Below are 106,437 nucleotides of genomic sequence, written 5' to 3'. Positions count from 1 at the left end.
CGATCCCAGTCCACTATAATCATAAATTTTTTCCCCCCTCCTTAATATGGAACAGTTAGTCAGCTTCGGGAGCCCTCTTATCGTTGAGGAAAAAGTAAGTGCAAACAGGATTTCCTGATCATTTATTTGATCAATGATTTATCATATAGAAGCAGAATCTAAACAGCAACACATGGATGTTATATCACTGCCTTTTATAAAAATATACATAAAGCAGCTGTTGCCATATAGCAACACTAGCAGTAGAGGGTTAATCTCAAAAGATTTGATTTGTTTTGGCTAAGCACAGAAGTTAGGAGTCACATGTTTACAGCTCCGGAAACATGTGGCTCCTCTATTCTGAGCTTAGTTAAAACGAAAAAAATACTAACTAATAGAATAAACAGCATGTGGATGTTGCACGCCATCAAAAAACAAACCTGACTCAACAAAAATGAGTCAATATTTTAGTGGGAGTTGAGGAGAAAAGGATCAAATTTGACAAGCCATTTGCTCGGTTACATATTAAGTCAACACACTCTCAACATTCAATCTGGATCCCTAAAAATGACAATCTCATGCAACCAAACTGTACTTTGTTTCAAGGGAAAGATATTTTTATTACGTTTATTCTTTACGTATCACAAAAATGTTTGTACTTATTGGCGCTGTTCTGATCCCATGTGAAACCAAAAGTCAGCATTGACCAGAGGTGGAAGAAGTATTCAGCTCTATTACTTCAGTAAAAGTACTAATACCACACTGTGAAATTACTCCACTACAAGTAAAAGTCCTGCATTCAAAACTTACTGAAGTAAAAGTACAAAAGTATCAGCATCAAAATGTACTTAAAGCATGAAAAGTAAAAGTACTCGTTATGTAGAAATGCCCCACTCAGATTGTTTTATATATTCCACATATATGATTAGATTATTTGTATTGATGCATTTATGTAAGCAGTGCTTTAATTTTGTAAACACAGACCTCATTTTAACTCATTAATTTACTGTTATGAGGTTAAATAAATAAAAAACTGTCTAATAATTTTAAATGAATAATTTTTTTAATGTAAAATGTCGACCTGAAAAGTAACTAAAGCTGGCAGCTAAATGTAGTGGAGTAAAAAGTACAATATTGGCCTTAAAATATAGTGGAATAGGAGTATCAAGTAACATCAAATGGTTTAGTACAAGTGCCTCAAAGTTGTACTTAAGTACAGTACTTGAGTAAATATACTTAGTTACATTCCACCACTGACATTGACTTATTTACAGATGTATTATTTTAATCTAAAACATGATTTACAAAAATGTTGTAATAGTTTTGGTACAACCTTACCAAACTGTCACCAAGTGTTAAAAAAATAGAAAAAAATAGCTATCTCTCCAAATGTAATTGAGAGTGCAGTTTTGTTGTGTGGGCGTGTCATTTTATAGGAGACAGGATTGCAATATTTACAGTATTTTAACACACACACAAACACATCCTGCTAATTTAGCCATATCCCATAATGTATGCATGTTTGTATGTCCTGATTCTATAACTAGCTCACCTCACTGAATCTTATTACCTTATTCTGCAGTTTACTGAGGTATTGGAGGCTTCCTCATGTCATCTTCTTCTTCCATTTGTGTGTCCGGAACGTCGCCCGCTGCGCTGCTAGACTCCTCCTCCTGCCTCTGTCCGCCCCACCGCAGTTTGAAGTGTGTGTTGAGCCGCTCCAGGATGTCGATGGAGTGGTTGATGAGCAGGGCGAGCCAGGCCAGGCCGAAGAAGATCCAGCAGGCCATGAGGACGCTGTACCACTCTGGGTATACTTTGTCTGGATTACTGTCTGTGAAGTAAATGATACAATAATAGTAACTTTTTCAAAGGTCAGCCTCCGTTAGGTACTTTTGGCTATCCGGTCACATCCACAATGTCGCACTTCCTGTCGTTTTTGCAGGGGCATTTCTCCATCACCAGTGTAGGTAGAATTGATTTATACATATTTAACAATCTACGTGTGAAATTTAGTTTATGTACATGGAGATTTACATGTCTAATTACAATACGAAAGTAACTGATGAGAGGAAGCAGTGAGAACGCTTGGGCCACGATCTCAGAAAGTGTGTCTGTATTTTTATTGTGCTGTGCTTTTATTGTGAAGGACAGATGTACGTTCTATGGTTGATAAAGTTGATATTTATTTGGCTTACCCACAAAAACATCCAATTTACCCTGAAAAAAATAGCAGCGCCCATTGTTTTACAGCAAGGAGATGAAAGTGACCGTTTCATGATAAAGATAGGACGAGGCTAATTCAGTGGTGTAAGCGTCGTTTGGCAGACAGTGGCCCTCAGTACAACTACATGCATTTGAGCATGAAATCTTAAAAGTGCAGTGTAAGTGGTTATTTTTTATTTGCTTCAAACCTTTTGTATTCCTATTTACACTGTTAAACATGCATTTGAGCATGAAATATGTTAAGTTACTGCACTGTAAACATATTCAAAATTGCAGTTCCATCATATCTGGTTAAGTTCACGGTCCTATATGTGGCCCTGTGGTAGTGTCCATGAAAAACTGTGGCCCCCTCCAGCATTTAAGTTTCCCATCCCTGATATAAGAAGTAAGACTCTAGTTTACCACCACTTAATTAATTGGAAAAGTAACATGATCATTTATATTTCACAGATGGGCCTCTGTTCGGTACTATTTTCCCTCTCCAGTGACATCCGCAATGTTCTACTTTCCGGTATTTCGCTGGAACTTTGAATAAGATCGTCCCAACCAGTGTAAGTAGAATTGATTTGTACTTATTTAACAATCTACGTGTGAAATTTCATTCATGTAAATGGAGATTTACATGTCTAATTACTGTACTAAAGTAACTGATGAGAGAAAGCAGTAAGAACGATTGGGCAACGATTTTGACACGAAAGTGTCTGTATTTTCACTGTGCTCTATTTTATTGTGAAGGACAGAAGTACGGTATATGGTTGATAAAGGTGTTGTTTATTTGCCTAACCCAGAAACATCAAATTTCCTCGTGAAAAACTAGCAGCGCCCATTGTTTTACAGCAAGGAGATGAAAGTGACCACTACATGACAAAGATAGTGCTAGGCTAACGTACATGGTCAAAACGACATACAGTTTGAAAGATAAGAAGTTAGACTCTAGTTTCAGATCACTTCATTAACTGGAAATGTAACATGATAATTTATATTAGTAGTTAATGTGGAATTTTGATAGAATGTTATACAAAAGCCGTCCGTCCGGTGATACGTTAATAAAAACCGAAGCATAGTGTGTTGATAAAAACTTAAGAAATAAAATTGATCATCACTGCAGTGTGATCACTGTGCTGTACCTGCAACGTAGTCTCCAAAGCCGATTGTACTGAGGGTGATGAAGCAGTAGTAGATGGCCCCGGAGAAGCTCCATCCCTCATGCAGCTGGAACATAACCATGGGCACAACAAAGAAGAGCACTGCTCCAGACAGGTAGGACACCAGGTGGACAAAAAATCTGGTACACTTCTGTCGAGAGAGATTCACAAACATACGTTAGACATACATTTCCAGAGTGATCTGATTCATACAGAGTCATCTGATTCATTCATTATTAGCTGACTATGTGGTTCAAGATCTCCTCACCCTTCGCCCGGTCTTCCCCTCGAGGAAGTCGGAGATGTTTCTCTCTAAAGCGAGCATGTACTTGCCCACTCTGTTGAGCACCACCAGGTTGAGCGGGATACCAAATAAGGCGAAGAACACACAAAAGATCTGGCCAGCAGTGGTGCTGGGACTTATGTTCCCATAACCTGCAAAACTGTAAGCTGTTAGTGTGATGGAAGAAGAAGAACTGTACTCACTCAAGCATTTTTTCTACCCAGAGTCAAAAGGGGAATAAGTATACCACCTCCGTAACGCTTCAGCAACCAATTATTATGTTTGGGTCAAAGTTAGGGTCAAGATTGGGGCAAAACAATGCTTAATGATAATCGTGCAATTATTTGTCATTCAGGGTTAATTTATTATCAAAATAAGTCTTCCCCCCTTGAGATGCTTGTTTGTTAAAGGGACATTCACCCCAAATCAAAAATACATATTGCTCCATTACTTGCAGTGCTATTTTAGATCATTTTGACATTACAGGTAAGAATAACAATATGCATTTTTGATTTTGGGGTGAACTGTCCCTTTAAAAAACAAGCATCATCTTGAAATATACGCACAATGTTTAAAAAAAAAAAAAAAAAAAGGAGCATGGGGAGGAAAAATCCTTTGAAGTATCTGCTCAAAAGTCTTTAAAATCACTTAAAATGTATTGTACGTTAGCTGTTCTGAGTGTTTAAAGGGATGGTTCAGGATTTTGAACGGCAAGTTGTATGAAATCCTTGCCAGTAGTGTAGTGGATACAAAGTTATAAGCTTTCTTTCAGAGCTCTTATGTCAGAGTTCTGGCCGGTTGCAATCATAGAATAGATAGTTACTACAAGGTTTTACTCCACAAAACTACTTGTACACTGAAGTTCACTTACTCAACCGCAAAACACTGGTCCTCGTGTATAAAAACATAGTTTTGTGGAGTAAAACCTTGCCAGCTTGCCGAAACTATCCATTCTATGGTCAGAACCGGCCAGAACTCTAACACTCAGAAAGTAAGCCAATAGCTTTGCATCCACTCCACTACTGGCAAGTATTTAATTCAACTTGCTGTCAAAAATCATGAACTATCCCCTTCATAATGATGCAGATGCATGTACATTGTTCATTTAAAGCCCGGTGCATCTCATACCAACATTCAAGACTGCCAGTTGGTATTTCTATGCCCCCGCGACCTGGAATAATCTTCAATTTACGCTGATGATCAATACGCCCAGAACATTTAGTCAATTTTATAGCTTGATGCAGACTTTCCTGCAACTATCTGCAACTGTTTGGGTCATATTAATAGCATTTTTACTTATTTATTTACCTTGTCTGTTATCTCTAGTTTTAATTGGTATTTCTGTACTGTTGGTAAATAAGCCTGTTGTCACTGTAAATGAGGGAACCTCAGTGCCTTACGAGTTTAAATAAAGTGTTTAATCCAGTGCCAAGTGGGCATGACCCAACAGTGTTATGTGAAGAGTTGGGAGTGAGAACAAGTTGGTGTCTAAAATGTTAATCTCCCTTGATATGAGGGGAGATGTCATACTGACAGGAATACAACTTTTTAATTCCAACGCAAGTTTAACTGGGCCTGATATTAGCAAATCATAGGTGTTTAGATTGCACAAACTATTTTCTTGGCTAGAGTTGTTAAGAGGCATGATTAAAAATCTTTTTCTAACCTATAGTCGTGACCACAGTGGCAGCAAACACAGCTGAGCTGGTGAATTTCCAGAAGCCATCTGTGGTAAAGTTGCCTTTCAAACTCAGGCCAACCTTGGACGCATCTTGAACAACCTGAAACAGATAAAAAAAAATAATTACAAACTCGATTGAAACAATGCAGTATTTCATAGACTTGAGTCAGACCTTGACTTATGACCCACATTTATGTAACTCTTGTATGTATTGATCTATAGTGCAGTTGTCAGTGTGATATAGAGAAGACCCCTCTCAACACCGTGTGAAGCAGAGCTGGTATGTTGACACAATCTGTTACATAAAAGTCTGGAGGTGGTCACCAGTGTGGGAAATCGCTCCAGAAAGAATACATAACAGTCTGAGACCTGTGGCCTTGTTATCCAAGTCTTTATTAGTTATGATGCAATAATTGCTAACCCCAAACAGATGTGTCACTGTAAGTTTTGGCTTATTTTATACAGACTTTATTGAATTTAAATTGTATCCTCATGCCACTGAGGGTCACTCAAATCACCTGCATTTCCTGCTTGGATTTCAGTTTTATAAATATGCAAATCCAAGTTTGCACATCACTTGTGATCCACAATCTTGTTGTTCTTACACTGCAAATAGTATGGAACATAACATGCATTTCTCCAAAATTTCAAGGTCTTAAAAAAAAGTCTCACCAAGATTGCGCAACCTTGCTGCTGTGTAAATCAAGTCAGGGCAAGACACAAAGGTAATGTAGACGTGCAGTGCTGAGAGAAGCTGCATTTGCATGAAAGAAGTTGCCACATAATGGACCTACACATGATCGCAAGTGCTCTGTGTTTTTTTAGGCAGATTTCTTTGTTGTTCCTGATTAAAGAACCAAATCTGTGTTGCTGAATGGTCCCAAAACTGTTGAACTTTACCCCACTTCTGTTTTTGATTACTTGAGTGATTTATTGGAAGTGACATTAAAAACGTAGAAGTTTAATAGTAAATATCTTTGTCACACATGCATTAAATCAGTAGAAAATTATTGTTTTGGCCACTATACTGGAATACACAGTCAAGCAATGAAACTGTACTGTATGCTAGCTCTAAAGGCTAATGAAAGACATTTATTTATTTAAAATTAACCCACATACTTTTGTCAAAGCAACAGAGAGAACTATTGATATGCAATGTATGCCTGTGTGTGTCGTAATGGAGTCATTGCTGAGAAATAAGACAACATAAAAGCAACAGGATTGTGTTTCAGATGTAAAGTAAAATACGTCCCTCGTATTTGCATATTGAAAAGTCTGTCAAAAAGAAATGACTACCTAAGTGTAACATGCTTTTAGACTGGCTTTTGTCTTCTTCTTTTTTTTTTTAAAGAAAAATAACTTTTATATATAGCTTTTAAATATGTTATTGTAAGTTACTTTCTTTTAAATAAATGTTTTTTTTATTTATTGTGATGTTTTTTATTCTAAGCAATTCTCTGCTGTCTTTTAGTGTTTGTTTTTTGTCTTTTACATTTTTGTTATTGTTTTTTCTTGTTCTGTCCTGTACAAAAAGTGTACCATACAATAATTAACTGGGAGAAAGGGTGAGGATTTTAAGTTATTAATCTGCCTCTCTTTATGTCCCATGCCTCACCTGAGCCACTGCTTCCAGGCCTTCTTGGTTCAGACAGGTGTATGTCGTGAGCAGCCTATTTTTGTTCTGCATTAAAATACTGATGTCCTTCTTTCCGAGTTCTCCCTCCAGCTTCCAGAAAATGACCCCGCCGATCAGCACGTAGGTCACGTAAACCACCCCGAGCATGAGGATGGAAGGCACCCGCGCCAGGTTGAACATTTCCTTTATTCCCATCTCGGCTTCCTGGTAGGCTTTTCCTCGCTTTTGGATTCAGGAGAGTTTAGCTTCGTAAATCTTTGCAGCTTGAGACAGCGAGGAGTGAAGGTTTACTCGCTGGGCATTGCAGGCAAATGAACCTCTACCTGTGCTAGTGTTTCAATCACTCCAATGGCCTGTCATGCAAATTTAGTGGAGCAAAATAAGAAGAGGGAGAGACACCAGCACAGGGCTGTAGGTATGGAGTATTGGTCAACAAGGTCAAATTTGTGAGTTTCCTGCCAAAATGACTTATTATTTATGAGGTTCTAGGGTTTCTCGTTGCAGTGCACAATCTCTCACAACTGAGAAAAATAACTACTGCACATTATTTATCAGACTATATTTCAATTTAATTTACGTTTGCATTTCATTCTGGAGTTGAGGAGTTCTCTTGCCGACTGGTTTAACCCATAAGAACCCAGACCTATTTATCCTTGAAGGAAAATTATGGGGGATATACCACAGATCAAGTGGACCACATAGAACACATTTATGATGTTAAAAAAAAAAAAAAAAAAAAAAAAATACTACCCCTAAATGTCAAAGGTCTGTGATATTTACATATACGATACATTGGGCGTTTATGGAATTTATGTTTATGATATTTCTTATTTTAAAATAAATAAACTAGACATATATATTATATATATATATATACATATATATATATATATATATATATATATATATATATATATATATAGGATTAGAATTGTTAAATGGGTTTAAAGTTAGCCTAGTAACAAAAAACAATAATAAATTGAAATTAGCTACTTTTTCACATTTCTGTTTCCAGTCACACCCATATTTTGGAGAAATCACTTCTTGTTGCAGTCACACAGTCTCGCTAAGGGATTTAATGAGTTAAGGTAAAGCATAAAGCTGAATATGGGAGATTCTAAAAGATTTAAAGTGTTTGTTACACGCATGTCACCGTGGGTTCTTATGGGTTAAGACAGAAAGAGACAGTTTTAACTCTGCAAACCGTTTGAGTGAACATAATAACATAAAAGCATGACAGGCAGAAGCCCACCTCCTATATCCCAGCTGCCATTCAGTCCTGTGTGCTCTCAGGTCACCTCACACCACCTTCTTGATTAATGTGTTTGTTTAAGATTGCCCTCCGTGCTCAATCCACCAGAGTTTACCGTCAGTACACAAACGCAGATGTGGACTCACATGAGCACATACACTCACAAAAACATACATATATAAACGGACACATGCACAGTGTGACATTAGAACATTCTAATAATGCAGTAGGGTAACATACAATAAAAAGTACAAAAAACATCGACAATTCAACAGTTAGTTATAATTCCACCTGGTGTCTGAGGATGGAAAAACACTAGAGGATATCTACCTGAGGCACAACACATTCATATTGACTTTCCCTCTGGGTTTTTATCAAACTGCAGAATTTGGAAAAATACTATTATTTACTCTCTATTTATAATTATTATCAAAAATAATAAGTTGTAGTTATTGTACTATTCTAAATAGTATATAATATATTTCTTCGATGTTAATTGCTTATCAAAAAAAATCAAGCACTATTTTTCAGAATAACATCTCAGTAAAATATCCAGCTTTTTCTTGTATGTGAGTGAAAATCCTTGTTTCTAATTGCTTATTCTTACTCAGAGCACACATATGATTAGTCACGTAACCAACAAGTCATCATCTAATATGATCCACAGGAGTGTTTCCTAAAGTAGCATCCCTATCTGTGGCTAGAAATCAACACATCTTCTTGGCTAAATGTAACAGATTCTGTTTCAAACACATAGTTAATGTTGTCAAAGTTTGGTCAGGTTTTTGGCAAAAGAGCTACTTGATTAGGTTTAGGAAAAGACTTGCCCTACTCTGACTTTCTTGCTCTTTGTAGCTTGTACGTGACGTTCTCTTTTGCTCCAGTTGTAATTACTATGGCCACTAAAGGTAGCTGCCCAACAAGAAATAAATATGGGTGGTAATCAAATGGCACCCCATTCCTTCACTGGCCACTTGAGGCTGGCTCCAAAAGATGTTAAAATGCCAAACTTTACAGCAGAAATAGCAGAAATGTTAACAGCCTGGCACTAGGTTAATTTTCCCTCCATGGAGACTGGTCTCCCCTCAAAAACAACGATATAGGGTGTTTGTACAGGCAGCAGGAAACGACTCATTTAAATTTTAGTCTGTCCTCCGTTGCCATCTTGCTGATGTAGTAGTAGATTGACGGTGATGCAGAGTTAAAATGGCAGGTGTCACACTCGGGGTGGAAAAGAAGGAAAAAATGGCTGACTTTCAACGAGGAGAACGGGGTTCGTGTCCCATGTGAAAACCAAAGTAAATTACTTTTAACGTAACTTCGGTGGCTCATGACGACTTTGTAGCTACTTCACTGCTGGCATTTACGTAAATGTAATCACTTTTACTGTCTTTTATAACGGCTCACCGGGATGTTTTTTTTACCCTTAAGCTAGGTAACTGGTTTTGTAGCCAAAATTCACCAAAACTGCAGCCTTTTTTACAACCAGGAACCGTACATGTGTGTATAATAACGTGTGTGTGTGTTTTTTTAGAATGCTCCGCTCTGTACAGTGAGCAGCAAAACACTCATGTGTTGTTATGGGTCGTATTGACAAGCGGTTTGGTCTGTCGTTCCATGACAACTGTATGGGTGAATTATTAAAATTATACCAAGGATTAAAGTTAAAGTTTGCATAGCCACTGCATTCAGTCTAGCTCAGCTTGGACTCCACCATTTGTGGATTAGCCGGGAGTTAGAAGGAGTCAGACACTGAGCTTCATTTTTGCACTTCAGAAACCAATGGGTGATGTCACACACTAAATGTTATAAGTTTGATAATTACAGGCCATGACCCATTTTACTCACTCACTCACTCACTCACTCACTCGGTTGAGGTAGAATTGTCGGGGAAGAAAAGCCTGTAATGTTTTTCATCTTATTTGAAACCAATTCTGAACAAGGTGAAATAAAATTACAAAGTAAATCATAATAATATATATTACAAAAACAGTTTCCTAATAGCTGCTTCATCTGTTTCCTTACTGTACTAAATATGACAATATGTACAAAAAGCAATCACATTCAATATATTTTATCTGGTGAATATTATACGTAGATAGTCCCATGTCAGATCTTAGACATGTCTTCTAGTTTACTGGATGAAACGTCCTCTTCCTCCTCGTGTTTCCTGAAGCCTGGATGAGTCAGGCCAATGGCATGCTCCATTATTCTGGCTCCCATGTTGAGGATAAGAGCAAGCCAAGCCAAGGCAAAGATGATCCATATGCCTGCAAGGCTACGGTACAGAGAGATGTACTCCTTGCCTGGGTCTGTCCCTACAAGAACCAACATTATCTTGTTAGAAATGCTAGTTCAGACAGAAACATCACGAATGTCAGTTTGGAGATTTTATTGCTTTATATATTAAAATTGCAACAAAGCAATGTTTGCAGAGCTTTAAAAGCTGGCTCTATCTCTAGCTGTGTCACGGTTGGCTGTGCTAATGCTGTTTTCACATTGGGCGTGAGTCGAATTCATTTACAAAATCAATGCAAAGATGCAACAAGACGTAGAATTCACACCCGGGGAATCAGAACGATGCGGACCTCAGGACACAAAAAATCTGAATATGAGAAATTTGCATCTTCAGATATTCATACAAACTAAATATTTAAACTTGAGCTAGAATTTGCATTTGCATTACCCTGTATTGCATTGAGATTATCCTGTATATCGTAGCTCTGATCGATCAGGTCGAGTTCTCTTCAGAAAACAAGCATTTAAAAAGTTGTTTGCTTGTTGCCTGTGGACAGCCTGGCAAAAATTGACTTTTTTATGAATCACTATCATATTGTTGTTATTTTGGCATACTTTTTTATCCATTTATTGCTATTAAATCACAGCTAAATTTGTTGCTTAATTTGCCCTATGTGAACATACCATGGAAAGAACAGGAAAGAATATACCGCTGTGGATGCCACATTAGTTTGGAGCTAAAGTCACACAATAACACAGAGTAAATGCTGGTAACATTAGACATTATTTTTTAATGGAGTCTGGTGTCTTTGACGAAAGCATCACCCTTAAGGGCTGTCTGACAGCAAGGTAAAGGGGTGTTTACATTTTTAATATTGCGTACACATAAACTGATATTGATTTTTAGGTGTAACTTTTTTGAGGTGGCTAAAATTCATTCTGCTACGGTTCCTGCCCACAGCAGTACATATCGCTCTTTTCAAAGCCACCAGACTCTGTTGACAAAAACAGTAATTTTACCTCGAAGAACACAAGAGTTATTGGTCCACCTGTTAGTCCGTTCTGTTAGTTTGTTTGTGTAATGTGTGACGTTTGCTCTCAAATCTGAACTAACTGTGCCATTACTCTGCTTATATGAACAAGGAATGTACCAACCCCTGTTGGTAATACACACTGTTGGTAAATAGATTTCAGAGGGTTAGTAAAAGAAGCATTTCTAAGCTAAAACATACTGTATATACTTCAACCTTAATGTCAGTGTTTGGATTTGAATACATTGCCCTTTCAAAGGTCATTTGTATCTAATGGAGGTGGTCACTGTGGTCTTTCCACCACATTAGTGCTTGTTTGCTCTCTCTACTCACCCACCACATAATCTCCAAAACCAATGGTGCTGAGGGTAATGAAGGCGAAATAGAAGCCTTCGCCAAACGTCCATTCTTCCACGTAACTAAACAGCAGAGGAGGGATGACCAAAAACAGCAGGCTGCCAGTGATGAAGAACAAGCTCACTGCCAGAACCTCAACTGTTTGCTAGGAAAGAAACAGGTGAAATGAATCGGCATCAGCTGACATGAAGTGGCCTTTTCCTGGCAAACCATAAACCATATCTCAGTTTTTTTGGCAGTACCTTATGTGGAACAACTGAGACCATTCCCCTCTCCAGTCGACCCAGATGGATGGTGAGACACTTCCCCAGCTGTTTGAGGAACGCAAGGTTCAGCGGGATTCCACACAGTGCGTAAAACACACAAAACACCTGGCCAGACACAGTGCTGGGGGAGAGGTTGCCGTAGCCTGTCGGACAAGGCAATGAATTGTCATTATTTTGGCAGACAGTTACAATGCTCAATATGTAAAGACACTCACCTATAGTTGTGACTACTGTGCCTGCAAAAAAGAAGGAGCTACTAAAATCCCAGTTACTGGGGTTTGTTGAGTTTCCAGAGGGATTTACTCCCTTTTCCCAGGCGTCCAAAATCACCTGTAAAACACACAAGGAAGTGTAGAATAAGGTCACACTCACATGATTAATGCTAACAATATATTGATCATTTTGGTAAATATTTTGGCTCATGACACACTTATTGATTTAGGTTACTGTAACGCCATTTATTGCTATGTACCCAACCTAATCATACAATTGATTTCTCAATTTTTCTTTGTCTCAGTATTTGATGAGCCCTTTTCATCATCATATACACTCAGTGATGTACAGACTTGCATACAACTAGGGGCATTTTTTAAATCTGCACTACTTTGATTAAGACATGTTATGTACTTAAGTATATTACCATTTTTGAAAATGAAAAGCAGCTGATAAATTTGTTAAAATATGATAAAATCCAAACTAGTCTTACATTATAAATTCTGATTTTTCTACTGTTATGTTTCCATTGCACTTATGAAACACAATTATCTTAAAGAACTGTACAAAAAAAAGTGAACCTGAACAAACTTCTCCAAGGCCGGTCCGTCCAGGCAGGTGTAGTTGGCCAAGAAATGTAACTTCTCCAGTTGGAAGTGGTTTCGGTTGTTGCTCTCAGCGTCTCTCTCCAGTATCTGGAAGATGGTGGCCCCAACCAGCAAGTACGTGAAGTGGGCTAGAGTCAAAAGTGCCGTCCAGCTCACTTTGACCCGCACCAACTTGAACCTCGCCATCAACCTCCTTCGGCACCACAATGGACCCAGACACTGATGCTCAAAGTCAGAAAAGAGGTCAATCGCTTCAGAAAGAACTAATGATCAAAGTCTTGATGTTAAATTTGCAGATCTCATTCATAGTTCCCCAAAGACAGCTTCCATTAGTGCAGATTTAGGCATTCTTCTGCAAAAGAGTGTTGTAATATGTGAAAAGGGAGACAAAAATGTATTTTAAGTAAATAAGAGACTATTAGAAGCCTGTTTTAAATCACAACAACATGAAAAGTGCACGACTGGACGATCCTCCAAGGTAAAACATCTTGACTCAATGCTCTCACTCTGATTGGTCAGAGTACCGGAGATGTTGAGCTTTGATTAATGCGTTGCTTGGGTAACGGTCAAACTCCTCTTCTCCATTAGGGTGACATCTGGAACACACACACACACACACTTTCAACTGTTTCCACTAATAAGGAAGCGGTGGAAGCATCTTGTCAGCAGAACAAAAGTTAATATTTTACTGGACTGGCTGTTGGTTGTCCAAGAACCCACACTTGTGGAGTCCTGATAACAGAGCCTTTTGATACCATTCTGTGTCTTGGGGACTTCCGGAAATCCGGAAAGTGTTTTTCAAATAAAAGTTACTGGACTCCAGAATATACTTTGCAGGAAATGCTGATGAATTTTAGATTTTGGAAAGGTGTAGAGAGCACCACTTGACTGTGGGCCATAAACCAAAGAGTTGAAAGATATGGCGTTTATGGCTGCAGTGTTTTAGAAAGCTTGCATGTTAAAAACACCTGAAAGAATGTAAAAAAATAAATAAAGATGCCACTGCTTGTCTGCCTGAAAAGAGTTTTCCAAACTTCCATTTGGGATGAAGCAAGAGTGCAGCAAAAACATAGTAAAGAGTGAAATTTCTATATTGATTTCAAATCATACTACAACCCCAGGAGGTGATAATTTGCCCATCTTTTTTTACATATTCAATTGAAAACTGTAAAAACACAATATATGTAATGCTTTACCTTATCAACTTGATGGATTTTTGTAGATAATTGTGTTCTGGATTTGATTCCACCAATTAGCACAGAGTGAAAGGGTCAAAGTTATGAGACCTAACCGGTAAACGTCTGTTTTATATATATATATATATATATATATATATATATATATATATATATACCTTTACTGACACAATGCTGGGGATATGCATTGCTTTGCTTCTCTTCTGATGACGCCTTGCCTTGTTAGTGACCTGTCAATCAAAGGTAGCCACGCCCCAAATCATACGATTCTTTATCTTCTATTTTCTTCTATATGGGTCATTATTTACACTATTAACATCAAATTGTCTTGAAGAAGATTTTTTACTTGCGATTTAGACCTGATCTGATCTGAGGTAATACATCAAGTGAGAAGTTTTCTCATTTTGTATTGAAATGAATGGACCGAAATGCTTCTGCAGCCGCCATCAGCACCCCCTGTTGGAATTTTTGGTAGAATGCAGCTTAAGGCACTTCCTGGTTTGCCTCACTCCTCAGACCCAGAGGTTGCCGCCTGGGTCAAACAAAAGTTGGGAAAGTGCTGTCAAGCTGAAAAAAAAACAACACCAGTTTGGAGCATTCTACATGTGAAAAGGTTGATTGTTAACAGGTGATCATATTGTGGTTGGGTATAAAGGGGCATCTTTGAATGGCTCAAGCAAGGATGAGGCGAGGTTCTCCAGTTTGTGAAAAGACTGTAAGTGGGCAAATAATCCAACACAACATTTTACAGCACGCAATTGCAGAAATTTCTGGATTTCGCCTTTTACAATCGTCAAAATCATTTATAGATTCAGACACACTGGATGCCTGTGCCTTAGCATTGTACATGATGTAGCCTATTATGCATTGCCAATGTTGCAACAATTATCACCGGAGTATGTCTGTTCATTGAATAATAAACTGAGTGTGCTTTATTTATAGTAACATAACGTTATCCAGGCTATGGAAACAGGCTGGGAAAACCAATGAAAGACATGATGTGGTGGGTTCTGTAAACCATTAAACTTTTTTTTTTTGAGAGAGAATGTTAGATACTTACATAGAAATTCAGTTTTTAAAAATAAAATAAAAACACTTAACACGCAGATGAACTGTTTTGTATTTTTATTTCTTCCATTTTCGGTTGTATTTGTTTGTATAAATAATGAACTTCTATTTTTACATCCTGAACTGTTTTATAATAATACTTTGTACATTTCTTTAGTCCGAATTACTATTTTTTTTATTGTGGCCTGTGCTATTTTTCCCTGGCAGCTTTATTCTTCAGACTTACAACTGTGTTTGTGCTGAGAAAAAGATCTCATGCATGTGGTGAAGGACAGTTTAAAAGGTGCTAAAAAAAGACAAAAAAGAATGCATATGTTTGTATTGAGCCAAAATTATCTGAGGGTTAAACACATTAGAATTCACATTTAGACTAACAACAGTGGGAAGTACACTCCCATTACTAAAGAAAATAATATGAGCTCTACTTAATATGTTTGAATGTTACACACTTAATTAGCTACCACTGCCATTTAGTCTGAGGTAGAAACATTTATGGTATTTGTTTCTATTTTGGCGTCAATTAAAAACATCTTACATCAGGGAGAAAGCCACTGATGTGACTGAGAGAAATAACATATATCATGACTTCACCAAAGAGAGCTCTTTCTCCAAGGCAACTTGATGCAAATCGTGCAGCTGCTTGTCATCTGTCAAACAAATCAACGCAAAGCCATGCAAACAGGTTGTTTCTATGCTCACAGGTTGTCTTCTCTTTGGGAAGTGGGTGTGAAGCCAAGGCTCTAATGTGACTGGATGGGATGATTTTGATTATCGGCTGACGTTAATGCATACAATAAATGTCAGGAAGCCTGGGGCAGTAGGATCTGATCTCCTGTTACATGGGATGTACTACATTTAGTACAAAACTGTATCTTACTTGTGAGTCCACTAACAATATAAACTGAAGTGGCCAGTCCACTGCTAGTATAAACTTTGATGTGATTTACTGATATTATCTACACTGAACTATCAAATGAAGTGCTGCTGTAATCAAATGTAAGCATCCATAAATGATAATTCAGCTCAATACACAATAATGATTACTCCATACAAAGAAATGTTTGTAACCTTATTTGAATTTCAAATAGTGCTAAAGGACGCAGGGTGTTTCCTTGTCTTCTGCCCAGTGCATGCTGGGATAGACTGCACCTCCCTCAACAGAAGTAAAAACAGATGGATACTTTAAGGACCAGATGATCCACTAGTGAAACTACTGCACAATGATTCTTTTTGCTTATATCATCTCATATACAGTATAATACTTGGACATACAGGATCATTTTTCAACTCCCCACTACAGCCTTTGGAACACAACTTGTAATGTGGAATAATTTTGACTCCTAATGGGTTTAGTTTGTGAAGAATCCTACATAAATAATCAATTAATTAAAATGATTAATATGTATGAGGGTTTAGAACAGTATGGTATGACTAAGAAGTCCAATGCCATGCCCACTTATGTTAAGTTGTTCCTGCAAAACAGAGAGAAGGGTCTGTCTGCCGTCTCGCAGGATACTCAACATACCTACTTTACTCTATGACAAGATAAACCCACTACATTAACTACATGACATGCCCACTGATATTAAATCTGGCCCTTTCCTAAACCTAATCATCCATAGTTTTTGTCTCTTAAACTAACCAAATAGTCTCTGTGTCAATGCCTAACCCAAATATTTTGCCATCTAAAAAGTGGACTCAATTATACCTGCACTTTTTCAAATGCCCAGCAGGGGGCAACTTCACCGTTGCTAAAAGAAGTCTCACTTGATTTGTTATCTCAGTGAACATTCTCATCATAAGTTTTAGGTGTCGGTTGTCAGTTTCAATACTTCTTCAATACAGCATGATGTTAATTTTGTAAATCATGAACTCATTTAGAGGAAACAGAAAATAAAGCAGGGTATGCTTCGTGGCAGGGCTACCTTATGATTGTCAGGTTGCTACCACTGCGCACTGTGTGTTTTCTTCTTTGACCCTTTCAGTGTTTTTAGCTCATCAGAGTTCACCGCATTATGGTCGCCTTAAAATGTCTTGTTCAGTGTTTTGTTGGACTAAAAGACACTAATTGTCTGCTGTCCATTTAAAGATTGATTTCCCCTTGCTAATCAAGCTAGCTAGTTAGTGCTAGTGTAAGCTAATGGCCTAGCGTCGAACTCCCTTTAGTTCTGAGCATGCGTTGGTTTCACAAGACCAATATGGCAACGACCAAAACTCAACTCAAGGCTTCAAAACGGGACCTCACAAACCAAGGGGTGATGCCACTGTAACTACGTCCACTATCATTGTAATACAGTCTATGACAGCAATATTTGAGTCAGATTGGTACACTTGTGAAGTAACTCATCACTTAATAGTACAGTGACACACATTGAGGCATTTTGTCATTATGTGGTTTTATTTAAAAAATATATGTTTTGTGCAGATTTTTTTCTTTTTTTACAGAATACAAAAAAAATTATTAATCAGGAAATATACTGTATATATATTACATACATCTACTAACAACATTTTACACAAACTTGGAAACCAGACAGAAATATGAAACCATTTGTCATTCTGCATGTGGAAACTTCCTGTGACGATGATTCAACACACACTGGAGCCGACCGGTTTCTTATTGTCCCCTCCTTCCTCTCATATCTTGAAACAACATTTGTTCAGATCAAATGGCCAGCGCAGGCTGTGATTTATACTACTGCCCATTTTATTACTGGCATACTCTCCAGGAAGCCAACAAGTGTGTGTGTATGCATGTAAAGACCCAACAGTACTGTGTTCGGAAGATGGGTCTTTTGCAGGGGAAATCTAGTATGTTTGGGACCCAGTTGAGAAAGTTACGACACACATCTTGTCAGTCCATCAATACTCAATATAGTCTAATAAACAGGACAGATGTGGAGGTTGTAGAAGCAGGTAGGTGACGATAACTTCTCAAAAAGACTTCATGTTATCACTGAGGCGGTCCTGGAATATATATATAAAAAAACAAGGCAGATTAAACATCCAGTTGGAAGTATTAGAAGAATACTTGAGAAATAAAAGTCCTTTAGCAATCACAAAAAAGCCAATGGCAAGGTGATGTGCTTTTCTTGGTCTTACAAACTCTGAAAACTCTGTATTTTCATAGAAACAATCCCTGAATGAAGCACTTCAATTACAATAACAGCCTCCACTCTGGAATGATGCTGTCTGTGTCCAGGTTCCCTACACTACCCAGCATGCTCCAGTGATTTAAAAGCTGTTTTGATAGGAGGGATTGCACCATACAGGGGTTACCAAACAACCAAGGAAAGGGGCTTTCCTGTCAAAACACTGTCCCTATCCAGCTTAGCAGTGCCAAGGTAAAGAAGCATGAAATGAGTCTTCCATTGCCTAAAGTGGGGAAGGAAAAGAAAGGAAGGAACAAAGGACTTCAGAGGGCAAATGTGCTCCGCAGCCTCGCTATTTTTCTGTCTGGTGTCTCTGCTCGTTTGGCCATCGTTCTGTCTGTTCTCATGACCTCAGCCGTTCTGGAGATCTAGTGGCAAACCACAAGATGGCCAAGTCCACTTTCCTGTTTGCCAAAGTAAGCAGCTACACAACGGTCAAAGGAGAGAAGAGTGTAACTGAGAGAAGAACCACGTAAGAGTAAAGGGAGGTGAGGGTGTTTGTGTGAAATTATGGGATCTTCACCAAAAAAGACATTCCTCAAGTGAATCTGAACACATTTTAGCTTTAAAGTGGTAGCGTATCAAATCTCATACCTTACAGGTAGTTTCTAATATAGAACATATAGGTTGTGACGTATGATAATTAAAGACAACTCACAAAAGCTCAAAACAAGAAATTTATTCTGAAGTGCTGTAAAGCGTCACACCACTAGAGGGCAGCGTTAAATGCTAAATGCATATCGTGTGAAAGCTTAGTGAGTTTTTCTTTGTGTGTGTGTATGTGTGTGTGTGTGTGTGTGTGTGTGTGTGTGTGTGTGTTTGTTACCTGTCCTATCAAGGAGGTTTTGCCTGGCTCTGACAAAGGCCAGGATATTGGCATCAATCTCATCGTCTCCAGTCAAAGGAATAGAGGTGTATGGGAGCGAGGTGGTGGATAGGGCCCTGCAATATACATGCATATAATGTATTATAACAATGTCAGCACAAGTTCTTCAGTCACAAGTTCACAAATCAGGATTTTTGTATTCTCTAACTGTATATGTGTGTGTGTGTTGACCACCAGCAGACCCAACCCACTTCTTCTTTTCAGAGACTGTAGCAGGCTCAGTCTTACTGTTATAGAGAAGATTTTTGTGTCTTTTTGTTATGAATCAAGAAGACCTAATAGATCTGTTGGTACTAATGAGTTTTCTCTCTCGTACAGTACAAATATGTTATTTTCAACTATTGTATTTGAATAGTTCTGCAAACTGAGGTCCACAAACAGTCTTGGAATTGCATGAATTGGGTGTTGATGTAAGTCCCCGTAGTAGCATTTCATTATAGTGAGAGCATTTTTTGAAACTTGACCTCACTGTGTAAAATGACCTATTATGACCTCTAAGATAATCAGCCTCATGCAAAACTGGAAACCTAGAGCATGCAGAGGATGAATGGCTTTTCTTAGGCATACTGGCAATAAGCAGGTTTCCCAGTAGTTATAGAACAGAAGTGCTCGCCATCCAATTGCAGAAAAACACAATTCTTGCAGAAATTTCCACACACATTTTTGATACCTTTGATCTTAATGTGGTATTTTGGTAAAAAAAAAAAAAAAAAGGAAAATTGAGCAGAAATCATCATATTGTTCCAGGCCCTTATACACTTCCAATAAACTAACTTTTATTACAGATTCGTAACAAAAACCTGCCACACAGTGGTAAGCAGGAAACAAATCTTCAGGTTCCCAGCTTATAGATGATCTACACCACATCTTTGCGACTTCTACTGCTGACCTGCTATATCCCCCTAAATAACCCATGTCCCTCACTCCTACCCCTCTAAAAAGGGGGGTTCAACAGCAAGGGCATAAAAGCCACTGTTGTAAAATGCTAGAAACGTAAACAGCTCCTTATTTCATGCAACCTCTGTATAAAACAATAATATCTCTGTCAGTGGTTTCTGGGGAGACGAACAAAAAGCATATATGTTATTCACTGAGTGTTTTACTGTGGTTGTAAAACAACAGAAGCAGCAGCAGCAGCAGCAGCAGCAACAGCAGCAGCAGCAGCAACAGCAGCAACAGCAGCAGCAGCAGCAACAGCAGCGATGAAGCGCTACTTCCGGTCTTTGATTTGTTAATAGAGTTGAGACATTACTTCACAAAGAAATAAAAAAGTTATGGCCACGTTCATAAGTGGAAAGAAAACAGTGAACAGCTATAAAATCTACAGGTTGAGACTGTATGTATAGACCTAAGAGTTGCTGAAAACACAAGGAATAGGCTACTGTATTGTTTGCATTAGTGTGCACACTGTGCACACAGTGTTGAACATGCACACATTTTAAACTAAATCAGCACAGTTTACTTATTGTTTCAATTGTTTTTACACTGTGCCACATTTCTAGAGGCCCTATAATAATAAGAGACCCCAGTGACGTTATTTATTTCTGAACCACACAGCTTAATCACAACCTTTCCTGACATTAGGGCATGAGCTGGATGTTGATTACAGACAGTCATAGAAAGCTACAAGTATGTTCAATTTAGGTGCTATAATTTCATGAAAAACCAAATCTCCATGTACCTCCACTCAGATGATGGAGTGGAGTCAGTCACCCTCCCATCCAGGAATGGATCATGACCTGCTGGGTCAGCCGTCAAGGGCGGTACACTTTTGGGGATGAAGCTTCTGAAATCCACACAAATAAAAGACAAGGACAAAGTGTAACATGGAGTATAATCTGGTGGTACCTCACAGGAAACAAAAAAGAGATTAAGTGAAGCTAAGCTGACCCGAGGTCCTGAACAGTGGTGGTACGGTCCATATTTGGGTCTGGGCCTTGTGGGGAGCCTCTCATAGTGCTGCTCAGACCAGGTACACTATACAACAAGTGAGGAGATCATTTCATAAATATTGTTACACCATAATTCCACAGATTAGCCGTATATTGCTCTGTAGGTGCAATAAATTAATATGCCCATACTTAACTCATATAGTGGCTCTACAGTAGGTACTCGCTGTATCTCTGGAGTCTCCACTCATTCTCTATGTTTCTCAGTGTTATCACATACATGTGCTTGTTTTAACCACAAGAGGGCACAACAATGCAGAGTAGTTATCACTCTGCAAGAGGTTTTTGCAGGTTTACCAAGTTACAGTTTTTCTCAGTCGCTTTGGTGCATTTCTCACATTACTATTAACATTTGCACAACAGTTAATACATTTCTCAAAACAATTAGTACAAACTGCAAAACCTAGTTGATAACCTGTAAAAGCATGTCACTTGCTCAAAATGGATAGCTCATTCCTCAAAAGCAAGTATTCATGTCAATGAAAGTGTCAGTGACATCAAGATGAAAAGTCCTGACACCATGTTTATGAACAAGATAGTCAAATGGCTTTGTTATGTTTTCATTATGACATTACTCTGTAAATGTTTACCAATGCGAAAAAAGTTAGATCTTGGTGACGCTACCTGAAAATGCTCAAGACAGCACTGTATAGTATTTGCACAGCCATTTGAAAACTACAGTAAAGTTACACATTACTGTATTTAGTAAGGTACAACACACTGAATATGTATGTTTCACATTTTTATTGCATATGCCCTTTTCAATTCTAATTTGTTCACAGCATTGTGCAAAAGGAAAAAAAAAACAACCTTATTTACAACAAACTGAGCTGCGACACTACTGTGACACTGTACCGAGCTGTGCACAGTACAGTGTCACAGTAGAAATGGTCCACACTATGTCCTGCTTGGTTCATATATGCTTGTAAGTGGCTTATCATTGGTTGCAAATTATGCTTCACACGCCCCTTCTCATCAGTGAAAGCTGAGGTTCACCTGAGAGAAATGTATTCAATTCCAGAGACATTTTCAGTTAAAAATAAAGATTTTAAAAAATATATAAAATTTGCTTGACAGATTTTGGCAACTAGTTCAATATTTTTATATGTAATAACTCAAGCAATGAAATGAGGACTATTAGTTTTATATGGAATGACTATTCAGCATTCACAAGTATAGTTAATTTTGACTGGTATGACATAAGCAATCATAATGTTATAAAACAGAGAGTTGTATGAAAGCAATTGATGCAGGTCTAAAAGCATTGGCAATTAAGGTAAGGAATGAGAAACTGCTACTATGATGTGAAGAAATGACTAAATGTTGTGGACGTTGAAATAACTGTTGTGCAAATGTTAATATTGATGTGAGAAATGCACCAAAGCGACTGAGAGAAACTGTCAATTTCAGACTCTATAGACCTTTTAAATGCCACATAGAATGCAATGTAATACATGCTTCAGTATGAAAGTATGATGGAAACCCAGTAGGAATGATATGGCCCAGAATTATTCATTATTATATCATATTTATTTCCCAGGAATATATAACAATAACCCCTGATGAGATATGTAATTATATTAATGCAAGCTCGACTCAGGTAAGTGGAGGAGATAATGAATTTTCTAGCAGTTGTAGCGACATTGTTTGCTCCAGATCTGACAGTGTTACTGAAACCCCACACAAAAGATTTAACAGCTTCCTACGTTATGAAATCTGACTTTTAGTCCATAAGGGTGTAACGTCTTCTGACAGCCTATAATCAGACAAAAAAAAAAAGGAAACTAACTACAGCAGGAAAGAGAACATTTTCAACCTTTCATAAAAACAAATTAAAATCCTTCAAGAGTCGTATTTGAGGAAACTGAATTTTGTGTTCTTTAAGAGTAGTGAAGATGGACAATGTCTGGATGCATGTTGTGGTCACTGATTCTGTGAAAAAATATCATAATGCTGTCATATACATCTGACAGACTTCTGGCAGACTCTAAGTGTTAAATAGCATGGCTGATGTGTTTTCTTAGGCACACTTGGACATTTTCCATTGAATTCTGAATTATTGCAGAAAATAAGTTCTGTAGCAAACAAACATTTATAATACTTACATGCTTTCTTTTGTAAAATAACTATCACAAATAATTGCCACTTTTATGATTTCTGAAGCATAGGTGCAATCGCTGCTGCAACACTCTATATATTCGTAGTTGATGAGGAGAAAAAACACAGTGACATTACATTTCAACATTTGTTCAGTACGGAAATGAGCACTGAGGAGCTGCAAGTTGTTGACCATTAATCAAGAGCTGTTTAAGCACATGGTGAGAGGGTAAAAATAACATTAATGAATGTGAGAGGGGAAGATGTTTCTCCTTGTAACTTGGATGCTTTGTTTTTGTTACCAATCAGCTCAGCAGAGACTCAAAATGAATGCTTAATGAAATAACCACTGCATCTAATGGTATGCTCACACCAGGTGTGAAGCAAATTTTCACCTCACTTTACCCACATGAGTTTGCTTTAATAATATCATCCGGAGGTGCATTAAAACAGACTGCTGGTATGGTGTTACCACAGCGGTATGCACCCAAACTAAACACATTGAGCTGTTTTTCATTTCATTGCAATAAATGGATAAAAAGGTTTCCAGAAAAAACAACAACAGGATGCCTGATGTGTTAAAAGTCTGAAGTCAACAACAACTCTTTAAGTGTTTGTTTTCGGAATTAAGATTTGTTCAACTTGTGCAAATATGCAAGATGTGTCTTTTGCAAGATGCTGCATGAAAAAATTCAGCTCGCCTCCAGTGTGAACACACCATAAAGGCAAACATCCACATTTTTCACAAGTCTACATTTGCATCTGTTGGAAACATAAAATTATTCAAACACATACAACAACAAAGGTTGTTTACTACCCTCATATAGACCAGTCTCCCCTATAAAACCCAATATAGGGCCTTTGTACAGGCAGCAAAATATGACTCATATTTATGTTTTAGACTGTCCTCTACCGCCATCTTGCTGATATAGTAGCAGTGATTGATGGAGTTTAAATGGCAGATGATTTATGTAACTTCCATGGCTCACTTCGTCTGTGTAACTACTTCACTTCCGGCATTTATGTACATTTATTTACTGTTTAAACTGTCTTTTTTAATGCCTAACCAGGAAGTTTTATTCCTGTTGTATTCTGTCTTGTTGTTAAGTCTGTGTGTTTCACCCATCTATCATTCCTTTGGAGACTTTGTAGCTCTTTATACTACATCATCAGAAGGAGCCTTCTTGTTTACTCGTCATAATTACTATGGCCACTAGAGGCTGTTGCCTAACAATAAACATTGATATGGGTTGTAATGAGCTGCTTGTAAAAAAGACAACAAAAAAACAGTCATCATCAATAAAAAATGTCTTACCGAAAGCCTGGAGTGCGAGGTGAAGATGGCTGCAAGGTCCCACTTGTCAACTCTGTGCGATGTCTAGCTGAGGCCTCTGACTCCTAATCACAATCATTGAGAAATTACTCAACTACTTCTGGGACACTTCTCTGTAAAAACATCATTCCGCACTGTTGACATTTAAACACAATGTGGCCATATGTGACTTACATCTCAACAGAACAGAAGACCTTGGGTGCTTTTGTGTTGTCTAGCTCCAATATATCTTTTACCCCAAGTCTGATCAATTACATGTGTACTGTTTTCCAAAAACACAAATAGATGGTTGAACAAAGCTGTTGGATGCAAATAAACTGGCAAGGAAAACAGCCTGCTTCCTGCTTAAAAACTGCACATGTAAAGTCTGTCTGTTAGACTTCCTCCTCTTTCCATTTGTCATTCAGTGATAAATTCCCAAATCCTGCTCAGATGTGAGTGAGATATTGTTCTCCACATCTGACCAGTGTCTGCTGGTCAGATGTTGCTGCTTAACATCTTCTTTGTGGCTGGTTTCCGAAATGTGCAGAACAGCTATTAAGGCCAAGCAAAATGTGTGAGATCAGAGACTTCATTGTCTGGAAGTGTTCTTAATTTAAGAATTTTCTGCTCATCTTTCTCTTTGAGCAAACATTATCTGTCTCAATAATGTGCAAGTCTCTTAAGTATTCAAGCACGGACAATATTATTTAGGAGGAAATAAACACTGACGCATTTCTTATCCCCCGCTGTGTTGCTGAAAAACACCATGAACATATTGTCCTTGTTAGGCCTCGAACTGCCTAGACCGTATTGATGCTGTCGCTGTGCTGCCTCTAAGCTGCTCTCCAGGCCCTTGTTTGGGTCTCATGGAATTCTGTAAAAATGAGTTCCTGTGTATTTTCCTCCTACATATCTTCCCACCAGGGCCTGTTCAGCATGATGCTGCACAGAGGCTGCAAGGGTCACACTGGTGCCGTAAAAGCCTCCGAAGTCAGAGACACATGCGTATCGACTTACACACTAACGTGTCCGTGGAGGCCGATATTCGGAAAACACACAAAAGAAAACATCCATAACTACAGAGACAAATATGAACAGACACTGCCTTCCTGGCTAACTTCAGAAACATATCTTTAACACACGAGTCTTGCCGTTATGTCATGCCTACAGAAGGTTTATGTGGTGTTGTCACATAGATAGGTAGAGAAAAAGTGAGGTCCGTCACCTGCACGCTGGAAGCCTCCTCGCTCCACCACTTATGGAAATCCTTTTGGAGCTTGACCTTTGCCCTCTCCAACAACAGCTGCAGGTGCTCAATCTCTGTCCTCAGCACTTTTAGACGACCAATGTTGCCTTTGTAACTGACAGGGGATATTAGCAGCACCAAATTAATCTCTTGTCCACGTTACACAGCATCTGCTGTGTCTAATCAATCTAAGCAGTGTCTTGGGAAAAACTATAAAAACATTTGGTCTGTAATACATTAAAATACACTTTTACTGCACTCACGCCTTTTTTTCTTGCTCAATGTGTTTGCACAGGTTTTCTTCCACCAGGTCGACATCATCCTCAACCACTGGGTGATTCCCCATTACACCTATGGCAGAATTGGAGGCAAGGCATGGCAAATGACAGATAAAATGTGGACATTAATAGACATACAGAACTGTGAAAAAGTCTTAGGCAGTTGTGAAAAAATGAATTGATGCTGATTTGAAAGCAAAGGGTGGTCAGATCAAATATTGATTTGATATTCGATTTTTCTTCTGTTTACTTACTTTGCATTTTGTTAATTGATAAAAAATAAACTATTAACATTCTATTTTTAAAAGCATTCTTATTCTACAGCATGTTTTCACACCTGCCTAAGACTTTTGCACAGTACTGTATAATAGCTAGGTAATAGAGTAATAATTATTTATTTTTTTGGTTCATGTGAATGCATTTCACTGCAAAGATGTTTTAAGGGATGACCCTGCATAATAGAAGCCAGGCTGCTGTGAAGTGTTCTCTGATGCACGACTCAAAATAACAACAAAAGCCTTTGGCGCCTGAACTGGAGGGAGATATTTGTGTGCTTTACGACCAGATTTCCTCATCAAAGCATTTATGTTGCTGATCAAAACAGTCAGAGGAGAGTAAATGAAGGAGTCTTAGAGTTGTGACGCCCAGTTTTTGGTCACTAAGCTTTCAGTCAGCAAGGACTACTGCAGAGGCTTTCAAGTGGGTGCTGCGCCACATACGGTACAAGAGCACCCACAATGCGCTAACAATGTTTACCACCCCACTTTGGAAGGAGTTCAATATCAAAAAGATGGTAAACAGAGTTTCTGTTTGTGAAAGCTTTGTTCATCTTTCCAGCTGAGGAGGCTGATTATTGTTTAAACCTGGATTCTCAGTTAAGTTCTACAAAAGGCACGAGTGCAATATGATGTGGAGATTTAGCTTATGATGCATGTGTTTCCTTCAAGAGTCCATGCATTGTTAAGCTGTTGGCGTGGGAAGATGGAGTTCAATATTATGCTTCTCTCTAAAGACACATTGTTCAGGTTTTGCTGAGGGACTATACAGTGTCAGTTTGAACTCACCATGAGCTGCCCTCTGCCTCCTCTGCATCTCTAACTGCTTCTTCAAATCATCTGAGAAAAAGAGAGTGGAGAAAAAAGACAATAGACACCATTTTTATGTTCTTTTAGAGTGCTAAGCCCCAAATACAAAAGAAACATCTTCAAATAACCTTTAACATTTATAAAGAGAGACATTCATCACAGGGCAGAGGATGATTAATTGCAAGAATGGACTTACTCCTGCATGTTTTGCACATTTTGAAACAAACCATAATGCAAGGAACCCCTCTCAGGGCCAAAGAAATCTTATACAGATTATCAGTAAACTACTGAATGTGCAACATGCTTAGGGCAGCAGAGGTAAAACATAAATCAACAGGGCGGGAAAACCCAACCAACAACAGAGTGCATTATGGGGAAGGATGATAGAGGGTACTTTTAATTTCAATGGTGATTTATATGTAAATGATGAATGTTTGAATGTGATTGGTAGCTTGACTTCAAAGTGCTGAAATTGTGTCTCTCTCTGAGTACAGAGCAGTCATTTATCCTCAGTGGAACTGACTGCAACCATGCCATGAAGCATCGTCAACAGTAAATATAACAGCAATTTTCCTCTTGCTGGTGTAATGTCATGACTCAAACCCTTAGTGTTTCACCCCTTTTATAGAGAACTGGCGGTTGGGGCAGTGGATTTTTAGGGGGAGAAAGAAGGTCAGCAGTAGATGCCACATAGAAGTGGTATACACCATCCAGAAGCTTGGAGCCTGAAGATTGATTTGAGATTTTATAATGATGTAATTAAATGTATTAATGTAATTCATTTATCTGGTTAAATATAATACCAACGTCTTCTCTGTAACCTTAAAACACAGAGCTATCCGCTACAGCCTCAAAAATAAAAACAATTGGACAATTTTGTTCCTGGACCCAGTGGTGTTGATTGTGAAGTAGTTTGGATGAGTTCTCCTAAACTGCACTTGCATCAAAAAGTATGTGCCAAGGTTGCAAGCAGCAACACCTGAAGACAAACAACCGGCCCGTTCCAAACAAGCACATTTTGAACGTTTTGAACAGGCACTGCACTGGTCTTAATTTATGACAGGACTACTCATGAGTTACACACGCCACAGTCACAATGAACTCTTCTGACTCAGACAGACAGGAAGCAACATAAGAAAAGCTTTTCAGGTTGATGCCTCTCTTGTGGTGGTAGTACTGGGTTAACATATATGAATTAATTTGTGTCTGTTCTTCTGTTTTTGCTATTTCTTCCCCTAATTGACATAGTTAATTGCCCCATTGAAGACGTTCAATTTGTAAGGCAATGCTTCAGTGGCAAAGTACAACTGTACTAAAGAAATGGACAATAGTATATTTTATAGGTCATATTTGAGACTATTTCTAGACACTAAATCAGAGTTAGCCATGGAAACATTATTCAGAGATAAGAAAATTAGATAATTTCACATTGACAGTGTGTCAGATTGTGAGTTAAGTGAAAGAGCAGGACAACTATGAGGCAGGCTAAAAGATAAAAGAGACATTGAATGGCAGCTCTGTGGTGAGTTTCCATTACAGTTCCCTCAGGTCTTATATACATGTAGACAGTGCTGTGCTGCAGCTCTTTCTGTAAAATGACCCTGTCGCCAATCTGAAAGCCGAGCTCCAAAAATGAGAAATCCAGATGAAGTATCGTTTTGTAAAAAGAAAAAAAGGGTGTGGGGAGCTACCTTTTCATGTAACACCTCTCATGTGCCATAAAACAGTTGGAGCAGAGCTCTCACTTTGTCAGGAGAAGATGAAGACACTGAAAGCATTTCAACTAACGTATATCCTGCTGAAATGACCTAGAGTAAAGCGGAATCTCTTATAGGAATCCTGGGCTTAATAAGTATGACAATGTTATTATTACAGACTTCGGTTTTACATCAGCTCTCAACATTTCACTGATAAATGTTTAAAAAACTGTTTGCAATCTGCCCATGCAACACACAGACCAACTCATCTTTCACAACTCTTTACAAACACCTTTTTAAATGTAGACCACTATTTGGGGGTTTCAGCAGACAGCAGAGACGTGAATGGATGATGTGAAATGTTACAAATGACACATAGGGACTTATTGTGCCCATGATGACACTGTTTTTCCTAATGACCACAGAGCATGAGCCACGGTTTGGGAACCCCTCACAAAGCTATGTCTTTTCATACAAAGTCTGCAGTTAAAGCAGCTGAGGATGTAAATGAGCTGAGACGCCCTGTGGCTTTACATTGTGGTCAGGTGGGCAGCGCAAGCCTTCTAACAGACATAACTCTCTCAAACATGGCCCATAACTTACAGATACATGGTCTCCTTGTTTCACAATAGCATAAAAGGTTTAGGAAATATTCATGCCATGCGTATGCCATGTTGACAGGGTGAAGAAGTTCTGGGAGCATGTAACAGCAACATAAGGAGCACATGGGAACGACACGACCTGTGTGGCTCCCATCAGTCATGGTGATGAAGCTTCTCAAAACCATAAGGCCGAGCCGCTACACATTATGACTATCTATATTTGTCAGGGTACAACTGTATGAGAGTTCTATTTCCAATCTCAGATGGGGGAGTACATATGTACATATCTCAGTCAACACTATAGACTATCTGGTTAGAACATCCTGTTGAAGCTTAATAGATTTCAACAGTATTTCTGACCTACAATCACAAAAAAAAAATTCCATAAAAGATTAATTTGCATACGTGTCAAGTAATAGTGGTGTGCGGTGTGCTTACTGCAATACTTCATTACACTTGAGTACTCCTATCCGCCTTCCAGGACAAGACTGTGGGCTCCACACCACAACGTCTTCCAAACCACGCAGGGTTTCCCCCCACATCGTCGGGAGACGTGCCGTCGTCTTAAAGGACCGGTGTCAAGCTACAAGCCTCAATAAATATTTGGTGATTCTTGTGGCCTGGAGGTTAAATGTGAGATGCCGCACATTACCACAGCAAGCTCAAGATCCAAGGATCATACATACTCTCCAGCTTCTCAGTATCTGGGTGTGTGTCGATTCAAGTCTATACGAAGAATGAAGGCACAAATAATATGAAAAGCATACTGCATTATAAAGATATCTATAATACATTACAATTTGCTTGTGGAACAGTTTTATTATAGTTGTAGACATAATTAATATGTATAATGCTTCATCACAATGATTGTAACACATTTAATGACTAATGAGGTCAAGTGTAAAGACAGAGCATGGTTAAGCCCCGCCCACACCAGAGGGGAAAAAACAACTAATCTCCACAAAAGACTGAACTTCACTGACTTTGTATGGTAAGAAAAATGAAAAACAGGAAAATGTTAAAAATCTGCTGTGAGGGCGAATAGGCTACCAGCAGAATAATTAATCCATAACTATGTTTTAATAAGCTTCCAAACCCCCCAAAAAGTATTTAAGTGGACACAAGTGGATACAGGCATGTATAGTGTGAGACATCAGGAACAGGAAAACTGTGTGATCCATATGCCTAACGTTACATCTGCAGCTAGCATTCTGTCACAAAGTCACATATTCAAATGTTAGTTTCAGGATAGATATACTTCTATTAGCTAAGATAAAGCATTTTTTTTTTTTTAAGATTATTTTTTTGGCATTTTTACTGCTTTATTTGATAGAGACAGATAGAAAGGGGGAGACAGAGGGGAAGACATGCAGCAAAGGGACCTCAGGCCGGATTCGAACCCGGGAAGCCATGAAGCCCGCCAAGCTAAAGCGGCATCTGATGACGAAGCACCCGGGCTTTAAGGACAAAACAAAATACTTTTTCCGCCGAAAGAGTGAGGAATACATGCTTCAGAAAACACGACTGGTGAACCTGGCCACAACTTCAGAAAAAGCATAGAGGGCTTCATATTTGGTGGCTCAACGGATTGCAAAAAGTAAGAAGCCACACACAATTGGACAAGAACTACTTCTTCCAGCGGCAGTTGATATGTGTGAAGCTGTGCTTGGAACAGAGGCAGCTAATAAACTGAAAGTTGTACCGCTTTCAAATGAAACCGTGAGAAGGAGAATTGAAGAACTATCAGCTAACATTCAGTCACAGCTACTGGATAGACTGCGTTCGTGTGAGCAGTTTTCTATTCAGCTGGACGACTCAACAGACATTACCAGTGCAGCTCAATTGATGGTTTTGGTGCACTATCCCTGGGAAGGAGACATTTTGGAGGACTTTCTGTTCTGTAGGAGGTGCCAGGGAGGACAACAGGTGAGGAAATATTCAGACTTCTGGATGCTTTCATGACTGAAGCGAGACTGAGCTGGGAAAAATGTGTGGCCATTTGTACGGATGGTGCAGCGGTGATGACCGGCCGAAAGAGTGGAGTTACTGCGCGGATAAAGTCTGTCAATCCGAGGATTATGGCTACTCACTGTATGCTACACCGGCAGGCACTCGCTTCCAAAGACATGGACCCAGATCTTCACTGTGTGTTGAACACAGCTGTGACTGCAGTTATTTTTGTGAAGTCAATGGCACTGCAATCACGTTTGTTTGGACAACTTTGCCGAAATATGGATGCTGGACATGACGAACTGCTATATCACTGTGAGGTGTGATGGCTCTCTCGTGGTAAAGTTTTGCAGCGGGTGTTTGTTTATGAGAGAGGAAAAACCAGACATCGCACAGTTTTTTACAGACCCCGAGAGTATGGCCAAGTTGGCATATCTTGCCGACATATTCAACATACTGAATAGCCTCAACCTCTCCATCCAAGGAGGCCACACATCCATCCTTGAAGTCAGCGACAAAATCACTGCCTTCATGAAGAAAACAGACCTATGGAGAAGGAGCTTGTCTGTGGCCACAGTGAGGAAGGTCGCGACCTCACACCTCACATCACTGAGTGAGCACTTCAGCTCATTCTTCTCCGATGTGAACTCTGATGCCTGGGACTGGGTGCGCGATCCCTTTGCACAAGCTGCAACAGCAAATGGCCTGACAGGTAAGGCAGAAGAGCAGCTGTTGGACTTATCCTGTGATAGGACATTGAAGGCCTGATTTCAGCAGGTTAATCTTGCAAACTTCTGGCCCTCTCTCTCACATGAGTATCCCAAACTCACTGCTGAGGCCATGCAAATATTGCTCCCTTTTCCTACAACGTACCTCTGTGAATCATCATTTTCCACTTTGAATGCACTAAAGAATAAGTACAGGGCTTGTTTACAAGTGGAGGATGATCTTAGAGTCTGTTTGTCAAACATCACTCCAAGAAAAGAGAAACTGTGTTTTGAGAGACAGGCTCATCCTTCTCACTAATTTAGAGAGTTATTGATGTGAGTGCTGTGTGAATTGATTTGTGTGTGATATGACTTTGATAGAAGCCTAATGCAAATATTAATGATTAGGCTTAATTACTGTTATGGTGTTGTTCAGTTTTCTGCCAATAATTTGAATAAGGGGCAATAAGTTAATTATGTTATGGTTAAAACACGCACCAGTGGATCTAAAGGTAGTCAGAAACAGTATCTTTATGTTGACATTCCCTTTTCAGTGTTTTACATTGTCTTGTGATAGATGGACAGAAGCTACCTCATAAACTGTTGATTTTTCAGGTTGACGTCAATAGAGACAACCAGTAGTATAGGTTTGTAATGTCCGTATTTAAAGTAATTTGAAAATATGTCATCCTTATTAGGCTCAAATGGCCCTACCATGTACATATTTGTTCCTTTCCTCGAGAATGTGATGATTTTTCAATTGTTGGTTTTATATAATCCCTAAAAGCGCTTCAGCCATGAAACTTGAAAAATTAACTGTGTTCATTAGGACTTTGCCAGTCTTGTTGTTGTTCATTTTCTGAAAGCTTTAAGATCTGTTACTTGAAAATTAGAAATGCTGTGAGGTCAAAATGTAATCTGAATAAAAATGACCCTGTGTTTAAAAGTATAGAAATGGTATTAACATTTATTTATTAAAATTTAATTTGTCTAAGTTCATTTCTATGAAACTCGCCTTAAGTATTTAGGTTGAAAAGTTTAGAATATAAATAATTCCTACGTCATCCATAGGAGTACAAATGTCAGTAAAGCATGAGAATTATAAGAGGGTCCTTGGAAAATGTTGTCCCCTGTAAGGGGTCCTTGGCCCCAAAAAGATGAGAACCCCTGCTATTAACCCTATAACTCCTGCAAAACCAATGTCATGAAGTCACTAGCAGTTTTATGATAATTGACCTTACAAGTCATTATAAAATGCGTTTTGAACATGGAGCATGCCTATAACTATTTATACATTGCTATAAGTATGTGTATGCATTATAGACATAGGCTTCACATAAAGTGTGACCAAAAGTGTTAAAACTGCACTAGAAACATTACATGAACCACTCTAATGAGCGGCTGATAACATTAGCACTGCAGGTAGTCACGTTAAATCTTGTGTTCATTGGTAACAAAGACCACATGCAATGCAGAATGAAGTTACATCCTTCCTGCTATATTCCTTCTCAAGTGCTTTGCAACAATCTTCTTAGCAGCGATACACATTTTACGCTCCAATAGAGAATAAATCTATCTGAAAGTCCACAGGTCACTTCAACAAAGGTGAGCAGAGGATGAAAGTCGGATACCAAAGCAGTTACCAGATGCTTCATCTTGGACTGTCCTGCATAAATCCTCCAACATCTGGCAGAGAAATCAACAGACGCTGCTCAATTCCAGCTGCCCTACACCTTTCATGAGGTAGAAGATGTGCATCGGCAATCCCTCTGAATAAATATATATCCTTGCACTTTTTGGACCTAAGGGCTTGGAACGTATATGCTCCTCCAGTGGGATTGGATTCCAGAGCCATGCACTTTGGCCAAGAACAATACTGTAAACCAGGGAAATGTTTAGACACTGATGTCTCCACAGGCTGCCGCCTCTCCCCTTCTCCCCTGCTACTGACCCTCATGCTGGGTACATCCATCAGAAAAAGCTTTTGTCTATATTATGCTAAATGTTTCCATGTTCTACATTAACCACGAGACACAGGTAGTGTTAAATTTCCAAGAAGGGCTTCCAAGATGGCAAGGAAACACACTGAGCTAAACATTATGGTACTACTTTCCATCCAGAAGAGGCAACCACCTTCCACTAAAAACACTGTCTCTCATCTAGGAAGAATGTAGCCCCATGCACCTAACAATGTAATAATATCTGACAGCATCAAGATGTTTTTTCGGTTACTTTCCAAATTTGAATAAGTTGAAGAATTCAAATGTTGAATCTTCATTTAGTAAATCCAGTTCCTCCATACTGCACCTAATGTCTTCAGACCACATTTGAAGAGTTAATATTTTACATGATGTCATGGCCGATTGCCGTGTGATGTACGACATGTCTGATATACGGCTGTGTCAGCAACTCACGGACTAAATGCTGAAAAAAAAATCACAAATTCCGAGGGTGATAAGTGTATGCTGGCATGTATGAGGGTAACAGCCGAATGCTACCAAACCACCAAGCGTGATCTGAGGCAGCGATGATGCCAGGCACTGGTGTGAGGCAAACCTATCCATTTCAATGGCATGTGAAATGAGCCACAAACACACACAGTCCAGGGAAATTCATAAACGTAGCTTGCAATAGTAAATTCAAACCAGATTGAGCCCTGCTAATACATTTTTAACTGCTTTGAGTTTACTGGAAAAGTACAGTGAAATCATTTAAACTCATTGCCACCGGTGACAGGACTTGTCTCTCAGTAGCCCAGTGTAACTCATTATGATACATTACTGAATGAAGATGCGTGTACTGTGACTTCATGGACTCATGTCCAACTATGATGAGGCATTTTTAAAAATCTTTAATTCATTCTTTCATTAATTATCCTTAACCGATTATCCAAACTCGTGTTGCAGTGAGCCTGGAGCCATAGAGACATACAAAGACAACCATTCATGTTGTCATTCACTCCTACGGGCAATTTAGAAGGACCAATTAAACTTGAGCTACATGTCTTTGGACTGTGGGAGGAAGCCAGAGGACCTGGAGAAAACCCATGCTAACACAGGACATGCAAATTCATTACAAAAGAGCCGCAAGTCGGATTTGAACCCACGGCCCTCTTGCTGTGAGGTGAAAGTGCAAGCCACTACACCACCTTCTCAATAAATATTCAGTAAAGAAGCATATAAGGGTGGGTGGAATTAATAAAATTTACTCTTGTTACTATGTTTTTGTGTACCCTTTTTGAGTATTTAGAAAATACAGTAGTTTTTCTGAAGTACTTTTTTTACTTAAATAATGATTGACAGCCGCATTAGAGACTCCTCGACTCTGACTGGTTGTTTTCCTCATGCCTTACTGCACTAGAAGCCCAATATCACATGTCAAAATTTGCCTAACAAGGCTTTAAGTTTTTTCAAGTGGCATTTAATATGAAATAAGAAGAAAAGTGACATGAAAAAGTCATGATTAACTGTTTGGGAATGGAACAGAAAAAAAGCGATCAGCAGCTGCAGGAGCGTCTGCAGCCGCAGGAGGGCAGAGCTCCACAGAGTTCCATGTCTACAGAGCTGACACATATACATGTTCTATATGTTTACATTTATTGGTTTGTGAACAGGACAAAAGTTGCACAACAATGCAAGAAAATTAAGCATGAAGTCATTATGGGTTGTGGTTGGGGCTACAGTTACTGTGCGTTGTGAAGGCCAAACAAAAGTTGCATCTACCTGAATTTATCACAACTTTAATGCACCACTCAGCAAGCAAGATAAGTGGCCCAAACCAAACACAGGAACAGGTGCATGCTGGCTCCAGCTTAAGTGCTCATGGTGGATCCCCAGCAGGGATTTCTACATTCATTTAGGAACTGTGACCTTTAGTTAGGTGTGAGTGACCTCTGCTGTTTTTGATCATCCCTGTTGTGACATATGAGCGCCTATTTAACTCAAAATGCTTGAAAAGTATTTGAGGAACCCAACGGTACAATAGAGATTTAGTTTACTGGTTATATTAACCCAGTAGAGATCGCAGAGGAATTTGCAGTACACAAGGCTCGCAATCCTGTTCAGACTTTCTCCACTCTTTATAAGTCATATTACTTGAACTTGAATGAACTGTCATTAAAATAACACTACTTTTTAGCAATATATCCTCATACCCTGATAGACTGTCCATGGTTTCAAAGTGTAGACCCACAGTCGTACAAACAGGTACGTCTGCTTCACAAACAGAGAAACTTGGAACTTCATAATCACTCTGCATTGACTGCAGCTAGGGTTTATACCAGGCCTCAATCTGGCATAGTAAAGCTACCTGTCAAGGACATTGCTGAGAAGAACACAGGGGTGTGCTTACAGAGTCGCCATAAAACAGCCTGAGCCAGGCTAGTAAAAAGCACAGGTTGGAAGACTAGGTGGGTGGAAATCAGAACGGCTTTCAGTCCTGGAAAAGTTCAGGAATGTGCTGAGCGACATTTCTCCACTCCAGGGAAACAGAACCCCAACAGTGATCCGTTCATTAAGATTTTCCAGGCAGGTAGGCTGCTGTCTGTTGGGACCAGGAGAACGTTAACAGAAATTATCAGCGTTCTTTAGGGCTTGCACCATAGCAAGCTCTGTTTGCCATTAGGATAATGACGATGATGACAGTGAAATGCAGAATTTAATGTTTTCGCAGCTCCTAAATGTTATGTGATTGCTGCAGGGCGAATACATCTGTTAAGACAACTTACTTATTCTGTTTCTGGCCTCATTCAACTTCTCCCCAATTCTTTTGGCCTCAGATGACCTGTTCAAAAGAATGCAGGTGTTAATGGTAGCCAAAAAAAGCACACGATGAATTGAAGGTGATTAAATATCAAAAAAGCATGCCAAATGCAAGGGTATAATTTTTATTCTACATGTTATAAAGAAATTAAATGGATTAGTAATAAAATATTGCACAAAACATCATATTCTGTTGGTATGTTACTAAAAACACATAAAAAGCCACTCAGAGAGGTTGGCAAAAGTTTTGTAAGGTTTATATGATTTAAGATAAAATCAACACATTTTAAAAGCTAACAGACCCTATGCGTGCTAATAGACCTAATAGAAAAAACACATAAGCAAAACAAAACATAACAAAAGCGCTATATAAATTGAATGCATTATTACTATTATAAGCTCCCCTCATGGTAGAGCACTTTCATGCTTCATTTACAGCTCTCACTAAAGTAAAGCATTTTTGAAAAAATCCCCAGGGAACTGCCAAGTTATAATTTGTGGTTTCACTCACAAACATATTAAAAAAACATTTGATTAAAGTTATTTTTTTCTGAGGTAATAGTATAGTAGCGACCAGTAGTGGAAAAAGTATTCAGGTCCCTTAATTAAGTAAAAGTGCAAAAGTATCAACATCAAAATTTACTTCAAAAGTCAGGATCAAAAGTCAAAGTACTCATTATGCAGAATGGACCCACTCAGACATACCACTTTAATATATTCTAAATATAATATTAGACTATTTGTATTGATGCATTTATGTAAGCAGCATTTCCATTTTTTAAAGATAGAGCCCCATTTAACGACTTAATATACTGTTATGAGATTTAATAAAAAATGTTTTTTATGTTAAATCTCGACCTTAAGTAACTAAAGCTGTCAGCTAAATGTAGTGGAGTAAAAAGTGCAATATTTATCTCTAAAATGTAGTGAAGAAGAAGTATAAAGTTACATATGTATTTAGTTACATCCCACCACTGGTAGTGGCCAACAAATAAGGAAGTTTTGATTTTGCGTGTGCAGTATATGCATTTATGTTTGTGTGTGGTCTCTGAAGATGTCCATTTTTTGAAAACTGTAACAACTTGTGCTACTGGTCACTAACCTCTGTTTCAGTATCTTTTTGTTGTCTTCAATGGTCAGATGGTCATCATGGTCCCTTATGAAAGTCTCAAAGGCCTCTTGCTTACCCATAGACAGCTGTGGACCTGAGAGAAAAACATGCAGAATAAAGACATGTTCTAATAATCAGAAGATGCTATTAATATCACCAAATGGAAACATTTTCTGAACCTAAAAACCTAAATGTACCATATGAAGTGCCATCCTAACCAGTCTGCATGCATGACATGCTCCTGAAATAAATCTTAAAACTCAGGGAAGTTTGTTCAGATCTAAACATCTAAACAGTGAGACCTGAGCTGTACACATTCCCACACCCACAGGTACTCCACTCAAATCTGGCAGCCAGATGGCAGCTAGAGCCCCATTGATGACTGAGTTGACCTCCCACCTATTACTAATTACACATCTGAAGGCCTATTAACCTGCCATTCACTGTTTGAAGAGAACATAAACACAAATATAAACAGCGATTCTGAATATGTCAGCATTACATGGCGGATGCCCCCCACTTGACTTTGGCAGCCTGCCGACCCTACATCATTTTGGACATAACATCCTGCTGATTTTTTTTATAGGCATGTAATATTATTTAATGAGCATTTTTCTTAAAGTGCTTTACATCTGCTTCAGATACTCTTACCAAAAGGAATAAACCAAAACACAAGTTCCCAGATCTCAATTCTTGTAACAGTTACAACAAAAAGGCTTCCTACAATAGATCTTTGGCTTGGAGTTTAGGATTTAGGATTAGGGAGGTTACCCTTCAATTTTCTGGTACAACAGCACAAATCACTATGGTATATGGAGCAGACCACAAGGCTTCATTTTATAATTATAAGATCTTTGATCTGGCAATAACACAGTACCTAATGGTCTAAAGATAGCCTGTGAGATGGATCTTCTATGTCCCACGAATGGGAGAACATCTCTGCAAACTCGATAGAATGTGACACTAGATTTAATTAGGTTTATCAGATTGAAAATTCTCAGTCCGATTTCACTGGACATCTACTCGACTTCACAGAGCAGCTTTTAGTTCTGGAGGTGTCAGGCCTCAGACTCAGAGGGCTCTTTATTTCACGCCCTGTGTGAGTGACCGGTTATCCAAGACATTTGGAATTGGGTTCATGGATGTATTATAGATTTCTGAGGACAATTCTGAATTCAAACCCTATTGTAGTGCTTCTGATTGGTTTTTGACTTCCATCATGATGGGTAGACAGGTTTTAATGAGAGGGTGGAAGGTACCACAGAGTCCAGTTTCTTATTAGCAGATGTCCTACAGAAGCACAACAGACCAGTATGTCAATTGGAATATAGGACCTGGAAAACTTTACTTTCCATTATTGAAGCTCTGATTTGGCATTATTTACTTGTTTTATTTATTTATTTATTTTATTTAATTTATTCAGATATATCATTTTTCTTCTATTGTGCTTTTTTTGTCTTTTGTAAAGAGATATGTGATGGTTGTATTCATGTTTTGTCTGTACTGTGTTAAAAAAGAAAGTGAAAATTAATACAAGAAGACATTCTGCCAAACCTGTAAAGCAACACTGGATTCCTGCTGTGAAGAGGTGGCTTCCCTAATAACATATTTAAAAGGATAAAAACATTTCATAATGCTGGGCTTATTGTATTTTATTAAGCTGTGATGTTGATTGTTATCATGAAAATGAGGATAGGACGTTTGCACAAATTATACGTTAATATATTTTAGTAGAAAAACAGATATAACCAATGACATTAACAATGGTGGCCTTAATGTTGCTGATTATTATTATTATTATTATTATTATTATTAATCCTGTGCTGTTCCTTCTACTGTGTTTCCAGATGCCCCACAAAGCAGACCAAATGATATGTAGACACTGAATCATATTGGCAGCAAATTATTAATAACTGCTGAATGTTTTACATGCTGAAAAACAAAGTTGCTTTGCGGTGATACATTCACTCTAAGAAATGTGTTTTTGCATTCTAGTTCCTCTTAAGAGAATCAACTGGAAGCGTTCTCTCAACGTGACAAATCAAATTTTGCAGTAACAAGGGTCAGTGTTTTCCACCAACATTGTTTCCCTGCATGTAAGACTGCACTGGATTGTGTATGACCTAATCTTGTAATAGGATACTAATCAACATTATTTTGTAAGATTTCCATAAAAAGCCCAAAGCATCACAATGATGTCCAATTTCCACCCTTATAAAAATGTGTGGACCTTTGTGACAAAGCTCGTTTTAACCAAAGACATAAACAAGGCAGTAACTCATGTGATATTAATTGTAGGACAGTCAGGAATTTTGTTTCTTTATTTTTGGAAAGTCCTGATTGAAACCAGCAGGCATGTCACAACCATGCAGTATGCTAAAAGAGCCAACCCCAACAAATCAGTTTAAGGGGTTTCTTGAGGGGAAATGCACTCCATTCGACTCTTGTAAAAAGCAACATTCCAGGAATATCTCAGAGTGATATGACATCATATTATGTTGTACTAACATAATTTGTGGGGTAATGAGATCACACAGACCTTAGGCCAACTTTCCTAATTCTTCTTTTCCGTGCTTCAAGTGCTGACAAACCACAGAGGTTTTTACAGGGGAGGAATGTGTTGTGACTATTGTTGCTGTTTCAACAAATTTTTAGAAATGAAATACCAGCAAAGTGAAGTATGACTGATCTGTTCCATCAATTTATAATGGAGGAAATGTCTTGACCAACTGTTATATGTTTGTAGAAAAAAAATGTACATGCTTGAAAGAAAAATAACAACATTTGTGGTATATTGTGTGTTAAATACCATGGTCTCCTGAAGGGGACAGTGGTTTCAAACTCACTGAGGTGTCCTATTGTCTTAGGCTTCTGCTTAGACCACAGAAAAGTGTGGACGGCCTGGTAGAATCATCAGCGTCTCATTACATGCTTGCAGGATTTACAGTAAGATCTAATTCTCCCTGTAAGTCTAAAGTCTCCTTTGACTTTCTGTGAGCTTAATACAAGTCATCACCAGCCTGAATTACAACACGAACACCTTGTCCATCCATTAGAATTTTTTTTAGCTTTGAACAGCAGCTCTAGGTCAGTCTGTTAACGGCCACACATGAAATTTGGCATGGAGGTCAAGTGTCTGTGTGTGTGGGTAAAGGTGTGCTTTTGTTTGCTGTTACGCAGAATTGTGTGCCTTTCTGCACTAACTTTCCAATCAAGGTTTTTAGTTATATAAAGGAAAACATATAATTTAGGCACCAGGTCACAATTCACGTTATAAGAATATAATGGAATATAATTCAGAAAGCCTCTTGGGCAATTTTGTATTGCTGTTTAAATATTTATTCTTCGGAATTTACGAGGTGCCCCTGAATGCACCATGAAGTACCCACTGTACACCATGACTGCAGTTTTAAAACGATGGACAGAAATCGAATTATAGTTTGATATAAAGGGAGCAGACAGACAGCTCTAAAGGGTCATGAAACTGCAACATCATGCCATTTCATAAATTTATAATGTATAAAGGTGAAACATTTCAGTTTCAAAAGAGCCTGACATAACGGGGGAAGAAAAGGGTACCAGAAGTGCTGGAACCTAGAAGTGAATACCGGCCTACTTTGAGCACTGGTTTTGTTTCATCATACTAAAAGTAACTTTTTTAACATGTTGAACGTTGTTCAACATTATCATATACATCAGATTGGTGGCTGGCATGATCTATAGTGGCACATCATAAAAGGATATTGTCAGTTACAAAGCAAAAATGCATGTACCCAACAGGCTTGGAATTTCGTCATTTTAGGGGCAAGGCCATTTGGCTTTCCTGTTCACACTTATTTTAAGGGCACAAAGGCCACATGACAGGGCATAAAGGCCGTTTGGTTAAATTACACTGGTTTTACCTTTCAGATTAATACCTTAACATTCTCATGCACAATATATTAAATATATTAGAAAGGACCTTTTTGGAAAATGACAAATGAACCTGTTTTTAAAAGACGGCAAATGCATATATTTTGAAAAGATGGCAAAATGAATCTCCTGCCTGAGTTCATCTAAGAGTAAGGAAAGAGAAATGCCTCCTCCTGCCATAAAAAAGGAACCTGCTGAGGTGAAGTTTACATCAGCTAAATGTCAACCCCTTGTCCCTGAGGTAGGGAAGACGTTAGTGCTATCCCAACTAGCTAGCTATCGCTAGTTTTCATGACACAAAAATGTAACATTAACGAGTCGACTTTAAATAGGCAAATACAATGGTAATTACCTATCAATAGTACTTTCTATAAAAACGTAAATGTTAAGTTCTGTCAAATACTACCACATACTTCAGTCACAACATATCAAAACAGCTTGTCCTGCTAGCTTACCTGTGCTGCGCATCAACACATGGCTCATTTGAATATTCAAATGAGCCATGTGTTGATGCGCACAAGTCTCGAAGGACGGGGAGTGGGTCGGATTAGCGTTGTGTTTACTGGAACTTTGACAGGGGCGCAAAGGCCACCTTGGCCGTAAATTGAACATTTTTTCACAGGGCATCAAGGCCAGAATGTGCCATGGCCGTCGTGGCCTTCGTGAAATTCCCACCCTGGTACCCAAGCAACTATATGGTCAACGAATACTAACATCTACGACAAGTACTTGAGCACCCATCCCTAGTATCAGCAGACAGTTCCTGTTTCAATTGTGTGAGTTATTCCCAGCCCCCGAATATTAACCACAGTCCTCATTATATCTCATTATTCATGTGTTATTAAGCCTTAAAGGAGACGTCATTGGAGCCATTAAAAAAAATGTTCGTCAGTTCGTCTGCAATAATTCCCCACCCTTTGACAGCCACAGTTTTCGGCTTGAAGGCTAAAATCTGCCATGGGGGTCAAGTACCTGTGAGTTTATGAACTTGTCACACTACATAAACAATCTTAAGAGCACTATAAAGAAAGACACTCTACATCTGTACCTGTAGAAAAACTCACACAGGCATCTAAGAGTAGTCCAATTTGCAATTTATAGTAGTGGAACTCAATAGACAGAGATCATCAGAAAGAAAGGAAAAAAACCTCTATGTTCAAGTTTTACTCTATACTGGCAGAGCTAAGAGTCCATGGAAAGGTCATCATCATTACATTTACAGTTAATCTTCAGGGGACAGTAATTACCCTCACTGTAACTATAGAGGCTGTTGGCTACAGCACCAGAACCCTCAGATTAAACCTAAATTAAAACATACATAAACATTCAGTGACCCATCCAGCAAGAGGAAAGAATAAGTGTAGTGCATTTGTTTTGAATTAGGGCAGTAAAGAACAATGATCTAATGCTCATATAGTTTGGTTATGAGTCTCCAAGTGGGTCATGGAAATAGGGACTCCAGATGTGAAGAACACACTGTATAAGAAAACTGTGTCAACTGTGTGTTTGTATTATTTTGCTAATTCTGTGTAAGAATAATTCAATATGTAATATGCAATTGCCTCTTGCAAAAAACCTCTGACACTGTAGTCATAACTGTCACTCTAAGCAATCCCTGACACCAGGTGAGCTAGGATTCCACATTGGGGGAAAGTTAGAAAAAAGTGTGAGAGGTGTCCTTGCTGGTCCTCCTGGAACTATTCAATGTGTTCTTATTTCCCAAAGTGCAGAGCTTTTCTGGACAACATCAACCTTTGCCTGCTGGTTAACAGCTGATGGAGTTGGGAGTGTGTCCTGCTCACAGCGCTGGTTGCAAACAGAGCATAACGAGACAGAAATTTCTCATGCAGTGTGAGAAAAGTGGATGAACATTCCAGAGTGGACATGTAACTGCTAGCAAGGGACTGCAGGATCTTGGGAATATTGAGGAGGTTAACAACTTTCCACAACGAAATTGACAACTATATATACAGCACCAATATCGTTGGCTGAAGTTTGTAATTTGGTCATTGTATAGTCTGCATGTAAGCGTGATGTAATCATCAACTGATTATCTAGCATTTTTCTCAAGAACCGACACTTCCAAAATCCAGTCTGATCATTAGGAGTTAGTGTCTGCAACTGTCACAGTTTGCATATTTCCCAGCTTAGCATGCTCCTCTTTACAAGCAAACCTAGCACATACTATTTAATAATCATCCTGAAGTGTTTGCTTTGCGTTTTTGTAGGTGAGAAAACAGTAAAGAGACACGGTTGAACTATGAAACCAACCATGGCAAATGTGAGCAGCCTTGATGATTCACTCACTTCGTAGGTCATTGACTCAGGATGTGTAAAAGTGATATACTGGCAAACTTTCAAGTGTTACACCGAAGAGAAGTGTATTTAGTCTCAAATGGAAACTACAGGAGAAGGATCCATTACAGTTCTAGACTGTGTCCTAAACACATTGATGACACTTCAGACTAGATATCTTGGAGTATGGATAACTGAACCCTGAACATCTGTTACGGACAATTTTCCCTAGGATTCCTTTTACTGACACATATAGATCGATTAGTGGTTCTCGTCCTTTGGGGCAGCACCCCCAAGGGGCTTGCAAGATCATTTCTGGGAGCTGCTATGGTTTTGTACTGGGGAATGTTTTTTACATTCCTGAGTTTGGTAGCTCTCATACATTTGTAGATCAGGAGGTCCCATGACACAGAGAAGTCCTGTCCTGTTGGGTCAGAGGGAGAGAGAACGTCACGGAAATTATGAAAATCCAGAAAGTACGAACTGTTACAACTCAATAAAACTGTAATCACAAACAAAGACTATTTTATCAATCAGAATCTTTGTAATAACCACTAAAATCAGCAATGGAAGTCACAGAAATGGTGGTTTGCAGCTCTGTCCAGCTTGTCTTAGTCAGGTTAGAGGGTTGGGTCACGAACCAACCTGATAATTCTGGGGGGTCGCAACTCAAAAAGGTTGAGCACCACTGACATAAATACAGATATTCATTGCAACTTGCCTTTTTCGGAATAGCCAACAGTTTCCTTGCTTGATACCACAGTATATAAGTATATATACCTACCTTAATGTGATAATTCCAAGATAGCACCTGCTATATTAATCCATATGCTGTGGGACTGACCCAAACGTCATGTGATTCACAGTCACATCTAATCTCATGGGTAAGTGACACTGTCCACAGCTTGAGAAAATCAAGCTCTTAAGAGACATAACAGCCATTCAGTTTATGTGTGAAAATTCCGAACATTTAGTCCTGAGATTTATAACATGAAAACTACTAGAATTGTACTGAAGCTCTTCATTGGAATCCGCTGCCTATGCTGTTAGCAGTTCATAAATCAATGTGGGATAATGAATGCTAGTAAACATGAGGTTGAGCTGGTGACCACTTACAGAAATGGCTGATGGCTACGCAACTAAGGTCTGTAGATCATGACATATTTTACTGTAGACTTCTAAATTTAATAATCACTCACTATGGGAGGAAGCAGTTATGAAAATATCATTTGAGGGCGGTATTGCTGACTTCTTAGGAGTTCTAGCCAAAAGTAACTGTGCAACATTTATTCAGGAACCAAAGTTTCATGATGAGAGCCGGCACAATTCTTCACAATGACTTGTTGAGTCAGAAAGAAATGTCCAGTGTCCCTTCTCGTTCGATTCTGAAACGGTTGACATATTTCCATGTAATATTTCAATACTTTAATTTAGTATGACTGTTAAACTATGTGGAGTGTATTTAAGGAATCAAACCAACTCTACCCTGAACCCTTACACCTAAACCCTAAATGTTTAGTAAACATGAAGGACACTTTTCCTTCTAGGTCATATACCTCACCGCAATACATAAAAAAACAAATATAGACAGCATTTTGAAATGGGCCTTTCCATTGTCTGACGCCTGGATTCCACTGGATGCGTAACGGCTGCAGATCCGTCGTCGGAGCCGTTACGCACCCATTATAATCAATGTGTGAGATTCCACCGACTGCAGATCCACTGCGTAATGAGTCCGACAACGCAGGGCCATCCGACAGCCCTCGCAACACTTGCGCAGAGCTTCTATTTTTGTCGGACGACGGAGCACTACGCATAAATTCAGCACAGAGCAGATCGTTCGGGACAGGAAGTCTTGCACAGACACAAAATAAAACACCGGTATATTTTCAAAATAAAATACCTCGGGTTCGCTAACCAGGTCGGCCGGCTCGTTAACAAGCCGGCCGACCTCGTTAGCGCTCGTTAAGACGGAGTCGCTGGATTTGTCTCCAGTCATTAACGAGGAGATGTTGATTATCTTCCAGTTATATCAATTGATTAGGCGTGAATTCGCGAGATCTCGTGCGTCCTCGGGACTCTGCTGTCCGCAACAGCTCCGACACAGACGGATCCGGTGGGTGTTGACGGACTGCGTAGATACGCAGCCGTTGCGGACAGACCCCTGTCGGAGTCGTTACGCATCCAGTGGAATCCAGGCGTGAGTGTGCGGTGGTAAAGCAGGTTAACCAAATGGAAGTGGAAGCCATGGAGGTCATCACGTCCCATGAAATCATAGACTTGTGGAGGACTTGTGGGGGCAGGTTAAAAAACAAACCCTCTGGTGAGATGACCCAAATGATGATGTTTACTCCGTACTGCATTAGATAACATACCATTCTGATAGACTAACACATATGGCACATCATTTATCAGTGGTTTTATAAACCACAGCTTTATAGCCATCCATCACAGTGCTCCTCATTGTGCCTACGATGAATGACTGATTCGCTTACAAAGTCTGACTGGACCGAGTTCAAACATGTGCTTATTTTTTAATAGGCTCTTCTTTCGGAGACCCTGTTTGCAATTACCTCTTTGCTGGCCTTATTACCGCACCGGGCACCATTACACAAAAATGTCAAAAAAAAGGATGAGGGAGCTGCGGTTAGCACAGACAGGAGCACAGCATCAGTGTGATGAGTTGCTGGCTCAGATCCCTGTGCCCGGTGGCTATGACCAAGCTCGTTATAAGGGCTCAGGTTTATCATCACACTTAAGGCTCCACTTAACCAAAATTAAACAGGAAAAGCCAAATAAATGCAGCTGCTCGCCAGGGAGCATATCTGAAAGCTTGATTGGCTCGACCTTCAGAAACCTCTATATTTCTGTTGCATTTAAACCAAGTTCATGTCTCAAAAAAATTACAAGTCGACTGACATCCAAGAGAAGTTGCAGTCGGAAGTTTCTGCTACTTACTCTTGAGTCTTTGTTTTACTTACTTCCATTTTAATCTAAAGCCTCTGAAGGGACACGCCATGGCAAAAACTACTGCATTCACTGTACTATATAACCTAATCAACTGCAACACTATTGATTCAAGTCAAGATTATATGTTATAGTAATCTGCAAGTTGCTGGAGAAAAACAAGCTTCTGTTTACTTTATTTTTCTGGAAAAAGGTTAAAAAAAACCATTATAAATATCCTCTGACAGGTTTATTCATATGCGATTGAGTTTATTCTTGAATGAGAATACAAAATACATATAAGAATAAGGTATTTAGCAATTCCTTTTCATTTGATATAAACATGCTGCCTCTCATGGAACTGATGTTTCCTCAAATGTAGCGGATCCATAAGTTTTAAACTCATCAGCTTTTCATCAGCAACAAATTACAGGTTTAATACACTGTTCTGTGTAATGTTGCTCTGCTGACACAATTACACTGGGCCACATGATTGACCTGTAAACGGAAAACTTCGAAATACATGCAATCCCACTGATGACATTGTTTAGAAATAAGACAATGCAGGGAGCTCTGGGATGTCTGACTCTTCACAGCGAAGTAAAATCCAGAAATTAAGGATTTGTCATGCCCCACAGGCCCACTGAAAATCAGCATGACCACAAAGAGCTGCTCACATTCCAATCGAGAGAGATCACCTGTCTGTACTCTTAGCGTCTAATTTATTATGAAGTCCTTGCCTCTTCCACATCAAATGGACTGACTGTCTTCTTAAATGTGAAAATGTGTTCGATTTATACGTTAATATGTAGTAGCCACAGTGTCGCGCTGAGAACCAACTCCATTTTTAAGGAGTATCTGAGGAATCCTACACAAACAAGCTCCTCATCTCCTTTCCATAACTGATATCTATCAAACCTGACACTGTAGTATTAACTGGTACTCTTAAGAAATCCCTAATACCAGGTGGGCTCCAGGATTCCACATTAGGAAAGTCAGAAAAAACGAGTGAGACGTGTCCGCTCTGGTCCTCTTTGAACTGTATAATGTGTTCTTAAAGCTTTCACTTCCCGAAGTGCAGAGCTTTTCTGGACAACATCAAGCTTTGCCTGCTGGTTAACAGCTGATGGAGTTGGGAGTGTGTCCTGCCCACAGCGCTGGATGCAAACAGAGCATAACGAGACAGAAACTTCTCATGGAGTGTGAGAAAAGAACAGCTCCACTTCTAAGGAGTTTCTGAGGAAAACCTACACAATCAGGCTCCCTGTCTCCCTGCCATAGCTGATAACTATCAAACCTGATGTGCCTGAAAGGCCTCTGCCAAAGTAGCTGACCCCTCACACACCTCCCACCATCTCTTTGCACTCCAGGCATCTGAAAGGAGGTTCAAGAGCACCCATACCAGATCTGTCAGACTATGCAACAGCTTCTCCACCCAAGCCATACACTCTTTACATATCTGCACAACTTCTCTCGACTTTCTATATAACCATCTGATTTGTTTCATTTGTCGTATTTAAAGACATGTGATACTCTGTCTCCTTACATCCATTTGTTACTAGTGAATTCCTTTAATGGTGTATCTTGTCTGTTTTGTTGTGAAATTTGGTTTGTGAAAGTTAGAAAAGAATTAGGATTTTGAAGTACCTATTTTTTTGATGTGCCTCATGGCCCGTCCTCCATGGTCAGCTGAGATAGCGTCTGTGCTTCCTTCTTTCAACAGTGGTGTTGTTGACAAGCTGGGGGCACTCTGGGAGGCCAGGCTCTGATCACTGGTGATGTTAGCAAGCTGAGCGGCAGCATCCTGGGCCTTCTTTTTCTCCTTCTTTAACATCTTAACTAGGATACCTGTAGGCACTGAGTTAAGGGCTTGACCTGTCTTTCCTTTGGAAACCAAGTTGACAAGATACAGTAAAACAGAAGCATCCAAAATTATTCCATAAAGACAGCAAGCATTTTGGGCTTGGCACAGTGCTGCCATGTGCTCAGTGTCTGACCTCACAGACTCCGGACGATGTCATGGTCTCGGTTGAATAAGTGGGGAGACGAGGAGCCAGACAGGCTGCAGATGCTCAACCAAGATTCCACAAAATCTTCTCCCACTGACGATGTTGCATGCACATGTTTGTCTACTTGAATAAAACAGTAGATGTGACTGTAAGTCTGGGTGTGTGAGAGTGACAGAGTGTATTGAGTGGCTGAAAGGCAGGAACTGCTGCTTATATACATTTTTATTGCCATGACATGTTTCACTTCTCCATATGCAATGTCTCTATGCATTAGAAACACTTTATAATAATCACTTTTTTCGGTTTCATATGCTTTACTTTGTTTCCGACTTTTCAAAACTACTCTGTATTTGATCAACTGTCCCCTGCTTGATCTGCCTTCAGCTCGCCACACAAATAAAAAAAATGCATACAGCAGAGCACAGATTGGTTCAGCACTTTCGAACTTGATTATCACATTGACACCTAGTTGCTATGCTTCATGACTTGCAGAGCTACTTATACACTGCTGTCTCCACTACCAGTGAGAGAACAGAAGATGGTGCTAGGAGAGGCAATTTGCTGTCAGAGGGAAACTTGTAATTGTATGAACTAGAATTGCATGGAAAAAAATTGTGTAAAGAAAAACATGATAAAGCCATTCTATATAAAGTTGCCAAGATTGCTTTTAAGATGTCAACAGAAAGCAAGAAATCAAAGCTCGTCTCGGGTGAGCAGGTAAAGGGCCTCAAGCTTAGCTAAAGTTATTCTATAGGAGGCAAGCCTTAAGTTTTGATCTTCCTTTACATTACCTACATGAATAAAACATTACAGTCTCATAAAATATTCATTCAGCTCGTATGCCTGTTTTTCCACTATAAATGGAAGTGTGTTTGATGGCCTAATCACACCCCATAATTTCGAGACAACACATTAGTCTGTTCTTCAAGCGTGGTCCTATCATGAGATTAACAGACATATACTTGCGGTCAGACTGAGACTGTGGTGGTCAGCAGATAATTTGGGATGTTCAAAGAAAAAAAGTCAGAATGTCATTATTTTGGATGATGAATGGACATAGTTTTGAAGGAGTCGGAGACGTTAATTTATATTCCTGTCAGCCAATACAAAGGAGATGTCAGTGGGAACAATAACATGAAGGAACCAAGTCTCCAATTACAGTTTCCAATGAAACCAACCATGCAGTCAAAACTGCCAGAATCTAAACCCGACACAATTCCAAATGACCTATAGAAGCCAAGTTTTACAGAGAAATATGACTGTTTCTGCGGGTCCTATGTCATTGTTTCATACGAATCATTACTTCAGACTGTTGTTCAGCAGGTTTTCCCATTATTGAGATCTTTGGCATCTGATATCTTGATTTATGCTGAACACCATAGACTTCTAGTATAGGATGAACATTTCTCTTTGGGGGACGCACGTTAGATCTGTGGGCTGCTTCACATGCCATGCACTCAAAATGTGGTCAAACACAGCTCATGATGTGCATTCCATCTCTCCTTCTCATCTTTCTTGTCACTCTCTATTATACTGTCCCATAAAGCAGACATCACAGGAAATAAAGAAAATGCCTTTAAAATTACCACAGCGAGCAAAGGCAAAGTGCCAATCTCAGTGGTGCCACAAATTGCTCCAATTTCAATGTACCACACAATACATATGAAATTTCTTTCTTCTCTAGATGCGAGATTACAATTATAGTATTAGAGGAAGGCTGAGCAGTATGGATGTCTCAAAAACAAATACTATTGGAGTGCAAATATTGTCTTTCTGCTTTTACAATGAGCCAATAACTATAGTATGATTAAGAAATTGTTTCAAAGATTCACAGTATACTATAAAGCTTAAGATAATAAGTGGACTCAAAGAGCTTAAAAGTGAAAAACAATTTGCAGTTCTGTGAAACACCTTTGTAACTAGCACCAACCCTGGGAGCAGAAAAATAACACTCTGAAGCACTTTATAAGGCTAAGCTGACCTGTAATCAGTCACCCCTGGTGAGCTTCAGAAATACAGAGCACATGAAATGCTAATAAAATAGGTGACAAAATAAATGAACACCTGAACTGAATGAAAACTGAGGGATGAATGGCGATTTACAGCAAAGTCGCCAGAATAAATGTTGGCATTGTATGTTTCTGCAAAGCAGAGAAACTTTGATTCTCTAAGGTGTATCACACATGTTTTAAGCTGCAACCTGTTGTTGTTCCCAACCATGGTGGAAACAGGAAAAAATCCTGACATGCTGGGTCGCAGATTTAACATTGTGGATTCAAACAAAACTACTTGGTTAGGAAACAAAACTAGATGGTTATGGTTAGGGGGGAAAAAAAGTCCGGATTTGGGTTAAAATAACTGCTTCTGTATGTAACTACTGAATACAGTTTAATAAAAGATTAAAAATAAATAAATAAATAAATAAACACTGCATGCAGTTACGTAGAGCATGACGTAATAATGTGACAATTTACGTCCATCCATCCCCCCGAAGCACCTCCTTGCACAGACTTGTATTACTATGTCACCAGCCTGCTGCGAGACCTAAAAGGTGCTGAAAACATTAATGAATTTATCTGTGGTTTGCTGAAACGCAAAAAGATTTTCTGTGGATTTGGCTGTCAAAAAGCCCAAAAATACTTTTGTAAATGCTTCAATTTCCTATGCTGTATATTACAGCAAATGAGCATGATTGGCTTAGATGGAACACAGATCATCAGTATTGGGGTCAGGAATGTATACAATGTGCTCTGCACAGAGATCAGAAAAACTCTAGATAAAAGCCAGTTGTACATAAAAAACCTTTGACTTGCCAATGCTAATGACAACCCCTGTGTCAGCAGAGCAATAAGTGGTACAACTGAAGCAGTATCCTGTATTATTCATTGACTTTTTTCCATCCTGAGCACTACCCTGCTTCAAATCATTCAAATAAAAGTGAGTTTGTTGTTGTATTAATTTTAATCAGATACCAGGCAATCATTTCCAATCTGCATAAAGACTGATTAATGCAATTTAATTCAATCAGCGCTCATTTGCATATATGCAGCTGGCAGCATACCTAAACTCTTGGCTGCATCTCTGTTTGAAAAGATTAAATTCTGTAAATTGCTTTTTTGGGTACAGAGTTCTGGATGAGCTACACAGCTGACTCACAAAGTCACAATCATGCGATGCAAACCAGCCAGCAGCTGATGATTACATATAAAGCTTGATGAGTCTGTGTTTCATCACGGCCAGATGTATAAGCTACAGATACAGCTTTCAAACTGTGATGTGCAATGTTCAAGGCATAAATGTGCAGGAATGTGAGGACAGAATTCTCTTTTCAGAAGTGAAGAAATATACTGTGTTTTTGTCACTTTTTTAGGCTAAAGTGCAACCCAAAGCACGGTCTTTATCCAGGCTATCACCATTTTCTCCACAGTATTTTCCCATAAAGCAGAATCAGGGAATCACCAAAGTAATTTAGATGCATTGTCCATCAGGTAGAGCTCCACATATTTCACTGGATAACCAAAGTTCTTAGAGCCATGCTACTCATGAGGCTAGCACAGTACACAAATTACCCAGAGATTGTTTTTCAGAGGTAGAGGAGACTGTAGCTTCTTTGAGTAATAAAAATTGTAGAGCATTATTTAAATTGAGTGAAATGTCTTGAATGTCTTGATGTAAGAAATCATACTGAACATAGGCCAGAGTTGTCCATGAAAATTCTTGCCAATGCACTAAACACACAATAACATACTTCTTTGCCTCAACACTTTTACATGTATTATTCAGTTTAGCCAACTTTTTATGGGACACATTTAAAAGCACATGTTAACCAAGAGAAAATAAAACTGAATAGTCTTATAGTTATCAATACTACAAGTCATCTTTTGTATCTGAACATGTTGTCACTTTATGTCCTTGGATCACTGCCAGTACACAATATTTACACCTCTGACAACTTCCAAGACCAAGAATTCAAGAGCTTGCTGCTAAATAACAACCTATTTAATGAGAGCAACTATCAAATTGATGTTGTTAACATTTTCTTGTATTTTGTCCTCTAAAATATATTCATAATAAGATGGCTTGTGAATGTGATGTCATTTTAAAAACAGTTTTGGTTCTTGCAATCGCATTACTACCTGGAAAAAACACACAGTAACCAACAAAAACAATGGAAGCAACATTAACTGTGAGAAATTATATATTCTTAACCAGTTTCAAGTATCTGAAAGCTATTTTCATATCATACTGGCATGACCTGAAAAAAAATAACTACTTGGTATGCTTGAAAAGCAGTCTGTGATGCACTGAAAGTGATCTGTAGTATCTGTAGTAAGGAACAGATTTGTATTTGGCTAAGCAGTGTGGATAGTATTAATTATAGGGTATGTTCTGACCTCTTCCATTTCAGCTACACTTTGCAATATTTCTGTAGATTGCAAGTACAGGTTTACAAAAAAACTTACAAGTTTAGTGCAGTTTCAAGACACACTTCAGAGACTTCAGAGTCCAACAACATTGTAAAACACATTTGAGAAACTCTAAATACTACCTGGCATTACAAATAAATGCATTGCTTCTCTTTAAAGTCAGAAGTGTTTGTTAGTTCTCCTTGCTGCTCTCTATCATCATGTTAGTGGTGGATGTGTCATGACTCTTGCAGAGTCAACTAAGCATTACCAGGTGCCCCACTCCCGTGCAGAGTCTACCATGCATGGCAACACACAGGGACAGCAGGTAGGGAACCTTTTGTTTTCCAGGAAACTCTGCCATAATTAACCCGGTGAGGACTCAGCGTCAGTCTGGGAGCCGTGAGCCTGTAGCACAGGAACCGATTCTCCCAGTAACGGTTTTACCAGAGTAGTGTGTGGGACAGTTATACAGACATGGAAAGCATGGTGATTAGCTAGCGGATACAAGCTTAAGTTGTAGAAATGGTATGATTGTAGATAGTTATTAGGGCTCTGGCTGGAAATGATGTCACCCCTACAGGGTTGGTCAACCCAAACTATAGAGTTACATACTGCAGACAGACCACCCTGATGGAGGGATTGACAGTTTAGGCTACTGCAACTTTATATACAAACTTCACAATGAAAGACCATAAGGGCAATATGGTCCGCAGAGCGTGTGCATTACTGGCTCAAATATGTGCTTTTAAACACGCACAATACCAATTTTGGCAATTGCATTTGCATCATGTGGAAACCAGCGTATGACATTTTGAGAGGGAAAATCTACAAAGAGGAGAGGATTTCACATTACTCACAATTGGTCCAAGAAATACTACGGTGAAATATCTGCATGATAATATTCTATTTATTTTGGAGAGCAGAGGTTTTTGTGGCTAAATAATCAAGCAGACATCTCAATTTTCCGACTAATGTGCTGTGATCTAATGACAAGCCGCAGCAAGAAGGGTTGAGGGAAGAATAATCCCATAAAGCTATTAGAAATATCATATTCAAATGCAATACCATAATTATGATTAATAGTAATTATGATTAACTGCTGCCATTAGATGGGGATCTATCTGAACATACACATTAAAACAACATTTTGTGTGTATTTTGGGGCACTTGTGATGAATGCAAGACTACTTACATTTCATAATTTATGTGTTTGTAGAAGCACTGTAATCCAACCATGCAATAACACAGGCAGATTTACTTTAAGATAAATACCTTTCTGTTAATGAAGATATGATTATCAACACTGAGTGTGATTAACGTGTGAGGCTGGAAGCAGACAAAAACTTTAAAGCTGGAATCGACTATACTCGATTTATTTTTGCAGATTTTCCCCCAGTTTCCATCACTTTGGAATGTAAATTCCCGAAATGCACTGGGGAGGGTATAGACTACAGAGTGCTTCCCTTCTGATAGATGGTGTTGCCAGCTGCTTCTTTTAACCTAACCTTTTCACTTTCACACCATCCACTTAAGTTAAGCCTAAAGCCTAAAGGCTTGTTTAGTGAGAGTTCTCATTCTCAATCGAACTCAGGGTCTCTCCAGTGGGGGGGATAGGAACTTTACACCGGTATCACTGTGCAACAGCATTTCACTAGCGATGGGTGATGATTTTCAAATTTTTTCGAATAGTCATCGAAATATAAATATGATTAGGTCAAAACAAAAAAAGGAGATGATGTGGTTCTTTTGGCCTCATCAAGCCGGGACCTCCAGCACCCGTTGGGGCGGGTTGCAGCCGAGTGCGAAGTGGTTGGGATGAGAGTCAGCACCTCCAAGTCTGAGGCCATGGTTATCGTCCGGAAAACGGTGGACTGCCCCCTCTAGGTGGGGAGAGAGGTACTGCCTCAAGCGAAGGAGTTCAAGTACCTCGGGGTCTTGTTCACGAGTGAGGGTAGAATGGAGCGTGAGATGAACAGGCGGTTTGGTGCGGCGTGAGCAGTGATGCGGGCGTTGTACCGGACCGTCGTGGTGAAGAAGGAGCTGAGCCGGAAAGCAAAGCTCTCGATTTACCGGTCCATCTACGTTCCAACCCTCACCTATAGTCATGAGCTTTGGGTAGTGACCGAAAGAACGAGATCGCGGATACAAGCGGCTGAAATGAGCTTCCTCCGTAGGGTGGCTGGGCTCAGCCTTAGAGATAGGGTGAGGAGCTCAGACATCCGGAGGGAGCTCGGAGTAGAGCCGCTGCTCCTTCGCATCGAAAGGAGCCAGCTGAGGTGGTTTGGGCATCTGGTAAGGATCCTCCCGGGCGCCTCCCGTTAGAGGTGTTCCGGGCACGGGGGAGGCCCCGGGGAAGACCCAGAAGAGGGATTATATCTCTCTCCTGGCCTGGGAACGCCTCGGGGTCCCCCAGGAGGAGCTGGACGTTGTGGCTGGGGAGAGGGACGTCTGGAATGCCCTGCTTATCCTGCTGCCCCCGCGACCCGGCCCCAGATAAGCGGAGGAAAATGGATGGATGGATGGATGTATTATAAATGAACAGCTAGATACATGGAATACCTTTGAAATGAGATGAATGAAGTAAAAGCACGGTGCTTATTTGGCCAATGACAACGTGTTTGTTCGAAACAGGCACGTGTTGTGGATATAGAAGAGGACAGCGGACGAGTAGCCTGAAGCAGCTCGAACAAAGTGATCAGTCACTCATTTAGGTAGTCACATGCACACACGTGTGTAGGGCTGAACCCGGCAGTCAGACAATCGCAGATTGGTTTTTGTCCGTGTGGCACGTTCAATTCAGCTCTTTTCCACACGCAGACAGTATAGATTTTTCTACAGCACTGTAGGCAAAGAGATGTCTGTCATAGCTGCCACACAGTCAGGAACACAGCGTCTGATTGGTGAGCAAGTCAGGAACACAGTCTCTATTTGGTTGACAGACTCAAGCCAAGATATCAGGGCAGCTGTTTCCAGTATAATAAAGATTCCAGCATTATCTAAGACGTACAATGTAAGAATGAGCAATTCTAATAGCAAATATCTCAACATTTCATCCTGTTGAACAAAAGGAATGTATTTTCTGTGGCAGAAATCTCTCCTGCCAGACAAACACAAAGTGAGCAAATTTACTTACTTCTTATGCATCTCTGAAATGAATGCAGCATGTCAAAGGATACTGATCTCATTATCACGTTGTGTCATCATCTCCTTTAATTTGGTCACTTCTGCTGCATGCTGGTGGCTGTCTTGAGTTCCCACTTCCCTCACTGTAGCTGCTGGAGACACCTTCCCATCACTGGACCTATTTCCTCCACCATGCCTGTCCATGATCATTTTCTGTTCAAGAAACATAAAACAAAGATTGTTGAGCTTTAATGGAAGTTAAACAATGACCATTTCCCCTTTTTTGGTGGATATGGATATAAAGGAATATTTCTTAGAACTTGAAAATGTCATATCTTAAACTGACTGCATGTCAGTGGGTTTCCATGAATTAATCATTATTTTGGGGCTCAACATCTACAGGAAAAGCCAGCCCACTATCTACCAAACTTGGTTTTGCTGTTGAGGAAAACACACTCAGGATAAACAACCATCTAATGCCATGAATGTAAACAAGCTGGAAAACACATTGTGTTATCATTTTGGAAAGTGGTGCTCTTCTAAATTCCGTGATATTCCCCAAACATTAATTAAATTCCCCTCTTTTCCCGGTCTGTAATATAACTCTAAAATTTCAATGATACTCCAGGCTTAAAGACAGGTGGAAAACATGTTAAAGGATTGGAGTTTTTCCACATGGAGAGGACACAGAAGAAGGTACAGAGGAGGGATGAGGCCGGTCCCAGACAGTTGAATGGAAGCACTGAAGAAGATAGTGGCGTTTGGGAACATACAGAACATACAATGCTAAATCAGTGAGGTTGAACTGGGCATCTAAGCTCACAGTGCTGGAAAGATAAAAGTGCTGATATACACCGTGCTTGAACACTACCCTTAAACAAGGTCAAGCAGAGTGTTGAACATAAAGACCTATCCAGTGTTGAGAACAAAGAACAAAGAAATTAAATTCAAACCAGATCTGAATTCCTCCAGAATCACCGGAGTGTGACTGGGGTGATGTTCGGAGGAATGTAAACTGAACAGGAGATAGAGTTTGCGGATCATAACAAACTGAAGGAGAGATAAACAGACATTCAAGTGGAATCTGGAACTGCTTCTGGTGGCTGCTCCAACTCCAACCAAACCAGGGCGCAGGAACAGTGTGAGCACCGCAGTGTTTGCCCCACGCTCATTTAGCAGCAGAAGGCCATCAGCTGCTGTTTGAGACACGTTGAATACAGTCTATAGCTAATCTGACTTTCTCCAAAACTTTAAGAATTTATGTTTTCTACCAACATTTGGCAAACAAGATACAATTGGAAACGTTTTCCATGGCAGTCTGCAGGACAAATTGCTAGTGGATTGGGCATAACTAAAGTGATACTCAGACTCCACATATGATCATTTAAAACACGTCGTCCAGACGGACACTTTACTCAGAGTATCATTCCCGCTATTATATACATATAGAGAACTTCTATAACGGTGAGGAATTAAAACATTAGGCATTAATAATACAAATGCAGTGTATATTTTGTTGTTTGACTGGATCCTATTTTTTTATAATGATGGGTACATGACAATATTTTTTTTCCTTAACGATTCATAACATGTAACTACAATCCCAATTTCCCAATTCCAAAAAAGTTTGGATGCTGTATAAAATGTAAATAGAAACAGAATTAATACAATTCACAATGAGTGTAGATATTTACATCATAAAGCATCTCTCGACCCTGCATGTTTTGGCTTGATAATTTAACCTACTAAGGTCAGAAATATAGTTACTACTTTAGTTGATCAACTAATCCATTAGCCAAACTGTTTCTCATTTTCAATAACATTTTATAACAGAAGTACTACACGTGCATGCCTTGACTTTGCTGTTGTGCAAATTCTTAAGAAGGTCTCGTTTGAACACATGCATTAACAATTGCATGTTACATTACACCTTGCCTCTAATTACATGGTAAATAACTGCAAAACACCAGGCAACTAGACTGAAGTCAGGCCATGGGAAAGACAACAACAGTGAGGGGGTAAAAGTCAAAATTAAAAGTAAAGCATTTACCAGAAGAGGACAGTAGAGGGAGCTATTAAGAGGAGGTGATTGGTCAGCTGGTCACTGTTGAGCTGACAGATCGAGGGAAATGTACAGAGGTCAGTTCTGACAGCTCACTGATTAAACATGTTCAATATCTCTTCCAGCCTTTCACTGCTACCTCCACCACTAAAACTGATTTTCAACATTTGTTTCGATGAACGAGAAAAAGACTTAAAGTATTTCTGCTGTCACTCTGTCAGTGGATCTTGTCATGGACAGGAGAGGGAAAAGCAAACACTAGGAAATGATGGATGCTTACAAAGAATGGACACAGATAGGGGAACACGCATGCAGACACTATATATGGAGAGACGACTGTAAATATATTACCTTCAGCAGGGAGAAACAGTACTGGATTTTTCTCATGTCTGGTCCCAACGACAGTGTCACGTCTGGATCAGGGTCATCCAGAAAGGTCTTGACTAACTCTTCCAACCTAAACACACACACACACAGACACACACAGACACACAGACACACAGACACGCGCACACACACACACACACACACACACACACACACACACACACACTTTCGAATAACTAATGTCACATTCCATGTCACAATCTTTCTCCATCACACTTAGCACAGGCTCAACGGGCACTCAAACAGTTAATATTTATATCTTAGGAGTACTTTGAATGTTTAAAATGTGGGTCTGGTCAAAGAAAACTATTTACTTAAATATGTGTTCCAGCTCCACTGGGCTGGCCTGTTGATAAACTATCACAGGATGAAAGTCCAAACATTGGTTCTTCAAGTTCTGGAAGCAGCCACTGGAAAAGACCAACAGGCAACCATCCAGACGGATCCAATCTAGGCACGACAACGTGCGGTTTTTATTTTTCCACTGTAACATGTTCGGCGTAGAAACACGCTAGGTTTACATGACGGAGGACTTAAAACAAACGTAGTGGTCTTCTTTCAGGGCCCTGCGAGACATCCGTGCTTCTGCAATGCAAAGTTTGATTCTGCGGAATGCCCTTTAGTGCCAGGTACAATGTTTTGTTAGAGGAAAATTATCATTAAACATCAGAATTTGATAGTTTTTCAGAGGTGTTAGGTGACATGTTATGTAGCAAATTAATATTTTATTGAGAAAATAAATTTAAGTTGGCTTCAGCTTGTATGGGCTTGATACTGAATCTTACAAAGCAATGAAGGGAGCAGAATATTATTCTGGAAAGATAAAAATCTGTATGCCTGAGGATATATGAGCATTTGGAAATGTGACAACAAATAAACCAAGATATGTGCAATCACTCACTACTGGGGATGAGTCAAGGCATAAACCTGAGAGGAAACAACAACAAAAATAGTCAGCGTGTCCAGTGAATGTGGTCACAACAGACATCATTAAAGGTTCCCTGTGTGATTTGACCACAAACGGGGAAATCGAGGATAATCACTCGGGTACAGAGGAAATAATAAAAGACTTGACTGAAGGGACGAAGGCGTGGTAAATACATCAGCCCTGGAGGGGCTGTGTGCCAAGTCCTCGATGGAACCTCTGGCCTGATCTCTGGCCCGGACTGACTGGGTCGCTCTGCCATTTAAGTATGAGCAGAAATAAAGCATTCCTGGCTGAAGCAGAGCCCTGGGAAACTCCATTAGATCTGGTTAAGCCTCAGTGAATGAGGTTTCAAGTCAGCATCGATGCATAGCCAACAGCATAAGTTATCTAGGCACTTTAGGCAAACCCCAAATACTTATAAATCATGAAACATATTTGCTCAAGAATCTCTGGGTTTTGAGCATTACAATACAAATTAAGAGTCCAGAAAAAGGCCATGTGCTCTCTTCTATGGGTCTGAGGCGCACTGTAAACATCCTAGAAGGTTGACGGGGCCAACGCAGCACTATACACGTCTCCACTGTCCTGAGATGACTGGCTCACCGAGGTCACATCATTATACACACACACACACATAATGTACAACCCGTGATCCTGTGGTAAAAGGCCTCCTGTGAGCTCCTCTAGAACATTCTTATTTAACTCGAATTCACAAAACAATTACACGGCTTTTGTGGACACTAAATGGGCACAAACCAGAGGAAAAGACACAGTGTAATTTTCAAAGTGCCCGCAAAGGATGAACTGCATCCCTAACTGGGCCACCAAGCAAATAGCATCTCACTGATGACTGTGCTACTTGCTCATATTTAAATGAGGTAATATGCATACATTTGGTGAAAAATTGCCCTTTTTGATGCAAATGAGTGTCATTGCGAAAACAGTACAATTCACAAAGATCAGCACTATTTGCTACACCCAGCTATAGTGTAATTATTAGTATCTTCAGAGAGTTGGTGGTAACTGAGAGCATTCATGATGTCTGCCCAAACTGATTTATTTTGGGATGCAGTGACAGGATGCTCCTCTCAACTCATTTGCATTGCATTTTTTTTTATGCCGCATCGAATTAAAATCTCTAATGCTGGCCTTCAAAGTTGTCTCTGGTACTGCTCCTACCTACCTGAACGCCCTGATTCAGACATATGCTACCTTACAACCATTGCGCTCTTCCAATGAACGGCGCCTGGCTCTACCCCCCGTTGGTCCACGGCAATCCAGACTCTTTGCATTTCTTGTTCCTCGCTGGTGGAACACACTACCAGTTCCGACCAGAGCAGGGGCGTCCCTCTCTACCTTTGAAAAACTCCTGGAGACCCAGCTCTTCAGAGAGCATCTTCTTTCCTAGCACCACACAATGATTCTACTCCTTAAAGAATTGTCACTAGCACTTATTGATGCACTAATAGCTCTTACTGCACTATACCTTGATTGTTTGCCTTTTTCTTCCTGTAAGTCGCTTTGGATAAGTTGGATAAATCTGCTAAATGACTAAATGTAAATGTAATGTAAAATACATGAGAAAAAAATTTGAAAGAAATAATTTCTGCCCCTCATAATAAACCTCTGGCTCTGTGTGACTCCTGTGGTGTCCACAGTGTACAAAACTGTGTCTGTTAACTTTCAGATGTGGAGAGGAGCACAGAACTTTAATTAACATTAGATCCTGACAAAGTGGCAACCTCCGGGCCTGAACAGTGAAGTCAATTCAGAAGTACCATTTACCTGCATTCTTTCTAATGGCCAGTAGGGGGTGACACTGTTGGTTGCAAAAGAATGACGTTTGTATGTCAAAAACTCAAAAATATGTTCTGCTGCGGTTAAATAAGCAGAGCCCAGTCTATTAGTCTAGTGTCTGTTAGGGAGTATATTCTGGGCTAAACCCCTCACATACGATGCATTATCCTCAAGCACATTTATACTTGGATAACCACATGGATGATTGCAATCATACACAAAAAGGTGGCGAGTTGCACTCAGCTGTAAAACTTTATGTTTATGTTTATCATTAGCGCAATATTTTTTGTGTATCAGTCCTTAACCTTTGGCTGTCAGGGGCATTTTTTTTTTAGTTTTAAGGCTACATAGAAGACTGATCATAAATCTAGAAGAACTAAAGAATCCATTCGTACTAACCATGTAACCATATCTTTTCAGGAAGAAGGGCTTGGCATAATAATGCTCTTAACTGTTATACACTTAATTCATGTAATTCTAATTAATTGTGTAATTGATTAATTATTATTATTATTTTGTTTATATTTTTGGGCCATTTTCAAGGCTTCATTGACAGCGGAGAGACAGTGTGAAAGGGGGAGACAGAGGGAAAGACATGCAGGAAAGGGCACCGAGTCGGATTCGAACTCGGGCCGCCCGCTCACAAGGACTATGCCTCTGTGGTATGTGCTCTACCAGGTGCGATTTATGACTTTAACATCTTGATATACAGTGCCGACCTGCATCTCAAGTTAATCTTTAAGTTCCCAGTTTTCAGATGGTGTATACCAATATTATGTGGCATCTATTGTTGACCTGCTATTTCCCCTTAAAAATCTACTGCCCCTCCAGCCCCAATTCTCTATATAATGGGGTTCAGATGGGGCAGACAGTGGATGCAAGTGAAGCACAATTCATGTTTTTTTTTATCGCAGCCACACACTGTTCTGTACTGTAATCTATAAATCTAGTGAAAGCTCCACAGGTCATAATATCTTGGTAATGCAGAAACTGATTGGATTGAAGGACTACATACTTCTGGATCTCCTCCACAGTAAGCTGGTCTTCTCTCTGTCCTCCTGTCAGCATGGCCAACTCTTCCTTCAGAGATTGGTTCTCCCGCTTCAAACGGGCTATTAGCTGAAATACACACATACAACTCAGAGTTAGAAAACTGATAGTGCACATAAACACAATATAAAGCAGCACACATTTGCACCTCCAATACATAACAAAAACACACACTAATGCACCCACACAGTGGCTATTTTGCTGCTGCCAACTGATGAGACAATCCTTCTGAAAATGATCTTGTGGCTTATCTTGCTGATGCTTTTTGAGGACAAACGTAATTGATTCCAGACAACTGGATGCTCCAGCGAGAAAATGCAGGAAGCAAAACATAAATTAGCATTAAAAAGCTTCAGTGGCAAAAAAAAACTACACATATAAACCTTGTGCTGCTGTCTGTCCGCACGTGTTTGGTTTAGGCCTTGCACACTGAGCCAACGGGGTGGTTGCTGTTAGTAACCGCTGTCCGGGTCTGGTTACTGTATATATATGTAAAAGCAAAATATCTCACCAAGGCCAGACATAGCTTTTTGAATAAGTACTAAGATAGCAATCTTTGGGAAAAAAAAGAAAAACAGTAACAGCACGAATGTCTATTAATGTCAAAAATCGTGATCAGAGGATAGACTATTGACAGGATGAGGACATTGTTGTTATGCAGAGTAATACGTTTCCTAAACTGTGAACCTCAGGTAACACCTCAGCCATTTTCATTAAGAGGGACCTATTATTCTAATTTATAATTTATTTATAATTAAAACCTGTTGGCATGCCTTAAGGTTCGAAAAACATTTTCTCCCCACACTGCTCATGGCTACTGCACCTCTATTCCCCCTTTGTCTGAGACGTTCTGTGTCTTTGAGCCCCTCTCCCAAAAAATCCCAGTCTGCTCTGTCAGTCAGCTGTAATGATAGACAGGGCAGCTGTAACAGAGTATGGCAGGACTTTTAAGCATGAAAAATCTCTATCATATACATCGATATATGCACATGCATATACATCTGCTGGGTCGCATGCGCAGTATTCCAGGCGTACCTCTCCCCAGCCACAACGTCTAATGTATAATCCCTCCAGCGTCTTCTGGGTCTTCCCTGGGGCCTCCTTGCAGTTGGAAGTGCCCAGAACACCTTTTACGGGAAGCGCCCAGGAACCACCTCAGCTGGCTCCTTTCGACACAAGGGAACAGCTGCTCTACTTCGAGCTCCCTCCTAATGTCTGAGCTCCTCACCCTATCTCTGAGGCTGAGCCCAGCCACCCGAGGGAGGAAACTTATTTCAGCTACTTGTATGATCTCCTTCTTTCGGTCACTACCCAATGCTCATGACCATTGATGAGGGTTGGAACATAGATGGACTGGTAAACTACTAAAATACACCGAGATATTCCAACAGGAATGTGATCTGTAATGATTGAATGACAGAAAATAAGGAAAAGCTCAATTGGTCCCCTTTAAACAGAAACTACATCCGGGGCAACACAGGAGAATCTCCCCCAACTACAGATGTGTCCAGGCCCTGGCCTTGTTGACATATAACCTTTAATCCTTGAAGGATAAGCACGTGGCTCCCTCTTTTTCCTTGTTGAAAGGGTCCATGCCTACAGAGGTCAGTCGTAGTGACCTCATCTGAGTCTAAACAGAGATTAGCAGGCGTCTAGCTACCTAGCACCTAAAGGATTAGTGAGGTCAGATCATAAATGAAGTGGCATTACATGTTACACGAGTTGCCATAAATGATAATAATAATAATCTTCTGATGGGACAGTGACACAGAACCATTTCTGTTTTAGTTTTTCTATGTGTTTTAATGCTTTAAATACCAGAGGTGTTAAGAATTTAGATTGAGACTGACTAAAACTGCCAGGAATAAAAGTAAATGTAAAACTGAACGCTGATAAATTGAACAAATGCATCACCTGCAGACAGTACTGCCATTACTTTTACACCTCTAAAAGCAAGCTCTCATTCTTTACAATGCTTCTTTTCAAAACTCTTTGTTGTTTGTGCAACAAACCTCTTAAATGGGATTAAATCCTAAATCTCCCCGTCCACATCAGACACAAGAGGTTAAAGTTGAGCCCACTTGACATGTGTCCTTAATTTGATGCCGAGCACGAGTAAGGTGCTGCAACTTGAACTTGCGGTGCAATGACTAAATGGGAAATGGGACATATACATAAAAGACAAGCCATAAGGACTGATAAGCCCAATAAGACCTACAGCTTGATTTTTCTGCAGCTAATCGTACAAGATTTTAACTGACCATTTATGAATCTGCCAAATCCCTAGAAAAAACAAGAATCAGTGCATGAAGAGGATGAACCTTTCTACATTACATCTAAACCCAGACGTGTAATTACGTGCTAATGTTAGGCCAACACCAAAATCAATGGATGGTGTAGTTATTGAAAGGAAGCCAGACCAATTGCAATAAAACTTCTGCACAAATCATACCACAAAACAACACACTAAACCACCTAAAAAAACAAGTGGCAATTGTTCTTTTTCTCACATGACCCACTTCTTTCTTCAGTATAAATCCCACTTAACTATCACCACTGAATTTGACCACACAATAAAATACTAAAGCAGACTGAAAGGCTGGAACGGTCTCAGTGGCAAAGAGCAAATACAAGAGAAAGAGTCGCATAGTGACACTCCTGACACAAAGTTGCTAAGGAGCTAGGAAGTTCAGTGAAAACTATATCAAGGTCAAAGGTCAGACTGAGTCATCTAATTGAGCAAAGCGCCACTGAACACACAGAACAAGCACATCTTGTAACTGGAAAGTCAAAACCAGTCATACAGTCAGACATTGTCAACTCAAGATGCTCTTGAGAAGAAACAGACCTGCAGTGTGGTTTTGGGTAGGTGCCACTTAGCCAAACGAAAATCTCACCCCAAATCCACCCCGTATCATATTTTCTAACATCATAGTTGACCATCCCTCACCAGAGCCGCTCCCTGTATCTCTTTTTTGGAGCCCTTGGTCTGATGTAATTCTCCCAGCTGCATCCTGAAAAACTGACCGCCCGTTGTTGGTCAGCGGAGTCGTGCAATCTATTTCAGAGTGCCGAGGCCACACTGGTACCACAGCACCACGGCACGCTTCCATACACTGGGAATAAAATCTGACTCAGGCCATGTGACTGATGATGCCAGCATATAATACTGAAATCCTGTTCTGTGCAATAAGGCAACATGCAGATTGTTAATTCTCACTACATGTATGTTAGTGTAACTTTTCTATGTGCTGACAAAACATGGGACACAAATACTAACCTCAATACATACTATCCATCCAGTACAGAAAACCATCCACAGTAAACTGTAAGCACTGCAGTATAACCACAGGTTACACCTCAGATGCATATGATTATTCTGTATAGTATGCCACTCACAAACATGCTGCTATTAGGGGGCCTCTTTTTATGAAGGAAGAGGAGTCATAGTTTCCCACTACACCTAAACATGTACAAGGTCTTTCATTCACCACGACAAAATGAACACATGGGCAGAGTTCCATGCAGGGCACCATTAAAGCATTTAGACTAAGGCAAGGAGCAATGTACAGAACTACACTTTGAAACTTTATTTTATCCTCACAAACGCCAGGCTCTGAGATGGGATAGATGAGGGAGCTATGGAGAGAAACCACCCGCTGGAATTTTCACACTCGCTTCCCAAACATTTCTCTCTGGTAGGTTATAGGCAAGATTCTGTTTGACTCACAGGTATGCGCTAATCAGAGCTGTCTTCTCAAGTAAGATGTTGTGTGTATCTTTAAGTGAAGGGAGACTCCTGGTTCAGGAGGGTCACCCAGACTCTTATTACCCTCTGCTTAGCTGCATAACAACACTTTAAGATCAACTTTTTTGACCCTTTGAGAATTCCAGAAACAAGTTTGATTGCAATTCAGGTCAAACTAAACACCCTCTGCACTAAGTGCTGTAATGTCCATTAATTTGCAATTGTAAAAAAAGAAACTGGTGAAATATCTTGGAAGATCAGATAACTGTTGACAGTTTCCTCTGACTCCAGACCAGGACCAGCCAGATCTAAATGGACGACTATGAAAAACCTTAGTGCTATAAGAGAGCCCAACAGAGCCAACCTTATATGGTGTGGTCACTGTGGCTGACTTCATTATGATCACAGGTCACTTTCAACACCTCATTCTTTCCCCGCTCCATGAGAGGCTTGCTGAATGTTTTGTCTGGTCTGGCTGGTTTCCTGCTGTTCAGGGTATGAAAGAGTGCATTTTGTAGCCTGTAGGCTACAGTAAAGGTCCATTTAGGCAGCATGTGGTCTGAACGATGTACCAAACACTGACTGCAAGATTGTGCAAAGCAAACTCCAGGTTTCAAATCAATTACCACAGCCGGCATGTCCAATAGACAGTGTGCCTTCAGACAGGGGCAGGCCAAAAATGGGATTCTGAGTGTCACCCCAAACCACAATAAATGACATCATTCTAATCTGCAAACTGCACTGTTGGCTTAACTTTTTTTCAGCAAACCAGGCAGAGAGATAGAGGGAGAGACAGAGAGACGGGAGAAACGAAGAAAATGAGAAACACACTAAAAAGGCATAAACGGAGACAAGAAATTTGCCCGCGGAGTTTGGGTTTGCCTGGAGCTGTAACTGTGCCGGACCCAATTGGGAGCAGCCAGACACTGTCACAATTACTGGGCCGGCCGCAGACTCTCTTAAAAATACCTCTGCAGGGTTTGCAAGTGGCCAGCCAAGTCTCACTAGCAGTAATACAGTAGCAGTTGATCCTCGGGCAGATCTGGGTGGGAGGGGAGGAAGCGGATATAGCTGTGATGACTTACTACTGTATATCCCTCCAGGGGCCTTTACAATAACTCCCAGGTCTGCTTCCTGGCATACTACAATAGGGGAATGTGTGACAAGAATTGTAAAAGGAGAAAGTAAAGGAGGGAAACCTCTCTCATGTTTTTCCTATGCCTCATTATATAATGTGTATACTAATATGTAACAAAACACAGATGTAGAGGTGTAAGGTTGGTGCAGTGGCCTCTGTAACCATAACCCAATGATAGTATACTGCAGTTACTACAATCCCAACTCCAAAAACACTGAGACGCTGTGTAAAACTTAAATAAAACCCAATGTGATTATCCTTTGAGCCATATAAAAAATTTAAAACTGTACAAAGGCAACATTTGTAATGTTTAACCATCAACCATCATCAACCGAATGGATTTTGTAAATATATATGACTATTTTGAATTTGATGCCAGCAACACAGGGTGAACAAGAGACAGCGAAAGTTGTTAATATTGTTGAATCTGAAAGGGTTATTATTATTATAATTATTATTATTAAATGTTCACAAGCAAGGTTACACAGTTTGAGAACATAGTTTCCCAATGAACTACAAGGAATTTAGAGATTTCCCCAGTTACAATCCATAAAATCATTAACTCAGCATTAATGCTGAAAGGCACATACAGGTTTCAGAGCAACATTTGCTCCAATCCAGACAACAGCTTTTCCAGGGACGTCCACGCTTAACTCAACAATACAATGCCAAGCCACGTTATGCCTGCCTCTAGTCCAGATCTGTCTGTAAATACATGGCAAGAAAGCACGGCATGAAGCGCATGATAAGACAATGGAGACCCTGGACTGTTGAGCAACTGAAGTTGTATATCGAGCAAGAATGGTATAGAATTTTACTTTCCAAATTTTTAAAACATGTTCCAAGCATCAAATTCAGTGTATATTTACAATAAACAATACTTTATAAGGTCAACATTAAATATATTGTCTTTGTACAGTTTTTTTGTCACAAATATTCAAACTCTGTTTTATGTACGTTGTAAACAGCATCCCGACTTTGGAATTGTGTCTGTAAATATAATTACTGAGAGTAAACAGACTGCTCTCCATGCTCATTTTTCAAATGTTACACTGTGTGTTAAGATCTACAACGTCTGTTCAAGAATGCATAACAATTTTGCTTCCTTGCATGAATGTGTTTAGAGACATAAATACCATTGCAGCTGGATGCTTTCTCAAGAGGCTGTAAGGTATTGGGATAAATTATGCCATAACAAAATTGTAGGCATGTAAACAAGACAGAGAGGGAATGCAAACAGGACCTGGAAGCAGTCTAAATAACACAAGATGGACAGGCGTCCATGTGTTGAAGGTGGAAAACTGCTTCTTTCGGTATGACATGTGACACTGGAAAAATGAATTTAGTATTGGAAACGTTAAGAGGGCACTTAAGCACATGGTGGGTTACATCTAGTAACATTTAGAAGCTGGATTCTCACTGCAACTCAATTGGTAATCAGTTTAGGTCTGGAGGCTCTGAGGAGGGTCTGGCCATAATGAAACAGCACATTAAGTCATGCTTCTGTGGTGTGATTGTGTGGCTAAGACACGGTATTTGTAGTGACTGGTGAAGTGCTGCGAGTGTCTGGCTGTCTCACCAGAGCAGGATCCAGTTCTTCATTCAACATCGCCTCATTCTTGATGAGAGCCACGCGCTGAGCAAATCGACACGTAGCAATGGTCTCCTGCAGAAAAAAAGGTTTAAAAAAGAGGTTTGCTTTTTCTGCCTCTTAATGGCTCCTATTTAGTTTCGTTCTCATCTGAGACATTTACTCAAGTGAATGCATATAAAGACTCAACAAAGATGACAAAATGTTCATAATATTTACTTTCTTTATAAGGCACAGCTATTCATTAATTTCTTTACTGTACAACACCCTGAAAATTTTGTTTTAAAACTAATACAAAATATAGTCTTTTCTGGGTTTAATACCCATAAAATTCAGATGATGTTTCAGAAGAGAATCACTGTTGACATAGCTAGAAAGGCCAAAGTAATCTTCCACTCAAAAATCTTGTTTCTCCACTTATTTTTTTTTAGCAATCTAACAGAAAATCCTGTCTGCATAGGCAGACCATTCTTACATTAAGGTTCCTCCTGTCCACTGCCATAGTGGCAATCATAGTGGTCATGCAGTTGCCCCCAAGGCTGTCCCTCAGCACAGAAGTCAACATAGAGTTTCTGTAAGGAATATGGGAGCGGTTCCTCTCTGACAAGGCTATGATCACCTGAGGAATAGAGCAGTGAAAAGACCTGATATGTAAATCAAGACAGAGAAGGAGGTAGCAAATGAAATGATGATCATAACAGAAGAAAAAGTCGTTGGACAGTGTGGGTCATTACTGTTTAGATAGTAGCTGCAAGATGGCCATTAATCAATGTCAAATGTCTGGAATAAAATGAATTATGATTAAACTTATCGACTGACCAAATGAAGTAGCCTGACTTGGCAGGAAACACTCTTTTTTTTCTCCTCATGGTGGAAAGCATAAAACCTGCTTTAGACATCAAAAAGATCTCACTTTTTACAATGTGGGACCTTTCATTTAAAATGAAAAATGAGGTTTCATAAGAGGCTACCTGCTCCAAGTAGTGGAGAGAGAGGTTGATGTACTTGGCCTCAGTGAGCAGCTGGCCATTCAGGCCAGTCTTGCTGACTCGATCCGATCCGGCCAAGTCCACCAGGTGGAGCTTGGAGCGTCGCAGGGTGGCCGAGCCCGGCTCACGTCTGCACAAGTGCACAGTGAAAATACAATGGGAACGTGTGGATGCCTGGTTCATCGGAGTCTGGAGATGAGAGAAGAAAATAATGATAACAGAACATTTTTGAAAACATCTTCATTATTTAAGGTCTGTGTGAGAGTTTTCTGAATGACTACACATGGAGGACACAAAATAAAGGGGAATTTAATCTCCATCTGCTGTATTTCCCACATTGAAACAACAAAAAAACATGTCTCCTTTGATTCTTATTTTTTCTTGCTGCCGCTGCTTTGAAGATCAAAGCCTCACCATGTGTAACCGATGAGCAGTAAACACATGGTGGCAGCTTTACAAAAGCTGAGGTTGCTTTTCAGATGGTCACTGGAACAGCAGAAGCCAGGTTTAGACCAGAAGGAGACAGAAATAGAGTATGAGTCACTCTGCACAAACAAGCTTTATTAACTAGAGGAGGATGGGTTACTCACGCATTCCTCGATGAGAGAATAAACAGGAAATGGACATTCTCTGACATTGTGCTGAACATAGACTTCTTTCAGTTTTCTTGTCGGCAGCTTGTACACATGATGGTCATCGAAATTATGTTAATTTACTTCTGATCAAGGCTGAGATTTTTTTCCTTTTATGGAATGGTAATGCATTTCAGAAATGGACGTGATTTATCTTTTCTCTCTGCTCTGAAACATCATCATTGAAATATCTGGTCATTCATTCTAAAAAGGTGCTCTGACCCCGACTTGTTGTTGGCTTAAATGTGCCAACACCTGCCTGTTAAGGTCATGACAGCTCATGACATATCTTTCACTATCTCAACCCACTGCTGTCATCCCTTTCCTCAGTCCAAATTCCCTTCACTCAGCACACGTCCATGTTTGCTCCGAAGAGTACTGCTTTAAAGTAATATGAAACAGCCCTGACAAGGGATCACATACCTAAAAAGACTGAATAAAGGGCCAAGAGTAAGGATAGGATAAGGATGTTCATATTGAAGAATTAGTTTTACAGTCTCACCACTGACGACTCTTTCCCACACCAATTAACACCACCTAAATGCTGGTAAAACATTGATAAGTGGCCTGTTCTTACAGTAAAATTCTAGCAGGCGCTTTCTGGACTCCATTGATTTCCCATCTTGTGCCAACAGTAAGAATGTATGGATCTCCTGCATATTACTGGTGTAAAGCAACTAAGTACATTTATTCAAGTACTGTACTTTTTACCTCAGTACATTAAAAGTTCAGATATGTGTGTATCTATTTTATGCTGCTTTATACTTGCACTAGAATTCAGAGAAAATATTTTAGTTTTTTACTGCACTACATTCATGTATTTGATGCATTTATTTATAGTTACGTTTCAGATAAAGATTATTAATACAAAATGTATGTTATTGATAATATCATCAAGAAATAAAATATGATATATTAGTACACATTAAGCTGCCCATCAGTATGAGGTCCTTATTTTAGGGGCCACATTTACAAGCTGCAACAACAGAGTGATACGTACTTAGGGCTGGGCAATAATTTAATACAATAATCTATTATCGTCATTGGTTTCATATCGTGCGAAAAACAAATATCGGAATACAAAATAACAATGTCTAATTTGATAATAAGAAGCACTAGGGCTGGGCGATGAAAATAGATACCACCAAAATAATATAAAAATGCTTTTTGCATATATTTTCCTAAAATGTTTGTATGGCAATGTCAAGTGGGGCCAAGCTGGAGCAAGCCATAAAGTGCTGTTTTGCTCACATATGGAGCATAAAAGCTTTACTGCATAGTTATTTACATAACTTTTTATACAATCTATTAACAGAATAAGCAGTAAACATGCTTTATCGTGATATATACTGTATAGTTCATAAGGTATGAAATTACCTATATCATCTGTCAATGATAATCCATCCAGCCATTCATTACCCATTACATCCTATACTTAGAGGGTCATGGGGGCCGGGGCTGACTCAAGGTGACAGTGACATCATCGTCATCATCTCTCCTGTACAGTTTCAACGAAAACTTTATGAAGATAGGATTAATTGCAACTCTGTTGTATAAGGCTGCATTTATTTTTAGTTAAATGTGACTTATAAGCGACTGTTGATGAAAATACTACAGTAGAAGTCAATAGTCAGCACTCATAATGGATGACGGTCTAAAGTATTCAAATACATTGGTAGCGCTCCATAGATAGGAGGTGACTGCTGCATCCTTACTATATCAGGACTGAGCACCACCTGACAGAAAGTTTGTGTAATCACCAAAGATTATAAAAATGTTTCTTTAGGATTCGCAGAAAAACTGTCAGCTTTAAAAAGTACAGACAGAGAAGAAGAAGAGCACATTAAGCACAGTTTTGTATATTTAAATGGTTACAGAATGTGTGTTCATGTCCACAGAGGTACAAGTGTTAACACAGGGACGTTAAAGTATGTCTTAGCTGTGAAAAAGCAGCAGGACAATGCAACCTCAATTGAGTCACTTCCTTGATTCCCCTGTGTTCTCAATTGACCACATGTTGATCTAACATGCACCATATGCTGACCACACACAGCGCAGCAGAGGGTCAGCATAAAGGGGCAATCTGGTGCTACAAACCTTGAATAGCTTAGAGATTGCGGATTTTAAAAAAACAAACCCTTTGGCGCTCTGAAGGCAAGTGTGCGCGGGGATGAAATAACCGCCAAAATCAGGCAAAATTTTAGCACGGGGAAAACTGATATGGCCATTTTCAAATTGGTCCCTTGACCTCTGACCTCAAAATATCCAAATGAAAATGGGTTCTGTAGCTTTATGCTAATCATAAGCAGTCTGGGGCAGAAACCATGCAGTTTTTACTAAGCAGTATTAATGTCTTCTTTTCACCTACTGAATTTTAATAATTTTGCTTACTGGGATCACAAAACTTCCTCACAAACTAGAGACCTGCTCACCATCCAATCCCTGAAAAATGCAATTCTTGCAGAAATCTCCCAAAATGTTAAAAGTTATGATACCAAATCACAGCATTCATCAATGGTGTTCCTTAAGGTCTTGGTGTCTTAATGTTGTATTTGTGAGAGATTCTGACATTTTTTCTCACTTCTCAAGTGGTCAGAAATGGTCACATTTAGCAGCAAAATCTGTTAAACAAATGGTGTCAACCCAAAAAATTGTCTGATGAGACATAAGCGATCATGGGAATGGCCTTCATATTCGCATATCATAATGTTCTAAGCCCTTATACACAACTTAATTGATTTATACATTAATTAATTATTTCAGATATTGTATTGTAGGGCTGGCCGATATGGACCAAAAATCATATCCCCATATATTTAGGTTGAATATCGATATATATCCCGATATTTTTATTGCAAAGTGAGAGCAAATGTTCAGTCAAAGTCAAAGCCAAATATGACGTGTCACAAGTAGTTTTATTAAAAAAACGTTTATTTCAGTGAACATAAATACTGTATAACAACAGCAGTACCTTTTTTCTTTCTTCAAATCAGAGCTCCAGAAGGTGCACATTTAGATTATTATATATTATATGAGAAAAGAATAACGAACATTAGAAAAGAAGTAAATATGACAAACCCTTGTAAGGGCAGCATTTGTATATAAAGCAGCTTGCCTGGATCAAGGATCACAAATCTCAAATTTGAACTATATCAATATATGCGATATGGTCTTCCACATCACATTTATAAACATATCGATATATCTTTTACATCGATATATCACCCAGCCCTACCTGCTATCTCCCCATAAAGATCCCCTATCCCCCACACCTACTTCTCTAAAAAAAAAGGGGGATGAAAAAGTCAAGGGATTAAAAGTTAAGTTTCATTTAGACCACATGCTATTTACCCCCACAAGTTCAAGAGGTAGTTAGGATGTTGAAAGGAAGAAAGATCTGCATCCCCACATGTGAAGGGAAGTGTAACAGGGACGCAGAAAAAAGACCAGATGAGAGGAAATGTTTCCTGGTGAGGGTGAAGGCAGGGTGAGGAGTTGAGAAGGTGTGTTTTATTTCCTGTCCAATAAAAGTGTAGAGGGGATTGCCAATTCTCAAAGCGAGTGAGCTCATGGTCTGCTGAGTGTAGCTTGAATGGATGTGTCATCTTTTATCCACATGGCTGGGAGCAACCGAAGAAAGAAAGCATTAGTGTTAACTTTTGTTGAAGTCTATGTGGAGTAAGGAGTTCTGGGATGATTCTGGCAGTGACAAATTGACTTTACTGGCGGTTCTTTGTTTGTTTGAGCCTCAAGAGAAACTTTCCTGTTAAGAAGTCCCAGTGAGGACGAGTTCATAGAAGTCTCTGTGTGGGTGGAATGTACTTTGGGCTCCCCACTGGACTATGAAACACCCCGATTGCCTGATCAACAGGCAAATGTAACATCCAAGAATGTGTTTCCACTGAAATATAAATAACCCCAGGTTTTACAGCAGTGGACTCTGGGAGTGGGTCTTCAAGGTAGATGAAAAACAAATGCATTATTGTTTCGCCAAAGTGTTCTATGTTCAGTAGAAAATGTGTATGACTTGGTGGACACATTTTCTCATGCACAACAAAAGACTGTACTATAAAACTAATTTCTGAGTTCCGAAGAAACTCCATCTTGAATCCCAAAACTATTTCCTTCTGATTGTTTTTTGTTTTATGGACAAATCCCAGCCACAACAAAAACTGACTTTGAAATATTTATCAAAAATGAAAAAGCAGGTCTCTGATTGAAATGTGATTATCCAGTTCACTTTTACTGTCTGCTATTTACTTACAAACTAGCAACAAGAGTAAACAAGGTGAGATCAGCCCTTTGCTCCAAACCTCAGGTTGCAAAGTTAAAGCTGACCCACAACATGTCTCATCAGCATGGGGAGTCTGGGTGTCTGAGTGTAGAAAAGAACGACCACAACATAAACAGAAATTACAGAGAGAATGCTTGGTTTTACTGGGAAAAGGCATGGTAAAGCGACCACAGGGGACCAAAATAATATTTTAGAAGGGTCTTAAGGTAGCCTTTAGGGTGCATATTGTATTTGTGAAATAAGAAAATACCATTTATGCCACTAACCCTAGGAGTGGTCATGTATTTTTGCATGCTGACAGAACATTGCATGTATGGTGTGTGAGTTAAAAAAGTGGAAGTTACGTCATGCATTTCTTTTAGTGAAGAATCCTCATGAAAGTTTCCCTCTTTCTTACCTCTGCAATCATACGGTTTGTGTCTCCCAGGAAGAGTAGATTGAGAGCCTCCTCCTCATTTGCTGCCTGTTGCAGTGACAGGTTCCTGAGATGGATGTTCTGGTCTGGATCTTCCATGATCAGCACCTTTCTGGTGAAGAAAGAAAAATGTTGTTGAAGTAAATTCCAGCATAATAAATAGTTAATAGTTAATAATAAAAAATGACAGTAAGGAACAAAGCAAGTCAAAACCAAATAATCTACCAGTAAAGCAATCATGAAAAACTAATTATGTCAGTTGTGTCATCCATTTCCCTCCTATCATCTTGGCTTTGCTGAGTTTCAAATCCAACAAACCACATCTGCAAGTCAGTGTGGGCTGCAACCTAGTTTGACACATGTGCTTTATCTATCCGGGGGTTTAGAACTTGATAATAGACAGGGCGTGCTTTTGAAAACAAACAGGTGATTGGTTCTTGCCCACATCAAGCCCTCTGAAACACAGCGTGCTTGGACAGATGGGGCTGAAATGACCTTACCATATTATTTCCATCACGCCACCACAGTTGTGACAGTATGGCTACTGGATTGAGATGTCAAAGTGGGTGGAATGACTGGAGAACACATGTGGATAATTATGTTAGCATGTGTAGGTAATTGAGGTAGTTTGATGAAACAGTATTAATCTTAACATGATTAAAGGCCTGTTATCTGGCAGGGATATTTTTCTAAACAGCCCCACCAACTCAAAATAAAATATGATTATTCTATTTTACACAAACATAAAAAATGATATAGTTGTTGAATGTATTTACAAAACAGGGTCATTTAAAGACTGTTCAGAAGTTATAGGGTGGAAAGCTGAATGTATGATGGATATCATGCACAGCCAAAAAGTAAAACCAGAAAAAAATGAGTGCAAGAATGTCAAAAGGACAAGAAAGGGGTAGGCAGTGAAAGGCAGAAGCAGACCAACAAGTTAAAGAGAGAAATTTGTCAGTGCCACAGCTTCTTCTTGAATCAGCAAGTGTGGCCACAGCATGGTTAACAACGGGCACTGTCTATTTCCAGAAGACTGTGATTTGTGGGTATCTAAACCTTGAGCTGGATCCTCTGTGCAAGGAGGGAAGAAATTGAAATGGAACTGGTACAAGAAAATACAAGACAAACACCAAAATGATGTACCAAGATGATGTTGTGCCTGAAAGGTCAAAGTCTCGTTGAGATGAATAAGTATTGAGTATGACAAAAAAGGCAAGAAAACAAAAAATAACATCATACACAGACAAACCTCCAGCCAGATGGAATTTATAATTACAAAGAAAGATAGACACAAAGTAAAAATAAAGCAGTATGAAACAGAGTGTGGAAGAGAGACAGTTTCAAAGACACGGCGAAGCAAAGCAACAAAAGAACACAAAGAGAGAGTGAGAGAAAGAGGTAGATGGGCACACAAAAAGGAATTTCCCTCAGACCAGCTGCAGCAGTGACTCGCTATGAAAAACAGTTTCTCCACATGACCCTCCTGCTCTCCACTCCAGAGTCTGCCACCAGGTTGACCACAACCATTGCTGCCCCAGTCTCATTATGTCAGTTGGCAGTTCATAGTGAGGTGGTAAATACTAGAGTCTCCATATTTCCCAACACAGAGACTCCAAGCCAGGCTTTCAAACTTCTGTTCAGAAATTAGACTCGGCTAAACCCACAAGTGTTTGGAAGAATAATGGAATAGTGATTGAGCTCTTTAACTTAAAAAACGATATGGCTTATGAGTGGCTTATTATACACTAATTGTTGACATTTCAAATGTAACTGGATATCTGTAGCATCAGTGTATTAAAAGCCATAATAATAAATAGAACACTTACGGCAGGTCCTCCAGTCGAGATGCTTCATGGCGGGAATCCAGAAGGTCATATCCCATCTCGTTGTAGATCTCCAAGTAGGAGATGTGTGTGGTATAAACCATACTGCTGTCCTGTGGAGAATAAAAGTATTTTAAACTGGACCGCTCGCATAGAAATGCAACTGAATTAAATGTTGAAATTCAGATGCTTTGCAGCACAGATAAATGAAATATGGCAGACAGAGACAGTAGGGTAAAAGTAAAAATGATCCTTTCAATTAACTGAGAAAACAAGCCAATACTGCTGTGCTGACCTGGTTGAAGCGTTCGTACAGGTAGGAAAGGGTGCGGGGAATAATGCCCCGATCACTGTAGCGCTCAGCTCCTCCTGTGATGGTAAACGTCTTCCCACTGTCTGTCTGGCCATAGGCAAATATGGTGCCATTATATCCAGCCAACAGACTGAACAGACACACAGGGACACACATACAATACACATTCAACCAAAACAGAGGTCTGTATTTGCAAAACCTTAAAGCACTCTCCTGAGATCAGTGGTTGACCCTTAACAACATGAACTTGGTGAGATTGGACCAGTCAGTGCCCTTGTGAGGAGCTACTGGCTACTAGCATGGCTGTATGGCTGCCATGACACAGAGATTCAACTGTTCATTCGAAAGACTAATTACAGCTTCCAAAAGAGGTTATCAAATATGCTGCATAAGCACTAATTATCTCATACCTGAAAAAATTCTTCATTGCAAAAAATAGCAAAGAATGGCAATGAAGCCTTTTCCGATAGAGATGTTTTAGTTCATCTCCACGATAGACCTGCCAACTATTTTTCTGAAAGTACCTGCACTTTTCCAAACAGTTTCAATGATGGATTCTCACATAAATATGTTCTGCAAAAACACTTTTATAGCCTCCATTTAACATCATAACTCAGGGAAAGAAGGGGAGATATGACCATATTTCACATTTGATTCAATACTGAATTGTTGGCTCTTACTTGAAAATGTGTGAAAATGTGGAAAGCACCCAAGCTTTCCAAGAAAATACACTTGTATTTTCTTGTATACTTGTACATTGTATCTTCCACATTGATTTTTAATTATTTTTGGGCCATTTTAACCTGTATTGGAAAACTGATAGATATAGGTCATCAGGGGAGAGAGATGGGTATAACATGTAACAAAGGTCCCCAGATCAAACCGGCAATGTTTCGGTCATGTGGAATGCTGTAACCATTCAGCTTTCCCTACCATATTCAATTTGTTCTCACTGTCCAATTGACTATATGGCAGAATAAGCACATTTTACAGTACATGTTCTTGGAATAGAACTTGGGTCATGGAAGATTGTCTTGTAAACAGATTGGATTTAAGAGTATATGGTCACTGCTGTATTCGAGAAGGCTTAAAATAAATGCAGCCGCAGAACAAGAGGGCTAAAGATATCTGGTTGCTAACATTAGAAAGTAGTTATTTCATTAAAAATACAGTCTTACTGACATTAATATGTTATGACTTGCAAAAAGCAGAAAGCATCTATTTATTTGTAAATAACTTGCATCTTAATTTGCAAGAGAGCATGTGACTGTCAAGTATATCCCTAAGCAGACACAAAAAGCCTGAGTAATTGATTCTGACACTTTAAATCCACAGGAAAAGATGGCAGTGACTGGAGAACTGCTATGGCGACAGACATCTGCCGGCGAGGGAGGAATGTCTCAGAGTATGAGTGAAGGAAAAGGCCCAAACCCATTCAACTAGACTGGGTCTGGTAAATTTTGGTTTGGCACTGCACTGCCCTTCTGCACGTGCACAGGGCCATGGAAACCAATGGGATTTGGTTCTGTTTGAATGAAAGAACATCCAGAATGTTGGTAGTCACAGCAAAATGAAAAGGGGTCTGACACACGAGATTGCATCAAAGGTGAGGATAAACTCTCTCACTTGCCAGTTGCAAAGAAAAGGATATCTTGACACTGTATTTTTGAAGATGAATTATAAACAAACCTAAGCCTCGCACTTATTCTAGTGGGATTGCCAAGCCAATATTAGAGCAGTGTGTGGGTTTCCTTTCCTGTGTACTGTACAATTCCACACCCTGCATGAGAAGGGCAAGGGAAAAAACTGCACGTCAGTTTATATAAAAAACTATGTCCACTCATGAGAATGGTGGTTGGTTGGACAGCCATTGGGCGTCCATTTGATCTGGCGTGAGTCATGGCGGTGATTGGCAGCGGGGAGGAAAGACACAGGCTCTGTGTTTAGTTTAATGTCAGTGCTAATGATGCGGCCTCGGCCCTGCCACTGAGGCTTGGGCGTTTCCCAATGCTTGTTCCTGTTTACACCTCAGCTTTCCTGGAGATTGGAAACTCATCGTCCAGAAGATCCTTGTTCTTCCTGATTTTCTTATGGGAAGCAGTTAAGTGCAATATTTCGGGTAATAGGGTTTAGAAAAAAACTGAACAGTCCTCCATTGCTCTTTGAACTTGCTAAGGTTTTCACAGCCTTGCGAAATGGGATTACAATGTAGATAGAGGGTTTGCCTTGCCAGCCCGACATCATTATGTTGGCTCTTCCTCTCCTGGAGCTATTAATGCTGGTTTGTTTTTAAACTACCGTGTTGGGGTTGAAATGACTGGTTTCGGTTACACCGCAGCAGAGACAGAGACTAGTGTGCAAGTAAACGAGTTAGAGCTTTTGGCTAAACTTGACGTGCGCCAAGTATGACAGAGTACCAACCAAAACATCAACCTGACAGTTATTGCTAGTTGAGAGGATGGGCGCCTGCGTGCATGAAACAGAGTTTCAGTGCGGTGGCAGCCAAACTGCTGCGATTCAAAGTGACTCCTGTCTAAACCTGAATAAATGTTTCCTGACTAAAACAGCTTAAGGAAAAACATTCTGTCAGTCAAAATGTGATTCTGTTGTGATTATTGTGGCCAAAACAAGCTTCTGTAACTGGGAGCATGTCAATATCAACATAAGTTGCCTGGTTATCAGCACACCAACTTGGCTTCACGTAGCTTAGTCTGTGCCAGTCCTAACTAAGGTGCCTGTCATAATCTCTTTCAATAGTTTGTGTAGCAAGTCTTAGCCTATTCCTGTGATTGTGTTAAAAAGCAACTTATTTCAATAGGAAATAGGGGCTGAACAGTTGTTATTGAACAATTATTCCGTCCTTTCCCTCGTTTATTTTAGTCACTGTGGTGAGATTGGACTTAAAAGGTTAAAACTTTGTGGAATTCAAAACATTCGGTGTGTAAACAGGCATCTACAGAGGGGGCAGAGAACTGACAGTGGACTTCGAAATGTCTGATTGAGGAGACAGATTGGTCATGGCTAGACAGAATGACTAGTTTCCTCGAGGCTGCAGACATTATAGTCATATCAAAGACTAAAAGACGCCAAACTCAAATTGATATGGCAAGACGTGGCCCAGTTGTCACTGAAAACTTCTTTACCTGATGTTTACCATCTGCCACAACAAAGAGGGAGCTGTTAAAATGTTGGCTGGGGAGGGCAACCTAATACCCAAGTCTATGAACCCGTGTGAGTCAGGTCAAATACATCCGAGTTCTTAGTCAGTCAATCCAGACGTCTCACCCTGTTGTTTATACGTCTTCTAATAGCAAAGATAATGCAAAGCACTTGTGGGATTCCACAAATAGCCCCTATTGTGACTAAGAAGCTTGGGGGATGCAATGAAGGTGGTGGGCTAAATTGAGCCAGGAGGACAGAGGCTGGCGAGGAGGAGAGAAAGAACCGTATTCACATAACACACACAACACAACTAACATTTAATCACAGGAAATTCCAAGTGAATTCCCTCTCCTGTTGGCTGCTCTCTTTTGGAAGTCAGTACTGATTTAACAAGTCAAGGCAAAGGGTAGAACTCTGACAGACACAGTTAGACTTTGCCTTTGTGGAAATGAAGTTAAAAACTGTAAATGGATAGTGGTGAAATGTAACTAAGGACATTTACTCAAGTACTGTACAACTCTGAGCTATTAAAATGCTGCTGACATAAACGCATCAACAATATTAATCCAACAATATATTTGGAATATATAAAACAATCTAAATTGGGCCATTCTGAATAACAAGTACTTTTATTTTTGATACTTAAATGCTGGTACTTTTGCACAGTGTGGTATAAGTACTTCTACAGGTAATGGATCTGAATACTTCTTGAACAGCTATGTATTCAGGCAGTGGTTCCCAAAGTTTTTCTACTTGGCCCCCCTTTTCTATCTAAAAAATACTATAAAGCACATGGAATCTGCACAGACAGATGGGTTTCACCTATAAAAATCTGGCAGAGATGCTAGACATTGAAATGTTTGTCCAATTATAAAGCTTCCAACTTGTTTATTATGGTATACCATCTGGTCAACCATCTGAGTTCTCACATTTTTCCTAAAGCAGGTGGTTGTATAAAGCATTTAACTGTTAACTCTTGATAATCACTGTTGCCAAATGAAAAAATCAAAAGGGGTATGTGCTTACTTTTTATCATCATACTCAGCCATCAACAATTCAATACATATTAACTCAACTGATTCAAAAGTGGCTATATGACTGTGGTCTAGTGTCAGCCTTTTCAGGCCATGACCCCCAGAATGAGAACATGTAACAAATTAAATATATATTGGGTATATCAATATTTTAAATACAAGTAATGTTTTACATGTAAAACAAGCCCAGGTGGATCATATTACATGAAAAACTCTTGATAAATTACTGTTGATTTTAAGGCCCAGATTTGTCAGCAGATCACTCTTATGAATGTGGTCCTCATGCATGACAAATTAAACGACAGCTCAAAAATAAGTGAGTAGCTACAGTATATAATCTCTGTGTTGTGGCTTGAAAATGTTCTCACACTCACGATGGCACAGTGTGCCATCTTGCCTGCCAGCTCAGTCCACTTAGTGGTTTAAGTATGTAAAGCCCGCCAAAAATCACAGACACCCTCCATTTCCATCTTAAAGAAAGCTGAGCTTTACTGACTTCCTGTCAACAAGGATGGCTAAAGCCTGTGTGGCCTGACCACAACATGCGGAGATGAGAACTGCTGGGCACAGGTGGGCAGTGATTGGTGAATGAGATTATCAAAGGTTGCAGTTCAAAGCAGAGAAATTATATAAACTGTACTTGACTAAGACACACATTTACATTTGTCGTTTGTAGATGTACAGCCGGTAAGTTTTTACCTGTCTGCAACTGGTTTAGCAATGTTTTCAAATATATCTTCTTGTTTAGTAGCTTGATCAAACACCTTTAGGAACCTGGAGAAAAGTGGGAAGAAAGAAAAGACCACCATTACACATTGTGCAGATTAGAATGTAACAGGTCAGAGCATCTATCGATTAATTAATCTACTACAGTAACATGCAGTAAAAATTGATGTTGCTAGCTTATCTCAAGAATCCCAGGCTCAACACAATTACCCACAGCAGGACTAAATAAGCACAAAAAAAGCAGTCTATTTAATTTCCCAAGTGGACTAGGAGGAGTTTAGTCATTCTGTTTTCTAAACCACTCTCAGCCCATCATGTTTTATCCCACAGAAAGATGAGAGTGATGTGAGAGGAATCCGCCCAGGAAGATTGTTAAATGTGGAAATTTTATTTCTATAAGGGCACAAGGGAACCTCCACGGGCTATTATAAGACTCTGTGGTTTTCAAAGGCTCTCAGTGTCCACTGCTGTCTGACTCCCTAACTGTGAATTTAGGGCTTGGAAGCGTGGCACGGGCCCTGCCCAGAGGGTATATAAGGCTGCAGCTTTCACCAGCAGCGTTAAACAGATGTTCTGGCTCTGCTCTGACAGAACTGGTGGATGAATTATTGATGGGAAAAGTTCTTATGCAACCATCAGGGTGTAAATTCTGGTGGGCAACACACCTTCCTCCATGTTGTATTTTATCTCAATCATTCTAAACGTAGTTACTCCACTCTTGCAGATTTGTAGCTAAAGCATAATTAAATGGCTGCTGTTTTGATGTTCTGGGTAAAACTATATACCGTAATAAAGATCATAAATAAATGGTAAATTGATAGTTAACTAAACTTTAGTTATAGTATTTATTTACCTTTATCTTTTTTGTCAACAAACAATGAAATTATACTTGATGTTTCCTAATTATTCATAATGCTATAATTTATGCTATTTTAAAGTTTATTGTTACACACATTTGAAATACTATATAAAGTATTTTTTAATGATACTAAATTATTTGTAAGCCCTCTATAAACATTGTTTTGTTGCTATTATAAAGTTGCAACTGATGACATATTGTTTAATGGTTAATACGTTCTTTGTAGAACATCTATGATTATCCAGCTAAATATGATCAATACACAACTAATCACTATATTATAGAGCACCAATAAAATATTTAATGGGGCCAAATTACCATGACTTAATGCTTAATAATCATTATAAGCATTATTTGCAAGTTTACATTTGCCATCAAAATAATGTTAACAAAAAATGTTATTATCCATTTACAAAATTGACAGAATTATGCCAATATGCTTTACAAAGGATTCATTAACCATTTAACAATATATTATAATTATCACAACAACTTCCAAATAATGTTTATGGATGTTGACAAATCAGTTGGTAATTATTAACAAATACTTATTAAAGTATATAAACTTTTATGTCTGCAACAATAAACCTTTTAAACAAAAATAATTACATACATTACAGCATTGACAATAATAAATGAACATAATTATAATTTCATTGCATGTCAACAGTGAAATAACTTTTAACAAAGATGAATTAGTTTGCCAAATATTAATATTGTTTAATATATTACTATAATTATTCTTATTGCCTCTATAACCATTTGTAGATATAAAGGATAGAAATTATTATCAGGGATTCAAAGACCCACAAATGTAACTGCAGGAGGCCAAATTAGTTGGCTTATTTGGAGAGTTTTATAGAGAGAAAAATAAACAGAACACTACCTGAACTTGTAGCACTCCCTTTTGTTGTTAACAAAACCATCAGCCACATCCCTGGGCACCATAAACTCCACAGAAGCACCTGTCTGCTCCTCACTGTCAACAGAGTACACCTGAGGGAGCCAGAGACAACAGTAGAGTCAGCCCTACAGTGGCACAAGGCAAACAGTCTGCTGTTTATTATCACTGGAAAATGCAGAGGCCATGGAAATTTACCACAAGAGAACTTTTTAAAGTAGCTACTGTATATAGGCATTCATCTACTGTTTTTTTTTAAAGTAGTCTGCTATATTTTCTATGACTTATACTGTTATGGTATGTGGTACCATACATACAGTCCAACTTAAACACAAAGACAATACATCATGTTAGGTCTAAAATATAAGTTTGGCCACTTGTGGTTTGGATAATGCAACCCCTGAAATGAAAAGATGGAGTTTATGAAGCATATATCATGTGGAAAGCAATAGAACGAAACAAGCAATCATGATCAGTGTACAGTGTAGGCAAGCTCTGCAATTTCACCAAAGCCTCAGGGGAGACAAGAAAAACTGTGCAACATTAAACCAATATAGACTGAGCTCGAGCAGGAGAGGACATTTAAAGCGAGGATGGCTGGGTCGATCTAAACACCCCCACTGACTGGTTTTTAAGCGTCGACATATGTTCTGGCATATGTTTCCAATGGACACTGATGCAATTACAAGTCCCCAGGGTTTCAGGAATAAAAGATAAGATCTAAATGATTGGATTGTTGTTCACCGTTGTTCGGCCTTCAGTATCGACTCCCGACCACCACTGTTCTGTCATCTTCACAAGGACACCTCAAAAGGCCCCAAGGAGGTAGCTGTGCTCGTTTCATTTTGCCGGATATTGTCAGCTCAAGCTAAAGTGCCACAGAAACCCTCAAAGTAATTTGATCAGTTCTTCCATCAGCTGTTGGTTTTAGGGAGTTTTAGGGAGAGTACAATGCTGCCAGGAGTGTTTCTTACGGAAATTAATTTTGTTTTACATGTGCATCCAATGAAGAGGGCCTTGATAGGTGAACCTTAGTATATACTGTATGTGTGTGTTCATTGTAAGAAATTAAAATACAAACATGCATCTTAAAAATTTAAGGGGGAACAAAGAAAACATGAGTTTTGTGCATAAAAGTCGCATATAAACTTACTTATCATTAGCAATTTAGCACAATATACTAGCTGTTAGTATCTTTAAACGATAAACAGGAGCTAAATAAAGTATAATCACTTGTGCTTGCTTGACCTGATTTACATTTATTTTGCATGTCATAGCAAGAAGTGTTATTAAAAACATTAATTCCCTTTAGGTGTGCCAGTTCTACGGCAATGGTACTGTGTTGTTAATTCTTGATCTGCAGAATGATTTATTGGACACTTAATGGAAGGGAGGCATTTTGATTAATGTCATTAGTTACACCTGTGGTTTTCCTGCTTTGACGTGCCGAAATGTGAAAAGGTTATGATAGGTGTAGAAGATGTTAATATAAGGTTAACAGTAATTGAGTAATATTACGTCCAGATAGGTGTGTTGCAGGTCAAACCTGTTATTTGTGATAGGATATACCGATTATATCACCGGTGTGTAGAGGCATTGTTGATAATATCACGCTGACATGGCTGAGTTAAGCTAGTTTTAATAAACACGTGATAGCCTGTACACTGTTGTGTTTGGATGCTCAAGTTGTCCACTTACCGTCGCAGTTTTTTTGGTGGGTTTAATGCGAGCAAATATCTGTATCGTCTGTTTCACCATTTTTCTCTGAAAAGAAAACTGCTTACTACAAAAGTTTAGTAGTTAGCTGGCCGGCTAACGTAACATCAATGACGTCGCTGCTCTCTGTAGTCTGTTGTGGCTGGTTGCTGGGTGACGGTGGTTTCGGTGTCAAAGATCGTCTATTTCACAGAGAAAGGAAATGTATTGAAGTTTTGCTCATTTTCAACAAACAGGCATAACAAACATTTCTAAAATAGATAGATAAATACATTTTAATAATCTCTCCCAATGAAAATATAACAAACAACCAAAATTAATCATTTATTCAAAAACATAAACAAAAAACGTGACATAAAATAGAAGCAAAAACATATCATGCACATTGTTATATAGCCTAATTAAAACGAAACATATACCCAGAATATTCAGAAGAAATGAATACAATTTAATAAACACACAAGATAAGAAAACAATATATATATATATATATATATATATATATATATATATATATTAATTGTATATATTAATTTGTCATAAAATGTGATCTGATCTGCATCTTAGTCCCAAGTATAGACAAACACAATGTGCTTAGCCTAATACTAAACAAACATCAATGAAATTGTGTGTGTGTGTGTGTGTGTGTGTGTGTGCGCGCGCACGCGTGTGTGACTTAAAAAACACTCAAACATTTTGAGTTTGCTCTTCACAAGAAACTTCTGCTGATGTGAGCCATGGCATGCAAAAAAGATTTCTCAGAAGAACTATGAACAAGAATTTTGATTTGCATATGAAAGGGTTACAAAGTAATCTCAAAGACTTAAATGCAGAATTGATTGGAGAAAATTAATGCAGAAAAGTAGGTTATTTCAAAGGGTTCATATACTTTTTCTTGCCACAGTATACAATTAACCAGCTGATTTAAAATAGTATTACATTTGGTCATCATCCCATTCACTCTCTTAGTTTATTTAAAACTCTAGTTGTAGTACAAGTTATCGATCAAGTCCACATCTCATAAAACTCCTCAACCTTCCCTCTAACTATGTATGAAAGTCATTTTTTTCTAACGCCAGATTGCAAGACATTTCATTAATCCACTGTCTAGAATCAGTTCTCTCAATATTTTTCCATTTTAAAAATCTCTTTCCTCTTGAAGGTGGAATATGAGTTCAGAGATGTCCAGCGTGTGTAGGAAGGGGCATATGAAAAAAAAGATTTATATCTGTTCTATTTTATTTCTGTTTGTTATTCTCAGCAGGTGTTTTGTATAATCAAAACAAAAGGTCACTGCAGGTTCAGTGACTCATTCAGTGTGTATATTGACAGAAGTGCAGGAGCAGGCACTCCCAGTGTATTAGTCCAAAGGCAGTTACTCACATAGGTGAACCACAACTGACAGATTTGACAGTCACGTATACTTTAGAAAAAAGGAAATGGTTTATGGAAATCACTGCTGTGATTACCTTTGTCTCTTCAGGTATTGTAGATGCTTCATAGAAACCTTTAAAAATAAACCAACAGCAAACTATAGCATTTATTTAGGCCTGTTTTGTGCACAGTGTGAACCTGAGAGGGTTGGAATGCAACAAAGGCACTAGCCAGTTTACATTCAGGCACGAACATGCATACACACCAATCATATTGCACCTGTTGATGTACAGCTAATATAGTCCACTTATAATATAACGCAGATTGCAAAAAGTTGTGACACAGCTAAAAACGTAAATAAAAACACAATGCATCAAATATAGAAATCAGAGTGTATATTTACAAAAACAAAAGCTTATCAGTTTGAACATAGAATATATTAGTTTTGTATACTTTTCATTTGGATTTTTATAATTTTGCATCCTGGTGTTTTTTGTTGTTTTTTGTTGTCTTAGACAATGTCCTTAGTTTTTTGGGGCTGTACCTGCACAGTATGAGACTAGGTTACATAAAAGTACCAGGAAAAACTCATATGGAAGAGAAATTCTCTTATCAGCTGATTTACTCAGAACCATATGTCTTGTGTTTGCGAGGGTGGGGGGTGGTGGCTTTGACCCCGTCTCCAATTTCTGTTTCTGGTATTTCACCTGAACCCTGTATACCCCCCCCAAATATAGCCTACCAGCAGGCCTCGTCCAAAGCTGCGCACCAGACAGCGTACCAGGAAGGCTGCATGGTGGCATTGGGGAGAATGTATCGTGTTTGTTCCAGTGCATTCCTCGGTGCCACAAAAATACTTCTTGTGTGGTTCCTTGTTTTGAATGAGTGAGTGAGTGAATGTGTGTGTGTGTGTTTGTGTGTGTGTGTGTGTGTGTGTGTGTGTGTGTGTGTGTGTGTGTGTGTGTTTGCGCGTGTCTTGTCGTGGATGGTTTATACCATACTGCTGCTGGGCAGTTTGGTATAAATGTGTAGATAATCATACACCAAGTTTGCTTTTGAGAATGTGTGGCTTTATGCCGAGTGTGGTTGCCTCTACAGTATTACTCTAAGACTGTTTTTGTGTGTGTGTGTGTGTGTGTGTGTGTGTGTGTGTGTGTATAATTGTAAAGTAAGGAAAATGGATGATTCGTGGCTCTGTATATTAGACAAAAAAATCTGAAAAAGTATCCTAAAAAAAATAGTGAAAATAAAACTTGGCAAGCTTAGAAAACAAACAAAAAATAGTATACACTATATGATATTTTTTTAAATGGGAGAAAATATAATTTGCCATATTCAACCCTTTTCTCTTATGTGCACCCTAAAACCTACATGTCATTCCCAAAGCAAACATTTTTGTTATTCATAAAATTGGGGGAAAATTCCCTGAATAACTTGTTCAGACAACATAAACAGTTTGTCCACTTGCACAGAGATGAGCATTCATGAGAGGATCGTGTGAGGTGAACAAATTGGACAGGATGTGTTTCACATGGGCTCTTGTAACATGCAGCTCTGCATTCCTGCAGGTCAGACTGTGTGGGCTTGGGATACCTTGTGTTATGCAATGGACGGCGGCTCTGTGAGAAGAAAGTGCGGCCTTTCAGAGGACTGTTGCCGACGTTTGTGTTCACATGTAGCACCGTTCAGCACGTCACCAGTCGTTTAGTTCAAGCAGCCATCAGACAGGTGCTCGCTGCCACGCATGGCTAAACAAAAGCTGTTTTAGTACAGCCCTGGAGCAGTAAGACAACTTCAAAGATGAAACATTTTTACAGGGCTTCCATGTGGTGGAACACACCCTCTGGCAGCCATATTGGAGTTCAGCAGCTCATAGGCAACCCAGTATGAACAACTGTCTCAACCCAGTTCAGCTTTGTAGCAAACCATGTCCATACACATTGCATTTGCATCCCAGCTATTGCCAGATGCATGTTAAGACAAATATGCTGTAGGTCATTTTAATCAATTAGCCAAGAGAATAGAGCTACAGCTTTCAAGCTACGACTGGCAGCACTTTGTAGCCAAGGGCAAAGGTGGCAAAGTATTTTGTGCCATTGAATCTAATTGTAGCAACAGATGTTTTTCTGTTTCATTCAGGTTAAGTTCTTTGTCTCATATCTTTGTCTCTTTTATTCTATGTATTTAAGTATTACCTGTGAACATCCATACAAAAGTCCTTCAGAAAGTAGTGTATTGCCCAAACCTTTATGCTTTTACTTATTTCCTGTCATGTATATAATGTTACAGTTTAAGATGTTTTCAAAAAGAATATGGCCAAAGTTTTAAATAATGTGGTAAACATATGTGAAAGTAATCCCTGTGAAAAAACCCTCAGGTTTACGATCGTTCTGAACACTCAGTTTCCACAGTTTTTCTGCTGACTCAAGGGCACGCAAGATTGTGACAGATTTCTATAGATTTTGATCTGCCGTGATACTGCACTGTTTGTATTCATGCTACATGTAGTCACTTGCTAACATCAGAGAAGCATGTACTCTTGGACAATGTTGTTAATTTCTCCCGAATTTCAGATCACATTCCTGCTGGAACATGTTTGATTGTGTAATTTTTGGTTTCTGCACTTTTTTTAAGCAACTGCCCAGGGACTGTAGTTGAAAATTAGCTGAGATGGCTGAGCACATTTACAGACATTCTTATCCATATGCACTGTCCCTATAAGTTTACACTGTATTTATAAATAACAAAATAAAAAGTGCCAGTGTTTACAGTATTTTCCCCATCTGTATTGACATACTGCAATATTTTTTTTCTATGTGTGGTAAGGTCATGTCCCGCCTTTACCCCTTACCCTGATATTTCTTAACCAACCTCAATCCAATGCAAACCCAAGAAGGCAATTAGTACTAAAAACAAACTAGGGTGGGCAATTAATTTTCTTTGCAGAATTAACAGAAACAACCCAACCAGCCATGGGCACTATGAAAAAAAGTGTATTTAGAACATCAAAGCATGTAAACATGTTCTAAAAGAAACACAAAACACTAGTATGTACCTGAAAATTAGTGTCATAGGGCCAATTTAACCAGCTCCACGGCATGACCCATGCATTCCAGTGGGACCAAATAGAGTATTTCTTGCACTTGTGGTTGTGGACGGCAGTGGTAATATGTCATCTGGAATATTGCATGGTGGTGATAGTAAGAGAACCCTATGGTGACATTATCTCTTACAAATAAGGATATAGACATATGGAATATAGATTATATTGCATGATATCAGCATGCAAAACGCAGTCTTAGCAGTGCCCATGAGTTCCATGAAGGAAGCAGCCACGTCCACTATATACAGTGTAGTTAAATCTGTTTCCTTGACAGAAAAGTGCATGCAGTAAACACCAACCAAGGGCTGGACTGGGCTTGTTAGGGAGCTGTGAACTTTTTTTTAATATCCTGTTTTGGTCCATGTGTTGTCTTTAGCTGTAACTGACATAGCTGTGGTTTCACCCCAAAGGAGGCAACCGACTGTACTGCATGAGTTTGAGGCACGGAAACGGACTTTAAATCTGGATGCAAGACATTTCTACTCTCAACAAAAGAGTGACACTTTGTTTTTTTTCTCTCAAACACTTCAAAGTTTTGCTTGCACAGAAACCGCACTGAATTCTTTCCTTTGACAGAGCAAAGGAATTAAAAGTCATTTCCTCAGCCCAATCAATGATTTCCCATAATTCTGACATTTTGTTTCTCTTTTATGTCTCCTATTTCCTGTATTGGCTTCACAGGAAGATCAGGTGACAATAAAAAGCAAGTGTCACACTGGAATTGTCACTGTGGATGATGACGACTACACATACTGACATGTGCAAGCATGTGTGCATGCATGCTTCATCAACTCTGAAAGCAGTGAGGTACATTAAAGACTGTTGATACAGATTAAGGCTGATGTTACTTGCTTCAACCAAGTACATTTCTAAACTTGCAGCACCTAAAAGGCAAAAACAACTCCAGCAGCAAAGACAAAAACCTGTTTTTTCAGTCGTCTTTGCCAACATTCGACACCTTTGTCTCTAAGCGCTGGGCTGGCACTTAATCAAAAAGGTGTGCTTCAGCCGGGCTGGGAGTGCATGCTGCACTCTCCTGACAGACTGCTTGCTTTAGCTTGTGGTTGTGATTTTGTTTGGGTGTTTGCTAGATGACCTGGTACCCACTTCAATACACGGACCATTACACTAGAACAGGATCAAACATGTTGCAGTGTGCCAGAGCTTGTCTCATGTAGTAAAGATTTGAAAATGACCCAAACAGAAAGGCCGACAGAAGAAGAAACAGTTGTTATTTCTGTGCAGATTTCACATGTTTCCGATCACAATTGACTGGCAATCAATACAGATTTATTTTCCTTCACCTCACATTTGTTTTATGCACAGAAGTGGGACATTAACCGTACTTGCCACTACTTGCTTACAGCAGCATCAGTAGCCTGCCAGCCAAGCACAAGCAGCACACAAACAGTTTGTGGGAGTATTTGTGCTTCTTTGCATCTCTGTGTGTGATCATGTATATCCATGCGTGGGTATGTACGACTGCACTTTAAATGTGAACCAGTCTACCAAGCTGTAAACACTGTACCCTCCACAGCTCTGTGCTAATCAATCCCTTAGGAAAGAGTCTTGGCGTTGCTTTGAAACAGAATGGTTTAGATTTGGCCAGGCCATTATTACAGAGTAGGAGAAGATGATGCTTCAGTTAAGTAGCTGCCTTTTTGCGGCTTAGTGGTTGAGGTTAGATAGATTCCATAGGATGATATGTTGCTCTGTGACTGTGTGTGTTTGTGTATCTGTGTGTGTCATCCCAGTTCTGTCTGAGGGTGGCCACAGAGGGTTAGTGGTAGAATGCCAAGATGCTCTTTAAACCAAAGGAGGACGATTAGAGACAAGCTTCTGCTGCTATGGTACCTTGCTTATACTGTAAGCCACTGAGTGTCATCACACACATATTAAATATGCATACTAACATATGGAAAATCGTGTTTTGAACAGTGGGAACATGGTGACAATGGTTGTTGTGGAAAACCATTAAATACAGAGTCATATTCTTCTCCGCTGCAGTAACATCTGCATGCAGTAAATTTAAACAGCTATATCAAGTCAGCCTGGGAAAGGTTAATTTTTAACACCAGCGCATTTGCAAAGTGAGTTAGTGCTCGAGACAGAGGGAGTTATTTTCAGAGTGAATAACTGTTCTGGTAGCTGCGGTGAAAGGAGGTCAGCCCATGCAGTGACCTATACATGTAAGTTAGCATGAGGCGTGTATGTATCCTATTTTTAACATGTCACCACTGGTCATAAAATGTTTAACATAGTGGAAGCAATAACAGTTCCATTGCCCACACTAAGCAATAATGCACAACTGTCTGCAGGATTTTCAGAACACGCTAAATTATACTTTGTTAACGATCTCATCCAGCCACACGCACAAAAAGATCTTCACTATTCACTTTTTACTTATATTTTGCACATCAAGAGCAAATTATTGGTGTAGTGAATTAATTTGCTAAAACAACACATTTTATTTAAATTGAATATTATATTAAATCATAATATTCAATTTAAATAAAAAGAGAATGAGGCATGATTTAATATGAACTGACTGGTTTCTGTATAATAAAATGTTGAGGGAAGATGGATGCAGTGAAAGCCTACAATTTACTGCAGTTATTTCAACACGGAATGCCTCATCCTCTGAACACCACAGGATGGAGACTGTAACTCAAAAGCTGCAATAAGTACACTGCCCCTCTGAACTTACTGGTTCTTTGTATCAGTAAGAGATCATATCATATTTGCTATTCAACTCACTATTTCACATAGCAGCTTACAGAACACATGGCTCATCATTTGTTCATCGAAATGTTCATATTGATTTGGGACAATGGCATAGCTGGGTAGCTAGCTAGCTATTGTTGTTTACTGTCAAACTTTATGTAATGTTTTTTGACCGTACTTAGTGATATCGACTTTAAATCTTGTTAGCATGACGTTAGCTTTCTTGCTAATAGAGCAAAGGGGTTCTATGAGCTGAGCAGGACTAGAAATAGCTCCTGTCAAGTCATAGGCTAGGGTTGGGTCTATTTACTAGATTAGTGAATAATGTTTTAATTGCATAGGAATCTTATGGATGAGAGCAATTATTCCAGACATAAGTCAAACCCTCAGGTGTGTTTGCAGAACACATGAACAAACAAAAAAACCTCATCTAAACTTGTAGGGGCTGGAGCTGATATTGGGTGAGAGACAGGGTATACCCTGGACAGGTCGGGCTGACACAGAGACAGACAACCATTCATGCTCTCATACTCTTACGGGCACTTTAAAGACTTAAATTAAACCTAAGCTGCATACTGTGGGAGGAAGAGAACCCATGGGGAGAACATGCAAACGCCACACAGAACAGTTGGCTTCACAGGAAGACCAGGTGACAATAAAAAGCAAGTGTCACACTGGAATTGTCACTGTGTATGATGTTACAGTATATATATATATATATATATATATATATATATATATATATATATATATATATATATATATATATATATATATATATATATATATGTTCATGGTCAGTTATGGCCAGAAGCAGCACAAACCAAAGTGCTGAGTGTCTATCCCAGGCAGTCACCAGCAGCACTTGCATACAGTCCGTGCTATTTAAGTGTGGGGTTTCAGCAGCTCTCCTGCTTTCCCCTCCAGGGCACAGTTTTCTGGTCAGTAGCTGTGTCCAAGGGAATTCTTTAGGGCTTTGGTTATGTGTTATTCTCTGAGGCTTCTGCCCTCTGTTATGCTAGCTAGGCCCAGGCGTATCAGATTCAGTCTGCATTCCTGAAATACTGTATACGAATTTTCAAGAGTAAAAGACCAGCAATATTGTGGGATGGATTTGGGGATGAGCAAGAAGTCATGGACAGGGTGACATTTAGCTCTCTCTTTTTTTCTTTTTGATCTGTCAGCATGTTTGTTTTTCTGTCAGAATGGAGAACACTCAGGGGAATATGAAATGGAGAACTATATGCTTTTGAATGATTTGTTTAGGAATGTTTTGTTGCGCTCTAAATGAGTCCTCTTTCACTGCAGGCAAAATATCATGTACTCTTTCCATGAGGCAATCTCAATGTAAAAAAAAGGAGAAAGAGTAAAAGGCTTATTTTATATTTGACAGCATTCCATAACAAAATCAAAATGCCTCTGCCAAGCAACTGTTTGCCATTGTGGTTATAGAGAAAGATGGAATAGAAACAAAGTGCTTGAATTTGAAGACACATTGAATTAACTGAAAGTCCATTTCATTCAGTATCTTTGCTTTGACTAACTCAGTATATTTTTTGTTCTCCAGGATTATGCTGAGCTTTATTTCCTGCTGTCAGTAAATATTATGTTATCACATAACTCTCTTTGTTGGCCTCCTGATAATAGCTTGATAAATACTCATCAAAGTAATTGCAAAACTATTGCCGGCATGTACAACTGATCCATTTGTCTGGAAAATCTGATGCATACCTTGTCCTTTTATAGCAGCTCGTGTGTTTGGCATTTTAAGCAAGGGGGGATTTTCAGGCCATTGTTGCATAATGGACATCATGTCAAGAATTCTTATTGATTGCAGCCCACAAATCTCTCTTGTCTCTTACTTTAGACCTTTGGAATTCATCTGGAGTGCTCCGTGTAAAAAACGCTATTTTCTCTTAAGTCATTATTTTCTCCTTTCTCATTTCCTCAGACATTTGTGTGTAATTTTCTGAAAATATCTTTAAGAAAATACTTTTGTGATGGCTCTAATTCGTCACAAGTGATACTCACACACACAAGTTTGGCTGTTTGTCCTATAGCTTTTCATTCACTTCATACTATACTCTCCCTCCCCACACCTTCCATGTCTATTCCCTCCATCCGCTCCATCTCTCCATCCCAGCTGCATGTGGTCAGGAGTTAGGACACCAGGGCAGGGACATGGCTGGGCGGTCCTGCTGGCCTGGTGGTGCCTGGTGGTGGGGGAAAGTGGGTGGATTAGGCCCTCCCTCCATGGATCTTAAAGGCCTGGAGCTCCAAACTCAGAGCTAACCGCTCTAACTGCACAGTATAAATAGAACAAACTTGGGTTTGAGAGGGCCCACATCTTCACTTCTCAACTGTCAAGCAGATAAAAGCATGAAGGACAGAACGCAGCAAAGCAGAATGTGAATGAAAACACAAGTGAGAAGTGACATTTTCTTGTGAACTTTTGCATTTGAGGGAAATCAAATGAGAGACAGGATTGAAAGAACACTAGGAAGGAGGAATATTTTGTATTGTTATATTTTATTGTTCATTTTATATTGCACTATTTTCCTTGTCATCTTTGCACATTATTTAATTCCCTGCAAATGTTTAATTTCCCAGTAAAGTCCAGTTTGTCTGCAAATGTTAAATATTTTAAGGAAAGGTCAAAATTCAGCTTTAATCTATCTGCCAAAACTGACAAACGTAGTTGCAAAAAGACCTACAATGTATTGGAAATATAAATCCACTTTCTCCACCTTTTCCCAGCCAGAGTCAACACTTTCCAGACCAAATCCACTTCCCAACACAACCCAACACAAGTCCAGGTGATGGTTCAGCACACACATTGTGTTATGTAAGTATTGCGGGAATGCTAACTGTAACGAGCTGAGTGGGAATTTGAATTTGACAGCCCCTGCAGGTTGCCGAATTCCTGCTGCCGTGGAGGATTCTAGCATCCAAATTCCTCTCCTCCGCAGTGTGGTAGAGTTACAATGAAATACCTTTGCGGTGCTGAACTCTCCTGCCTTAGAAGTGCTATTCAGGACTGTGCGTTACAGGGCTACTGTTGCTGCATGCCATTCCTCGCACAATAAGCCGTGTTATGTCACTGTTACCCCTGGCCAACCCCGTGGTGTGTCACACCAGAGGAGGCCGATCCATGCTCACATCGACGCAGCCAAAAAGATTTCTGCTGCTGAAAGAGAGCAGAAAAGCCCGATTGGATGCATGACGAAAACCACAAAGTGCTCCTAAATGCTTTACCATGCAGATCATATGTTTTAATAAAAATATTATTGCAATGCACTATTGACCACTTGGCTACATAATGCTATAAATGCAAACAGTGTGACTCCAGCAGACATAATGTCTCATTTTATCACTTAGTAAATGTGGCAAAAATAGAAATGGGGACAGCTCACTGCTCAGTGAGGATATCACCACAGCAACAATGGGTTTGTGTATTGATTAGCAGTAATATGTCACTTTCAATTAGGCCACAGGGAAGAGATTAGAGTGTGTGAGGATGCTGCTTTATTTGGATTTGTTTTTCTACAGCCCAGAGGGTAATGCAAAGTCCATTTCTTCTCTCGTTGTTGTTAAAAAAAAATCTATATTTCTGCCAACATCAGTGTCCATGTAATGGCTTTGCAGTGGTATTGCTTTTAAAACCCTCACACACACACACACGCACATAAAAAGCACATACACGATGTGTTTGACCATAAACCGGGGAGATAATAGCTCCACTGCTCCACAGCCGAGACGGAAAGAAAGACAAATGTAGAGAGACTTTGATGACAGCCAGGAAATGAAAGGGAACGTATCACGCAAAGGCAGAAATAGAACCGAGAGGAATCTTATTGATTCTCAGATTTTGTACTTGAGTCATCACAATGCATACAGGGAGTGGAAACACATGCATATGACTTTGCATCCTCCCAGGGTGAAAGCTAATGCAGAAGTTTTGTTGGAGGTGTAACTGAGCTGCACTCTCTACGCCCTCCATCACAGAGGTTACACACAGAGAGGAGGAGAAAATAGATACTATATGTGTGTGTATGTGTGTTTGTCTACAAAGGGAGTAGACAAAAAGCAGCAGAGCATGCAGTTTGATGGACAATAGAGGGCCTCTGTGTTGTGTTTGACAGCACAACCAGGTCAGCTGTTCGGAGCATGTCAGATGAGGAGAAACAGGAAGCTTGCTGAGGGTGAATGTGGCTATTCTCTTTCCCTTCTAAAGCATCTAAAATCAAAACCTTCCAAATGACAATGAAAAACAGATTACTTGGCCTTTGATATTCCAGCTACATTGGATGTTTAGTCTGTCGGTACATGCTTTTGCATCCTGACACAACTCAGCATCAGTTTTTATTCTGTTTATTATGTTATTTGAGCCCTTTAAATTCAGTCTGTGTATACTTTACAATGCTGCCCATTTCCTTGCCCATTGCAATCAGTTAGGAAAGGATTTTTTAAGGGACTTTCCTGGGTGGCACTGACCCACCCATATACACATATATAAACATGTGAAACCACTGACTGCCATGCAACCTATGCATTTGTCATTGTGGCCAAACATTTCATCTGCAGAGACAATACAGTGTCCATCAGCCATGACAAACCATTTGAATATGTTTACCTCTTGACTGTGTCCCAATGCTGATGGTACACATGGTGCTTTTCCTATTTGATCCACAGGCCATTATTTCAGCTGGACATATGGTGTGTGTGTGTTGGTGTGTCCAATTCAAATGGAGCAGAAAGCCCACACAGCACAAACTGGCACTCTTAACTAATGATTCATTCAATGCTGCTCTATATCCCCTTAGTGTTTGGATGGCCCACAGGCAGGCCCGTCTGATTTTTTTTGTTTAGGATGGTGTAGTTATATCAGTTTTAGGAATATGGAGAAGTTGTTGGTATCATATGAGACCTAAGGAATACATTGGTACCAACCATGTCTTGGTATCTTGTCGGAAATGCGCGATATAATGCTCCAAAGTAAGGCTGGATTTTGGTGAGGGAAAAAACTAACATGGCCATATTCAAAAGGTCCCCTTGATCTTGAGATATCTGAAAGAAAAACTGGTGTATCGCTACCATCACTACAGATGAGTCTCCCCTTTAAACACATGCCCACTTTATGCTAAGTCCATGCAGTTTGGGACAAAAACCATGCAGTTATTTTTATTCAGTACAAATGTGTTATTTTTGCCTATTGTATTTGTGTATTTCTGCATACTGGAGTCCCTAAACAGTCTCAGAATTGTATAAATTGGGGATCACTGGAAAGCTGAGCCTCTGTATTCAAGCGTGAAGCTGTTAATCCCCATTGTAGCCATTTTAATGTAGTGAGACAACGTCAAACTGAAGACCTAGTGCATTCAGAAGATGTTTTCCTAGTTACATTAATAAGGGAGTTACTCAGCAGTTTACACAACAAAAGTGCTCACCATCCAATTGCTGAAAAATACAATTCTTGCAGAATGTTGGAAGTTTTCAATACCAAATTACAGCATGGATTTTTCTATGGTGTTTCTCAAAGTCTGGGTGGTGTCTTCTCTTATAGTAGATATCACTTCCTCTCTTTTGCAGGTATGCCTTGCAGAAGATCACACCATTGTGCACTAAATACTGAATGGAAATGCCAGAAATTTGGCAGAAAAGTATATAATTAAAAAGGTGGCTATACCCCATTATTAGAAAATATTCCATTATATTTCTGTGTTATTTATACAGTCTTATCTTGTCCTTGTTGGTTCTCTTACCTGTTCTTAACATAAGTGCTTAACATGCATCTAATTTATAATTGTCAACAACTGCTCCAAACATCTTAATAAATGATCGAAAAGTAAAAACATAATGAAGTGGAAATAAATCATGAAGCCTCTATTCTGCTGAAGAAATTAACAACAGCAATAACAAACATCACCGGGTACTCTGGCTTCCTCCCACAGTCCAAAAACATGCACTTAGGTTTAATTGGTGACTCTAAATTGCCCGTAGGTGTGAATGAGAGCGTGATTGTCTGTCTCTATGTGTCAGTCCTGTGATAGTCTGGTGACCTGTCCAAGGTGTACCGCCTCTCGCTCAATGTCCGCTTGGATCGGCTCCAGCCCCCCGCGACCCGAATGCGGATAATGAATGAATAATAAACAGTTTGGATGGAAATTGTATAATTCACATGTACAAAATACCCAGTACAGCCTCAGTCTGAAGTGTCGTCCTCTGAGCACCTTCACTTAAAGTTCATATCCATGGTTGTTTAATGAGTTTTGGGTTTTCACTACATTGATTGGAATTAACTTTCTCTGATTAAAAACTCACATGATGGGTTTCATTTAAGTTATTATTCAGATTCAGTATTTGTAACTGTTGGCAAACAAAATCAAAAGGCTCAATGAATGTCAATGAGTGGTTGGGAGTGCGTTGGGGGGGAAGTGTGACCTCAGTGAACGCTGCCTACGGCCCTTTGCCAAAACACATTGATGTTTTTAATAGTTTAAGATCACCATGTTAAATTGAGGCTTGTAAAAAGTTTTGTCTGGATTCTTTGGATTCTGCCTTTTGTTCTTCAAACAAATCAAGCTGCCTCTGGTTTTAATATTGTCATGGTCTGATAAGCATGCAGAAGGGACTCGTACCAGAATACTTACTTTAGCTAAATAAAGTTGTGACTCGTTTTTATGCAGACCACAACATGTGGCATTTAACACATTTCATCCTTCAATCTAGAGTGATCTACTCCACATGTATATTTTCTTGCTTTCATTCTTTTAGTTAAATCCTGGGGTGGAATCTCTTGACATAACTGACATGAACTCTACTGTGAATAAATATGGGAAGGAATATTCCAATTTAAATCCAAATTTGTCATTTGGAATGAAGTCATTCCCCTCCTAGCGATTTCCTTTTTATTTTCTATCATCACTCACATGCTGAATGGACACACTTACTAAAGTCATTTTCACTGCTCACATTGAAAATTTCACTCATTTATTTAGCGGGCGTGTTACTCAGGCAATTTGAGGTAAGTGTCCCTTGTCAAGGGCACCGAGTCATTTCATTTTGTCATGGCGGCCCAGCAGGCAAGCAATGCTTGACAAGCAGTGCTGTGTCTGGAGATCCACCATATTATGCAGTAGCACACCACACAGTGAATGAAGCTGTTATGAAGCTTGTGTTCCATGACAACAATGTTTATTTTTACTTTGATACAGTTACATATTAAATACCGAATAGGGTTTAATATTAGCTATTTTGTTCTATTCTATTTATACCTATTGTACGATGTACCTCCATTGAAGTATCTATAGATCTATTACACATTTCGTTCATAACAAGTATGTTTTACTTTGCCTTTTAAACCTGTTCTTTTTCACAAAACGCTAAAGCTTTAACCCATCCCTATCAATTGGTAGTCTGGTCTGAATCATTTGAATCATTATTTTGTGATATGCATATAAACCCTTTAAGGGGCACCCTTAAAGCATTTTAAGCAAACTCAATAATAACACATTTAAAACTCAGTAGAGTGAAGATCTCCGCCGGGTGTTGAGAAAAACAAACTCAATAATAACACATTTAAAACTCAGTAGAGTGAAGATCTCCGCCGGGTGTTGAGAAAAACAAACTCATAGAGATGGGAGTGGATCTTTCCTTTGTCTCGTGGATCACAAATTACCTAAAGAAGAGGAGGAAGACCACAGTATGTCAGGTTGGGGAACTGTGTTTCTGGGGCACTAATGAGCCGCACAGGGGCTCCACAAGGGACTGTTCTGGCTCCATTCCTGTTCACACTGTACACAGTCCTGCCAGTGGAGAGATGCACTGTCAAGATGTTCGAGTCCATCTTGAAATACCCGGATCATCCGCTACACAAAACCTTTATGGACTTACAAAACAGCGGTGGACGGCTCCTCTCTCTCCGTTGCAGATACAAAAGATCCTTCGCTCCTACAGCCATCAGGCTGTCTAATTCTAACACACTGCAGAAAAAGAAAAAAAAAACAAGGTCTAAAAACAAGATCTAAATCTGAGGGAAATTATCTTGCTGCATGGACAGATAATTTCACTTGACAAGATTTCTCGAATTAACATTGTTAAATCTAGAAATAAGCATGTTGAACACAAAAAGAAATTCATTCTTAAAACAAGATAAATTATCTAACATTTCTAAAAATGTTTTATATTGGTAAGAACCAAATAATTTGCAGTGCAGAGCCATCAGACTAACTATAAATAAATAAATAAATCAATAAAGTCATTTTGATTTGATTGATTGATTTGAATCTCCCAAACAGCATAGCTTGATCATCCTGAACTCCATTCAGACAACCAGCATTTTAAAAGTTGCATGGTTGTGAGCATGAGCATGAATTCAAACTTTTTACACATCAGCATCATGTTGTAGTTATTTAGGCATCCATTTGATCCATTTATTGCAATCAAATCAGTTGGGGTTTTTTTTGTACATACCAATGTTTCAGAGCTGTACGCAAACTTTTTGCACCTCCGGATTATATTCTAACCATGACAGCGTTTGGTCCCCTACCTGGGACTTCCACAACCATTACAAAGCAGCTACAGCTGTAATTTTGGCCATGGTTTATGATAGAAAATAACGTAAATGGCGGTGGTAAATGGCTTTGTTCACACTGGCACTTTTCACACAAGTAACACAAATAAGATTCTGGTCAAACTCACATGGCACCAGAAAGAAAAGCAAGAAGTTCCACGATGCAGAGGCACTGTATAAGCCAAAAAAAGTGGCATGCAACACACCAGATTGACTTGTTTTTAGCTTAGCCAATAGCAAATTATTTTGCTATGTAATTGAAGCTGTTATTGATCACTTGCAGCCACTAGTAGATGGGGGGGGGTGAGTGAGGAGCCTGTTAGGTGGAGCAAGGAGTCAGCAGTCAATTATGATGTTAAACAATCAATAAAACAGGTTCATATAAAATTATGAATCAATGCAACCATGAAATCCTTGAACAGGCAGCCATAAATGTGCAAAATAAATCTAAGGTTGATTGATCCGGCAGTATGAGAGATTAGCTGCGGACATACAGACAAATAGACTGACAGACAGATATACACACGCATGCAAACCCTTACACACGCAGCCAAAAAGCATTATAATGGGGGTTCTTTTCTCAGTAAACCACAGAAGACATTATACAACTTCCTGACATGAACTGGACTTTGAGTGGAAAATTGGTGGAGTTGCCTTTAAGAGTTTTTCTATTACAATATTAAATGCACATAAAGTATATGACTGTTATTCTGGCTGTTCTTTATCCACTTCTGAGGGTTATAGAGGGGTTTGTTTGAGCATGTGTAATGCATATGTATGTGCATGCATCATGTGTGTAGTTTCACTGTGTGTGTGCATACTAAATGGACATGTGTGAATTCAGTCAATGCCATTTCTGTTCTGCCAGACACCCCTGAGATCCTGAGGTGTCGACTGGACCTTTTCACATCTGCAGCCCTGTCAAATCAAAACGGCCCACAAACAGCCTGGCCCCTGCCTGACAGTTGCTCAGAGAATCTTCCCGCAACTACAGCTGTTAGTCTTGGCTTTCTGTGTCGGACCTGAGCAGGGATATAAAAGCTGTCAAAGCTTTGAAATTATTTAAAAAGATTTGAGGTGTGCTTGATTTGTCTGCCTGGACATTCCAGCACTTTCACAAGTGAGGCTTTCCCTTGCGAGGTCTGAAGATTTCCAAATGTACTTTAGCGGGGACATTGTCTTGGAGCATTCCCCACTAGTCCCTCTGAGGTCAGTGTAAAACCTGGAGTAACTGAGTGAGCCTTGGTCAGATATTCCCACTCACTGGCTTCACTGGAAAAACACTTAATTTGCGGTGGCGTCACTAAAGACACTGTTCACCATGACTTGTATAATATCACATGTCATATTTTCGTGTTCCTAACAATAGAACGGTTAAGATGAGTCTGAACTAACTTGGCACCATTATGAAGTAAACTTGGGGCATGTGTGTGTGTCTGTGTGTGTCCACATGTCGCCAAGTCTAATTCACTGACTGAGTTTTGGGGGTCAGGCTAAAAGGCTCAGGTTAAAGTTACTGACAGAGTGTCATTATCTGACATGAATCTAACTCCCCTATGATATACTATCCGCTCTGGATTATAGATTTGACCTCCCGTTGGTTTTGCCAAATTGAAGAGATTAATCGAGGCCTCTTGCCTGGTTTTCTCCCAGGGGTTGAATCAACCGCTTCCACTGGATAATGTCATCCTGGCTTTGACAGGCCAAGCCGCCAGCTCTTTCTGCTCCTGAAACTTTAGTCAAAGTGTAGACACACCATCATTTGCCAACTTGACAGTTACAGTCGCTAATGCAATTATTTCTGAATGCTTTACTCATAAGCTACTTTCCATATTTAAATCCACCTTTGCACACAAACGTGTTTTTCTTCTTTTATGCCCCCTTAAATGTCTGATCTTGACTATAAAACATCAGACCCAACTTGACCGAGCAATCAGCACAACTCCTGGTTCAGACCCTTGTGACATCACGCTTAGACTACTTGCAACTCTCTGCTGGCAGGTCTCTCTGCATGCACCACCAAACCTCTGCAGATGATCCAGAACGTGGCGGCACGTCTAGTCTTCAAGCAGCCCAAGAGAGCACCTGTCACGCCGCTACTCATCTCTCTGCACTGGCTCCTGGAGCAGCCCGCATCGAATTCCTGTCTCTTGCTTACAAAACAGCAACTGGCACAGCTCCTGCCTACCTGAACTCCTTGATTCAGGTCCACAAACCCTGAGTGAAGGGCACTGAAGGGCTCTACGTCTCAAACCAGACTCTTCTCTGTAGTGCCCAGGTGGTGGAGCTAACTTCCAAACTCCATCCGATCTGAGTCTCTATCAATCTTTCAGAAGACCCAACTCTTTACTGAACAACTTCACACATAATCTATACAGGTAATAATTATAAAATAAGGTTGATAATTTAAAAAAGACTGCTCGCACTACCTAAAAGCACTTATATCCTAATGGACCCAAACTTAACCCAGGGCACTTACTCTTGTGTTGTGTTTGTGTTGACTTCATCCTTGCTTGCGTTGTATTAACTATTAAATGTACGTCACTTTGGAAAAAAAATTGTAGAATTGTATACTGACTTGTTTGTCACTAGTGAGGTGTTTTCACATTCCTCTACTGAGGGGGGAGATGTCTGTAAGCTGTAAATGAAACCTGAAATGTTTCCTCTAACGGAGAAAATAGACCAAATGCCAACACTGACATTGCAGGCTGCAAGTCTGTCATGTTTCTATATACTTAAAAAGGTGGAGTGGGACTTTAAAATCCCATCATTGAGAAAATAATGTTGTACGTGAGAGGCTTTTGTTCGGTACAGTGACCACAGATCAGCAACCCTGACTGCCACACTATGCAGTATGAGATGTTTTTTTCTTAATAGCATGAAGATATTCAAGGAATCCCAAACAATGCAGGTAGCAGCTTTGCTTCAACTTCAATTTTAACACAACATAGTTGCAGGTTAACATGTCGATTAAATTGCTCAGTGGCAATTGTCTTCACCTGCTGACATGAAAAGCATCATAAATATCATTCCTCTGTACCCCAGAAGATTGTCTCACATGCATCACACACATTGTTTCATTCTAAAACGTATGAGATTAGTATTGATGTCCATGTATGAGCCTAGGTCAAAGTGGATGCCCAGAAGTTGCAATTAATGAAGGATTATGGGCTGCGAGGAGATCAAAACACAGCCAGTCATACTGTTTCTTCATATTTTAGAGGATTAAATGCTTAGCAGCTGAGGAAGCAAGACCTTTACTTCAGCCTATGTTTGGGAAACTTCATTGGACCTTATTTCATTCACAAACATGCAATCTGTTGTAGATTTAAAGCTGTTTACAACTAACTTCAATTGTTTGGAAGTCACACTTGTTACAGTATATGTCTTTGTGGCTGTAGTAGGATTAGTGGTAATTATTTTCCATGCAGTTTAGCCACTTTGCAAAAAAACTGCAACTCGGCCCCCACAATGCTTATTACAAACAAACTTGTCCATCTTGTTGTTCATGTTCTGCAATTTTTGTCCAGAAATAGTGTTTTTGTGTCCTGGTTCCGGAGGTTATGTCTAGAATGAGTGTTTTCTTTAAATGCCTAACCTTGTTATTTTTACCTTACTGTAACCAAGTAGTGTCTAACCCTAACTAGAGTGTTTAAAACGGCAAGGGTTGCAGCTGTCCGAATACAGTGCCTTGCAAAAGTATTCATACCCCTTGGATGTTTCACCCTTTTGTTGCTTTTACACATGAAATCATGGTCAATATAATTTGGCCTTTTTAAAAAGAATTTGCAAAAAAATCCTCTTTAATATCGAAGTGAAAACAGATTTTTTCAAAATAGTATAAATTAATTAAAAATATATAAGTTAAAATAAATGATTGCATAAGTATTCATACCCTTTAAAGTAACTGAACTAATTCAACAAAGTTCCAGCTTGTTTGTTTGTGTCTTGTTTAGTTTTGATGTGTTAAGGTTCTTGTTTATTATTGTGGTTTTATTTATTTATTTGGGTTGGTTTTGTGATTTTGTTGTTGTTGTTGTTTTTTTTGCTGTGTTTGTCCATTGGTGATTTGTGTTGTGTTTTGTCTAAATTAATAATAATAATAAAAAAAATGTGTGTCATATTATCATAGTATAAAAAAAACATGTGTCTGGGAGCTCAAGTCTCTGGTTCATCACTACTACTATAAGACAAAAGAACACTCCTAGTTACTCAGAGAAAAGATCATTAAAAAGTATAAGTCAGGAGATGGCTACAACATTTTTTAAACTCACTGGACATCCCACAGAGTTCAGATAAACCATCATTAAGAAATGGAATGGATTTTGCAAATTCTTTTTAAAAAGGCCAAATTATATCGACCATGATTTCATGTGTAAAAGCAACAA

At 39.3% G+C, this 106,437-nt stretch overlaps 2 protein-coding genes across 2 annotated transcripts; both read right to left on the bottom strand.

Moving 5' to 3' along the window:
- Nucleotides 1-1,562: 1,562 nt before the first annotated feature.
- kcnk17 (potassium channel, subfamily K, member 17) lies at nucleotides 1,563-13,480 on the bottom strand. Its single transcript, XM_059353559.1, has 10 exons — nucleotides 12,889-13,480; nucleotides 12,310-12,424; nucleotides 12,039-12,237; nucleotides 11,805-11,926; nucleotides 10,351-10,520; nucleotides 6,930-7,172; nucleotides 5,300-5,414; nucleotides 3,619-3,785; nucleotides 3,333-3,501; nucleotides 1,563-1,813 (listed from the first exon to the last, which is right to left on the bottom strand). Exons 1-10 carry the CDS (start codon nucleotides 13,099-13,101, stop codon nucleotides 1,563-1,565), a joined length of 1,764 nt encoding a protein of 587 aa, XP_059209542.1. The 5' UTR covers nucleotides 13,102-13,480.
- Nucleotides 13,481-18,171: 4,691 nt separating this feature from the next.
- On the bottom strand, nucleotides 18,172-86,407 carry kif6 (kinesin family member 6). The gene is given in 24 exon segments (XM_059354091.1): nucleotides 18,172-18,514; nucleotides 18,516-18,549; nucleotides 19,154-19,273; nucleotides 20,899-21,003; nucleotides 21,108-21,194; nucleotides 24,579-24,661; nucleotides 25,804-25,939; nucleotides 26,088-26,175; nucleotides 27,167-27,217; nucleotides 36,870-36,925; nucleotides 38,006-38,108; nucleotides 48,815-49,015; nucleotides 56,762-56,921; nucleotides 59,122-59,227; nucleotides 62,898-63,001; nucleotides 69,398-69,484; nucleotides 69,885-70,028; nucleotides 70,381-70,587; nucleotides 75,722-75,851; nucleotides 77,569-77,678; nucleotides 77,861-78,008; nucleotides 82,774-82,848; nucleotides 84,546-84,655; nucleotides 86,259-86,407. Coding segments are annotated over 24 exon segments (2,565 nt in total). The 5' UTR covers nucleotides 86,319-86,407; the 3' UTR covers nucleotides 18,172-18,454.
- Between the last annotated feature and the right edge of the window lie 20,030 nt (nucleotides 86,408-106,437).

The sequence above is a fragment of the Centropristis striata genome, chromosome 16 (genome assembly GCF_030273125.1).
Source record: "Centropristis striata isolate RG_2023a ecotype Rhode Island chromosome 16, C.striata_1.0, whole genome shotgun sequence".
Taxonomy (NCBI): Eukaryota; Metazoa; Chordata; class Actinopteri; order Perciformes; family Serranidae; genus Centropristis; species Centropristis striata.
Note: the sequence above shows the minus strand (reverse complement) of the source record. Positions and strands in the feature narration are given on the sequence as shown.

Excerpts from the sequence above, each read along its gene's own strand:
- kcnk17 (XM_059353559.1), bottom strand. The coding sequence starts at position 13,101 with ATGGCGAGGTTCAAGTTGGTGCGGGTCAAAGTGAGCTGGACGGCACTT. Across the intron at positions 12,425-12,888 it reads CCTTGGAGAAGTTTGTTCAG|GTGATTTTGGACGCCTGGGA; the intron begins GTTCACTTTTTT and ends TGTGTTTTACAG. Across the intron at positions 12,238-12,309 it reads CACAGTAGTCACAACTATAG|GCTACGGCAACCTCTCCCCC; the intron begins GTGAGTGTCTTT and ends CTTGTCCGACAG.